The sequence below is a fragment of the Anticarsia gemmatalis genome, chromosome 7 (genome assembly GCF_050436995.1).
Source record: "Anticarsia gemmatalis isolate Benzon Research Colony breed Stoneville strain chromosome 7, ilAntGemm2 primary, whole genome shotgun sequence".
Taxonomy (NCBI): domain Eukaryota; kingdom Metazoa; phylum Arthropoda; class Insecta; order Lepidoptera; family Erebidae; genus Anticarsia; species Anticarsia gemmatalis.
This window is the reverse complement of record NC_134751.1, coordinates 9440157-9584335: the sequence shown is the minus strand read 5'-3', so window position 1 is coordinate 9584335 and position 144179 is coordinate 9440157. Positions and strand designations below refer to the sequence as shown.

General features: G+C 33.9%; 1 protein-coding gene across 1 annotated transcript; it reads right to left on the bottom strand.

Moving 5' to 3' along the window:
* Positions 1 to 63705: 63705 nt before the first annotated feature.
* LOC142973963 (uncharacterized) lies at positions 63706 to 123968 on the bottom strand. Its single transcript, XM_076116003.1, has 6 exons — positions 123724 to 123968; positions 78393 to 78755; positions 73739 to 73856; positions 67191 to 67357; positions 64033 to 64104; positions 63706 to 63836 (listed from the first exon to the last, which is right to left on the bottom strand). The coding sequence occupies exons 1-6, from the start codon at positions 123803 to 123805 to the stop codon at positions 63769 to 63771; spliced, it is 870 nt and encodes a 289-aa protein (XP_075972118.1). The 5' UTR covers positions 123806 to 123968; the 3' UTR covers positions 63706 to 63768.
* Between the last annotated feature and the right edge of the window lie 20211 nt (positions 123969 to 144179).

Here is a 144179-nt window from a genome sequence, read left to right as displayed (position 1 = left end):
TAGTTACGAACCGAGCTTTGAATGAATGTTAACATTTAATAATCAGGAAGCAAAGAAATCAATTCTCATTCAGATATGATCAGTGATACCTCCCAACAAATACAAGAGTATTTTATTATGCGTGAAAAAATAATAATATGTGCTTTTAAGCTGGTATTTTTCAGGGTCGCAGTTTTGTGCTAGTCATGATATTGCGTTTGTTTAACTTCTGTAGGATATAAAAAAAAATTAGCAATTTTCGCAGACTTTATTCGCTTCTACGCCATGATAGTACATATTATTATATCAGTGCTTCTTACTCAACAGATTGTATGATTCATCGAACTTCTTTGACCACCAAGAAGTGTCAAGAAACGTACTCAAAGAAACATTAAACAGTAAACCGTTCAACAAACTGCGATGAAAGTCATTCTAATTAAAGTTCAAACTTCAAGCTCTTATCAAAGTAGGTCTTCGCAATGAAATCGTGGCTGTCAAAGTAATAAAATAAGTTCACAGTTCAAACTCACAGTTGAACTAGACAGTTTATTTGCTTCAGGTAGCGCCTCGACAGATCCAACCGGATCTTTGATACAACTTAGTATGCAAGGAAACGCAACACTGAGACGTGGCGTCTTGTATCCGTTGGTAATTAACAATTTGTATAACAAGGTTGAAGACTTTAAAATTAGGTTGCTTAATACTTTCTGCAAAATTATGTCCCAGAATATTCGTAAAATTTGGGATTGGATGCAAAAACCTAATGGCAGTCTTGTGGTATACAGAAATAAGCAAAAATAAAATAGCCAAAAAGACCGTGATACCTGCACGTATGATCTGTAAAGGAGATGCCATATGCAATAATGATAATATATAATTTATAAATAGCGTGTATGTTTACTAATTGGACTGTATATAGCATAAGCTTTTATGCGTAGCTGAAGAAACTACAATAACAAATAACGATGATTACGAGATCGATAGTACTCAAGTAAGATTTATCATACAAATGAATTATCAGTATGTATGTATGATTAAAGATATCATACATATTAGTAGAAATGATAGATAACTCCTCAAAATAGTATTTCTGAGAAGCACAATGTACAAAGATCCCTTACAAAACACCCCAGAGAAAACAAACTCGGAAATTATTTACCAAAAAAACTTCCACAAATATCATTTATATGAAGAATCAAAAGGTTATACGTCGATATGTTAAAGTAAATAAGGGTTTACGAGTGGCAGGTAATCACACATAAACACAGAAGTAAAATACGATCGTAAATATATTGGCTGCGATGTATCGTATATCGAAATTGTTTGACGATGATTTCAAGAAACTAGATGTGTTTGTTTTGAAAAACGATATCAAAGAAATAAAAGTTGTCGATATCAAAACGTGTTTATACGGCAATTATATAGTTGTATAAGAAACGTACACAACAAGTCCAGAAATAATCACTTCGGACGTATACACAAGATCCTTGTTTTGCTTTATCTTCGCTACTCCGGTGGAATATAGACAAATACTTTGATGTAGAGTTTGGTAACAGCATAGATTAATACTAAATGTAAGAAAAATGAAACTAACAAAGACTAGTGTTACTATTAAATCATCACTAGGAGTTGAGAAAAGTTAACAATACAATGTGAGCCCCTTTTTGTACACACGTACTCACATAGAAATAGCACTACATAAAGCTTTACCTTTTCAGCTCGAAACTTATCACAAAGCGCGCGATATCCATTCCATGTAACCTAATTCCATTGTCACTTACGACATAGCATTCGTCACGTGCCGCGGTCATATCCGCAGGGAACGGCGTTAGGAGACGTCCTTAAATTTTCATACAGTACACATTCCCCTATACGAGCTCAAAGTGAAAATAACAAATTGGCAAATAGAATGTTATGCGCGCCCATAAGTTTGGAGTATGACACGTCATCAGTCAAGTGCATGGGAACTATGAGATGTCGAGAATAATTTTGGATGATATGTTACTGGGATTTTTTTATGTGTAAGCGTATGTTGTTTTTGATTATTGTATATTTTGTCAGGTTAGATATTAAAAATTAGAATCAAAAGTTATTCTATTTTACTTATATATTTTTAATAGCTTGGCCCTGTAATAATTTAGTAAATGAGAACTTTTGAATTAAAACTAAATGCGAATTATGACATAACAAAGCAGTTTCGTTTTACTAGCTCCTATAAACCAAATTTTATAAGAGGACCTCACTAGCCCAAAAAAATCCGAACAAAAATAAACTTAAATAAAATATTAATACGACCCTCTGCATGAATTTTTTCACATCCCAACTAATCTCATATCAGGAGTGGGTCCAGTCTATGGGTTTAGGGTTCGAAAGTGCTACGTCATCGAACCCTTCGTCGACTATTGATGGTTTATTGCGTTTTTCTCGCTCATTAAGTTTTCAGAATAGCCTTATTCAAGATAAACAGGGTCACTTTCATATGTAGGTCGTGTCAACAATCGATCGTTGATGAAATTCAATTTTTACGTATTCTAGAGTAAATTGTATGGGTAGGTACTGGCATGGTGTATATGAAGAAACCCGATGATGCATACTAATCCTCTTGTGTAAGACCTTTGGGTTCTTTGATAATATACACCAGACCTCTCCATTGCTCAAAATATATGTTTTAGTAATAATAGTATGACCTTGTAATTATTCCTTGCGCGTGACCTGCTACACATTTGCAAGTAAGGGTTATGTTCTAAACAAAAACAAGTGGCGCTTAACTTACATATGTTGTGATTGTAAGTAAAAAAAGGATGTAAAAGTGGTTTTGTATTTTGTTTGGGCTACACCCAAAGAATTTGTTTCATAATTGAATTTCAAATAATCTTAATTTTATGCCCTATACGTAGTATTGCGCACATATTACACAACATTTCATAATGTTTCTTAACTTATATGATTGGAATTGGAGTGGCATCAAATTAGATTAACTCAAAAAATAATCTCCCTAAAATATTTATTCACATGTAATCAAAATGAAAGTTTGATGTTTGTGGACTTGACATATGACATTTTGAGTGATATTAAATAAAAAATATAAAGAATTATGTTATGAAAATATTGTATTTCTTTATATTACTCGTTTTCAATTACCTAAAGATGACAAATATTTTTAAGGTAGTGTGGGCGTTAATATTTTTTGCCGAACACAATAGTGAAATTGATTATGACTGCAAGTACATATACAACGTTTGATGTTCTTTGATTGTTTGTACAGAGTGATGCAGTTTTGATCATATTATTTTATTATTTAGTATGCATGACATATTTTTTTTTACAATTGGCCAACAATGTTAATTTTTTGTTTGTTACATGATTATTAAGCCCCAAACCTACCCATACATTGAAGAAAATAAGCCATTGGAGCGGCACGTTGTATAATAAATAGTATTAACTGGCAGTTACATATTATAAAACATGATTTCATATAACGAAATCCACAGTAGCGGTGCTGGTCGCAGCGAAATTTGCCACGAAGCGAACGAGTGAATTGACGCTGCTATCGTGGCAAAGTTTTCGTGGCCGAGCCATTACAGTCGCTTTAACGATTCTGACAAAAGTCGTCTATCTGCTTGCTAACCATTGAAAATAAAATTTGTTTCCAAATAAGTGTTTCAAGCATAACAATTCTATTACAATACACTCTCGAAGGCCCGCCACAACGAACTTCAAAATAAGCTAACAATATTATTTCGGTCAAATTTCGGTTAAATTGCGGTTAAAATTTTTACAACATCAACGACAACTTCAAAGGAACTGTTAAGGAGATTATTCCTTAATACCTTAACATAATTAATCAAATTTTATTAGAAGGACCGTGGCTTAATGTGCTTTGAACGGACCCTCATTGGGGTCTTTTGTCGTCTTCATGGGGTCTAAATTGACGTAATTAAGATATTTAGCTCGGGAATATTACGTTTCTGCGGCTAAATGGAATGACATCAACTTCCAAGTAAAGTTAATTAGACATTATTTACCAAGAAAATTGAGGTAGATAACGATAATATTTTGTTAAGTACTGATTACATGGTTGTGAAGGTCCGGTGTATACAAGTTTAGGATGCTATTATAGTGTGGGCGTGTTGTGTATTAGCTAAACCTATTGCTGTTAATGATTTTCTAGAATGGCCTGGAGGCTTTATGAGCCTAGTGCCTTGTTCAGCTTGTACAGGTTGCATGTGAAAGGGTCATGCGGTTATTCTGAAGCCTGACCAGTCCACTGCAGCCTGCGGCACTTGTCTGCTGCAAAAGGGTACTGTCCACTGCCCAGTATTAATTAGTGGTTGCTTAGCGCTTCTCGTGTATTATAGCGTTGATCATCATAAAAGTAACCTAGTATAACCCACTTACTTCTGCCCTAATTGTAATAATTATGTAATGGAATAATTAAATTTTCTCAAACAAAAAGAGGATGGAATGGTTTTCGACGAAAATGTTGTTTTTACACAATTAAGAATATCATCACAAAGAGTAGCACTAAATTAATCAATTATAAAGGCGACACAGTGATTGGATAACAAATACATAAAATAATTTTATTTTATGACTTTTAATAACTTTCTCAAGTTTGGGATTAGTTTGAATGAAATACTGCCCACATAGATTACTTAATTTTAAACATATTGTGATGTATATTCGTTTTGGCCCTGGGACCCTAAGTCAATTAAGAAAAGATCAAAACTTTAAATTGGGCAGCTCTAGTACGATTCAGATATAAAATAAATTATTTGATAAAATACAATGCAGATGCTTTTTCAAAATCCTCTGAAAACACAGGTATATTTTGATATAAAAGGTAAAGTATATTATGCGCTTTTAAAATAACCATTGGTAAAATAAACTTTGAAGGATCGAACGATCCGTAAAAAAGCCTACAAAAATAATTCCGAGAGCCTTCTAATTTTCTCTCATAACAAAACAGGGGTACAAGTGTACGCAAAATAAATTTTACAGCTTCCAAAACGTTTTACAAACAGAAGTATCACGTAAAATTGTAAGAAAAAACGCATGCAACGCCGCATGGAAAACGTAAAGCTTATTAATATTCATGAAACACAAATTGGAGCAGTGTACCAAATGACCGGGCTTTCCTAGGGATTAGTTATCGGAATTCCTTAATTTCACTCTGTGATTAGATTCTACTAGGCTAACGATATCATTTATTAAGTTGTTCACTCTTGCTCTGTCAAAGATAACTTGAATTGTCAGCCGTTTGAAAGTTAAAGTTTCAGATAAGTTTCATCTCGTTGGAAGTTAACCCGGCTATAGATCAACGGGATTTGTTTCGTTTTCAATAATAAAAATATTTCCACAATTGCTTTCATAATTACATTTACTTTTTATCGTTAGAAACAAGACGTGTGTTTGTTTTTCACACAGACATTTTGTGAGATACTCAAATAATCCTTGAGATAGAGCAAAAAAGAAACCACATGAATTAAAATAGGTTATTGAGAACGCTGGCCAACTGAATTTGGAGTTCATAACCACGGTTAAAAACCCAAAATATTAGAAAGGCTGGCAGTCATCTAAAAAAATCTGGCTTTCACATTCTTTATTTAAATTTTTATTTGCTTTCTTTCCATGTTAAATGTTTTGTAATGTTACCAGTACTTCATAAATCACTCGGAACAAAAGAAAGCGGAGGGCAGCGCGAAACAAAATGCAAAAGGAAAAATTTATCTTTTCGTACCTTTTTTTCTTTTAGAATTGCCGCTATTGCTTCTTTACCGGGAAGTCAATGTCTAATTTATTTTTCTTTTTTTTATTAGTTGGTTTCCATTAGTCTTTGGTGTTTCGAATGAATTACTGTTTTCAAATATGAATTATTTTTGCTTTTAGTAGTTGCTGAATGAAAACAATAAATGGTTCTGTGAATGAGTGTGGAGATAGGAAAGGAACTGTATTGTATTTTAAGTAATGACAACGACAATGGGTATAGAATATCACTATTTTGAGTATGTTGTGTTTGTTTATTATACTTCTGAAGTCGCCTGAACTAATTAAATATATTAAATGAATTGTGATAGACATATTTTTGTTGAGCCTGTTACTATCTCACTGCTTTACAAGGACAAAACAAATCTCTTCCCGAATTTCCAAATGATAATATTATACATAAAATAATGTTTTCTTAAATAATTAACATCGAAAAAAATAATATACATCTTTATTAAATTATATCTATAAGTAAAATTCTTCACCAACATTCATCTTACACTTACCTATGTTTTTACAACTCTTTAGGGTGTTTTTGAGACCATTTTTACTAGAAGACATTGTATATTAGCCCAATTTTTACATGCAACAGTAAATGTCCTTACGGAAACAAGACAATAATTAGACCGTTTGTCTGTCCTCCGTCCCCCGGAGCCGTAAAATTTTCTTGCCTCGTTGCCTACATTGTCCCAAATGTTGGTGAAAAAATATATATTTTGTTTTAGAGACGCCCCTTAAATGTTCGTCATCCGCTTACCTTTTGAAAAAGGCTTTTGAAGTCTAAATAATAAAAAAATGCAAATGAAAAATTATCAATTTATACATAATATACCGACCTGGATTCTAATCTGGCTCATTAGTTCACTGCCGTACCTATATTATTTGGCCTAATGTAATAATATTATGTCGTAAGTATCTAGAAATGTTTTATTCAATTGAATAAGTGAAAAACAAAATTCAATCACAACAACCATTCTTCGTTTATAAAAAACTAGCTGACCCGCGCAACTTCGCTTGCGTCACATAAGAGAGAATGGGTCAGAATTTTCCACGTTTTTGTAACACTTTTCTACTGTTACTCTGCTCCTATTGGTCGTAGCGTGATGATATAAAATACGCTTTTTTTTCACGAAAAATGTTCTTAAAATTATTTATATCTCTTAATATAACGAAGTCGCGCTAAGGCATTTCCGCCATCAAAACAGTTGCCATGACAATGGAATTTTGTTTATTTAATGTCATTATTATATTGATTACTCGCGACTTCGTTTGCCACCTGAATTTTCCCGGGAAATGCGTCATTTTCCTGGGGTAAAAAGTAGCCTATGTCCTTTCCCGGGTATCAAAATATCTCCATACCAAATTTCATGCAAATTGGTTCAGTAGTTTAGACGTGATTGAGTAGCAGATAGACAGACAGACAGACAGACAGACAGAGTTACTTTCGCATTTATAATATTAGTATGGATTACAAATTGCACAGTTTCACACACTAGTTAGTTATTGCTATGTAAAAATCAATTTGCAAAACACAATACCAAAATAAAATGACGCAGAAGTAAGAAAATTGCATTAACATACGTGCTATATACGACCAATAAACAATGATATTACAACCATACTCCCTTTCGATCTAAAACAAACATCGCTCGCAGGAAATCCTAAAAGCATGTTGTAATATACAAAATCCATTGAATAAATTAGTATTGTCTGGTAGTGCATTTACCCTTATTTATTGGACACAATACTATAAAAATAGTAATAAATGTTGCAATATTTCATGCATTTCTAAAACTTTACCCACAGAGCAAGCTATTGCATCCTTCATTATAATAAAATGGGGGAAGAAGAAATATAGCTTGCCTTAAATATCTCGGGGAAGTGCACCGGATAGAAATAATAGACTTATGGATATGTAGACGAACAATATTGGTAATTATAATATAGTGATACGAATTGTGAGGAAAATGTCCTATCTGTGTAGAGAGGATGAGTAGATTTATGAGTAGTTTTAATGAAAGTAAAAAATATGAGCAGTATTTTTTATTGTTAAAAAGTCAATAGTACATTGCGTTTAAAATAAGTTTTTTTTTTGGTGGGATGCACTTGGAATTTTCTTTTCATTTCTATGAAAAGGGCGTGATTTTATATTACAGGCCCACGATTTGACTATAATTTAATGTTGCAATAAGAAAACTAACAAAGTAAAAAAAAAGATCTCCTATGTAAAAGGTATGCATAATAAAAAACTTGCTTTATATAAATGGTCGCTTAAACTCTAACTTGCACTAAGACATCCAAAATTAAGAGGCACTTGCATCAAGAAAAAGGCGTACATATTCCTGAGAACGTAATCTCCTTGTAGACTCCTTCAAGAGTATCAAGCTAAATGTAGTGTACGGGATCAGAGCTTGCTCGACGAGTTTACCGTCTATGTAATCGTATACTCGTTGAGCAAATATTTTGAGACAGGATGTATAAGTTTGAAGCGTTCAGGATATTTTTGGCTGTTAGTATTCTAGATAGTGAATTATACAGTTAGTATTAAGTAATACTGTTAGTATTATACAACGCGGAAGTAAAATATTTTGTAGATTACATAAAATAAGTTGTTATACCCGTATACCAGAGTCACGAAAAAAAATTAAGCTGTGAGACAGTATAGGCTACAAGGGATGTGTTTATGTAATAATATAGGTTTTTCTTAATATTTTTTAGTCAGTATTCATGATAAACCAACGTAAGTTTTAATAATATCGCCCTACTTCTTTCTGGGTATAAACAAATTTTTGCGTTCGTGTTTCGACATGACTTTTATCCAATGCATGACGCTGTACGTTAGAAAACAAATCTAGTAATTATAACTTTTTTTTCTAGACTTAATATATTTAATTAATATAATAACATACCATTCACACACATGATCCTGACTGAGAAACTCAGCAAAATATTAATGAAAGTTGAAAACTTAATACACAGTTCAGTATTCAATGTTGCGACTGAAATAGTAGTAGAAGCTATTTAGAGCAACTTTGTTATCTTAGATACAAAGTTAGTAACATCTGCACTAAAACTTGTGTGGGATTTAATGAGATTATGTATTTTTGAGTGCCCAATTCAACATAAGCCCTAAATTAAATATTATTGCATAACTCAATTACGGTTATTTTATTGCAAACTAAGCAGATCTTGTAGTATGGCAACTAGATTACTGATATACATACTAATATATTTCTACATACATTCTTATATAGACAGATTTACAACCAAGCTCAGATACCTGTGCTCATCTCACAAATATTTGTAACTCACGGGATTCAAACCCATCACACGCAACGCTATTATTACAGAAATGTGACTACGTTAACCACTGCGCTAAACATGCAGGTAACAATTAAATAAACGTTTCTTTCTGAAAAAGAATAGCAATTTATGGTAGTTCAAACTATTATTCCGCTGTAATATCTTCTGCTCGCAATGTTTTCAATATTTTATTGTGATCTCCGACTATATTTCGGAATAAAGCAGTATTTTTTGTAGTTCCTTCCGCCGTCTCTCTTCCGGAATAAAAAGCTGTTCATGTTAATCACGGATAGTGGAAAGTTTTCTTAAGTTACAATCTGAAAAATCAGTAGCTATTTCCTAGACTTGGTACTATCAACTAGTGAGTGTTCGGTAGTTAAAATTACTTGAAAATAAAAGTTCTTGTAAAAAATGTTAGGAGCTTATGTTCCTAAGGCACCCACTAGGTATGTAGGTAGAGGATAGCTAGTCGAATTTCGTTATTTGATAATGGTAAAAAACCAAGGTACAGGATTTCATACAAGATTTGTCGATAGTTTCTCGGTTCTCTGCGCGCTCTTGAGCAGCGCCCCTCTGTTTGAAAGATCATATCCTAAAACAAGTACTACAACTTTATAATATTAATACTCTAACCTAGTTCAAACTTTGTTACTATTTGAAGCATGAAAGTTTAGACTTCTTAAGTTTCAAGCCCGCAGTCATGTCAAAGGGCGGCAGAGCGGAGAACGTTAGTGTGAAGTTCAGTGACCGTGTAACAATAGACTCAAAGACAGGTGTCACTATTATGAAGCTACATTGCGAACAACCTATAAACGTTATAACTTCACTACTAAAAGGTTCCTTTTCAACGTAAAGGTAATATCGTTTGCCTATTCTATGATATTTTTAAAGCTCAGACTTAAACTTCTTTAAAACCATGTAACCGATACAAAGAATTAACATCCTAAACACATTCATTAAAAAAATATTCAAATATTATACAAAAATCTTACTTATTCATCGCACCAGCACGGGTTTCTTACTCACTGCTTTCCTCTTCAATTTACAACACTTAATAAAATAAATTTTCTTTTCCTCCAATTACACAAGTTTAAAGCGGCATAATCATCTTGTAATACTTTCACAGTAATACAAATCTGCAGTTTCTCTTAAAATAAACTAAAAGACCTTACAAGGGGATCTGTCGTAGCCACTAGTTATCCTGCATCTCCTAAGTAGGATTTCAGTGTAATCTGTGCAACGAACCGATTCACGAGATTTATAAGTACAAAGGAAAATAAAGATTTTGGTCTGTAGTGTCTTAGACTTGAATGTCAGGTTTATTTCGAATGCATCAGTGATATAGTAGCAACTTACTGTAGTAGGATGAGTTCGTTTTGTGTAACGAGGAGCAGTGCATTATATCATTTTTGTCAGGGTTGGGTTTGGGTCAGGGTTGTGTATCTCAGTTGACAAGTACTTGAAAGTTTGTTTTCTCACTCAGATGAACGTGATTAAAAAGTTACGTCAAAGAAGCAATATACCGAATAGTGACCATCAATTTGGATGTAGACGGTCTATTGGATAACGATGGACGGATAACTTTTCATAAATATTTCATTTGAACAATTTCATGCTATGGAGGACATGTTACATGTATATTTGATTTAAGTCACTGCAAACTAAAAGTATTGAGTTTATTTCCAAAATTTGTCAGTTCGATAAATAAGATTATAATTTTGCTTTTTATTAAAATATTGCTGAGATCTAAAAATAGTAAGTAGTCTTCAAATCTAACTGAAAAACAAGATTGTAGGTATTACTTCCGAAAAGCAATCACAGACATAGTGTTTTTTGGTCCAGAAATAGATTCAGACTTTTTATTGGCAATTTAGATGTAAATCACGCTTAGGTTTCAATAAAATATCCAATATTTCATATTTCTTCTACCGTTTTACCTGGAAGGCTGTTCAGAAAGCAATAAAATTACTTTGTAGTACTAAGCCTATGTAATTTATTTCGATGTATTATTTCTATTGCCTGGTCGCCTCTTGGTCTAATAGTTTTTTACATAATAGTTTTTGTAGTTTAGTTGGCGTTCTGTACAATGTAGATATTTTGGTTAGTATACTATAGCGAAAATCTTAATTATGATAGAGGGTTAATTGCTTTTTAATACTACGAATAGAAAGTTATTAAAAATTAAAATCCTTTTGTCAAATAAGCATATGATTAGTAAAAGCTACTTTTAAACTTCACGTTAGTCATCGTAAACAGTAAATGAAAAGCTTAAGGAAAATAAATTGAATCTTTACAATTAATAGAAATAACAAAAATGTCTTTGCGTTTATATTTAATGGAAAATTTGAGAATCACCGATAATATTGATGAAAGGTTTTCTAAATCGTTCGCTTCAAGTAGTCCTTTTTGTACCACATTTAAATACCTAAATATTTACTTTTCAATATTACAATGAGGCAAATCGAAGATACAAATAAGATTTATTCATGAGCTCTCAAGCAAGTAAACCCAATTAAACGGTCAATTTAAATATATTTTAAGTGCAGTGTCTTGTACAAACGCCAATGGAACGAATAATCGAAAGACAAGTAGTAAACGAATGAATGAATATTGCTTAAGTGATGCTAAATTGGACTCCTGGAAATGATCACGCAGTAGGTGATGCTTAACTTTATATATTTACTCAATTTTGCTCACTAAATAAAAATAGTCATGTAAACCAAGATTCAGTCATTTTACCCACACTAGCATCAAAAAGATTCTAAGTCTTTATAAAAAGCTAATCCAATGTTGCACGAAGTAAACAGTTACAAATGGATAATCGAAAACACTCATCGAATGACAATAATATACCTATTATTTCACAATCATCATTACTCAGACAATAGGCTCTATAACCAAAACGTACTCATGGACTAGTAATATCAAAGTTTCCACGAAACGGTCGTGTTAAGCCCATAAAGCGAATCAAACCTATTCACAGGCAAATGACATCAAATAGTGCAACATTTGCCAGCCATTCCTTTCACTGCCATTGATGTCCCGGGAGTCGAAGCTATCGACAATAACGCGACTGATACCAAATTGACTGCGTTCGATCTCTCCTCATTTGAATTCAGAAAGCGATGTGTTGTGAAAGCTTGGGCTATCCGAAGGACGAAACAGCCGGTTTCAATTTTGCATTAATATCGCATCGAGATCTATTGTGTTTTGTTTGGATACGATGAATAATGTTTGTTATTTATTCCACTAATATATTCTGGATTTGCATAGGGTTTAATCTTGATCTTTGTAGTCTATGATGGATTAATGACCTTCGTGCAGACTGTTTTGTCTCTGTAATTGAGATTGCTAATACAATGTTTTGTTTAAAATATTCATTGAAAATAAATGATGAATATTATTATTTATTACACTATTAATCTAAGTCTAGACACTTGTCAGTGCTGAAGAATATCTTTTTATAAGATAAAATGCCTCATAGTCGCAGATTCAATATAAATATTAATATCAGACTCAAATCTATCAATGAAACAAGTTTCGTTATAAGTCCGATTGAGTCGATACTGAGATTTATCCAGTTTTTTCGTCGGTGAAGTATCTTATAAATATTTTACACGAAGGGTAGGGATACGCGGTTTCAGTAGCATATGTATGGCTGATGCTTTTATCCGTGAAAGGATTAGATAGTATAGGAATGTAGGCCCGAGGGAAAAGTAACGTAACAAGCTGTGATCCTATGTTTGTGTGGAAAAGTGAACTCAAAGCTTCTATATCGTCATAATGTACCTTTCTACTTACATACTTAAACGTATACTTGTATTTAATTTATTCGCCAGCTTTAAGGATGAAGTAATCTCCTATTCTACACAAAAATACAGAAACAACACACACATAAAAACATTTTAAAGTACCTAATTTAATCAAGTACTTAAGTTTAATTCTAAAATAAAGTAAAAGCAACTTTTTTACATGTTAAATAGCATGCGATGCGAAGCGCGGAACTTTTACACGCGATGGGCGGTTAATGACCGATCAACTGAGTCAAAGGTAACGTAATGAACGTGATACATTGCTCGTTTTGACCCACATTCACTAGTAGTAGTTCGTAATTAACTAGCGTTCTATCTTAATGAAATTTACATTTTATTTTTAAGTAGCGATGACTGCTCTCTCGTGTTAATTTGTGAAGTTTGAGTCAACTGCAATTAATGTAGTTGATTAGAAATTTTTAAATGAGAAGCGGGTGTTAATTCTATTTTTGATAAGGTAATGCAATAAAAAATAAGTATTCTTTTACGTGGAAAATAATATGTCAGCATCAATCAGAAATATCAGTAAGGTGATAGTAAAAAATATGAGCTTATTTTAACAGCGTTTTAAATTTTTTATCAACACGCCCATTTAAACAAATACACCTACAAAAATCACGTCGTACTACATTTTTGAATATAAAATATTCTGCGAAATTTTCCACCTCAATCAAATTTGAATAATGCAAGCCACAAAATAATTTGGACGGCCGCAATAATAATTTTATACGTAACGTTAACACAACAAACTCACATGAACGTCAAAACTGGACTAAAACAAACAGAGTACTAGTGAAGTTCGTATGTGGAATAACGAAGCATTTAATAAAGCCTAATTTGCTCTAACAAAGCTTACAAAATAGCCCAGTAATTCTCTTTTTAATTTACTAAGCCAGTGCACACAAAAATAATTCTAAAGCACACTACTAGCCGCAGTGATACAAGTATTTTGTTTCCATGTTACAAACCTAATAGGGGCATGTAGAGTAGATAAAAGCAGTGCAACAATGCGCGAGTAGAATGTGTATTTTTTTTAAATCATTACCGTATTATTCCTGACTGCCATTATCTTATAACAGTAATACGAAAGAATAGGTTTGATAGAATTCTTAAGTACACTTAAGTACCTATATACATATATTTTGTTAGCAAAGATGAGATCAGTGACTTGACTAAAGCCGTACACTTTTCATACTACTTTTAATGAGACAACAATAAATTTTAGATACAATTAAAGGAAAATGTTTAGCTTTTATTGCAACAGGATTAAGATACTGAACACTAAGATAAGCTGTGTCACTAAACCAGTTACACAAACGCTATCGCTGCACTTAATCTACTGCTCACATTCACTCTGTGATAGAGTTTAATTAGATTCTGCCTTTCAGACTGATTAAGAGTGAACGTGAATCGATGGCCCACATTCGTAACCATTCGTAAGTTACAAACGACACCTTTCCTACTATTTATATAAACAAGATAATGTACAAGTCTTTGAGGGAGACTACGTATTTGTCTAATTTAATTTGAGCGTTTTCCTTCTCAGGTTTATTGATATCTCTTTCCTTGCGGATAAATAGGGAATTAATTAGATTCGGAATGGATAAGGAAGACCTTAGGTAACAAATGATCGGGCATGAAAGGAGAGAAGTCAATTTACTGATTGTTGATAGGATTTAATATTATTCGTATAAAATGGACTCAACTGGTTGATCTAGTTTAGAAAGTAAAGTATTAACTTTATAATGGTTAAATTGATCGTTTTGAGATAAAAAGCGATTTCGAGGAACAAATTATATAGACCGTTAGGAAGAGGTTAGGTTACTTCAGTTATTCCCTCTATTTATTTTCCTTAGTACTTGTATTGAAAGTTCATAATCGCGCATTTACAATTATGAGCGTAGATTTTTTTTCAAAACAAATACTAGCAATTAACTTTATACTCCATCAACCACCACAACTTTTCAATCCATAAAAAACGATTTCATTTTATTCGTAATATTTTGCCAAAGTCCAGTAACAAGCTACTAACGGACAACGGCTTTACTCGTTAAAACAAAACGAGAGTTGTTAAAACTGACGACTGTTAAAAGGTTAAAGGGCTTTAAAATAAAATAATCCATAAACGCACCCGAGGCATTTATTGGGAGCTCCGACTTTTTGTCGCGATGACCGACAGCGGGAACAAAAATATTGTCGTTCGTTTTTAGTTTTGCATAACAAAAATAAAACACTAACGAGTGCATTCTATAAATATACGTTTCGATGTTTTGTTATAAAGTTGAATATATAGCGGTTTGTGTTTATTGAACATACATCCTTTTGAACGTAGTTTTACGTAGTTTGGCTAGTGCAAAACTTTGACTAGAATTATAAAAGCTGTCAAAAGTCTTTTAAGGTTGTTTTACAATCAGTAATATGATTGAAAATAAAAAGATCAAATCAGAGCGCTCCCTATAATTCAACGACAACATCTTTGCACAAAATGTTGCTTGATTTTTATCACGATTTCATTAAAAGACCTTGTAAACCTACTTCAATTCGCGAAAGTACGATAGTAAAAGATCTCAAAATCGATTTAGACAATTGATAGTTATTGAACATCGAAAATGTAATAGAGCATCGGATTTACGAAACGTAAGTAGGCTACAATAGGAATCCCTCAACTTTATTACTCGCATTGCTATGTGCTGAACCAAACCTACACATTAATTTACAAACCCACGCATAATATCCGAGCTCATTAACACCAAATGATCAGTATCAAAATAATTTCAACATAAAATTAACCGACAAGACAAAAAACTCGTATTAAAAAGGCTTATAAAAAACGGATTATTAAGCCTGAAAGCTTGTTAACTTTACATCATAAATCCGCTAACATAACGAGAGGTTTGCAGGGCTATTTATTCAAATGTAATTAAGGAGTTCATAAATAACATCCTTATCTTGTATGGAAAGAAGACTAATTTGAAAAAATGCCAGTACACAGTAACGTTGAAACACGACCGTGGAATAATGGCCACAAACATCCATTATGGTAAAAGCAGCGGTGTTAGAAATAGTGACTCCTGTTGTAGCAGCTTCGCCTCATTTTTCTTGGCCGGCTGTTGAAGAATTAAAGTTTGGATGGATGTTCTACTAAATTCGCTTCTGTTTTTAATCACATATATTACCAACATTATATGAAAAGCAAGGCTGAAGACCTTAATAATTGGATTTAACATTTATTGAAATCTGTTTATCTGAAATGCATTTCTAACTGTATTACCACCACTAATCACAACTATATCGTTTAGTATTTATAAACACATCTCGATTGCGCTTCAATAAAAAAAAAGGTATATAAAAATACAAACGAATATAATAAAAATAATAAAAACACTTTTCTGTAATCTTGATAAGTATATTACAAATGGAAAATAAAACTGCTTATGAGATTTATTCCAAATATGTAGACCCAATTTTCTATTTTGCAAGACTGAAATCAATTACTTAAATTAAAGTTGCGTAAAATACATTCTTTCTCGCGTGAATATGTATGTCGATATCGAAATTGTCAACACCATAAAACACGGTGTTGTTTACAAAGAACTTCAATTCACTAATTGGCGATTCGAAAATACATATCTCATTGCAGCTTTTTGCAATTTCTTTTGTGTTTTCCCCGTTGCAAGTTGCATTTCAATCATGATTTAATCCTTTTATTGTCGAAAGTATAAGTGATGATACTATACATAACTTTGTGAATATCATGCGGTAGTTCTTTAAAAAAAAGGAACGGTTTGGCAAAGTTTGTTCACCTATAAGGTTACCAATTATTTCGTAAGTTTGCAACTCGGAGGTCTAACTTCAAACAGATCAGGCGTATAACCTACATAATGATGTGTAAGGAAACTCATGTGTACTGGATCGGTATTGCAAAAGCTAGAACAACTTAATAATTTAATGACTACAAAACGTTACTAAACCTTAAACTCATTTAATCACCTCGTATTTCAATCATTTAACGAAATGTTAGAACATTTTCGTCTTTTCCAACTGTCAGTGCACTCTATATCCGTGTAGGTTGCAGTCCATGGTCCAACATAACAACGTAACTCTAACGTTGAACTGATGCCGGTGTGGTGCGCGCCGCAAATTACACTTTTAGCAAATTGTGTCCACTACTGACATTATTGCGGAGAATTGTTGGAATAAAACGCTAGATTACTATACTTTCTATATATTTATAGACCTTTATACAGCGGCTGGGCAAAGACCTCTTTACGGTGTCTGGTGAGTGAATTAAGGATTGGAATCAATAAATAAGTCGCTTATCGACAAGACGAGAGTTTATGGATGAATCAATAGAAGAATGAAAAGATTTGTAAGGGGTGGTCCGGAGTAATTGACTATAGTCTTGGCAACCAATATGGAGTAGTATCATTGCCCTGTACGTAATTGTAAAGTATTATTTGTGTTGTTTGGATAAAACTAATACAATCAAGAAAGTCTTGAAAGAACATGAATAGTTTCAAGAGATTGGCCAGTAGCCACACGTGATTAAGGATGTAGTACTCTTGTTATCGTCTACAACGACATACGCGCGCCAAGATTTTATCGAAATATATAGTAGAACGAAAATCGTTCCACTTTATCTTTCCATTCAAGATTCAATCTAGATTATATTATATACTTATTTTGATATTGATTATAGATAGTTCTAGTAATCGTATTGGCTATCATCTCAATTATTGTACATCACAATACAAAAAGTATTCTCATCTAAAAGCTGTTCAAAATAAGCGCCCTTTATTCCATTGTAAACGAACTCACAGGTATAAAATTGGTTATACCAATCGTAATAGCTGGTCCACTTGACATTTTTATTAAATTGGCAGCACCGATAAAAGTGATCGGGCACGGTATTCCCCGATCAATATGGAAGTTAATTGGAACGGATGGAACTTGAATTTGTAATTGAAAGATTACAGGTTCGCTTCCCAGTTTCGAGTGTCGAAGCATTGGAAAGATTGGTTTGTAGATGTTGGCTGAAAAAATTAATGATGTTTTGATGAGATTCCGGAATGACTCAAGTCGTAGCGAATAATGAAAGATTTTTCATAGCGATGAAATCTTTAATTAAATGTTTCAAAAGTTTAGGATTCAGCCGTTCACAAAGTGTAAAAACGGAATAAATTCCGCATAGTAATAAAAGCCGGAGTGGAGCTAATCGATCCTTTTGAAGCGCGGAGAGGGGTCGAATATTCCACTATCCCAAAATTCTATTAACTGAATGAACTACGCCTTTCAAAGGCAAAAATGTTTGGCAAATCCCGAGCCTACAAATCACAACACCAAACTTTGTTTCTATACACTGCAGTGTATCTAAGCCAGAAGTGTCTTTCCGGGAAACAGATACGCTCATGGCTCAAAGCAAAAACCGCCTTTGATGTTAAAAAAGCCACTTGAATGGTGTCTCATGGCGCACAATGCGATATCGCAGCGACACACGGCTTTGGCTGTCATCGTCGTACTAAAGTAGGTAAAGTGTACCCATTTTCTACTCACGGGGATTTTTTGTTCCTATATTTTGTATTGTTCCCAGTTTTGAATGGTTGCTTTGTATTGCTGCTAGGAACAAATCGAGGTTTGTGCTAAGTATTTTGCATGATTTCGGTGAAACTGAAATAGATTTTGCTTGCAAATATTTCACAATACTGAATTTTAAATAGTCACCAGTTTTCCGTTAGGGCAGATTGCAATTTAATCGAATTTATCCAGATTTTTGGGTATTTCAAGTCACTAAAAGACAATACAACACCAAAATATAAATTTGAACAAAATCAATAGGTGTCTCACGAAATCTAGAACATATCACAGTCTTCTGCTTTATGGGTAGTTGTATATACGTCATAAGTTTGATTTAAAGAGCATAAATAGAACAATCAAGTCGTAAAAAATACGCTTTGCATGATTGTACTCGTAATATAATGTTTTTATGCACTTTTTATTACAAAGCGGATTCTCATAAATATTTGCACCGCAACTTCAAAAACAATCTGTCAAACATTAAAAACAACTTACAAGTTGTCCCACTAGATGAGACGCTAATCCGTCTTGAAAAATAGCAAGTGTATCGTTTGTTTAAACTTTTCCATCAGAAGTTAAGATAAGTTCTACGTAATTTGATTTTAAAATGTGATGAGAAAAAGTTGGTAAGTAAACTAGAAGCTGTGATGGACAAAAATTGTTTTATCATATTTGGTTTAGCGTTACATTAACTTAAGGGTGTAAATTAAATTGATCAGCGGTTGGGAGTTTGTAAGTGGATTAAATATTTTGTTGAATAAACTTCATATTATGAATTGTTTATTGGACCAACAAACACGACATGTTTTTAAAAGATAAAATTGTCCTTCGTTGAAAACATCTGTTAGTCAGTTAAACAATAAAAAAATATTGATTAATAATTAAACTAGAAGCTTATTATAAAATTGTTATTCAAAAAAACTTGGGTAAGTCAAAGTTACTTAAAAATATTTTCAAATAGAGAAACCTACTCAACACAAAGAGGACTTCTAAGAAAAAATCACTGTTAGCTGTTTACACAATACGTCAACGTCATCATTACTCATTCTGTCGCCTCGCAAATCAGCGGTTGAGCAATACAAATCCTTTTCGAATTCATAATACAAAACAAACTTGACTTTGCTATGTGATCCTACCATTCACAGCATTCAATCTTTATCGCTATAAAAATAAGAGCTATATTTGCCTAATTTAACTGTTTGAATAACACAGCCCAGTGATGTATTGATGAAACAAGAATTTGTTTCAGAAATTCTTTTTTGCGAATGTGAAGGTAATCCAAATTGAATTTGGAACCGCAATTCAATTTTACATTCGTTGGCAGTGAGTGTTTTATATTTTGTTTCTAATTTCCAACGTTGCAATTTATTTGTTTTTGTAATATGATCTCTGTTGTGTGCTAAAGCAATATGTGCCTTATGTCTTAAATCTGCAGGTTAAATAAATAAATTCAAGCCACTGATGTCCCACTGCTGGGCAAAAGTCTTATCTCGTAATGAAGGAGAGGTTAGGTCTTGTGTCCACCACGCTAGGCCAGCCTGGCCTAGTGCTGGTTGAAGACTTTTAAGTTAAATATTTGAAAAAAATACTGTGCACAATTAATTGCTGACATTAGTTTTAATTTCACAGGACAGTAGTATCTGATATATACATCAAGGCATGGCGTGTTTATAAATCACGTGGGAACACCTAGCTGCTAGGTTTAAATCACGAACGCCATTTTTTTCCAACACATTGTACAAAAATGTAAATTATAATAATTTAAACTATAGAGTACATTATACATAGTAGTTGTTAGTAACAAAAGCTTTTTACGGAGTAAATGTCTTTCAAAATAACTTCTCATTCATTTTTGTGGTAACACGACAAAAGTTTAAACTGTTATGAACCTAAAAAAAATTAAAGTGTGAAATGTTTGCGGTGCGAATTTTATTTATAGCTTATATCGTAGTTCTGCATAAACTTTCTTGTGACCTGTAAATGTATCATTTCGTACAAGCATTGCTAAATATTTATGCACACAAACGCAAAGCAAGAAAGCTTAGATTATGTTGCAAAACACGATATCTGACGTAAAATTTATAACACAGTAATATGTTGTAGAAACTTTATACTTTTTATAGGTCAAACAATATTTCTGCACGTAATAACATTCTCTAGCCAAGGGTAAGATAAATTGTTACTGTAGTTATGGCCGTCGTTATCTAAAGACGTATTTATATCAAGTTGATAGTTTGCTGCAAATTGTTTGCCGAATTTATTGGAGGTAAACTTTATTATGTAAATTTTTCGACAACTGATCTATTGAGCCTTGTGATTTTTCGTCGAAATAAATGAATGAAATATATATCAAGTTTGTTTTTTTTTAGTGTTATGTGTTCACTTATACTTGTAGTTTACTGTTAAACTGCTTTACTGTTAGGCATATTAAGTTATCAATTAGCTAGCAAACTATTTGTCGCAAATTCTTAGCTTAATAAAAGTTGGTGTACATTTTGAAAACGAGCCAATTTTCTTGTAGCTTAATAACGTTTGTTTCAATCTAATGTGTTTTGGTGAGAAAAGTGTAGTAATTATGAATAGTGGTTTCATAAATTATTGCTAACATACGAGAATAAAACTTACGAGAAGAAAAAAGTGTTCTGGTATCTGGCAATAGTCCACATTGGCTTATAAAATGTACTCAACGCTCTTATATTATGTTCGGAATATTCTTATATTGGAGTTGTAAACAATTGGTTGGTTGTGCAAGGGTTTGAAACATGCATTTGCATGCTGATGGAGCCCGCTCTGGTCATTTAGTCAGATACACAAATAAGATATTATTTATGACAATTACGTTTTTAGTTAGTAAGCTTAATATGTATATATCTTTATATTAATATATCTTTTATATGAATAACATAAATTACATATTTTTTCGTACTATAATAATTTTCCAAACAAAAAACAAGACAATCTATCATTCACACCTCAAAATAAAATAGCTAAAAACAATAACTTAAGATAAACAAGTTATGTTAAACAATGTTTCAATTGTTTTATTTAGGTTAAAACCCACTTAACACTAATTGCCAATCTTTGGTCCGCCACAACACGGTTGCTTTTAAAACTTAAGTAAAATGGAGTTACGCGGGTATGTCCTAGTTTTGAGTGGACGCCACCGCAAGGGGAAACTTCCAAGGAATTATCACATAATTTCTGTTATGGATATTCTTAGGAAAATCTTCTGAAAGCTAAAATACGGTTTGTGTTTTGGTATCGCATCCGACTGTGGGTCATGAGGCCTCAGTGTCGTTTCCTAGGACGAGAAAAATACTGCTGGTCTCTTCTAATTTATATTTAAATAGCTGACCCGCGCAACTTCGCTTGCGTCACATAAGAGAGAATGGGTCAACTTTTTCCCCGTTTTTGTAACATTTTTTACTGGTACTCAGCTCCTACTGGTCGTAGCGTGATGATATATAGCCTATAACCTTCCTCGATAAATGGGCTATCTAACCCTGAAAGAGTTTTTCAAATCGGATCAGTAGTTTCTGAGATTAGCGCGTTCAAACAAACAAACAAACAAACTCTTCAGCTTTATAATATTAGTATAGATATTCTTCAATAGTAGCCCAGAGTTCGGTAGCTTGTCCAGTTAATAGCAATGGGCTCACTCCCTATTACATGGGACATACAGAATTGTTAGTGGCAAAACGTGGGTGTATTACGTACCTCTACAGCTTTGGGTATAACAGGCGTGCTTATTATGTATGCATAATTAATGTATCTTGTAGCTTTATTTTTGGTACAAAACAAAAGAATCTATAAATATCATTCGATTGATCTTTAGGGGTAAACAAGATAATGAAAAAACCGAAACGGCTCTGCCCACTCTTTCTTAGAAGCAGCCGTAATACAGTTTTTTTTTATATTATTCTTATTTACCTAAAGATGTACGAATAAACCTATAATTCCCCATCTGTATATTTGGATTGTCAAAACCAAATGGAATTCCTAGAAAATAATCAAATATACGGGCTGAATCTCTAGTCTATATCATTTATGAAAGTTTAGACTTCATAGAACAATTTCTAGGAACAGAAACCTACAGACTTCTACTATCACATTCTGATAGGTATAAGTTTTGCTGACAGCACTTGTTAACTTAAAATAAGCGGAGTCTTAGACTAAGGTTTCATAGATATAACTTAAGACATAAAACGGTTGGTTTGATCAAAGTTTAAATGGTTATAATCGTACTTGGTAATCTTAGCTATTTCGAGGTAGGCGGGGAAGTGAAGAGTTTTAGGCTAAATACTTTAAAACTATTTTTCACTTGCAATAAGTACGCTTATCTTTTAAAAAGTCTAATGGAGCTATAATTGAGGACAAACTGGATTGTTTATTCTTTTTAAGTACCTACTCCGTGTTGAGAATAAAAAATATAGGTATCTTAATATATGAATAAAAGACGTCCATGGTCAGTATTATAAAATAAGAAACTTAAGTCAATATATCGTTTACTTTGCTATAAAAAAACAATAAACAAGCAGAACCTGTTCACTGAATCTGTCAAAAATATTTAAATATTGATCCAAGCACGCTACAACTGCAATGTAGGTACACATTCAACATTTGATATCTTAGTCTCCGATATAAAAAAGGCTATGTATCTGATTTCTGTGATAAAAAATTTAGTAGCTTTATTTGGCGGATGGTCCCGGGAGAAATATTGGTTTTACGTGACAAATGCGGTCTGTGGACCCATGAAAATATACTACCCGTTTGATATATTGAGAAGTCGGGGCTTCGGGGATATGCATTGTTTAAGTCACTGTGTTACATTTTTTTACTTGAATTTACGTGTGACTGGGAATTTAAGACTACGTTGGTAGGTAATACGAAAGTATTGTATGCTTTTGCTGTTAATCGATTGGGTTATGATGAATTACTTACAAACAACTGATATTACTCGCTTGAAAATTTAAAAATAAATATCAATCAATTCATGATGACAGGACTATATCGAATTTTTCATTAAAGTTAGTCTTAGCAAAAAGAATATTTAGATGTGAGAAAAGACTACGGGATTAACTTATATCTATGAGATCTTATGTTTACAATAATTACACAAATTAAAAAAATATAATGCAATTATTAATTATACTACTTTTCTAAATATTAACGGTTCAGTATAATTTAAAAGTATACTAGTAAATACTGTTGGAGCAAATTAATTTCGAGCACAGAGAATGTGCACTTAATCAAGATAGTAAAACTCAATTTACGGAGAACCATAAAAACAAACCTTATATTAGAAAATGCTGTATGTTAATCTTAAATAAATGCATCTTTACAGCAATTTTACAACGTAGCAATGTAGAAATTCAACACGCCTTTCTATTTGGTTTCTACCCTTTTATTATAATCCTTCCTTTTTCTACCCGCCAAGAATAATCAACTTTCTGATTAGCGTAGAATTTCTAATTATCGAGTTAATAGAAAAAGAGCTGCTCTATACTTTGTAGAGACTCAACGATATCATCCTGTAACAGTTTTATATTAAAGTTCAGAGCATCCTTGAGGCGATGCGCTATTTATTGTTCACTTTTAAAATACTTGGTGTAACAAGAAAATATACGGTAAGCCGAGCGTTGGAGACGGTTACTTATATGGATATCGAAGTAAAAGTTGTGAATCTTTTGATGGATTGTTTAGTTTGGTACTTTGCTGTATGAACATTGAGAACAAAATCTATTAGTTTATATTTAAAACACGTCATTATTGACTATTCCTTTCTTTACCTTTAATCTGGGGGCACGGAAGTGCCCCCGCAAGTCGAGCAAAAAAAAAGCGGCACGGCCGTAACATCCTTTTCTCGAAGCAATTCGGGCTATTTTTGACACGCCTATAATTTCGTTGTGGATAAAACAAGAAGCCTGGATTTTCAGCAACTAATCAGTCATTGTATATACACGGTATATTTAAAATTTCAGTCAATTTGAAGCAGTAGTTTAAGAATGACAACTTGTTAAAATTTTGAATTTTGTCACTCACTGATTCACTGATTCACTGACTCACTGACTCACCGATCATCAAAAGTCTAAGATACTTCTAGCAGACTTAGAAGCTTAAAATTTAGAATACAAATAGGGTCTTAGCCGATGTCGAGGTCGAGTCGATAGCCAGGTCGGTCTATTTGTTTTAAAGGTATTTCTTTAAAATTGGCATGATAATAACATACGTAATAACTTAAGACAGAAGGTCCTTTAAGTAGAGACTAAATAGATTAATCGACTTGGTATTATATACATCTCACAACTTTTTACGGCGAGACTTGAGGTTTTTACAGAATGTTTTTGATGGCATTTTTTTTTCATGTATAATAGTAATTTGTATATATTCTTATGTAAATAATAAATAATTATACAGTTTCATAAACTATTAATAAATAGATTTCTAGACTATTGACGATTATTGACTTAGCTGGAATGTAACTAACATAACTTAGGTAATATTTGAATACGATAACCACATCGAAAACAAATATTGAACAACTGTTTAACAAAGATTTGTGCAGTCACATGTTATAACTAATCGTTATTTAGTCATAGAGAAACGCAATCCCAAAATGAACATGTAATAATAATTATACTTTAACCGAAATGCGTACATGGGAATGGTGGTTTAAATCTGTATTCACGCAAAGATACACTTCCGTAACCAGTCCGTATACACAAAACGCTTACTTTTCTTTACGCACACAACCAAACAGCTCCCAGCTTAATGAAAACTCCTGTTAATTAAAAACTTAAAAGATATAGAGGCCAACTTAATAATTCGACTTGTGCTACGACTGTCTTAATTAAAAATCACTGAGTCAATTTAAAATGCATTTCTGATTCTATTTACCGTGAAAGGTAGTGACCTGAATCTTGTGGACTCAGCAAAGATTATATTAACGCCCGTCGCTTCAGACCGAGTGCTATTTGCGTCTAAAAGTGAATTTACGAGGCAAAGAAAAGTCAAGATATAGGTATTTGAGTGCCTTCATAAATTCAAGTAGTTGCTTTGAAAATCTGTCCTAATAAATACCAATAAATTGTGTTCGGCTTTGTGTGCTTCGACAAAATTATTTAGATGTCTGGGCCGATGTGACTTTGAAATTGGATGAAAGGTTTTTATGTTTATGTTTAAGCGTTAATTTTCTTAGTGCTTGTTCACGTTGGAACTCGCGGGCGCGGTGGCGGTCGCGAGCGCGGGGACGTGGCGATTTGTGTTCACGTTGGCCGCCAGGCGGGCGTTTGGCTCAAACTGGCTCAAACTGGTTGAACTTACTTGACGTCGCGAGTGAATCGCGCCCGCCACCGCTAGTTCGACGTGAACACACTCGAACATCTTCACTTGTTTGATATTGGCGCGAGCGCGCCACACGGGCCGCGCGCGACACCGCTAGCTCGCCCGCGACTTAGACCGCGCGAACGGTTTGTACGTGAACACTTCGGTACATCGCCATATGTTTGATATTTCGCGACCGCGCCCGCCACCGCGCCCGCGAGTCAACGTGAATGAGCACTATGTATCTTATAAAGAACGGATAAGAACGTATTATATGAGACGCAATTATTTTTTTTATCGTGTATTCTAATTTAAATTGTAGTATGACAAAGACCATCTCAGGAATCATTCAATGTTACAAAAGATTCAATTACGACTAAAATAGCGATGACATACCTAAAAAAAAAGTATATTTATAAAGTAGTTTTTTCAATTCTTCTACCAAAATGTCGTTATGCTATCTAAGGTTCTATGTAGTTACATTAAAGTGCCTACTGAATTCTAAATAGGAGTCTTTATAGTATGAATAAAATTACTATAAACACTGTCTGCTGTTGTCTTACTTTACACATTTTCTTAAAGAAGCAAACGCTGCATAGCTGAACCTGCAAAGTGCAAACACTGGCTTTTTGAACTAAATACAAACTTAAAGTTGTATAATAAAATAAATTATCATTTTAATCGCAAAGATAAAATTATGTTAGAATTTTAGAACTAAAAGTTTTTATAATGAGCAATTACATCGAGATTGTAGTTACAACTGAAATAAAACTAACCATGAATTCTTAAAAATATAAAATTTCTATCTCTATTTCTCCAATCGCGCAAATGTTTTGTGCGCAAAGCTTTTGTCACTGACGGGTTGATTCTTAAAAATATGTAACCTATATGTCCTGTTTTTATCCATCTTAACGCTAAATTTCATCAAAACCTGCTCGATGGATTAACCCTAAAACGTAACAGACAAACAGACATTTAAAATACAATACAGATATGTAATACGAAGTGGAAGTAAACTCCTTAGAATATAATCCGAGTTACTTAACAGTAGAATTTTATTGTCATTTCAAGGTCAAGTTTCACCCTCGCGACCTTTAACCCTCTGCCTATTCACGTTAACCGCCAGTACATCTCTACGGTGACATTTTGTGCGATATACTTAATGTATGGCGGCATAGGATAGTCCCTCTTCATTGTTAGGGCTTACTTCATTCTGTCAACGTTCACCTTTTTAGGGTAAAAATTGAATGTCTTAATGTCCACTTGAACGAGTGTTTTTCGGTTCTCGGTATTTGACAATATCGGTAATAAATAAATGCGATTAATTGTTAGTCCGCCTTAATGTCTGGCATTTTTTTTTAATAACTCGTTTTCTTTCCTACTGCAAAGTAAGGGTTTCCTCCTAAACGAGGGAGAGGGGTTAGTATTAGTTAGCCATCTTGTAAATATAAAAAAAATTGTAACTTTAACGAGTTTATGTGAATTCCGAGCTGAGGTAAAACAAGACACTTTATATGAAGTGAAACTGCGAGTGAAAGCTTATTTACCATAAGCCACCGCTTTACCAATCGATATCCATACATACATAAAAAGACATCAAGCCGTGCGTATGAAGGATAATCTCGCTTCCGACTTGTTCGCTATCGAAGTTCCCATATTGCTACTCGAATTCAATAGCGAAACTCGAAAGAGAATTTTGCAGTCATTGTTTTCTATGTGGTTGAAAACATGGAATTCGTACTACACGTAATATGAGGTCGGAATAGTAAATGTGCGAAATTAAGCGACTCATTCAAATTGTGTTTTCCAGCAATCAATAACATTATTTATGCTTAAATATCCAACTTAATTATTTCTGCGGATTCGTTAACCAATAATAAAGAACAAAAGCTTTTTATTATTATTTTCAAACATACAGTTTACATACGAATGGCAGTTATATTTGCTCATAGAAAGCGAAATAACACATTTCCACGTATAAACGTCTCTGTTATCTTGTTTTAAGACTTACTGCAAATATATTACCATATTATTAGGATTGTACATACCAAAATAAATAATGAACACTCCCTTAAATTAGTTCAAGGACGTGAGTTAAGAGTGGTTCCACATCAACAGTGCAGTAAACCTCATTAAAACCCACAACTTTAAACTAATTCTTAAAAATAATATTTAATAACTTACTTACTAGATAACGACATCTTGGAAGTAAGTACTGTTTAGCCACGGTCTACGATTTTAATCAGATAAATAACAAGATAAGACATACATACATACGTAGATAAATACCAGTCTTTTCGCCATCAGATTTATTTCTAAACATAAACTTTAATATGAAACAAACAGGGTAACTATTTGATGAAATTACGTACATTCATCAAGGTATAGTCGTGAACATTAGCTTGCAGTTTATCATGCGAGTTACAAGGCTACGCCGGCTTGACATCTCTATGTATCACAATCCAGAATTTAAATCCGAATTATTTTGAGCTTGTAGAATACAAAATATAAATAATTTTGCATGATTTAAATGTAAAAATAATGAAAAATATATGAACTAAATTACTGTATTCATTTAACTTTAATATTTTGTTTAAATAACAAAATGTCAATAGCTTTCAGTACAATTATATACAAATTTAAATTAATGATATCATTATCAATAAATTAAAATGTATTCTAAAAAAATTACAGTTTTATGATTGGTTAAGTTTATATTGTTTGTTTGATATTCAGCAAAGATTTTGTTGGATTTAAATAAGAAATCACATTGAAAATTGTTCATAGAAAAATTACAAGCCTTCTCATGAACTAACCGATGTTGAACTTTAACATTTACCATTCTGGATTGTGATACGTAACCGTTCGACAAACTTACTACCGCGATATGCATAAACAATTCCAAACTTTCGTGCGTGTACGCTTTTGTTTATTAAAATGTTGTATGTGATGTATTGTTTGAAAAAGCCGTGACAAGGAGGGAACATTTTGAAGACCATTCAAGGTTGGCATAGCATGGTACTAGGGCGTTAGAAATACAAGGAAGTAAGAGATTTGTGACACGGAAATTAAACTTTATGATTACTGATTTTTAGGGATCCATATCTCAATAAGTAAAAAATATGAATAAATATAAAATTTTAGGATCTAGACAGTTTTTTTTATTAATGTGATTGTCAAGAATATGTATCATTTGAAAAGTTAAGTTATTTGTGTGTGAGAGTTCCAAAATTCGTGTCAGTTACGGTTGATTCCTTTATGGTGAAATTATTTATTTTAAACAAACATTTATTGCTATAAGTTAGCAATTGTATTGATCGTAGAATCTCAGAAAATCTAAATTATGGCATGTGCCTTTATAAATATTGCACCCTACAAGAATAGTATTAAAATTTGCCCTTGCCCAAAATACTGCAGAATAAACACACGGTGTTAAGTATCTCTCTCACACTCACGTTTCTCATAAATCGTCAGTAGAACATCAAATGGCAATTACTTGAGAAACGTAATTACTACCCAAACTAAATAGAACAGACGAATTTATAGTCATACCGGTGCTTATTGTTAATGGCACACCATTCTCTGCTCAAAAACTGATTAATTAAAAATTCGACGTATTATATCAGCTTAGCCTATCTTCCAAGCTATGTTGGAGTCGGCTACCAATCTCACCGGATGCAGCTGAATACCAGTGTTTTACATGGAGCGACTGCCTATCTGACCTCCGTAACCCAGTTACCTGGGATAACACGATACCCTTCGGTAAGACTGGTTGTCAGACTTTCAAGCTTCTGACTACTGTTAACAACTGTCAAAGATCTTCGAAAATGACAGCCGGGACCCACAATTTAACGTGCCTTCCGAAACACGGAGGAACTCGATATGTATAAGATGGTCACCCATCCACAAATCGACCTCGGTAAGCATGGCTTAACCTCAGAGATCGATCCGCGCGGCTGTTGTTAACTAAGCCACGAGCTCCTCTCCTAAAATTCGACGTATTATCTTTTTTTATTTTAAATATGAAAACATATGCTAAGGACAATACCCTCTGTACATATACTGTTTTTACTGTGAATTTAATCACTGATTTATAAAATTTCACCACGTTTATATTAATTCAATTTATTTATGGCAATATTACGTCACCCGAATCCATTCACGCTAGAAGCTCCCAATCAAGTACAAAAGCGTTCACGTGAAACCGTCGGTTCCCTTCCCAAGAACATTATCGTAACACCCAGTAACTACATTACGTACATATAGACTTCACGACAAGTTCTGAGGCAACACGGCAAAGCCCTTAGATGGCATAAAAGCCTTACCTAATATTGTTTATTATAAGGCCTCCGCTTAATTAACATTGGTATATTCTCAGGTCGTGAGTGGAGAAGAGAGTAGTGGAAGAAATATTTGTTGCGCAACTGTTGCGTGTGCATTTTTTAGCTTTCGAAAATCGCCGCGTTTGAAATTTGCGTGGAACGATACCTTGCCACTAATTGCAATTTCGATAAGCGCCGTAATCGCTGATGGTTAAAAATTGCTAGATGTTTTTGTCTCATAATAACAGAAACATTCTCTACAATTGGTAAAATTAAGAATTTTAGATTTTCATACAATATACCAATCTGTCGAGCAAAAAAAAGCGGCACGGCCGGCCAGGTCGATCTATATGTTTTAAACGTAAAATATTTTTAATATTGGAATGATAATAACTTATGTAATAACTTAAGACAGAAAGTCCTTTAAGTAGAGACTAAACAGATTAATCGACTTGGTATTACATAGATCTCACAACTTTTTACGGCAGAGAGAATGAACAGCGAGACTTGGGGTTTTTAATAGAATGTTTTTGATGACATTTTATCTACAGCTAGCAGGTAGTTGATAGTCGATAGTTGTAGGGAATCCCGCTACTGCATAGCTTGTATAATTAATATGTCAGTCTTTAATTAGGGTTGACAGTCCCCACTAATATATTGTGACACATGTTTAACTATTACAATAACGTTTATACGCTTACCTTCTTACCACAAAAATTAACTATAACTTCAGCTAAAACTTATGTATTGTCGTGTTCTTAATATACAAGCATGCCGAAACACGTTTTAAATACTCGCTTAACTTTTAAAGAATTATATTAAGATTAAACTGTTACTTGTGGTTGTTCGAATAAAACGTTGTCATAATAATATGTCATTCAGGAAATGGCAAGCAAAATAAAATTTACGGAGTTATAAGAACGACATGTAAGTCGGCATAGTGAACTTTGACCATTCTTCAGAAATGTTACACGTGACTTTGTTGCGCAACATTGAACATGTTGGTGTGAACCCGTCTTACAATGGGCTTATGTTCAGTCAAGTGAAGTGTGAAATTGGAGGGCATAGATGTTCAGGGTATTTTGCACAGTATTAATTTGAACGTTCGTGGAATACGGAGGTAGAATCCTCATTTGTCATTATACAAATTGAATAATATGGTTGTTAATTAAAGGGTTTATTGTTTGTTAAGATTTAAGTACATTTACTTGTGTATAATATCAATTGATATATCAAATTTCGTGCATAGCAAAGTAAAAAGTAGAATTTTAGTGTCATTTTATTTTCGTCACTGGTATTTTCAGGAGTATAATTTATAGAAAAAGGATGTAATTTTATGTATCATGTATTTTTTTTCGTACAGCGTTGCATAGTTTTGCTATGCCCGAAGGTCCAGGCAGACTCTATTTTCACTCCACAGCAAGGATCACAGAGAAATAAAGCAATTATTTTTCAGAGTCTCGAAATTGCTTGAATATTTTCTACTAAGCTTACGATAACTACAAAAAAGTCAACATAATTGTTAATTGAAACTTAAAATATCAACAATATTTTTATTATAATTGGGCTTCAATAACAGGTTAACTACCCGGGAAGCAGACACGTATGATAATTAAACAATTACCGCGCATATTATTATCAGGTTATTTACTCAGAAGCGAATGGGTTAATCCCACATATTTTTATCGCCAATAGTTTTATCAGTAACTGACTTGCGGCTGGAAAATAAAAGAAAATAGCAGAATTATTTCTTTACCCAACAATATGACGTGTAAAATAGTTACAAGATTGCACTGTCTTAAACAAGGCAATTTTAATTCAATACTGTATCTCTACAATTTCCCGGAAATACTGAACCTCTCAAGCATATCGTGCTCGAATTTTCTCAGAAATATCAATTAGAACGTTTGCTTTTAGTATGCTAACAAACCGATCCAATAATTTGAAGTCACACTGTTCGTTTTCGTAGAAATTACGCAGTTAGTATAACTAATCTCATAGGGGAAGTGGAAGTTAGGCTTGAGTTTCTCCTATACTGGCATTTGTGGCTTATTGCTTAGAATATTATAGAGAAATTATGTAATTTTAATGTTCTATGTGGTTGAGTCTTACGATCATATTATTACTCAATGTCAAACCTGAGAATATAGACTTCATGATCGACATCCAAAAACAAGCGATTTTAATTTTTTAGACTATTATTCGATTGGAAAGAGAGAACGACAATGTTCAGGTTATACTTAATCCTTGGAACAAACACACTTGTGTGAAAAACACTTTAAGAAAATTGGAACATAGGCTAAAATAACAATAATTTTCTTTTTCTCAAATCACGAGGCAATTCAAATATTTTGCCCTCTCAAAAGTAGCAATGATTCAGAATGAAGTAGGCACGATTGCATAGTGAATATCAGTGCCAGCAAATATTTTTATTGGCCCAATTGATTGCAATCCGTATCAGCTCAGTTTAAAAGCTGGCTTTTTCAGTTAAATCGCGTTTAATGGGCCGCTCGAATAAATCAACGGACAGATATGGAACCTGTATATTTGGATACGATTATTTTATCTGTGCATTAAGCAGAATAATATCTTTGTAGGAATCGATCGTTAAAACGTTCATTGTCATTGTGTTTCATTTTAAGTAGATTTATTGTTCCTTTGTTTGTTACAGGACATGTCATTCATGGCTATATTTTTAGTAGTTCATGGTTAAAGGGTTATATTTTAAGACTTGTTTAAACCACTTTATGCTCACACAATATTGCATTTTTCTAGCGCCAAAACCTGTATAATTACAAATATGAAGGATTTGTATCATATAAGGGTTAAAAAACGAGATATAATGATTTAATTTATTTATATTATGACTTATGGGTGTTCGGTAGTGTTGGTAGCAGCTCCTTACATCATCAAAGATTTATACCTAATAGAAAGATTGTTAAAACTAATTGGCAATTGAAAAGAGTGGCCTGGAGTTTCTTGCCAGCTCTTCTCATTGGCCCTACCTTCTGAACTGGCGGTAAATTCACTCTCTGTGTCATTGACTATCATAAGTGTTAGCATTTGACCTATAATAATTATGTAAATATAAATGATTTGATTTTGATTTTGATTTTGAGATACGGATTACTAGGCCCAACAACAAAACTACGCGTCTCTCTAAACCTCCATTTCAGGTATTATTTTTATGAGACCAGTCTATAAAAAACCAAATACGAAAAGAGGCGTACTTTGTCCATGCTTTTGGATTCACATTCTGTAAAATGTTCATTCATAAAATGAATACGCAGATTGCGTGAATATATTTCCACTTTATAATTAAAATAAATAAAAAATGTTCAAATAAACGTATTCCTAGAACAAAAAAGCGCTGCCTTTAGAAAGCAGGACTTCATTACGCGTGACATGACAAATTTCTTTACAAGAAAAGAATGTTGTAGTTCCTACATTTTATTATAACGTAAAATAAAAAAAGAACGGCTACCTGTTCCCCTACTATAGATTTCTTAGTAAACCGCTAACGAGTATAGTTTTGTCGTTAATTAAATTTGACCTTAGCTTATTTTGACAGTCGTTGTTTCAAGTTTTCGAATAAGCCGTTACACGTGTTATGATGCTTGATCGAATATAAACGCAATCGGATTTTTATCGTTGACAGAACGGAAAATTTCGTGATTAGCTTCCTCAAATATTTTAAGCGATAAAATCATGAAATCAGCTCGTAGCTTAAGTTTTTTTTCATTCCGTAGACGTTTTAGATACTGATAGATATCAGAAGACGACAATAGTAAACCTATAGTAATAATCTGTTAGCAAGTTGTACTATATTTCAGCGGCGCAAAAACCGGGAGATTAAAACTCTTGTCTCGCACCACGGTTCATTAAAATCCCTTCTCGTATAGAAAATTAAGCCCGCACGTTAAAATTTTAATGAAGCATTATTTCCTTGAGGAAAACTTAATAGCGCGCTGTGATTAAAGTTTTACCGGAGATGTTTATGTTCGCCAAGTAAATAGATACTTTGCAAGTTTTTGTGGCACCCACTTTGTGGTAATATATCGCCGGAATTTTAATCCTTGGGAGAGGCTACTGCTCTGATTAAAAATGTTTATATAATTTATGCGTGGTTTTAAATATAGATTTTCCGAACATCCAGGGTAACTCTAGGTTTATATGATTAAGAAATAAGTAGTTAATAAAATCAGGCTTTTTGATAATTTGCTACCAAATATGTATATCAAAGACGACAAAAAATAAATAGACCTGTCTCTTTCAATCTGTTTCAATACCTTAGTTATTTTTTGGTTTAAATCAATATTTGAATAGGCACTCTATACAGCCTCACTTCTTCAACTTCATACCTAAATCAACAAAGACAAGATACACTTTCATACCCAAAATACTATAAAAACCTTCCAATCCCACGGCAGGTACAAGTCGTACATAAGAAATAGACGTAAATTTCCCACGCGCCCAGATTCACCTATTTTCATATGGATCTAAGAATATGTGGTATTCAGGGGCTGATAGATTTTGAGGTTTACGCAAATCCTATCTTTTTGTGACAGTAATTTGTCTCCGCGGTACCCTTTGTTTTGTCCTTTTGTAACGCTGTGGATTGATCAATACGGACGGTAATGTAAAAGAAAATGTGAATTTCCATTCGAATAGAAATAAACGAGGATAATATTATTATAGTTTATAGTAACCAAAATGTAGCATACATTTGGTTAATATAAACCCTTAAGAAAAAAATAATGAGTCTTTGATGATGTAGGAAGCTGGACAACATAAAGTAAAGTTTCTAAGTTCTTTTTATTCAATTGTATAACATTGCGTTATTTAAATTATAATATTACGTTTGATAGTCATATTAACAAATTAGTTTATAGAATATGCTATTATAGCAATTCTTACTTTTATCGTCACAAATCTCGAATTGAATACAAGTGGCTACGTGAGTGATATAATTCAATACTTCTTTATAAAGTGCCCAAAGTGAAAATTGAATCTTATTATATACTGGTCACGGGCTGCCGTCGACTTTTGAATAAGAATATTTTCTTACGACGCTTCAACGTTGCATCTGTGACGTGCCATAAGTCAAAGGAGACCGATTCTCTCGAGATCTCTCGTAAAAATACACACTCGAAATGAAGTTAGATTTTTTTACGACTTCTTATATTTTCAGTTTTACTTTTATAATTTGTTGTAAATTGTAACGCAATGAAACTATGGGAAAGTGATTTAACTTTCATGGCATTTCATAACAAAATGATGAATAAAAAAACTTAATCTGTCAACTTACACGCTAAAAAACGTGTGTTTATTTGAATGAATATAATAAAATATTCCATGGCATGTAATAAAACAAAGAAGAAACAGATAACATTATCATCTGTAAAACTTGTTTGGTATGTAGCTGAAAAAGGGCCACTTCAACAATGGATGAAGAAAACCGACCAAATATACAATCGAACAACATCGAATCCATTGGCGGCATTCCAAAAGAAAAAAAATGCAACATTTTGTTGCCAGTATTTCTAAATTGAATAGTTCTTGTCTTTCATCGCTGCAGTTCTCCACATGCATCACAGTATTAGCATAACGTGGGCAGGTGCGGGCGAATAACTGAGCCGTCGCAATGCGGTATAGGAGATCTTATATTCATATTATTGTAGCACTGAGCCAGTGGCCGGGCTGACGATTTTAAATTCAGAAATCAAAAATGTTTCAATGTGTGCCGTTTTCGGGTTATGCGCTGCAGGTGTCTTGATGTCTTTATCATAGAAAGTTTTTAACTTAACTTTTTGGGATGTTCGCCAGTCGTTGCTACTTGTCGGTGGCTACTACGGAAAACATTCTTTATTGAGGCTTGGCTAAAGCTGGGTGGCCTCATACAACGACGGAGGACTCTGCTCTTTTTAATGCACCTCAAAAAGTCCGATAACATATCATAAGAAAGTATTATCAAAATTACGCTGTGTATTTTTTTACGTGAAGTATTCTTCATAACGACGTTGAAAATATAGTATTAATCCCCATTTCAATCAGGAAAATGACATCAAGGCTTAAAAATTAAGTAATTTACATCTCTTACCGAATTCTTGCCATTTATCGACCTGCATTATTGATCTGTTTTTCAGTTGACCGTGTCACAGATTGTATAATGCCTCTTATATTTTATTCATGAGAGAGTGTTCCTCGACATAAGCGCCTTACGGATTAAGGTACAGTAATTAAATTTGCGATCAATTAATAGTTAAAGCAGGTTTATGGAAAAATTGAATTTCTTCTTTCACCGCCGACATCAATTGAATGTTTATCAGGTATTTAATTATTGTGGTCTCGTGAGGTGAACGTGATTCTGAAATTGTGAGGTTTTGTAATTAATTACGGATTCGAGCAACATTAATGAGTAAAGTTTTTGTATTCGGACGTTTAAAAAACCTCGCCTTTGTCAGATGTGGTTATACTATTAAAAAGTTTTGCAGTTATGTGGTGAATAAATTGCGTTTATATTTTAATAGTTCATCTCCAATCGGTTTCAATTCAGAAGGTTTTTATTGTATTATACCTAAAGTAAAATTTTAAGCAATGTGTAAATAGACTTTAAGTAGACGCTAATGATGATCTTGTCAAAATTATATGAGCTTATTATTTATACACAAAATTAATTAATCAATACTCAAATTACTATATTATTCAAAATTCATATTATTTCATTTATTTAGAACGTTAATATTATTTCAAACGGCATTTGGTTTGTTGCCTGAAAATATACGAGTACGTGGGTATTACGAAACGCTTCAACAAATAATGTAATTACGACTAATAATGTACATTTGGATCCTAATTAATTCGATTATAGGTAAACACAATTTGCCCGCGGCTCCGTTTAGTTCCAATTAGTACAATCTGTTTTTACGTAAAAACTTCAGCATTGCTCACCAACCTTATAAAATTGTTTTTTTCTGTTTTATTATGATTTTGACTACAAATCACTAGCTCATACGCTGCAAGCATTTATATTATACCATTGTGGCAAAACATTATGAATACATAACATTTTGTAACATCTGTAATGTAAATACCTATGTTTAACATATTAAGATATTGTATTCTGTGACAAGCTTCATCAGCAATCTCTTGGGTTGGAACTATGTGTGTGGGTATATTTTCCAAAGACACTCACTCAACACAAATTGCACTAATAGGTAAAATTAAAAATGTATCGAAATCAACAAGAACAGTTGAAAACAATGCTAAACACTAGCAAATATTAAACGTTTAGCGCAAATCTGCGAACATTACCGACCATCCAAAAGTGATGAAATCAACCACACATAGCACCTAACGCCCGTTTTGAACTTATAAATATTCAACAAGGCAGCTAGGAGTAACAGTTCTGTGGTTTCCAGTCTGGGGTTCATATTTTATTCCTATTACCCGGTACTTGTTACCGGCTGACGTTTACCTTGTATTCATATTTTAAATGTACTCCAGTGTATTGATACTGACGACGGTTTTTTGTGGGTACTTCGTCACTAGAAAGGTTTCCCTGTTTGGGAAGCGCACGCTGGGTTTAGAAAAATATTTTTGCATATTTTTAGATGCATTGGTATTTCATCGTGAAATCACGAATTTCTTGATTTTTTGAGCTAGCTATAGAGGTATTCGTATAATGGATATTTCAACATCAAGATTATAAAAAAGCAGCAGGCATTGAGGGTGCTATAATAAAAAACTTAAGTAAATAATCGAACATTATCTACACTTGTTAAGTCTATGATTCTACTATACGACGCAAACCAGAGTCATGAAAAAACGATACCAAGAAGAAAACTCTACATTTCAGATTTATCTTTATTTTACAGCTTATGCACAGAAAACTGTTTCTTATAATACATTTCAGAAATATCAAGCAGTAAATAATTTCCAACAATCCTTACACTGCGTTTATTAAGTTACTTTCCACATTCATCAACTCATTTAATTTTAGAAAATTTAAAATTAATGCTCACTTCTCCACTCAAAACTATTTATGGCATTCTCGAAAATTGCTTTTAGTAAACCAGCGTGGACAGTAAATAACTGTGACGGGGTTTCGAGCCTGCAACAACTTGCTATCTTGCCAGAATAGTTTTAATACTTTCAAAGTGACTGGAAAGGAAATGCGGCGGTCTTTCTCTAACAATGCCCTACTGGTCCAAAATACTACGAAACTGAATTTTTATTCGTGCCAAAAAACTTTATGCTTTAATGCGTATGTTTCCCATCGGTTCGTTAGCTGAATTGAGCTGGGTACTTAAGTAATTGAGTCATATTGCGGCGCTCCAAGCTTTTTTGAACTAGCGGTTTTTTATTGAACCGCTATTATCCGATTGAATATTATACGGTAAAGGCTTTTTAATGGGCATCGGAAATTGCTTGATGGTTCAAAACGGTACTTTTAAAAATATAACGGAATGATAAAAATGTGTATTTTTTACGTACATTTCTAGTCAAAAGAAAGAATTGGAAACAAACAACACATATTCTAAAGTATTGTTTGGTTGTGACTTCCTAAAAGTGCGTCTTAATGAAAGTTATTGTACACTTGATAACACACATTAAAATCACGGCCTCTATTAACATGGTGGCCCTGAATACCTAACTATTAGAGTAACATCAAAATTTGTGTCCTCGAATCCTTCAAATTTGTTGACACGTGCATGTTTGCTTAACACGTGTCACGATAGTAGTTTACTACTTTTGCGGTAAATAAAAAGGTTCGTACGTAGATTTAAGAAATACCCTACTTTCAGATTCAGACAAACAAAGGGGATCCGAAATTAGTTAAAATCCAATTCGATAATTGTTTTTCTTCGCTAACATTTCAAAGTTTCCAAAAACTTGGTTAACTCTTTTCTTACATTTAGAGAAGTTCGGTACCAAACGCCATTCGCAGAAAATTAATGGCCAATTTTTCCTGCCTTTAACTTCCATTTTTCAAACGTTGAGTTCTCATTATTTTAGTTTAGCTTCGGTTATTTGGAACGTTTTCTTTTTGTATAATTTTTGCGGCCTTCTTTCTTTGTAAACTTCTGAAGTAAGATTTCTTATGTAATCAGTTCAGTTGCTTTTTTGATTGAATGATTTTATTTCTATCAATTAAAATATGAACGTTAATAAGTATGTGTCGACATTTTGGGTACATTGTCATGTTATAATTGTCTGCAACAATTTTGTACACTTGTATGCAAGTAAGGCTAAGTTTTTGTCGTCCACTTCAATAAGCTCTCTTGGGCGACTAAGCCACAATCGCTATTCTGAGCAGACGGATCAGTAGTTGCAGTAAAATTGAAATTAAGTATGCAGGTGAGCACTTCTCCCATCTGTCTCTATATTTCTCAATATAGTAGCTTAGTCAGAGGTAGTTTTATTTGTAATTATATACGGCACTCACTCCACGGTACTTGGGACTCGTATATCGTCATAAAAATATTATCAACTAAGATTAAAGTTTCATCATCATATGATTAATGAGTTGAATAAAAACGTGAAACAGAGAAACATGAAATAATCAATTCTCCAACAATATTAAACTAGATTCAACAGTAAACAAAAATAACAAACAAATGTATTCCGTAGGTACGTTAAGATATTTTTTAACCCTTCAATGGTAGGATAAATCATATGAAACTCATAAAACATCGCATAAATATACTTTATTATCATTAAAACAATGTTACCAAAGATACATTTCGTCTTCCTGTCTCTAGTCATTCTCAGAGTCAATATATCAGGGCTTAATGACGTAGAAATAAATTCTAAGGGTACGGTATTCATTGGCGCGAATAAGAATACTACGCGAAACATTTTGCAGACGAACGAACGTATGCGAACTTGCCTGGTATTTAATCTCGAAAATAATGGTGCTACATGCAATAATTAGGCTGGAAACCTTCTTCATCAACTTTGAATCTTATAGAGTAAACAAGTACCTTCTTTATGCTGCAAAATAAATTTGCGTGACTATTCGTGACGACTGTAATTCTAAGATGTGCGTGATATTTTATTGACAAACAAAAATGTTCGTAAACCAATCCAATCTGTATGAACGTTTATCTACCTTATACTTACACCACTATCGGATTGTTTTCTGATACGAACGTTTAATATTTATTTCTATTACTTTTTCACATATTTTATTTATAGTACGGATTTTTATTTTAATATTTTTCGACTTTGGTCTTAAATTGATCTGTCTATTTATTTTTCTTAGTTCGTGTTATCAAATTTGAAACGCGTACCGTTCTATTCTAAAATGTATCAAAAAGATAACATTAAGAGTTTTGTTATAAATACAGCTTCTTTAAGAGTGATTTCCATTATGTTTGTTATTGGCCTAATTGTACTACAGGGCAGTGCACTCATGCTTCACCTAGGTAATAGAATACAGGAATAAAAATTTGAAAGGACAAACCCCACAAAAAATACTTCACTATTTAAACGAAAAAATAATTTCAGCCCAGCTAAACAGCAGGCATTTTTACCATCCTTCACTAAAAACTATAGCTAATACAGAATTGACAAGCATCCTTTCAGGACTACTAAAATCATATAATTGTTTCCATTTACGTATTGCTCTACTGCCTTTGAACTATTAGTCTGATAGTCAGCCATATCATAAAATCAAATAACACCACTCTGGCTACAGTTAGGTGAGTTGGTTGAACTGCATCTATGGGTTAATGGCTATCGATTTACCATAGGCGGAGTGTACGTGTATCTCTACAGAGATCTTCGTAGCGATATTACCTTCGGGACTGTTGGGAATATAGTTATAATTTATTTAGAGTATTAGTAAATGAAACGATTTACGGCTACGGATCTTGTTAGAACTTGTAACATGTTTGATAAGTAAGTATATTATTGTGTCTATGATTGATTTGTATGAATTAAATAGTGAAGTTCTTTAGGAGGATATCGCGCCGATAACATAGACTGCAGAGAGCGTGACTCGCAAAAATGATAGTTTGAAATCGATTTAGCATTTTCTTCGTAAATAGCAGTAAAAAAAATATTTTGTTTGAAAAATATTTTATTCAGTTGTTCCCATCAAATAAGCATTGAGCATAATAAATGTACATAGCAATACAGGTTTTCGTTATGTGTATTATTTTACTCGATCCGGATTTGTACACGTATGTTTGTTTCCTGTGTAATATTGACTACAAAAAGAATATTTAATTTTTTAAATAGTTAATGGTGATTACAAAAGTGCAACTCAATTTCACGATACTGTATGTATCGCTTCAATAGTTAAATTTAAAAAATAACTGCTTAAATTGTTACAATTACATCAACCCTATTTAGTTCGCAAACTGTTTTTTTTTTCAACTGATCTTATGCCACAGACATGTTAACACTAGTTGTTTTTTTCCTTATAAGTTTATGTCCGATTACTTGAAAAAAGTCAAGTGGAAATCTCTTCAAACCCTTTAAGATAAAGACACAGTTAGAATAAATACTTTATGTTACACCAATTCGCAGCAAGTTGATCTAGTAAATAAGTTGCATCTTTCCCCAAACAATGTACATAGCAAAACTCTCCAAACATTACTGTAACTGCTGCAGTTTCATTTCGCCATCACATTAGTACACTAACACCATAACACTCGAGGATAAACACGAAAGACATTTAAGCTCCGCTGCTGTAAAATTGAAGTGCAATTGAGCAAACAATCGTATCAGCTCAACCGGATTCGTTTAGTGCACATCGACCTACGAACCTGTTGGATTACCATGGTTTCTTTTACTATAGTAGTAGTGAAGTATATCAAGAACGTATAAATAGTGTCACTCAAGTTAGGAAGTTGCGAAAGGTATCTGTAACGATAATAAATTTAAAATCAGTCAATGCATACACTAGTGATTAGCAACTTGTTTGATAGTTTACTAAGTAAATTAATAGTTACCTGTTATAATCATGTTTTATATCCACCTTTTCACCTATTTCCACCAACAATAAAACATCCCATCACATATCCCCAGACACAATTTTTTTGTTTAGCCACATTATCAAACTTGGAAACCTTGCATTTGCTCTTAGATTAGTATATAATAATTGCAGTTTTTCAATAAATAGTTAAAGAAGAAAAGATTTCCAGAGGTGTAGTAGTAATCGTTCTCACTCATAGTAAGGGTTTTGGGAAGCGGTGCAAATATGCAATAGTTTGGCAGTCCATGCATTCGCACTTGCATTTATATTAGAACTGAGGTGATATTGTAAGGTACCAAGCACAGAGAAATCTTTTTATGACTTTGTAAATGTGAGAGGTGAGTTCACAGATGCTGTTAAAATGTTTTGGTTTGGAAGAAAACAGTCAAGATTTGCATCTAGTAATAAAAGGAAGTGTTTTCTGCAAAATGTAGACATTCAGGTTTTACTATTTCCGTGAGCTAAGTTTTATTACAATCAAGCGAAGTTTGCAGTTATAGGATCGCTTGTTTAAGGAAGTTTATAAACGCAGCATGACTTTATACTACTGCGTGAAAATGTGTACTGCTTCCTGTATTTATTACAGTTTCAAGTTTTTTTAATTCACTTTCGTAGTTAATTCTGTGTGTTTATGTTTGTGGTGTGTGTGCGTGTGTGCCATAGTTCTTACTTTCTTGTCACTTGCGATAGTAGCGTGTGGTTAGAGGTCAAATAATGATCTCGAAAATTGTTATGATTATAAAAATTTAAAACAATATTATTTAATCATTAGTCTATGCGACTGTGGATTAAAATGATTGATAAATGTGAGCATTGAGCGTATAATGGATGCCATAAAATGTATACTATATTTATTATTCTAATTATGATATTTACGCTATTATGCTATAAATAGACTTTTCCAGAAATATGAACACACGTGGAAATGTCATCGTTCCACATTCGAGTCACTCGTGCTCCTGCGGAATACGTGAAGGTTTTCCAATTTATATTTCCGGTCCGTTACCACCAAAATTCAGCTTGATAGTTTATTTATAAAATACTATTTTGAAATGCTTCAATTAAAAAAAACGATTTTGTCTTATTTATACGAGTTTGTAAATATTGTTGTATGAATTCTGATTGCAAATATTGATTGAGTGGTAAGTAGACCCTAAATGCAACTACACTTTTGATCTTTGCTTTGTATGCTTCTAATGTCAAAATGATCAATTCTTGTAATTTATGAGCTCTTATAATTAGCCAAAAAATGTATACCCAGCAAAAAAACTATTTTGTGGTGCAACTTTATCGCGAATGCAAACGTACGAAAACGAAAATAGCATTTCGTTATGCGGCTTATAAATCAATACGGAACGCAATTTCCTCACTTGACCGACTTTTTATTTTTACTCATAGTCCTACCTTCCGTAAACGAATTCCCTTCACTATTCTATCCCTTTGTACCTGCGAAATATCATAGTAACAGTAAACGATCCCAACAGTTCGGAGTCTCTTACGTAAATTGGATCTCTGAATAGATATCATCTGATTGAATTAGTCGGTCTATCGACGCTCTCGACTCGTTCGCCATTTATACCTATAGGTAGGTTTGACAAAGGTGTTTGTTTGTGAATCACGACGTAAATAATAATAACATTCACGGACACATGATACCTGAAGCTATATTTATATCTGTCTACTTACTGGAATAGAAAAAAAAAGTAGCTTTGTTTTGTTGAATTAAACATTAAACTTATATTTAAACTAAAAAAGCATTTTCCATTTAAACGCACAAGAAACACTTTCAGTTCACAAAATTACTCGGAGACAATTAGTCTAAGCGGCTACGAGTCTACAATACTCGTAGATGTGCTACGACATTTGCTACGCGCTCTTAATTGTAAATGGTGAAGCTCATTATTTCTAAACTCTGCTACACAAGACAAATATAAGTGAAAATTGTAGGAGGTCAGTGCTATAAATAAGCTAGAAACACACTATATCGCGTCGTAGAAGTTTTTAGTACCCATTTGTTTCTTTGTTTTAACTAAAATCTGTTTAAAAAGTACAGTAAAAGCTGAAGCGTATACTAAACTACGAAGTAAAATTAATGTATTTTAGGTAATCTAATTACTAGTGCCTTCAAACGCAACTTACGCTCACCATTAATAATTTTCTTTTGTATAATCCGAGATCCAAAACTGAATCTTGGAGCACTGATGTGCATTCCATTAAGTTGATACAGCTGAAGTATAAATGTATATTAGCTATAACTACATTTTCGTACTCTATTTATATAGTAGGTTATAAAACAATAGGTGTGAAAAACACAAGCTAAACTCATTAGTAAACAAATTTAATTCAATAAAAAGTCTGAGAAACACGTACCTTCTCATAATTCTCGTTGAGTAGATACTTAAAGTAACTCCGGAAAGCAAGTACTTGTTATGTACGGTGTACTTGCTTTTATTACAATCGCGGACGGTCTCGAACTTTGTTTTTTTCTTACTTTGCTCTCAAAGTATTGCTGCTAAGTTGTAATTACGTTTTCTGTTTGCGAAGAGCAATTGGAAGTGTGATTTAATTTTATGTTCCTTTTTGTTTTCCTTCGTCAAGAAATGGAAGGCGATTGAAAAGAAACAGAGCCATAGTTCTGCAGTAAGTTTGGCTTACAGTTAATGAGAAAAAATGTTATTATTTGGAATAGAAACAGTACCTATTATTATTTAGTAGTAACATATTACACTTAAATTCATTTTTTTAATACTATGAGATTGCATATAATTATTCCTTATCCTTAACCTAAGTGTTAAAGTGAAGCAATCACAGTAATTGCATTGATTGCTAAACATCAAATTTAATTTTCCCTCTGAAAATGGAAACAAATTTCTGCGAGACTTTCCTAAAGATCAAAACATAATACCGCCATAATAACGATACACAATCCAAAACAATAACACACTTATCCCGTCTCAAAAAACAATCATCGTCGCCCTACCCCCGGGTAAAACATTGGTGAATTTTCCGGCACGTAACTCTCAGATTTAATGTAATTTATCTGCACTCATGAAGCTCTCATTTGAAACGATTTACGCGCGTGTACTCAACACTCACACGGCTCGCTTTTGTATGAAACAGTGAAGCTTAGTCGGTCACCGGGACCCGATGTTTGAACGATGTTTTCTCTTTCCGTTGAACTTTGGTTTGGTATATCGGAGTAGTTTTATTGTAACAACAAATAGTAACAAGACGTTACAAGCAAAAAGTAAAAGTATAATTATTATGAAAATAGGAAATATAAACGGGATAACGTTTCGTTTATCCTTATCTAAGAAAAATATTTTCCCTTTCGAATCAACACTGAAATTTGTAACGGTGTGATTGGCGACAATATGAATGAATAACCATTGCCTTCATCGAGTCGGTAATAACCGCTAAAATTTACTACAAAAAATATGTTAGTACCATAACAACAATTCAAACAGCAGCATCTAAGAAATGTTCGTCGTTTACAATAAGAAACAGAAATAAGGGCTTAAAGACTCGACAATTTTCTCGCACACACAAATAAGCCGCAGCAATTAGTCGACTCACACTGGCGATATTTATTACAACACATTCATTTGAACCTTTGACATTGAACAGGTATTAATTTGTTTGATTGGCCTAAAACTCCTAAAAACTCTTAAAGTGACCACTTATGTACTTAAAACTATACAAGGATAACTTTTGCTTTTGATGAATGTAGATATAAGAACATTTAAACAAAAATATTTTATATAAAATTTTATTAGGTATTTATATAAAATTTTAAGAAATATATCGCTCAGCGATCAAATAAACTGATCTTATAACATTTGTCAGTTTTTTTAGCTTAGAGCTTAGTCTGTGTTTAAAAATTCCAAAGTACTCACTGATAGGTAATTCACAGGAAGCTTATAAACTACCACGAGGAAGTTAGGTATATAATTACATACATTTCATGTCCCTATCAATGTGGTATATAGTATCAATAGTAATGGTTGAACAGTTCTTTGATTGAAGATAGTGGCACTAATTAAATGTACAGTCTTAATAATACCTTGACTTATTACTCGTATACTTCTCATGTACAGGTAGTTGATGACATAAAGCTCCTTATTTTTCACAGACCTGTGTGAGACGGGCCTCAAGTAAGCACACAATTATAATTTCGTATTCGGGACGCCGTAACGCAATAATTTAAGCTTACGAATACAATTTGTACGTCAGGGGGAACGAGTGAACGAATGAAGTGAGCGGAGTGAATAATTTTGTGTACGAGTACTGCGTTGAAGGGTTTTGTTGTACACGCTGTCACCTGTGCCAAGTAAATTACATTTTTAGAGCGTAAATTTAATTATTTCCAGAGAGATTTATGCTAATGTGGCTTGCGTTTAGAGTTATTCTGGTTCGTTGGTGTGAACGTACCGGCAAATTAACGTTGGAAATAAAATTATTGTTTGGCTATTAACGTAATCAACTACTTATTTGATGTTGTTTCGAAACAAAAAAGTCGGTCATAAAAAACAATAGTTTTTAAAGTCGACTTAGTAGCCAATTAGTAGCATTATCATGTTATCTACATACTGAACCAAACAGTCCGTGCTATTTTAACTGGATTGACATTTTCTAGTTAAGCGTATGTCAGAAGTCAATCACTATGTGAATGTACGTTCTATGTAGATTCTGACAGCGGACATTTCGATATCTGTAGTGCGGTTGACTTGGACAGCCAATGTTGACCCGAGATACCTTTGTTAGCGAAATAGAATGTACGTCGGTCAAGCTCCCTTTTGTTTCTATACATAACGAAGTATTTATAACAGTCTTTAAAAATAACCAGGCCTTGAAAATAAACGTAATTATGTCGGAGGCTTATAAAGGGTCGTCCTCTTTTTTCTTGGCTAAAAGAGTAACGAATAAATTATGAGTTACAGTGTGAAGGCACGATTTAGTGAAAAAAGATTGACTTCACGCGTATGTGGGTGAGTTTGTGAAAAAGTGAACTAGGAATGAGTATGCGAAAGATTTAATGGATATGAGAACAAAGATTAGGAAATGATTGTATTAACATATGAGAATTCGTTTGTGGAAAAACAAAGTGACCGTATAAATATATCTTAAGTGAAAGAAAATACAAAACTTTAACCTCTCCCCGTTTCATTGTTTCCACACATCAAAATGTGTTCACAAACAAATATTAAAGAGTAGTAAAGTTGGGGTACTTCACAGATCAAAGAAGTTTACACAGTTCGTTGGCTATGAGCATTACTGAGCTTTGAACGTACCGGGACTAAATATCGATTGTTCTATAATATTCTTTCTTTTTGCTTACTGAGTGTAATGCGGAGGTTTTTTGTTTTGTATAAAACGTTTGGATATTACAGGAACGGACCATTTACTTGATTTATTGTCACCGTAGCATCAGATGAAAAAGTATCTGGTGAAAATAATGTTTCCTGTCTATGATTAAATATTATATAGGAATACATTACAGCTATAGGTAATATATTACAATGGTAAGGCTTGCCCCCTATTACCTGGGACTAAGATTTTTAATAGCGAAATGTGTGTGTATTTTATACGCCTCTGCCTTCACCTTCGGGTACAACAGGCGTATGATATTATGTATGTACATTATAGCTCACTGGTTATATACAATATACATTGTACGGTGTAAATGTACGTTCTGTAACACAATAGTGTGTTTCAGCTTAGTTTCGCATCAGTACAAGCTGTAAATTAGGATAATGGTCTTTACTAATGTTCCGTGTTTGATTCCCAATAAATAATTATTTGCGACGGATTGTTTCGATTTCATCTATTTTTCCATGGCCGCATAATAATCCAAACGCGAAACCGTATTTTACTAAGGTTATCTGTAGCGCGATTTAGTTTGATATTTAAAATGTTCTTCAAAAATTGTTCCTACGGCGCCCGCTAGAGGTGCTGGTCAGTTTAATTTAATAGCGAAATATCTTAATAATATCATCATTTCTTGATAGCTAGCCTGTTGACGATAGTCGATGGTGATTGGTGGGAGAAAATCACGTTACTGTATAGTATTTTTAAGCAATATATATTATATATTTTCTTCGAAACGGCTACTCTTTCTCAATAAACGTTTTAATTATTGTCATAAATAAGACTAGCCTTATAAATTCGTTCCCTATTCACATCGACCTTTATAAAGGGGTTACTGATGTCACAGGGTGTTAATCCAACTGTGTCAGCCTGCAAATGTCAATAGAACTACCTTTTACTGAAGAATTCTGTATGAAATTGAGTGTACATTTTATGTTTAGACCAAATTAGAAGTTGAAAATCTTGTTTATTATATCAGATTTATAATATAGTTATTAATATTAGTGCCTTAGCCGTTTTTAGTCTTTACTTATATAAGCAAAAGTAGATTTTATGTTTGTTTTCCAGTTGCTAAAATAATATCAAACGACATGATTCCTATCACATAATAGGACAATTTATTATTATTATTGAAATCATAGCAGATCTTTACACCATATTCATATACTAACGACATTTAAAGCCTTACTAATATCGACCCCTCCTACGTAGACTATGGTAACCCCAAAATGTCAATTTTACAGTAGAGCTGTTTGAACATATAAAGTTGTATAAAATTTTGTTCTGTTTATATATTGACTTGAAAATTACTACGCAGACTAGTTAACAATTGCTCTTCAAGATGTTATTATATTTTATAAGGTTATTTTACTAGTTTTTGAGAAAATGATGTTACCATATTTTACTTCGTGCATTATGTTAGTAATTTTATCGTATGTACTACTTGCCATATTTTACATCGCAAAATAAATATCTGCTAATATGGTATATACAACTTACTACTTTTTACATGGTAAACTAATTAAGGATTTTAGTCGTTAGTAACACTTACTACAATATACGTTGGAATATTTTTAGGTTTCCAAATATAGTAAAACACAAAATATTGTTCAATCAAATTTATTTTATTCTCACTATCTTCATTCTTACAAAATATTAAACAATATAAAAAATATGTGTTAACATTATATTTTATATCTAAATTATAAAGTTATACTTTTAATAATCATTGAGATCAACAACAAAATCAGCCTTTTAAAAAGTACCGTCAAACATAAACAATTTTTTTTTTACTTATTAAATAAAAAAAAAAAAAAGAAACCAGGAAACAAATTGTAATTTCGGAATTTTTTTCATCAAATTTCAATAAAAAACAGTTCTAATAGTAGACATAATAGTAAGGTAAGGTAAGGTAAAGTAGGTTTGGTATGCATAACGAAAAAGATCTATAACTGCTTAATGTCAAAAGGTGAAAGAGATGCATGCAATAAAATGTACTAAGTTTACTTAAGCCAGCTATGACCAAACTATTGTTTACTGGGCATGTTGCAGTGTTTGCTTTCCCTATTACAGGTTACACAGTGAACCATGGCAAAAGTTGTTATATTCCAGATACAGAAACTGAAATTTTAGCTAATGAAAACGATAATTTAAGTACTCCATGCCCATCCATAGAGTGTGATTTCATTAATCACCTAGATAGTGACTGCCATAATAATTTCTGTCCATGGTTCGTTTCAAAGAATACGGAAGACATTATGTCCATAGACTCACCATTTATGTGACAAAATGGTTATGCTTCTACTCCTCAAGCAAACACTCCACTCTCATGCTCATCTGTAACGGCTACACCTCTGTCCAATAAACGAAAACTTCCAAGAAAAGACAAAGCAGATATAAGAAAAAGACACGTCTCTGAATGGATTGATGTTAAAAGAAAAGCTTTAAGGAACACCGGCAAGTAATATACGAGTCGTAATGGAACCATTAGGCCAAAGAAGTCAATGAAAGCACCATGTCCTCAAACATATCGCATGAAATGCTGCAGCGAAATTGACGAACAAGAGTACAAGTACAAGTTAATGTATAATAGAATACGGGAATTAACGCGAACACGCATTTTACCTGTCCCAGTGTCCCAGTTCAGCCTGGGACCACGGCGAGTGCAACCTGCGCCGAAACGTTAGGCATTTTAAGGTAAAATGCGTGTTCGCGTTAATTCCCGTATTCTATTATACATTAAACATGCAACGCGAGAGTTTAAAAGTTATGAAGTACAAGTTAATATGATGATGAATGTTTTTAGCTTATATTTACGGTCCCAGAAATTTTTAAAATGTTTAAGCGCTCTTGTTCGTCAATTTTGCTGCAGCATTTCATGCGACATGTTTGAGACTTCTTTGGCCTAATAGTTCCATTACGACTCGTATATTACTTGCCGGTGTTCCTTAAAGCTTTTCTTTTAACATCAATCCATTCAGAGACGTGTCTTTTTCTTATATCTGCTTTGTCTTTTCTTGGAAGTTTTCGTTTATTGGACAGAGGTGTAGCCGTTACAGATGAGCATGAGAGTGGAGTGTTTGCTTGAGGAGTAGAAGCATAACTATTTTGTCACATAAATGGTGAGTCTATGGACATAATGTCTTCCGTATTATTTGAAACGAACCATGGACAGAAATTATTATGGCAGTCACTATCTAGGTGATTAATGAAATCACACTCTGTGGATGGGCATGGAGTATTTAAATTATCGTTTTCATCAGCTAAAATATTTCAGTTTCCGAATCTGGAATGTAACAACTTCTGCCATGGCTCTCTGTGTAACCTGAAATAGGGAAAGCAAACACTGCAACATGCCCAATAAACAATAGTTTGGTCATAGCTAGCTTGAGTAAACTTAGTACATTTTATTGCATGCATCTCTTTCACCTTTCGATATTAAGCAGTTAAAAATATTTTTCGTTATGCATACCAAACCTACATCTCTCGCACTAGGAAAAAAAGAGATGATTTTTTTTCAAATATAAAAGTAGTTTATCAGTTTAAGAATGCAAAAATGTAGGTAAATAATAAATTCTCGTAGCTCAAGAAAGTCTCGGCAAAACAAACCAACACAAAATAATAAAAATAGGTACATATTTTAAAATTAGTATATAAAGAAGCATACATACTGTTAGGAATAGAATCATTAAAGGATTGGTTGCAAGTGTTAATCACGTATTAGCAGAAACATCTACTAAACTATTAGATCTCAATGTCACCAACACCAAGCGGCCAAGTGGGTCGCAAATTATCCATTAAACTATTTATTTCTTCTAAATCTGCTCCGGGGGGCAAAGGAGAATCTGAAATATAATAATACCAACAAAAATCAATATAATATGAATAAATCAATAATATTTAGGAACGTAATATATCGTATATTAATTATCTATCCACTGTGAATTGTGGTAAGTATTAGATACAATATTTTTTTGGTGTAATTTACGGTGTAAAGTATAGCAAGTGATTGTACAACATAAGGTTTCCTTATTTGGTCCAATGGAAAATATGACAACTATCACATACATTACATGAAAAAATGTGATTTCCGAAGTACAATATGGTATGTATCACTAACCATAAAATACGTCGGAGATATGGGCAAGTAATATAGCACACACAGCTTCGACTTCTTTACGTTTTAAGTATTTAAATATTTATAAAAAAGTAATTACTGAAGTAAATGAGTAATAATTTAATACCCATAGCTAATATTTACCTGGTTTATCTTCTGTTTCACCGCTAACATTAAATCGGTTGACGGCTAAATTAAATATAATGTCTGACATAGACGAAATTTTCTTACCAGTTACTGATGTCACAGGGTGTTAATCCAACTGTGTCAGCCTGCAAATGTCAATAGAACTACCTTTTACTGAAGAATTCTGTATGAAATTGAGTGTACATTTTATGTTTAGACCAAATTAGAAGTTGAAAATCTTGTTTATTATATCAGATTTATAATATAGTTATTAATATTAGTGCCTTAGCCGTTTTTAGTTTTTACTTATATAAGCAAAAGTAGATTTTATGTTTGTTTTCCAGTTGCTAAAATAATATCAAACGACATGATTCCTATCACATAATAGGACAATTTATTATTATTATTGAAATCATAGCAGATCTTTACACCATATTCATATACTAACGACATTTAAAGCCTTACTAATATATAGTATACTATATAGTTACACAAATATCACTGTTATAACAGTATAATAACTTGACAAGCGAAACCGCAAACGTTTGTGAGGATACGTATCTTTAAGTAACGAGGTAGGTAACAATACAGCTTTGTTCTATATTTAGCAATTTGAAACCGATTTATGTGACAAAATTCTTATTTTAATAATTATTTATTCTATAGTCGGAAGATGTGATTTCCAATTAAAATGATCTGATGTTGTCTTGGTCTACCAGACCTTGGTTTGGTTTTAGTTTCTGGGTTGGTATTCTGTTAATTTTATTTATGTTAGTGGTCAATCTTGTGTCAAAGTTGATAAAACAGATCGAAGGCATCATCAATCATCTACCATGGCTTACCGACTCCTATCTTAATTGACAATTAGCGGCACCAATTTTGTTTATAGTGTCCGACTCCTAAGCACAAAAGCACTTCTGTGCTTCTGTGTTTTGAATTCATTGTCTCTACAATGAGTTTAAATCATTAAGTGGGCACCCATCTTTTTGAAAACCGCGCTAACCATTTCTTTACTAACAAACACGTCAAATATTAAACAATAACAAACTTACGTTGGTTTGAAATTAAAGACCGCCTCTTGTAAATAATTCACAGTCTTCTCTTTAAACAACAGCACCTAATCATAAGTATCTGGTTACTATCTATATTAAATGAAGTATTTTATAACTATTGATTAAGACTGCAGGCTAAATAACCTTTAGTAGAGTTCATCGCACGCTCTCAGCCAACGTAGTTTACATCAGAAATCATAAATTGTAATCTTCGCCTCTTCATTATTGAAAATCTGTAATATCATGTTTCTCTCCGACATCGTGATTTTTATAAATTCTTAGTTTAAAGATAGTTCATTGTAGATAGTCTACAATTTAGTTTATTAACATTGTTACAATAAAAATTGGTGGCAAAAAATATTTTCGTGCTGACTTGTTTTTAAATACTACTTTCTGTATTTTCACGAAAATGCTACGCAACGAACGTATTTTTTACCCAGGCTCAAAATAAAACGCTCAATCTCAATTATCGCTTACGAACCGGTAAACAGATTTAAGCGCCTAAATGGATTTTATACCAATATTTTATTAATTTTAAAAACCTTTACTTAATAAACTCTTAATAATACTTCGTAAATCAAACAGTTATAATCCTCAAACGGTTTAAAAGTAACTCAATTTAAAGTACTATCTGTTCAACAAAAGAGATCCTTACTTAATCATAAATTCATACGCCCAAAGCCTTACAATCGATGACGTACCAAGGCCAAATGTTCTTCAAACATCTGAAAGAGTGTTCGAACGCTGACGACTCACTCTAAGAAATAAATTTCTCCCTTACACTTTAAGCTTTCACATCACGCGTCGCTGTCAAAATTCTCATACGTTTTGATCGCGTTATTACGTGCGTCGTGCAAAACAAATGAGACGGCGCGACGGGACTCGGTAATATTTCGCTAGATATGTTAGAATTCTATTAAAATAATGATTCCGGTCTTATATAAGTTACATTTTGAAGGTACTGATTTCTTCAAAATCGAATAGACCGATAGGTTGGTAAGAACTGAAGAAAAACTGACTTTGTAATTGATAAAGCTATCACAAAGTTGGGCTCGGAAATAAAGTGGAAAAAAAATGTAATCGAATATTATGAAGGGCATAACACCCTGGTATTATCACTAAGGAGTATTTATTTCAAAACAGAATAAGAAACGTATTATAATTTCTTTAAAATTATGTTGTATTACGTTAATATACTATTGTTACTTATAGTTAAGGCCTATCAGAAAGCCCTCAAATGACTGAAACAATTCTCCATTTTCCAACAAGAATCTTCTATATTCTCTCTATCTGCGTGCACAGGTGAGTGCGTAGCCTTCGCTCACGTACAACTCACTGCCTCGCTCTGAATCACAAGTGTTGTATATCGCACCGATATGAAATATTTCCCATTCATAAACTAACTGTTTCGGTTTTGCAAACGATACAGTTACTATTTTTCTTTTAAGTGGAACAAAACTTTTAGAGGGTTTGCTACAAATTGCGTTTTATTTGTCGTTTATGCAGCACTATTCTGACTTTAACTATGACCATTTTAATTTGTACTGCCTTTGATACGCATATGATACGACGATTTATCCAACTAACAATTTTTTTTCGCGCGCAATTTTACTTATTAACCACCCATTTACATTACATGACTCTTGACGGCATGTCATCTAAAGCTATGAGCAAGTTCAACAAAAAAAAAAATACAATATTATTCAAAATCTTGTTGAGTACAGAATTTTCTGATGACTATGTATAAAATCTGTTTTTCGTTTGTTCAGTAAATTCAAAGATACAGTAAACAGAGTAAGCTTCCAAAATGATGTTGTCGAAATTCATAAAGCGGATTCAGAACGCGTTGATGGAAATGGCTCTGTGATTGCACTGTATGCGTTTTCACATCGATGCGCAACAGTCAATACCAGAAAGGGAATAACCGACGATGACTGGGATTTAAATATTAATTTCATATTGACAATATTACTGCTTCTTTTACTGCAAGAAATTACTTAAATCAAAGCGTAACGATTACATTTACAAAAAAAAATGTGTTTTTATTAACAGCTCTGTATGTGTATCACGTTTCTCAATAGACATCTAGTGTACGTCAAATTGACGGTCACTATTCACTACATTGCTACTTTGATGTAATGTGCTAATCACTATAATCTATTTAAAAAAGCAATTTACAGCATAGTAGTGGCTTTCAAATAGTTACCACTAAGATGCTAGTTATCACTGGGTGTCATTTTCCATGCTAATTTACATATCATAATTAAACCTGTCTCAGTCACATCTGAGTCATATTTCTAAACAACACCCAAAAAGTCCCTGTTCAATGAAAACGATATGAAAGAGACAAAAGAAACAAACACGCAGTTCCTGAAACAATCAGTTAACGTGTATAATGTCACGCTATCGGAGATACAGAAGTTATTTGGATAATTCAGTTACAGCAATATCGTTTCCCAGTAACCATTAGGTAAGTTTCGGAACGGTTATTAATGCCGGAGCATCTTCGAGTTATTTGTTACACATTGGTTTTCTTTGAAGAATGTGTATCAATATTTCATTATTGGTCAATTAAGTATTATAACGTAATATTATGAGTTATTACAGTTTGAATTCATAATTCCGAATAACTTATTTCTATTATCGAAAACAGAAGCGCAATGCTGTATAATCTGTACCGTCAAGCATCGAGAGTTTGCTACTTAGAATGTACTGCCAAAATAGTTCCCGCGACGCCCATTAGAGGCGCTGATTTGATTTTCATACAAAATTAATAGTAGTAGAAAATCTAACTACAGGTGGCCAGTATTTGAAAACCATAGTATAGTGTATATTTTTTTTATTTAAATTAAGTACAACAAGTAGCTTGAATAAACGATTTCTCAGAGCTCCTCTCGATTTCTTCGGAATCCCATCTTCAGATCTCGACCTAGAGCCTATGGGCTCAACTTCAAAGTGTACCCTTTCAAACAAGAAACATTTTTTGGAAAAGGTTATTTCTGAGTAATTACAATGAATTTAAAAACTCCTTTTTTTTGGACGTCATTATAAAAGTATCACAAATAATATGGCTTAAGCTTTGTAACTGTCACTGTTTTAATTTCAAATGTGGAAGCGTTAGAACATAATAGTGTGGGTTTAATCACAGCTCATATTGTATTAGCGCGATTTATGAACGAATGAAATATATGAACAGAACAGTAAATGATATTAACTGTTGCTTCAATAGAATCAATAAAGCTCTTGTATTAGTTGGATATTGCGGTTATTGTGCTCCGGGATATCAGATTAGCTTTAGCTAGTTTATATACGGTTATGAATATGATGAATAGAGTTAAAATGAGGTATCCGTATATTGTTTCCGTAAATTGTTGGAGTGTATAAACGTGTCATCATTTTTTAATTGCTTGATAGAACAGTTTCCATTTTTATTCTAAGTAGTATTGTTGGTTAACAAATGAGACATTTTATGTATCTACAGCATACAGTGTTTCTTACATTCGTGATAACTTACAGAATTGTACGCGTTGAATTCCATATTCATAAATTCAGAGAAGAATTCGCAATACTTACCACAACATTTGCTTTCTTTGTAAACTTTCAAGAAAAAATATAATTATGTCGCCAGTTTTGTTTTGTTTAATAATATAATTAGCAAAGTTAAACATGTTTTGTCATTATTCTTACTGTCATTTTCTTACGTGAAAGTCTTGTAAACCGTAATTCCCAGAAAACCTCTCATTAAAACTAAACCTAAACTCAAATTATAAAGTTGTGCTTGTAAAATATACGGCTACAACAATAACAAGGCACACAACAGTTTCAAGATATTTTATCTTTTCATAAACACAAAACATCAATCGCTCCAGATTTACAGCTTCATATGAAAATCTACTAAATATTATATGGACTAAATGAGTACCGAATTTACCGTAACACTGAACACGAAAAATATGTTAGCAGAATATAAACCGAGCTGATATATAATTCAGTGGAGCATAAAAGACTATCTGTTTACCCTCGCGTTGACTATACGATCAATCATTCAAGCCCAAATTACTTGTACGCGTCAAACCGCGCCAAGAAAACTTTCATTTTGACTCCACATGAGCTATAGCCGAAATAGGTAACGAAGTCGATTTATACATACGGCTTTGCTCAGAGGTGGCGTGCTCAATAATTTAGTCGGATAATTCGTTCGGGAGAGAGCCAAGTTTATCTATTATTCAGTCGAAAGTCCGAAACTCGCGGGGATGGTCTAATGCATCCGAAAATGTTTTCTATTTCTGACCCGGTTACGGTTTGATGGATCACTCATACAAATTATGTTATGATTTAATTTTGTACGAAAAATCTGGCATTGAATCGTTGTCTGGTTGTGTTGAAAAGATTGATGTGTCGTTTGCCTTCTTATATTTATTTAAGGAAAAAAGCGAGTACGGCTTTATGGATCTGAGTGATAAAATATTATAGGCATTATGAAACGAGTTAGTACAATCAACTCAAATTATTTAAAGGACGATATTCATTTATCGTTATATGTTTTCTTCTGAATTAAATAAATTTTTTTTTTATTTTTAAGAAAACCAAATAAATGGTGTTTATTTCAAAAAGACATAAAAATGTGTACTACATACTAATACAACATATTTTTATGTTTCTCATTTCAAAAGAAAATGAGGTTCAATAAATTAAAAATAAATTATACATAAGACTGTCGATAAAGACCATTTAAAGTCTCAACACGATTTGTTTTTAATATTGTCGTCTAAGAGGTCAAAAGCCTTGCCAAATTTTACTGTCGTAAAACGGAATTTGCGAAGAAAGAAATGGTTGGGCACTGACAAAAAATATACTTGAAGCAGTCTCCACTAACGTACAAACCCCTTTAAGTTCAAATTTCACAAAGACAAAGGTATTAATGGTAATGAGGTTCCCAGTGCTTTGGCTTAAGCTAGAGGGAAAAGCGATTTTCCTAATGACAAAGTGATTTTACAAACTTTGTTGTGGGGTACATAAGAATGTATGGAAATTTTGCGAACACTAATGAAAGACTTGTTTTACAACATCCTAATTTGTCTGCTTCATTACCAATTTCCAGTTAAGGATAAAATTTTGTTTTAAATTTAATGGCAGTTATTTATGTGTACTACGAGAATTGATAGAATATCCTTTGCGAGACGGTTAGATAAGTTACCTTTTCATTACATGGAAAACTGGGCCTAGGCGTAAGAAAAGCTCATTACCAAAATAATTATGCTCATACCAATAACTTGTAACTTCCGTCAAGGTATAAACCCAAAGGGATTACAAGGGACCTTGTAAGGTTTAGGCTTTAATAAATATGTATAACCGGTACACTCATTAACGTTGTACCAGAATAATGAGATCCAACGCCACAGCTTATAGAGTCACAAAATCAGATATTTTCAAATGAAACCACAAATACACAACGATCCTTTTTATTTTAGGAAATTTCACAATAAAAGTCTTGACTGGATCTTATCCATAAACGGCAATATGCACAGCAAATATTATATCTAGTATTAGCCTATTAACAAAAGAAACTTATGATTTTTAATCCATACGAATATTTACACAAGCCCTTATTCATGAACAAATTTTTGTGAAAGCTTAAACTTAACCTAATGAGTACATTTTTCGGTTACTATTTATTATGACGTTAAAAAATCTATATGTTGTGATTTGTCAGTTTAAGATCAAACAGCATTCGTTATTAAAGCCAAAAAAATAAGTTTACGAATAAGGGCGAAACTTTTTACAATATTGTCCAAAATTCATACCGAACCGTGGCTAAACTTGAAAATTATAATGAACTAAATTCGATACCCTGTTTACAAAGGGAACCTTTTTTTCCCTTCTTGAAACACGAAGTAAGCATAAGATTAATAATCTCCTCAGATATAACACTCGGATGAAAATAATTGATAATGAAAAATACCATATTGAAATTATTATGAAAATATTTTATACAACAAAATATATTTTTTATGGATTTGGTCTTTATTTTTGGCGTAACAATATGATCAAACTGTTTTGGATAAGATTTCACGATGTCATTCATTACAACAGATTTTTGAGACCAAAATCTATTGTCACGCAACATGCAGTGAAGTGGTTTAGAAATAACATAACTTCATTGTAATAATGAGTGCTGTGTCTCTTTATCTTAAGATTATATTTTAGACTTTGTACAGGTTATACGTATATCGTCTTTGGAAATATTTTTCTAAATAAATATTGAATTTGACAGATTTATTCTATTAATTTATTCTTGAACATAATTGGCTATAGCTAAACAATTTACATCAAACGGTTCATCGGGAAAAGCAAATGACAGAGATTTGTTATAATAATAATGCAGTATATTAAACCAGAATTGAACAAATTACGTTTATTTCACAAATTGACGTTCTCGAGCGATTTTAGTCTAAGTAAGAACAAATGTTTCTCACAAGTTTTCAAAAGGTTATGTAATTCAAAAAAATAGTTATACTGTGTAATAAATCTTCAGGTTTATATTATAAAATTGTAATAGTGTAGGTAGAATTGACATCCAGACAAAAACCTTCAAACAATTTTACTTTCTAATATTTACATTCATCAATCTAATATTATTATAATGTACAGAAATTTATTACAATAAAACTTAACTATAAGTAACTTTTAAAAACTAAACTAAACTAGAAATAATTTAAAAAAACAAAATATTTACATACTTACAATTATACAATATATTTACAATATAAAATATGGATACAAAAGGAGTGCGTCACGCGTCGTAGAATTTCTCCTCACCATCGTCGACTGGTAACGTACCCAGAATGCTGGCAGCATTGCCACGTTGGATGGCAATGCTAATTCTTTGACCAAAGTAAAGGCCAGCACTCTGGTCACGCGTAGCATCGACGAGACGCTTCGCAATCTCTCGGTAGAGACTACGAGCACTCGGGCCCCACGGTCCCAAGGTTTCAACCCCAAACGGCACAAATACGTAATTACCAATAATGTTACTATATTTGCGCCGCTTGAGGTTTTCTGCTGATGCGGCAGCAGCGCCCGCAACGCCCACCGTACCTGGAATATGGGAAGGCGCCAAGGTGTCGACACAGGTTGCATCCCAAACCAAGGGCCTGCCCATACTCCAAGGCAACAACGACATACCGTCCGGCCTCTTCCCATCGTCGCGCGCCAGCCCATTGGGTTCTAATAGAGCTGGAACACCCGCGGTGGCAAGAGACCGGCGAATTATGTCGTTTAGGTGGGCGTGACGCGGGAAACGACCCGCACTCTTATTACATGATAGACCATGGTGCCCGAGCTCGCCGACAGCTTCCCCGCAGTGACAACGATGCGGAGAAACACACGAGGCTCCTAAACGAAGACATGTGGCGATGCGGAACGTGGTATCATCGAGCATGGTACCTACGTTAAATGAAGGGAGAGCCTGAAGCCAAAGCCCCGATTCCCATTCTCCCACAGCCAGAAGGCGAGCACGCTCAGCAGAAGTGGAAGATGTTAATAAAATATTTTCCTTAATCAAACTGCTGAGCGGCGCGTCCCACTGTCTCTGAGAGAACAAGTTTCGAGGTAAATCCGTGTTTGGAGCGGCCATTTTCCAGGCGTTCATGGCATCGGTCTTACACGACACTTCAGAATTAACCAGTGTAGGAGCTAAAATTTTCCTGGTCAATTCTTCCGTGCCGTGGACCGAGGACAGGAACGCAGGCAAACTAACATCTGAAATTTTGCGGACGCCGAGGCCTCCTAAACGAATAGGCAAGGAAGCCTGAAGCCATGCACGGTCGTCCAAGGCCACATTGAGAATTTTGGTGAGTGTATTTCTAATGATATCATCAATTTTGAGAAGTGGAACCGAGATTTTCCAAAAAGGCGAAGCTCTAAGGGCATGTGTAAATTTTGGGACGAAAAGACAAAACCGAATGATAGTAAATGCAGAATGAATATTAATTTTGATGAGGCGTTCCGAAATTTCATTAAAATTTTGAATTTTTTCCTCTATAAAAGGTTCAAAACCATCTTCTAAAATAGGGGACCCAAGGAGGCGAAGAGAGTTTTGTTGCATAATTTTCAAATTAGGAGCCAAAGTAGTGAATTTAGAAAAAGCCAAAGATTTGTCTGGTAAGTTATTAAAAAAAATTTCGCATTTATTTGAATTAAGTTCTAAACCAATTCGTTTGAATTCATTTTTTAGGAAAGCCAAATCATTAAAAACGGTATCTACATCGCCCCCAAGGGTACCATCATCCAAATACCAAACGTTAAATTTTGAATTTAGACGCCGAATAATGGGGTTAATAGCCAAGCTAAAAATGACCGGTCCAAGAGGGTCACCTTGTTGACAGCCTACTGAAGACTCCAAAAGATTATCCTTAAAGAGTAATTTAGAAGGGTGCCGATAACATTGCCAAAGAAATTTAAATAATTTAGGTGTTTCTAATTTTGCCTGTGTCAACAGAGTGTCCCGATTCACAGAATTGAAGGCATTCTTTAGGTCAACCTTTAGGATGACCTCACCTTCACTGCAGCGAAGGTACGTCCTCAGCGCGTGTATGGCAGCCTCACAGCCCCCTTTTGATCCGAAACCGAGTTGAAGGGGCTGGAATTTTGAAGCCAAATGTTCTTTATAAAATTTACAACCAATTTTTGCTGCCATACGCCGATAGGTACACCCGACGGCGATGGGGCGAATGCCGCCATCCGACTTTCGCAGGGCGCATAAATTGGCGCCATACAAAACGTCAACGACGGCACCGGCCACACCGCCGGAGAGCATCAAGTTAATCAGAGCGGTGAGCTCCTTCAGCAGTTCGCAACCGGCCTCACCGGCGCCCGGACTCACAAGGTCTTTCAGGTGTTGGGGCGTTAGCCCGTCGAGACCGCCGGCCGATCCACTCCTGAAAGAGCCCACAGCCGCGAGGACGTCCTTCGAAGTAGTCAGGATATGATCCATGTCTGGATCGGGCGGATCTGGGAAAATGAGGTCATCAGGCGGCGTCGGATGCTTGCTCTGCAGACCAGCAAGGGTGTCTGGAGAGCAAGGCGCCACCGAATCTGTGCTGAAGAGCAGTCTAGACGCACCAGAAATATCACCCTCCCTCAATTTGGCCTCTACATGTCGAAAGACCGTATCATTGTTGTATGTGTTTTTGTTTGTATATTTTAAAAATGTTGGGTCGAAATGATTGTTAGATTTATTACAATTTTGTTTAATTTTTGCTGTCAAAGTTTTAGTACTTCGGTCTTTCTGTACATGTAGAACCCTATAGGGGAAGGTTAAAAGCTGCTCCCAGGCACTAAAAGAGTTCTCCCGGACGGCGGAACCCACACAGTGAGCCAAGTTTTGAGCCACTGCAGGTCTCGCAGCCCGGGGAATGCGCTTTAAAATTGGGACCGAATGTTTAAGATTTGCAAGCTTTTGCCAAAAGGGAATTTGTGGGGAAAAATTGGTGTGATCAGAATTCTCGGGGCTGGAAAGCACATTCTGGGTTTTATGAACTTTGCCAAAATGTACTTTCAAGCCCCGCTCGCCTTTAAAGTAACGAGCCTGGGAGCATTGGGGGCAGCGCACTAGACCGCGCGATGACACAGATGGTTGACTGGCACTCACTTCTGCATCGCCACTGTCTCTGCACTGTGACATATACTTACCTCTAAATATTTACACTTATTACTAAAATAATTATAAAATTAAAACAATATATGTAAAAAACACCGAAAAAATGTGACAATGTCACAGATTGACAGCATAATAATAAAGCGTTGCCGGGGGCACCGTGAGCGTCGTGTCGTCCGCCGTTGCTCGGGGCGCCGCCGCCGCGCCAATCGGCGCGCTGGCCGAGGCGTTGCCTAGGAGCCGGCGGCGCCGCGTCCTGTCAGGGACAGCGACGCAATCACGCCGTCCCCGCCAAATCCAATTTTCGCTTTGCAAAATGTAAGTCCGCTTTTCAGTTAAACATTAATACGAATCATATTTGATTGCTCGATGTTCGTCGTATCGCAACCAGATGCTGTGACTTGACACTTTTGGCTTTTTTTTAGCTTTAGGTAGGTTTATTATTTTTTCAAAAACTAGCCCTCAAAGCGTTCCTAATTATTAAAAGACGTGCTCGAAGTTTTATTTTAGCCGAAAATCTCAAATCTTTGTTTTCAAAATAATTTTGACTTTATTTAATTTCACAATTTATTATTTTTCTAGTACAATTAAAATTATTTGTCTCTGTCATCTGCTTCATGATCTTTCATTGCCATATTCACATTTTCTTGCCTATGAATAATTCTATACAATAAAAAAATGCTTATCAACATCCAGTATTAAAATGTGATTCTATATATTATTAACTGACGTAAATGAAAATGTTCGCAACTTTAATTTATTTTTACAGACTCAACCACACATTCCACAAATTATTATTCACAATATTCTTTCTATGTCCTGCTTAGGCCCATGACCACACCGATAACTACGAGCATTGTCTGTACATTTTATTTCCAAGAAATTTTTATATACACATTTAAAACATCGGCTTTATATCTTGAAAAATATTTTTGAAATATGAAAATCCGTACACAGGTCTTTATTATCTATTTATATTTTATATATTCAGTTATTTTTGTTGCTTTTAACATGCCCATAACTTAGTGTATTACACATAAAGCTATTTTTTTTTGCATGACAATTATAAAACGGTGGATCTAATGTTGTTCCTTGTGAAACTCCTATTTGGTTTGACTTTTTTGGTTACTTTGGGTATGACTAGAACTATACCGTTTTGTGTCAGTAATATTAAGCCTTATTCTATTTCAGAAAATTACGCTGTGATGTGTCAGTTGCCATGATGATGGACTGAAATTGAGTGTATGACTATCAAACGTCATGTTAAGACCGTCATGTTAAGACCGTCACGTTAAACGGTAATATTTCATGTGACACATTCGAATGAAATGTAAGTTGTATTGTGTTTTATATTTTCTGTATGAAATTTATTTTTGACATGTTTTATGAGACGAGAACGCGAGCTAATGCTGATAAAGAAGCCATCGTGAGCGCTGTGTAGAAATTTGCTTCTGTAAAAGAGAAAAAAATATTAGTAATATCGAATACTTTTAAACATTTATTTGATAAACTCATCAAATTTTCGTGGATGATGTTGTGGCCCCAATTAAAATCGCTATTTTAAAGAGAGAAAAGATTGACTTAGAACTGGGGCCAATAAATTTTAAACTATTAAAAATTATGTAATGAAAACATTTTTAAAATTACCTAAAGAACTAACTGCTGCTGCAAGCTGCATGTCTGCCGCCGTTGGCATTTCAGGCGTTGTACTTATTGGGCCTGCGAACAAACATTAGTTAAATTAAATAGGTACTGGTGGTGTATATGACAAAGGTATAGGTAAGTTCTTTTATGCCACGAATGAAGATGTTACTTCGTAACAAATATTCCTCAATCTGACGCCACCTGAATCATCTGCAATAGATGGACACAGGCCAATGATGATGATGATGGTGATGTGGACAGACATAATATGATAGTTGTGGGCATGGCAGGATTTGGGACTTCGTAAGGTAAAAACGATTGAATGATTTTGATGCAATTTATATAGCAAACAGTTAGCATACTATTTGAATATGCGTATTAGTGTTTTAGACTAGTATCTTATCCATGCGGATGAAGTTGTGGGCAGAAACTAGTTCATATTTAACAAACATACATACTTACTTAGTTTACTACAGTTATTTAAATACGAATTAATAAAAACAACATAGTGTTGGCGTCAAGTAGAATTGCGTGTTTGACTAGATAAAGTCGTTGATTTATGTTTAGCATATCTGTGCCTATATTTATTCTAGTTGAACGTATTTTATAAATGTCTAAATGTTTGTTATTCTTTGCATGTTTCTGTGAATTTTTATGCTACAATAAAACTCAAACAAACCTAAAACGTGACCAATAAATAGATTCTATAAAGCGTTTTGCAGGATTCCGTTTATTTCCATTACAGAATTTAATTATGAAATACACCAATCTTAGTCAATCATTATTTTAATGAAGTTCGCCCATAATTTCCTTTCAAACTACCTTCAAAACAGATTTATTATTAGAAAGCTCTTAATTAACTTCCTGCTCCGTCCTGAATTTTCCAGGAAACTATTATGCTCTACTAATTTCCAAAGATAGGGCCATATCTCTATAATAATATGAGTATACTCGTATAGTATAATTAGTTTGAACATCCCATTTAACCTCTGAATTTTACTGTTTGTGATTTGATAACAGTTGATAATATAATATGACAATGCTAATCTGAAGTTAATTACTAATACTTGGTGCCAACATAGAGCCATAAGTGATAAAAAAAGTTATATAAATATCTCTTATCCATAACGCAAGTAATTTTATACACGCTGCAAAAGATTTATTTGAAGCACGGTAGCAAAACTTTGTTCATTAAATTAAGCTGGCTCATTCGAGATTTTATCTTTGCATTCTACAATTTATTAATATGGCGAAAATAATGGTTATAGCAGAGGTAAATATTCCCGGGGCTTCCTCTCTTGCAGGATAAACTGAGATATTTATGGCTTGTGATTTCGAAAATGAATGGGATAACTAGTCATGTTTTTGTAGAGTCAAGGTAACTTAGAATGTCATATCATATTTAGATAGTTATTATAGTACCTGTAGATTCCGTTTGTTTTGTTCAGTATATAAAAACGTCAATCTACTTTATAAAATATATATCACCAAGCTCTATTTTTGTAACTATCATGTTCCAAATAAAGCCTTAAAAAATCCGAGCTTATCTCACAGCCAACAGTTTGTCAACAGTAAATTGTTCTCGCCTCTAGGGAGGTCAGTACCAAAGTAACTAAAAAACTCTATCAATCATAATAATCCATCTTTCAATGTCCAATATAAAAAGATTTCCTAAGGTAAAATTGCGGAACTAGGGCTTGTTGACTTTTCATTACGGATCATAAGGAACAAACGCTGAGAAAAAATGTTTGAGCGCCCACCGATATTCTATTAAGCGCATTTACCCTCCACAATGGAGTTAACGAAGCATAAAATTATTCACGAGGACTGTAGGAAACGTTCCTCTCATGTACTTTAGATAGCTGTGTACACAAACTTTCCACTGATAAAAAGCTTAAATGGCCCTCTCGAAAATTATTCCGCAAAATTGTTATTTTCATGGCTCTCCTTAAAAAATATACCTATTCCTTATTCTTTTCGTTTCTAGCGGGCCGCATTAATGACGTTCGTCGACTTATAAAGCGGTTAAATTGCTTGTTTTAAATAAATAAACAGCTTTCAGGATGCCGCGTCGACATTTGTCCATTCATAATTCTCAGTCGTCATTTTAAATAGGCTTATTAAAAGTAAATGCCTGCATATTAAAGTCCACTCTTAAGAGAAGAAGTGTAGCTTTGGGTTTTTGTATTGTTGTAAAATAATATTTAGACAGAGCATTCAAGTAAACACTTTTTATTCTTGATTGGTTTTGAGTTACTCATACGTATAATACATGCATACATTATTTTTATTATAACTATTCCTTTGATAATTTCTAAATGATAATTTCACTGCCGAGTAAAATTTGAAGTAGAGTGTAGAACAATATTAATTTCTTTAATTAACCAGTGATACAATATATTTTATTTGACCTTTTAATTCATTACTAAAAACTGACATGAACTGTAATTTAGCTGCGTATGCCATTTATATATAGCAATTATACGTTGCGACATCCTACAATTAAATGCCGTAGCCCAAATAAACTATATCAAACAGAAAATCCAAAGGATGAAGAGCTATTTCATAGAATTTCGAGTGAAAACTCCATTCGGACGTTGATTATTCTATTGAAGCACTATTATGCAAATTAAAAACATTTAGAATTCGCTCGCTTGCTGTTGAGTGCTAAAATATTTTTCGCGTTTATTTCAGGAATCTGTACAGTTGGTTTTTTACTGTATATGAAGTTGTCGATAGTGTTGAATTTATTATTCTGAATAATCAATACGTTAGCTGCGGTATTTTCTTAACGGAATATTTTTTTCAAATTCACCGCACGTATTTGGCGAATACCTAAGGACTAGATAAATGAGAGTACCAATTTATGTGTATGATTTAGATACTAATATTAATTAAGTATATTTATTTATTAAGCATGTTAATTGGACTACATAAACTTATTAACAATATTAACGGCATTGAGAAAATTGTGTGTTAGATATTATAGGATAACATAGGTATGAGGCGCATGAATAGTATGTTTATAATGTATATCTAATGTAGGAAGACGAAATTTGTATCTAAAGTTTCTTGTTATACCGTTCCTTGTTGAAGTGTCAGGTTTAACAAAACATTTCACTGTTTACAAATTGTTGACATAAAATATATAAGATTATTACCTGGATAATAAATAGCTTCTTTTCTAACAGCATATTTTGCTTGTGGTATTCTCAACGTGCAGATAAACTCTGCCGGCGTCGGAAGGTCCGCGTCGTTGAGCGTCACCGACGCTACCGCGGAGTATCTCCCGTTGCTCTCCTTCACTTTGTGGTCTACTTGGAGATGCCTGGTGAAGAAATAGAAGGTTTTAATTCATTATCGTAAATGAAGAAAATGTGTTTTAATATTCTTCGTTACAATAAAAAATGCTGGTTCCGTTATAAGTATCCAGTGGCAAAAAATATATATTGCTTTTCGTTGTTAATACTAATATTACAATATCAGAAACGTGCTTTGAGGCACTAAAATTATCCGTACAAAACCTCTTTTGCTTGACATTTAGGCTGTGGTTGACCAAAATTTAACACACTCATGGAACAAAATATCAAAACAAATACAAAAACATTTTTATAATGAATGTACGAACTACAACGGTCTCAACTTTCTAATTTAACTTTGTGTAAACCAACATTACAAGCGGCGACCACATATTTGCTGTAACAATGAAGTTTTCCTTCCTCGAGGGAAATATGTCTTGGAACTAACAACAAAATTTAATCAAAAGGGAATGTTTTTAAAACTAGCGAGACATAGACACCGTACTTTGAATTATTCGAAGCTATTTTTATACTGAACAACATTGCATTATTTAATTCAAAGCGAAAAGATGTTGGAAATCAGAATGTGCAATTTTATTCTTTCCTAACGGTAATAGGGATGAAACAATGGAACACTACAGTGTCTTTGTATTGTTGCAATTTGATCTTAATTAGATGCAAACACGGCTTGCGTGCTTTGCTTGTAATTCAATATAATTGGATTGTATGTGGAAGATATTTTGTTCTTCTTAATAACATCTTTCAGACTGAGGCAGTGTTTAGAACTGTATAATTATGTATCTCACATTTTATTTTGCAGTATATAAATGATAATAATATGCTCATTTTGTTTATCGTATTGCTCAATGTACCTCACATCACTTTTAGTTTGTAACGCTATTGTCCAGAAACCTAGCAGTTACATTTGTCATAAATTGGATTTCCACTGTCTGTGACGTAACTATATTTCGAAACTACTTTTGTTCGGTACAAATAAGATTGGCGCAAAAGGGGTACATGTCTTATCCACACGTACGACGTTTATTCTAGAAATATACAAGCCAGAAAACTATACTTTACTGCGGTTTCACGTATCTCATTTTACTGTAGCAAAATTGTAACTGTGGTACAAATGTACTGAACGACTGTTGTAGCCGTCATCATAAGTTAAAAATAAGCTTTTCTTGTGCTATTCTCTATGTATAAGATGACAATAACATGGAACAAAAGTAATAAATCCCAAAGCGTCCACGTCCGGCGTAGGTTGTCACGTTGAATCTAGAGAAACGATTCCCTACTACCGGCAACCGAGTAGCTATAGACTTATTTAATACAAAATCATGATCAGTGCTCCTAGCGGATGCCATAGGTACTAATTTTCAAATACATTTTAAATGTCAAACATTCGATCAACCACAAATCATCGAACTCAAAAAATTTCGCCGCTGATAATAATATTAACATACGGAATTTCATAACTATAATTAAATTTGGTAACTGGCTTCTAAACATTTAAATAAACATCTCACACAGGTGATGTGTTACTGTTCAAATATAACACACATTTAACTTCTTCTTTATGACCCTCTTTACCGTACTCAGGTAATAAATGCTAATTAAAAGGAAATTTATCGACTTCCGTCGTGTGTCGACATCAAAGTGGATTATATAGTAAATCTAGGTCTCCTTAAATAAACAGTTCTTATCGTGGTTTATTTGTTTAACTAGGCGACCTGTTTTATGCACCTACACTGTAATTTTGGACAATTAGTCATAACTCTTAAACTGAATTTTTCGCATTTGCATATTTCTTATCTTATATTATCGACACATTACAGTTACCGTTAATTTTGCCTTTAATTACTTGACATCGTAACACAGATTATACTGGCCCTGGATTATATAAGACAATCGTCGATTTGTGCTAAGTTTTTTTTTAATACGTTATAAGTGTTATAACAAATACTATGTAGGTATTACACTTAAAATCTTGTTAATTATTACATAACATAAATGCATTTAATTATTTCATTCGCTAAACAATACTAGTGAAAACCAACAATGAAAATCGTATTAGTCAATCCACTCAATCATAAGCTCACTATTGCACATATACGCTCTATAATCCGCTTCGTTCCCGGCGGCGATAATTTTGTATTGTTTCATTTAGACGGCCTCATTCGACATTTCATCAGCTAAACTGTTTGCTCTATCGATGTCAGCCCGCAATTGTTGGTCAAATCGACTGTTAGGGACGGGCTTATAGTCTGTGTATTATGTAGAGGTAAAACCTAGTCTCGTCGGTCCAAAATGGACTGATTTTGTGTCCAAATTTTAGGGTTTTCGTTATGATGCTGTTCAATTACTGAATGACGAAGTAGCGAAATTAGGAAACGCTTGTCAGAGGCATATTGAATTACTCGATCTATTTTCACAATGTTTTATGTGAGAACAAATTTTAGACAATAGTAGCACGATTCTGAACTGTCGGTACTATCGAGCCTTAAGAGTTTGACACATAAAATGTACTTCAAAAATTGTTCCTATGGCAGCCACTAGAGGCGCTAATCAGATTTCTATACTACATAACTCGATAGCTAGCCGGTTGTCCGTAGTCGATAGTGTTAGAGCATCGCGGTACAGCAATCACCAATTACGTAATCTCTCTAAAATTCAACATTAATCACGGCTTAACAAAAAGGCTCACTCTTTGTCTATGGATAGAAATAAAACACACACTACTGTGACCAAAATGAAAATTTTAAGAAAATAATATCTTAAACGCGAGGAACTTGGCAGGTGAATCAGGTGGTGCCTTTAGGCAGTCGTAAGTTTAATCTCAGCTATTCTTAGCTCTTAACGTTGCCAACTTTCTTCATATTCTCATATAATCAATGGTTTGAAATGTGATATTATTCCAACTCATATGTAACAGGAATTTAAAAACCCAGTTGCAGTTTTACTTCAATAGAATATTTTTATATTCCCATCAGCTAAAAGAATTAAGGAGGAAAGCAGTCAGTAATGAAAAGTGCATGCTTAAATTTGTTGGAGTTAATTATTAAACTAACAACTTAATCTAATTGATTACTATGAAGTAAGTTATTTTTACAAGACTAAGACGTGAATGGAATAAATGAAATTTAGTCTGACGGATTCATATAATATTATCTTCTATCACTTTACCAACTATACGACATTGCATTAAACACATCCTATCTTACTGTAAGCAATATGTTAATGGTAAATTATGTAATGCAGTCAACCAGACATGTTCTGTTAAACGATATGAGATATCTCATACACGTTTTTCCTCAAGAAAGTAATGTTATTAATACCAGATGGTTTAACTCAAGCTAATGTGCCCAAAACAAATTAAGTGACACGTAACATCATTCTTGACCGTAAATAGTAAGAGGAACAGTGACAAAAATAACTAACTGATTATCCAATATTTTTTTCGCGAGTATTTTATACATCAGTATAATTAATATTTAGTATAATTTTTTTATCGTACGGGTAGTCAACTTGCAGTCAAAGTCGCTCAAGCCGCCCAAAAGCGGACATCAACCAAGACCGCGACTCTTTACAAACTTTCAGCAAGAAGAAGCTCATCTCAAATACCAATCAGTGACCACCCATTTATACAATATCCGCGGTAAGGTTGCTTATACCGCTAATTGATTACCGATCGGTGAGCGCTAATAGCTATAAGTGCGTCTAAAACTAGGGCATCTACTTTATACTATAACAGTAATACTCACCGCTCGCTAAATGACATGTGTGTTAAGCAACTGTTGGCACGGCCATTTTATAGATGGGTGACTTTGAAACTAGGTTGACCACTAACCATATGATAGATAGATAGATATGGTTGTGTATTATTATTGTGTAGCTCATTTGATATATTATGTATCTCAGTTGACAACCGTTTGTTAGCCACTATTCTCAACGCTATTTCTTTTGCAATGATGGTGAGAAGGTAATAAGTTATTTCAAAGCTGCAACGTACTACATAGTGGCTATCAAAGTCACGTACACTAGTAGTCAACTGAGATACACAATAGGATACTGGACCTCTCGACAAGTAGTCGTATTGGCAACCGCTCTGAACAGGGGACAACGCTATTGAAATTAACAAAGCTAATTAATAAATATGAGTGAATATTAATTCGGCCTTTCGATTAATAAGGATTAAAAATAATTAATGTTATTATCAAAATTATAATAATTTTACTGAATATTTGTCTAATTAGTAATTTTGATATTGAATAATTAAATAAGTAACATATTTGTATTTTGATTAATAGTATTGTTTGTTGAATTAAGGTTAACATAATGTTTAAAATCCTAGTAAACATGGCAACATGCTGATCTAATTAATTCAATGAATTAAGCTTAAATATAAATTTTAATTCAATGAAATAAGCGAATAACTTAGATTTAAACAAATACGCAATATGAAAAATCCTAGCCCAGAAATTCTGTTCAAAGAGTGTTTCATTTTGCTTATGTACTTAAGCTTAGAGCACCGTATATTTATTAACCTATTTCAAAAGATTACGACTCGTATCGAGCATTTTAAGTGGCTGCAAATCTTAAAACAATAATCCTACATTACGCGTGCTAACATTAATCTTTAACAATATATTTCCAATGAAATACAATCGAACGCGGAAACAATACAAAACCAAGCACCATGAAATGAACCTCAAATCCCGTACAACTGTTCGGGGACATTTCATATCAAATTGAGCTCAACATTAGCACATAACACGGACGCTTCCCGCAATGCGGTTACTATACGATAGGTTACTTCATACATCAGTCTCTAACCAGTCTACTCTGACACCTGAACTTGCTCTAACTAATCCCTGTGACAAGCGAATTTTGTACGACAAAGAACGGGGTGGGAGCTCTCATTAGATTTGATGCATGGCCTCCTTATCAAGCGATTCACGGGAAATTAGAGGGAATAAGAGGAAAGGTAGTTTGTGGTTCGGGTCCGGAATTGCATTTAAAACATTCTGTTGAGTAAAGTGTATTGCGTAAGCGTTTAACATGCTTCAAGATAAAGATAGATAGATGCTGCTTAAGGATATGCATTAAACAATTGATAATTAAAATCAAACAACTTAGTAGAGAGCCTTCTGTGCGAGATCCGCGGCGGGCGTGTACGAAATTCAGGATTTACAATATCATTGACACGCAGGCTTATGCAACTAACCGTGGCCTGCTCCATACGGCTAATTTATTTTAGAAAAAACGACATTAATTCACATCTGGATACATTGCACATGTCAAGGGTATCTGTACTAAGTTAAACCGTCATATTTTATTGCAAATATTGAAGTTGATTAAATCTTTATTTCAATCCCTGCGGAATATTTCATCATATCATTTCACAGCAAAAAGCGTTGTGCGATATCTTTAAATTATATTTCGCTTTCTGCTGTTACTATCTACTAGGATAATAAAGACTTTTTAGTGTAAAAGAGCAATAAAATGCACAAAAGAAGCCATAATAAGTTTCCGGAAATATATTTATTCGAGGTTCAACGTTACAGTGCGGTCTCCGGTCGAGCAAAGTGTTATTCAATTTCGCAGTGAGAAAATTCTGAGAAGCAATCCGGAATTAGAAAATGTAGCTAGAAGGTGTATAGCCGAGCCATTATACAATCTTTGACCTTTTATATCAATGAAATATCTTCGGAGTCCTGGTAACCATCAAAATACACTCGCTATTTAGTAGCACAATAAATACGGTATTTTTTTTATTGGGTACTTTTTTTAAATTTTGATTATTTTGTCGACCATGTTTACTAAACGGACCAGTAGCGCGGTTCTGTAGCTCGATTCTCTACAACTATCGACTGCCGACAACTAGTCTAAACTTAGTCGGTACTGTCGAGTATAGAAAGTTTGACATTTAGAATGTACTGGCAAAATATTTCCTACGACGCCCGTCAGTGGCGCTGTACCTCGATTCTGTACCACTATCGACTACCGACAACCGGCTAGCTATCGAAATTTTGACATTTAGAATGTACTGCCAAAATATTTTCTACGACACCCGTCAGAGGCGCTGATCAGATTTTCATACAAAATTTCTCGATGACAGGTCGGTTGTCGGTAGTCGATAGTAGTAGAGAATTGAGCTACTGATCAGATTTTTATACAAAATTTCTCGATGACACGTCGGTTTTCGGTTGTCGACTTATTACGTTATTTACTTTTTAAATAATTTCATGGGAACTGACAAGATGTATAATTATTTCAATTTCGTATTGTTCATCTAAATAAACTTACAAAGTAGTAATAGTACTAAACATAATATAAACAACTCCGAAAATATCGCGACTTAGATTTAGTCTATCTTAATAACTATAGTTATATAAAATGATACTCACTTTTCAGGTGTAGCTATAGTAAGATTAGGCGCAGGGAAGGCTCCGTCCGCTGCGCAGATGACGTTTACCGTGTCGTCATCAGTCTTGTTCTGGATCAGACGGAAGCTCGTCTCCGGCACTGGAATTTGATACATTTATAGACAATGCTTCATGATATATGTGAGTATAATGTGTTAGTGTGGATGTGGGTGAAGACAAAGATCTTGTAAAGATTACGCAATGTGGTTCGGATGTCAGATGTGTTTTGAATGATCATTGGTTGTGATATTATGCGTGTAATGTCTATGTAACATAGGTTAGCTACTTGTTTTTTGCGTGATTTAACTTAAGGATATTTTTATCACGTAACTAAATTAAGAGAAATAATTAATGCACATAAGTCCGCATTTTTTAAAAATGTTTATTGTTATTAGGCGCGGTAATAGCCGAGTGGTATAAGTTCGTACCTCCCACGCAAGTGGTCGCAGGTTCGAACCTCATTACAGGAGGAAACCCTTGCCCAGAAGTGGGACATTAATGAGTTAAATTAATTATTTATTTTATTATTGTTACTAAAATTCGTCCATTATTCTTTCTTTCCAAAACAAACCTTACTAGTAGTTTTAGAGATTAAACCTCACAGCCAATCTCATAATACCGGAGTAAATGGTAGAAGGGTATAATCCTTTATCACAAACAACATACGTAATATTGAAAATCACTTGCCCCTTCAATGAAATTGAAGCTTAATATTGATTTATAGAACACAGACGGGTCATAGCCATTTTATCTAAGTGCGGATTTGTTATCGAACACATTGGATTAGGCTTGAAGCTGACCCCAACCCATTCCAGACAGGGTTATAGGTTCAATTTATCTGGTTTACTCTCACAGAATGTATGTATGTATTACATACAATGTATGTTGAGGCTCATAGATAGTCCGAATAAATCGTGTACATTTTGTGTGCCGGTCAACAGATGACCGCTTTTATGATTTGTGGTCACTTGGCACGAAATATTTGCCTACCGTGGTTACTGTTGTACCTTTAATGGGAAAGTACTGTCCCAAATATAAATATAATTACACATTTACTTATTTATTAACTTCATATACAAAATGGTAGCGGACTTATTGCCAAAGGCTTTCTCTACAAGTCAGCCTTATAGTGATGCAGAGATAAAAAGTAGTAGGTGAGTAGTGTGAGATGAACAAGATAGATGTATTTCTTTGTGTAAGTATATCGGTCTTAGAAAACACGCCACGAAATAAAAAAATATCAGGTATCATAACAATATATTATGCTGTGTTTAACCAAAAACTTTTATAACGGTTATTGCAGCCGCAAATTGTTAATGAATGAGCCACAATTCGAATAGGAGGGAATATGGATCGGTCATTCACATCGTCCAATAAAGTGGTTTATACAGACGTTTACATTGTGTGCCATACGAATGCGAAGCTGCTACAATACACATAACCTTTTGTAAACTAGTGGTCTAGTTTAAAAATAAATCTTAGATTTTATTGCAGTACAAAAAGTAAAAGCAAATCAGATTATCGGTTAATAGTAGATTTTCTTTTGAATGAAACGGCTTCGTACGGCATTGCGACGTGAAGGAAGCGAACGTGAGAAAAAGAATGAAATCAAATCAATATAAAATGACTCACGACTTTCTTGACGTGAAGTTCGTAGAATTGTTGTCTTGAAAAGTAGAACGAATATTGTACCCTTTTCTAAGAAATATCGCAAACTAATTCATATCACACAGCAAATGCAATAAGATCCTTTTACTAATAGTTCTCTAACTAATCGACGAAGAACTCTTATTAAATTACCTTCCCCTAACTCTGGTAATTCCGTGAAACAGTAAACAGCTGCTACTGGTTTTTTCCCGTTACCGGGATGGTTGAAGAGTTAAGAATTCGGTGAACTCATGTAATAATATTTTTCGAAAAAAAAGACATAGGTAAATATAATATAGCACAAAACATACACACAGTGATAAGTTATAGCTTTTAGTAATTAATTTTGGTTATTAAATCGTATTTATTTTTACATGTACAAGGACACATCTATTCAGCAAATTAATGAGCCTCTTGTTATACTCTTTCTGATTTTACGTTTTCATAATAATATCAACTTAATAAACCCAGCAGACCCAACTAAGTATACGGTACTTAATTTTTTATCCAAAGATTTTATCTCCCATAAACTTTTATAACTTCACTCACAATGAATGCAATCCTGACTGAACGATCCAGTACAGTTTTATTTGGCCGAAGGCTTACAAGTGTCATTGACATAAAAAGAGCGGATAGCAGATGTTGGAATGTATAAAACTAGCTTAGTCGAACAAAAAGGATATCCGATACAAGTGAGAAGCGGTAGCGAATAGGAAATGATGGTAATCGGGCCGGCCGAAAAAATACGAAAGATTTTTTGCGTCTTGAGTAAAAGAAGAAGTGGTATGTTGTTTATTTTTAGTTCTAAAAAGGTACTAATTCTCAAGAAACTAGTGAGCACGAATCAAAAAAGAAAATTTTTGAATCTTTCAAGAGGCGCGCGTTTTCAAACAAATTTTTTCTATGTTTTCAATCGTACATAATAGTATTTATCAACTAAATATCTTTAATTTAACGTTCATTAAAGTTAGTTCCCAAGATATTTTATGGAATTCTGTATACATGCAACTCCCAAACTGCTTTTTAGTGTTTACGATAATTACGATTCAAGTCAAAATATATTACTTTATTCTATATTTATATTTAAATTAACTATTACACCCTTATAGTTTACACCATCTAGTTTATAAGTGTGTCACAATACTGTCGGTGTACGTGTTACGCAGGAAAATAAACGCTTTACGAGAGCCGGCCTACAAATATGAAATTCAATGTTTTCTTAGTATGGATTGGATGTTGTCCGGGCTTTATGTAAGTTTAACGTGAATTTTGGAGTATACAGTCTAGGCACGTGTGGTTGGAAATATACAGTGTAATGCTCGGAATGGAAATAAATGGGAGTTCTGCGCTTGCATTATAGTACTGTGGCTTCGATAAATAAAGTATTGCTCGCTCAGAAGAAGTAGCATTGTAGGATATGATAAGAAAAATAACGCTTTACAAAACTTGGAGTATGCAATCAATATACTCTTTACCTTTTTATTTTGTGTTTACACTAAGTATATAAGCAATAGCTTGCTTTTAATGATTGCATGTACTTAATAAAAAGAAGGGAAAGCAATCATTTGATATGCTTTACTGTTATTACATAAGTACAAGTTCATTATTCCAAATAAATTTATCCTTAATACCACATCAAAATACATGTCCAGAACAAAATTACATTAATATATTAGTTGTGTCAATGACCTGTTAAAATGTTACTAAATAGCTCTCAAACTAAAACCATTATAATTATTTGATACCACACGTGTGTTTTATTGCTACTAAAACAATAACAACTTTGAATTATTACCCTTTTAGTGATTAGGACGATATTATACCCATGATAGTATACGCTTATGTACTACAAATTAATAGAAAAGCATTTGATGACAACATGTTTGACATATTTTGTTACGCTTTCCACAGTTTTACAGCGTATTGACGAAATAATGTTAATTCAATAATTCATCGGTTACCGGCCATAGTATATTGAAATCGTTAGCGATATAAGGAAAAAACATACTTGGTGAAAATATAGTTCACGCAACTATCTCTCTCTCTCTCTCTATAGGTAAAAACGATACCTAAATTGTTTGTTAAACTATTGAACTCGAACTCATTTAGAAACAATAAAACTATAAGATAATTGTTGTAACTAGCCAAATCAAAGACATTGCTGGAAAAAAATATACTGCAGCCATAAAAGTACTCAAACGTCAAAAGTATTGAGAAGACATAATTTCTGGTAGAGATTTTCTGTCACTCCATTCTATTACGCGATGACAATGACTATATTATCACGTGGGCAGTCGTTTCTAAATATAGCTTTCATCTCACAGAAATAATTTTCAATTTCCCTAATACACAATTAATATAATTAGACACAGAACAGTCACAAATTGGGTCCCAAAGCAACATTAATTTGCATAGCTATTCCCGTCTCTAAACCAGAAGGAACAATATAATAACATAAGATATTTAGCGAACCGTAGACACAGGTAGTTTGTACGCCACAATAATTCAACTAGAGGTTGAATGATTGTAGGGGTTCAACTATTTGTAGCAATTAATACGGTAAAGAACCTATAAATTGTATACCGGAGTATAATTTAACGGTATTAAATGTCTGACTACAATTTAATAGCAGATTGCTATCAAGTTGAAACGAAATTAGAAGACCTGAGACTGAAGATAACAAAAATATTTTAAGCTCTATTCAGTTTTGAACTTATCTATTTGTTATGTGTATGACCCGGTTTGGCGGAGTTTTACAAATATGTGTGAGCGTTTCGTAATATAAAAAAATCATGTGAAATGATGAGCAACAAAAACAGTATTACACTTATTGTAATTGTTTACTGTCTAAGCGATGTATAATGAGTCGATCAAGGAAATATTTAAGTTTGTTGTGAAATGTTTAATCCTATGTTATTTTGCGTGCAAGAGTATAATTAGGTCTTTCATTTGTGTAAGTGTAAGTGCGTAATAAATATAAAATACTCACCGAAAACAGTCATGTGTTTACTTTTGAAGTCCTCGTCAATAAACGTAGACACAACACAAATGTAATCACCTGATATGTCCGTATCTAACTTAACTATTCTCAACGCTCTATACATTTTCAGGGGATCATCTGATGCCCTGTAATTCAGATCGACACGACCTCTCAGAATTCCTATGTCCTGAGGTTTTTGTGACACTATCCACTGGTACACCGGTTTCGTTTTGCTTCTGAAGAACCATTTCACCATTAGTCCGGGAGTTCTATTTCCATATGTATAATCACAGTCCAATATTACCGAGTCCTGAACACCATACTGTATTATCTCTGGCACGACTAACTTCACTATTTTTATAGCGTGTAAACCTGTAACAAAAGAAAACAATAGTTAGAATTGTTTACATTATAATGAAGCCGAATTTGGATAATTTAATGGTAATGGGACGTTCAAACATTAATAGGGTAGCTATTAATATTCAGGAATCTGCCTACATTCTCACGCTAGACCTGATTTAATGTAAGTAGAACAGACTACAAACGGTCGCTAACGACGACCTGGTTATTCAAGACCGATTAGAATTTCTACCAAAAGATTTATTTATTAGGACTAAAGTAATGTAAACAAGAGGCTCTAAGCATAATAAACTTAGCGCGAACACCAAACAGACTCATTTCTTGAATGACAACGTCGCATTAGCGACGACAGAAACAATAATAAATCGGAACGTAATATTGACGGAAAGAGGGCATCGAAGCGTTTCCTTGATAATGTAAATGATTAATATTCATTGGACAGCAACAAACAATTTGCTGAAGACACGTTGTCCCCTCAAGTTGCTTAAAGAAAACTCCCTCCGGCTAATCCATATCCATCAGTCTTGTAGTTTGCGAACCATTAATATTTATGCAATTCCCAAGTCAACGTTGTTGAAAGCTCATTTAAATTCATCCTTGGTCTTACTTAAAAGCGAGAGTAGGCACGACCTAAAAATTTGATTCGGTCGCACTTAACATTTCTCTGCTACCGTAGTACCTAAATATAGGAGCATCGAATAACAAATTCATAAAGGCAGACGTTTTAACTATAGATGGAAGTTTGATATTTTGAAATGTTGTACAGGTTTAGTGAAGTGCGAAGACAAGTCGACTTTCAAGTTTGTGTTCGCCAAGGGTGACGGAGAGGATAACATAATGGCCACTTAACTGCCAACAAGTTAGTCTACGGCTTTCAACGGTATCAAATTTGACGTACAACATAGTTGAGTTATTTATGTATTCCAGTAAAGGTACGAAACATTTCAACAAGGATTAGAATTTAGGCTATCCGTGATTTATGCCATACTTCAGCCTTTGATGAATTAAATTTATATTGTTTTAAATCTAAAAATATACCAACGATGACTTTCTGCTTTTACACATATAAAGTGAACTTAAATTTATAATGTATATAATTCAATTGTAAATCAAACAAACAAAGAATAATAAATAAATAAACAAGATTTTCTACTAACAAGTCACACGTGAATCATAAAAAAAAACAAAACCGCGAGAAAACACATAAAAAATTCAAAACACGTCCGATTTCTTCAAACAGTGACGTCGTTACTCGCATTCGTCTGCAGGTCCAAGAGCACTTGCGGCTGCCAGGACTTCAAAATTCTCACTAACGAGGTGACTATCTAGTTGTCACATTTGAATGAAGCCAGCGCGAGGTCAACTGAACATAGTTTGGGTAGCGGTGTTGCGGTCGGGAGGCTTTCTACTGACCATTGTTGCGACGAGATAACGTCAGCACCTCGACACGAAAGCCGCACAATTTCGCTCACTACAAATATTAAATGAAAATGTTTTTCAACGGTTGATAATAATATAATTGGTTTCAATATTGCAGACGTTGATGTTACAATCATGATTTAAAAATAATGTCGTAACTTTAAATTATGTAAAGCTTTCAAGTGCTTTGGAGAATAATACGGTAAATGTTATACGATTCAGTCCTACCCTGAGGACTAAGTACAAACTTTTCCACAACATTAATGTACAAGAAGTTGTTTCTTCAACGTTTTTGCGACACTTTCCGCTTTGTCATGACCTCACGTCTGACGTTATCAAGTGACAACAGCCAGGACCGGTAATTTTTCTTACCGTATTTATCATATAAATGAGTACAGAAAACACAAAAATAAATTGCGTATTACGTTTCTAAAGTGACCATTAGCTGTACGATAATAAGTCTCTTTGTGGAGTACAATAATTTACTTATAATGAGAGCGCTTCCACATTCGTAATTTTTGAAGCAAAAATTCTACGAAATCTAAAAGATTCCTTGTCGTACAAAAAAATATTTTGTACTGAGGTATGACGTATGAAATAGGTTCTCTTGTTCACTTTAGAAGGTTGAAACAAACCCCTTTGAAACTTTTAAAAATGGTACGGTTTTATCACGATTGCAACGATAGCAATTCCTTTCTTAGCGCCAAATGCACCCCAAAAATAGTTTAAAGACATTTGATTCAACACAGTATGTCAAATATGTCAACGCCAATTAAGATCCCATAGGAAATTAGAATACTGAAAGCAGAAAGTTTAAACACACAGCCTAATCTCGAACAACAAGAGAAGAGCAAACCAAACTGCCAGTTTCTTGTATCAGTACATAGATTGTCTAATTAAAGTTTGTTAACTCATTTGCAGAGGTTTTGTCTTTGTGCAAAACACATCCGAAATTAATGTTTACTATCGACTGTGTTAAATTTATATTGGCAAAGTTTGATAACAATATTCCGGATACCTTCGCGTAATAGTTATAGGATAATTTATTTTTTTTTTTATTTTTTATTTATTTTTTTTAGACAACTCCCGCACTAAGAATTGCTCTTGTGTCGCGGGGACTTTTACAAACATACAAACAACGGACACAAAGCACAACCAGACCCGAAGCAATTATTTGTGGATCGCACAAATATTTGCTCCGTGTGGGAATCGAACCCACGACCTCCCGTTGCAGTGATATCGGCGTGGCGACCTAAACCACTGCGCCACGGAGGCAGTCGTGTTTGTTTTGTGTAACATGCAAGGAATCTGGTAGTGAAATAATATGCGATCTTGACACAAACTAAATATCAAAAAAATAATTATTATTAATAACAGAATGATTCCATTTCTGATGAAAGAATGTTTAGTATTCTTATTAGTCTTCAGAAAAGTCTTCAAAGTTCGAAAATAATGTTTAGTTTCTTTACTGCGGCTGTTGATTGTTGGGCAGAAAAAGATTTAAATACCTTATTTTTATAGACTTATACCAGCTCGGTTCTAACTAAAGCTGCTGAACAGTAAATTGAAATCTATACTAATATTATAAAGCTGAAGAGTTTATTTGTTTGTATGTTTGTTTGTTTGAACGCGCTAATCTCAGGAACTACTGGTTTGATTTGAAAAATTCTTTCAGCGTAAGATAGCCCATTTATCGAAGAAGGTTATAGGCTATATAACATCACGCTATGATCATTAGGAGCGGAGTAGCAACGAAAGATGTTACAAAAACGGGGAAAATTTTGACCGATTCTCTTAGGTGACGCAAGCGAAGTTGCGCGGGTCAGCTAGTGTAATATAAGATGATCGAGATGTTTAATCGTAAATTAATTTAATTTGAGATGTTTAATCTCAAATTAAAATAATCTTACCAACACCTGGTTTAACTTCTAAACAAAAATACGCAATTTGAATTGATGTTTTATGTATCTACATTCACCGTAATATAGTCGACTCCACTACATCGGTTCGGCACTCAAGACAACTATCAAATATTGCATTACTAACTATTAAATCTAAAACCGATGAACTCATGCACGAAAGCCTTATCGATAGAATAACATTGGCAGTATTGAAAGACGTTATTATTTTTTAATTCGATTCCGAATCCCTAGTCGACCCTCCGATCTTATTTATATTTAATTTCGTCCGGTGAACACCGTAGGCATCGTATTTGTATCTAAAATCGAATTGGGGGCTTAGAATGGCATAAGAACGGCGAACTTTATCAATTTTCAACACTATAGCTGGAATTTAATTTGAATTATATTCGCTGATGTTTCTATTCAGCTTACCTTTAAATAATTTTATGGAGTGAATTATTTATTGAGGGCTTAACGGTATCGACATTTACTTAGGGAGCTTTTCAGACGCTATCGAAGTATTCAGTTTTCAATCAAGTATTAAGAGAGGTCTTTTGAGAATAAAATTGAGTACTCCATGTAGCTGAAATATTTTTTTTTAAGAAATTGTAAGACTTGCGCATAATTACCACGACTTAACTAATATTGTAGGCGAGTATTTTAAGAGGTATTTCAATAATGTTGATATTAATAAATATGCAAATCGTACTAAAATAAAAATACCGTTCCACGAGGAGTCCATTGAATGAAATAATAAATAAACAATTTTAAACTGTCGCGACTTGTACACATAATATTATAATGTAACGGGTCTTAATCGCGATTGAAAATTAAAGGTTAGAATACCTTATATGTTCACCCGACGTTTCGATCGCATTACAACGACCGTGGTCACGAGCTGACATATAAGGTATTCTAACCTTTAATTTTCAATCGCGATTAAGACCCGTTACATTATAATATTATAATAAATAAACAGTCTCAGAAAACAGCCTATTTTTCAACTAGCAAAAATATACTCGAATATTTTTGTTTGAAAACATCCGGAGACATAATTCGTGGAATACTTCTCTAAACGCATTTAGAAACAATTCCAACTAAACATACCAACATTAGGACAATATTTTCGAGTCCCAACCGGCATCAAAAGGTCACGATATATTATTTCCCAGTGGCAACCTCTGGGCTAGTCGGTGGCTATTAATAATAGGTTTCCTTTGCGTACGGTACATGTATGTGACAGTAACGACAATGCTTTTACTGGGTCATTTATTATGGCAGCTATTCTTTTTATCTGAATTCCTTTATTTTTTAGATATGGTAGTAGAATTAATAGGAATACTAAAAAAAGCAATGTCCATAAATCTGCACCATAAGTATTTTTGTTTAAGAAATAGAATTTATTAAAATTCCAAATATCTTATTTTATAATAAAGAGAATAATATTATAACAACCTTTAATATAGAAGTTAAAGTCAATACACAAGTTGTAAACAATGTTTTTTCTAATTGTAATAAATTAGTGTAAAAATAAACTAAAAACCCTCTCAGCAACAGAAGTCTGTAAAGTTACTTGCGCAAAATTCTAAATCAAATCTTGTATATTTATCACGAAGTTTGTTGCTAAAAGTACTTGACGGCATGCCCTACAAATTATTTTACTGTGTACTTCGAAGATTCTAAGTATAATAAAAAAACTCTTTGACTTGAAATTAAAATTGAAACAATTTTATTGAGGATTTCGATTTTGAAATTATTGTTAAAATAGATGATGTCAAAATGGTGATAGTGAGAAAAATAAAATCTCTTAATCAATATTTCGCTTTTGCGTTTTAAAAAGCACCCCAATGTAAGTTTTATAGTAAATAATAGTATTACGGTAGGAGTCTGCCGTGAAACATTTAAACGTGAATATTTTATGAGAAGACGTGATCTGGCTTAAAGCCAGTAAGAATATTATTTCGTTCGCGGGCTAGTATATTATAATAGCCGTCAGTTTTCATTTCGATCATTACCACATTATTGTCTATTAATTTTATTTTCAGAAATTTCTCAGTATCTTTAACATGTGTAAGGGTCTCCTCCGGAACGAGAGAGGACATTTAGGTTTGAGGCTACCACCCTAGCCAAATGAGGGTTGGGGACATTGCATGCCCTCAATAAATGAATTAAATAAATTTTAGGTATGCTAGGTTTTAGATTTCATTTTAATATAACTCAAAATAATGTATTCAACATACTTTTACACTGATTATTGAATAGTTCATAACAGTGGCAGATTTTAGTAATAGACATTTAAAATGCAACAACTTGTCTGAACATTTTCTGCTTTAAGTCAAACTTCATACTATTTCAATTTAAGCATTCAAATGACACCAGAGAAACAATTTTCATTAAAAGTTTCACGTAAGTAGAAATTCTAGTTAAAATTATCAACTTCATCAGAATAACAAATTCCAATGATAGAGAAATTGTAGAAAGCACTAGAAATAAGTTTGATAAAGTAGTTTTAATAGAAGCAAGCATCTGTATTACTAAAATCACAATGAAAATGAATCGTTGAGAAGATGAAATCGTGCCTAAGAGATTGGGTTGCAAGATAGTCTGAAAGTTTTATAGCTCGTTTCATGCCAAATTATATTTCAGATTATTAAAAAAGATATTCAAATTCTTTAGTTTATTCAAAAATAATTTAAGTAAAAATAATAATAGAAGAAATATATTTGACGATATTTTCAAGGAAGCAAGGGAAGTTTGTAAGGATCGTACCAAGTAGCGTTCTCTGCTAGAGACCAGGTGGAAGGCAGAGGCCTACCTCAATGAAAAGAAGGTGATTTGATGTACTCGTGATTTTACGTATATGTATATCTTCAACGGATGATACTAAAGCTTTGAATGGTGACTGGACTTCAATGTTTTAAAAAAACTTTAATCCAGTATAAACCATAATTTTAAAACAGTATCTAAAGACTGTTTTCAGGCTTCAAGGCATTCAAAAGCTTTTAAACTATGTTACCCATATTCATAAACATGGCTCGCTACTAGCTCTCGATGGTCATTTGATCAATTACTGGGGCGCTCTTGCTTACCTACGTTGTGTATAACGATATACGCTGATTAAACTAACCAGATTATTCTAAATATCAGTTGTGTTATGAAACATCAGCCTTCAAATTTAATCCTAGATTTAATGTAGGTAAACTTGAGAGAATCAGATGGCATCTAGTAATAGACATTTTGATTGCATCGGTCACGCCCGAAATTTAACTTACACCAAACTCTCCAGCTTAATTTTGATGGAATTATTGGTCGTGTCATAATTTATTATCATTTGATCATAAGTTTCTTTATTTTGATCATGATTTTTGTAGATATAAGAACACTAGAAATGCTAATATTTTTTTCTACACATTTTTAAATGGCTTTTTGGTTGTCAATAGTGGTAGGATGCCTTCCGGTTATTTTTTTTTTGTTGTGTTTATTTTATAGCTTTGTCGTTCAATAACATCTCACGCAAAATAAGATTAGCCATGCGTATCCCATTATGTCTTCATCTAAAAATAGATTTTGCGGGGTATTAGATTATCCCACACATGGAACGATAACATGTTTTGTATCCGCCTAATTTATCACTTTGACAATCCGCTTGCTAAATATAGATCCAAACATTTAACACGAATCTCGAATAAGTAGGTATTGTGGGCAAAGAGCCTCCCGCGATTGAATTATATCTTGGTTATAAACTATCTGTGTACCAAATTTCATCCCAATTTGTTACGTAGTTTTTGCGTGAATGAGTAATAAATACAAATATATCTTTACAAACTTACATATTTATATTATTAGTAGGATACTGATGGCTCGTTAAATATTTATAAGGGCCAACAGGTTAAAGTGAACTTGTATTTTTACTATGCCTTCAAGTTACAATTTTATTTTTACTTTACAACTGTTGCTTAAACTACTTTGATAATGGTAATTTCGATTGTAAATAAACCACTTTATGAGGACAAGATCGCTCTAAATACGAGGATCTTAAAGATTATTTATTATTCTCTTCTTCTTATCTTATATACTTGAAAGTACCAAATAGGTAATTTACTAGATTAGTTACAATTTCAATCAGAAATTGGAAAACAAATCACTGTTATAAATTTTGATAACATCTACATTGTTTGCTCGATTTATGACTTCACTACTCATAACTACGTTTACTATTGGGAATGTTAATATAAGGTCCCAAGTTTCATGAACTTTAAAGATAAATTGTAATTTCGCTTCAACTATAGTAAATGGACCAGTAAATTTAAGTAACAGAGTATTATGAAACAAATTAGAAATTCAATATTGTAAGTAATACTGACAGCAATACCGAAACAAGAGATGTTACAGTCAATGAGAATTAAATTGCTGCTTTAGACACAAATTATAATTCTGATAAACTAGTCCTACTAATTGGATTTAATAGTAGAAAAGCCTAGAACAAATAAAATGTGATAAGGGTTTACGCTACTGAAGTCTAAGAAAATGTATTTGTTACAATCAAGTCTAGATTCGAATCTAATTTATTACACAAAAATTACTCTAGAAAATATCTTGTTAATAGATAAATGTATTCAAATTAATTGCGAAGCATAAATAAAACTAAACACGAATAAAAACAAACAATCATCACCCAGAATTGCCAAAAAGTTGTTCACACAAAGACGGAACAACCCACGGTTTTAATTAATTAACGCCCAAACGGCAAATGCAGAACAAAGTAGCTTTTGCCACACAAAAATATCGTTGTTGCTGGGAGATGGAAACGAGCGCGAAATGTAGGTCAGACCGTCGTGAAGTAACTTACAAAGATGTAAAACTGCAGTTTGAGCCACAAGCGACTAGAGAGAGAGGCTATAAACGTAAAATTCACGGCCTTCCTTAGTAATTATATGTACCCAAAATTTGAGCAGCTACTGAAACTGTAAATTTACATATGCATGTATTAAGCTTTGGGTTGAAACGGCTTTAGCGTTAAAGGTAGTGCTGTGGTAGAAATGGTAACGCTTTATTATGTGAGGACGTAGTAGTTAAATGGAACTTAATAGAATCATGGCCCAAGATGTTTTACATAGACAATAGATAATATATTATTATGTACATTATGCTTGATGACTTGTTTTAAGTACTCAAGGTCAAATCGAACCCTTGTTCGGGAAGTAGCCCAGTAGTTAGACACTGAATAGGTTAAAAAAAATAACGCAAATTTAATCAGTGAATCCCTAATTCATAAAAAGCAGTTAATTATGTTTACAAAATATATTGTTCTAAGACTATGTTTTCTTTAACATAGCGCTGACTCTGCAACCTTATATTCTGACATACTTTTTTGCATTTTATGATGCAATTCTTTATTAGACTGTTTCTTTATAGCTACTTAAAATGTACGTCTCTTCCAGCATTCCCTCAAGACTTGTGACAAACTTTAAAAGCTGCAAGGCGTGTAATTTCTTGTGATCTCAAAACGCGGGGCGGTTCGTACGCCATTCTAACTGTCTCTTATTTTGTTAATATTTATTTATTTATTTATTTATTTTAAACTTCATATACATGTGTATATAGGCGGACTTAATGCCAAAGGCATTATCTACCAGTCTACCTTAGGGTGATGCAGAGATTGAAAGAAGTAGGTGTTTAAAAAAATAAAAATAAAGGACGTTAAGAACCAGGTTTACCAATAAATAAAAATAAGGTCATGTATGTACGTGTACTTAAATATAGATAGGTTTATACATACATAATGATTAACAAATAAGAAATATTAAATACATATATATACCCATATACATAAATAAATAATAAAATAAACTATATACTGAATTATACCATATATATACATTACGAATAATAAATATACATAAATAAAAACTAAGACGAGTGTGACGATTCTGCTACTTGTTTTAACAAGAGATTCCGCACTTTGATCTTAAACGTATGACGGTTAGTGGACATCCTGATTTCAAGAGGGAGCGCATTCCATAATAAAACCGATTGGACAGGAAAGGAAGAGTTGACAAACCCAGAAGTGTGAGATGGACATAGAAGAAGAAGATTGTTTGAGGAACGGAGGTTACGGTTGTGATTGTCGCACAGATATTGAAAGTAGGGAGTTAGGTAGGCTGGGGGAGTAGAAGAAGAGAGAAAAGAGAAGAGAGTCGTGAGTGCACGTAAGTGACGACGCTCACGAATAGGCAGCCACCTAAGTTGGGAGCGATAAGTAGATATATGATCATACTTGCGGAGGTTGAAGATGAATCGAATGCAGTTGTTAAGAAGACGGTCTAGTTTGTTGAGGAGATCTGCATTCAGGTCAAAGTAACACACATCACCATAGTCGATCAGAGGGAAGATTAAGGTCTGCACAAGCATAGCTTTAGTCCTAGAAGGTAAAAAGTTCTTAAGACGATAAAGAGCCCTCAGTATGCCAGTGACCCTTTTACAAACATTAGAAACTTGGGCTCTCCAGCTTAAAGTTGAGTCCAAGTACAGGCCAAGATCTTTTACGGTAGGGGTCAGTTCTATGGTAGAGCCATTAAATACAACTGGTGGTACCTGCTTATGATCTAACCTACTAATGCTACGATTACTTCCTACAACTATAGCCTGGCATTTGGTAGGATTAACAGCCAAGCCGAATTTCATCGACCAACACTTGACATGCTCGAGGTCGTTATTTAACGTGGCGACAACTGAGGCTATAGAATCCACTGTTCCTTGCGAGTAGAGTTGCAAGTCGTCCGCATACAGATGATACGCTCCCTGAAGGTTTTTAGTCACAAGATTAATGAAAATTGAAAACAATAGTGGAGAGAGGAGGCCGCCTTGTGGGACGCCAGTGTCGAGTTCACGCCAGCTCGATGAAGATTCACCGATGTGAACCGACTGTTGGCGTCCTTGAAGATACGAGGAAAACCAATCCAGCGCACCGGAAGATATGTTAAGATGGGAAAGGATGGCGAGAAGGATATCATGACTGACGGTATTAAAGGCGTTCGAGAAATCAACCAAAGCCACCACGGTGACTTTAGTATCCTCCATGCCTGCCCTAATATCGCCAGTCACTTTTAGGAGGGCGGAAGTAGTGCTATGACCTGGTCTGAACCCAGATTGAAGTGGGTCAAGGAGGTTGTTATTAAGCACAAACTGTGTTAGTTGCTTGTGTACACAGGCCTCAAGCACTTTGGAGAGGAAAGGGAGAATCGATATGGGGCGGAAGTGAGCTGGACTTGAGGGATTAGGAATTTTTGGTAACGGTATAATGTAGGCTTTGCGCCACAGAGAAGGAAAAGTACCAGAGGTAAGGGAGAAATTTATGATATGGGAAATGGCGGGGAGCAGATGATCCAAGACAGAGACGACCATATGACGACTAACGCCATCGGCGCCCACTGCATTGGACTTAATTGACAGGATAATCTTTTTAATATCTTCCGGTGTAACTGGAGCAAAATAAAAGGATTCGAAATTGAGTCGAGGTAAATTCATCAGGGCACGAACGGTGTTGCATTTGGTTTGGTGATCCAAAGGTACAGAGGAAGTGAAGTGGGTATTGATGTCATCCAAACCAACCGTGCACTGTGGATCGTTACTACGGTGTTTGCCGATACCTAGAGTCCCAAGGAACTTCCAGATATCAGCAGGGGAAGAAGAAGATAGATTACTGAGAATGTGTCGGCGTTTAGCATTGCGTACCATCTGATTGCATCTGTTCCTTGCAACTTTGAACCGAACCCAATTGTCGTCACAGCGGTCTCTGCGGAACTTTGCGAATGCCCTATCCCTACGCCTCATGGCCATACGAACTCCTTCAGTCATCCAGGGAGCAGGCGGTCGCTTGAGTTTCACTTTTCTGACGGGCGCATGGACGTCAAACAGCCCAATAACAGCTTTGTAAAAAATGCCTAACTTGTCATCGATTGTGTGGGCTGTCGTTAGCTGCTCCCAATCGATTTTCGCAGCGTCCCTACACAATTTAGTTACGTCCATACGCCCAAAGCAGCGTCTGTACAGAACCTTGGGACGGGATTTGGGCGGTTTGAGGATATAGGACAAATGAATTAGGTCGTGATGAGAGAAACCAGGGGCAGGGTATTGACCAAAAAATGAGGCAAGGGTGGGAGCAGACGTAATCATTAGGTCCAACCATGTATCATCGCCTTCGGTGTTGTGATGAGTGGCATTCAGTGGTAGAACATGTAGACTGGCGGACTTAATGATGTCTAGGAGTTTACGGGAACGGAGTGAACCGGGAGAGAGGAGATCGGTGTTGAGATCGCCCATGATGATGTGATGCGAGTAAGCGGACCCTAAAGATTCCAGCACTAGTTCAATGCTGGAGAAGTAGTCGACAGATGGGGGACAGTATACTACGCCAAGAAGGATTTTAGCCCCTTTGACCCAAACCTCCAAGAAAAGAAATTCGGCGGAAGCGGAGTAATTAGGACAGGAGGAAGCTACGATTTGATAAGGGAGGTCACTTCTGAGGTAGATAGCGACGCCACCCCCTCTCCTGTCTATCCGATCATTACGGATGAGAGAAAATCCAGGGAGGGGGTAAGAAGTTGAAGGAAGGTGAGGTTTGAGCCAGGTCTCCGAAATCAGGACGGCATGAACGTCAGCATCACAAAATGCCTCCCGCAGGTCATTGTAATGGCTAGGCACGCTTTGCGCATTTATGTGACATACGTTAAATAGATTTATCCCAGAACGCTCAAAGGTCTGTCGGACGAAGTCGCCTAGCGTGCCTGTCGTAGAGCAAAAGCTATCCGAGGATGTAGTAGAGTCGTTCGCAGAAACATATGAAGTATCATCATCAGACATAGTGTATAAATATTAAATAAATGATAGTATAATATATATATGTAATAAATAATTAAATAATTATAAAGATAAAAGTGATAAAAAAAAACAAAATACTACGGTGCAAATTGCATCTCTGCACCACCCGCCAGCTAACACAAAAAAGAATGGAAAAAAAAACAGTAAAAATATTAAACAATAAAACACATTTCCGAACGCAACTTAACTAATCAAAGGACTGTCAGTTTGACAACTAACAACCCTTCGACGCAGTCATTAACGTCATGTGTCAAACAAAACAGTTTATGGTGAAGAAATAAAAAGTTATAAAGTAACAATGCGTGTAGATAAAAAAAATATATAAAGTGGGTAAACATATTATCGGCGAAAACTACAAGTTACGTAGGATGCAAAACTAAACTGGAGCACGGCACAGTCTAACAATCGAATCAATTAACACGTAAACATTGCGTGTCTTACTTGCGTGTCTTAGATATCGCCGTCGATGATCCCGCACTTCCACTGGCTGCTCCGGTCTGGGAGGAATGAGAGGTACCGGTCACCTTTGGATGCTTGGCCGCCAACGCGTTCAGCTCGTCGGATGTTATGATCTTGTGGCGGCTTCCATCGGCAACTTTCACCACAATGACGCCGTCCTGTGTCCAGCATCCCCTCATACCGAAGTGCTGTCGTGCCTTGGCGAAAACAATTTGGCGGGTCCGCGTCAAGAACTCCTTTACGGCGACAGACGTTCCACGCAGCTTTGCCTTGGCACGCCAAACAGCGTTCCGGGTGTCCGCACTTGTGAAGCGCACCAGAATGGGTCGGTGATGCTTGCCTCCAGGGGCCCCAATCCGGTGACAGACTCTTATGGCGGCAGTTGAGACATCAGGCAACCCCATCTTGCTATTAAGGATCTCCGAAGCCAGAAACTGTTGGTCAACCTTTGCTGACTCCGGGATCCCCAGGAAGAGAAGATCCTTTCTTCGGTGCCTGGTCTCAATAGTGTCCACCATCCGGGCACACTCACTTATTTGTTGCCGCAGCAACCCAAGGACCCCAAACATGAGTTCCCGGAAAGTGCGGAACTCCTCTGCAACCTTAGCCACCGTGTCCTTGGCAGCACCAGTTTGGAGCTGCGCCTCGAGTTCAGCCATCCTCTTGCTGAAAGATTTCTCCAACTTCGCCTGTGTCATCTGTATGTCACTTAATTGAGACATAATGCAGTGTAGAGTGAAGTGTCTTGCAAAAATTGTGCTCAGCTGGCAGGTGGTGTATAACAGTACACTAATACTACATGTACTAGGTATTTACTATTTGTAGTACTTAAGGGCTAAATATATACTATTATTAAATGATTATAATTAATAAAAACGATTAAATAAATTAATTTTCAATAAATAAATGAGGAGTGATTTTTTGTGTGTCTACTTATTTTGACACCTACCGCCCAAAAAAAAATATATTCTTCTCATTTCCGCTACATGTTTGTAAGAAAACTTTGAAGAATTCAAAAATGATATGCTCTTGATGCTTCGTCTTGGAAATGAAATGAATTGTTATTTCCGGAGCAAATAGCTACTTTTGCTTTATGACTACATTATGATGTTATTGTATGAAATGGTATGTTATTGTGTCACAGCGTTTGTTTCTTTTGCTCTTGAATTTTCTATTACACGGGTTTCTCATTATGATAAAATGAGTTCGTATCTCATAGGTTCATTGCTTTGGTATCATATGTTTTATTATTTCTTTCAAGAACCTTATAATACAGGAGTTAACACAATACTCTATGAGCCTGTTTAACGTGCTTAGCAGTGGACGTCTTCTGATGACGATTATGCAACTTGATTTTCTCGTTACTCTAAATGTTAATGCCCTAAAGTTGTGTATAGGAACATATAACTCATAGTACGTGTCACCAGTTAACTGCAAATATAATACAATCTCATTTGCGCGGACAAAGAGAATTTAGTGTTATGTAAATTAACCCAATAAACACGATTGTAATTAATTTTGCTTTGAATCAAATCATGGATACTGTAATCTAATAGTAATATAGAAATTGGGACTTATTAGATTAGTTAATATCACATACTCGACCTAAATATTACGCCTTGAAAAAGGGCCAAATCTCAAAATCATTTATTAACACAAGGTATATTATGATATTATGTAACATTTTGTACAAAGTACGAAAATATTGTTCAGATAAAAGACAAATTTACTATATACTACCTTTGTTTTTTTTTTATATTACCACTTTTAATATGAAATATTTCTAACACCACAAGCTTAAATTAGTTTTGGTAGGTGTTTGTAGCGGACCGTCTTGATAGAAATCATAAATCAAAATTATAATAAGTTACATTCACGCGAGTATTCCAACGGAATATAATATGGAAACTAGAGGTACCGTGACGCTTAAAATGGTATAACACCTTAAAAATTCAATCAGAAATTTAAGCAAAAATCAAATAAAATAAACTACTGCTTATTGATGCCCCATATTGCGTCGTGTATATTATTTCATATGCCTGCCTTGAATTGTTTCATGACGTATACAAACATATTAGAATTAATCAAAAGCAAACCCTACCTCGAAATTCGGAAATCAAGTTCGGATGTCTCATAGAGAAATGATTATTGAAATGAGTGAAGCAACCATATGTTTCAATTCCCTATTTACATCTCCAAAATTTCAAAAAATATAAAAAGCGATGTTTTTCGTATCCTCTGTAATCGCATTACAGTTGTAAATCGATAGAACTAAGAGAAAAATCCATACTGCCACACTACAGTAAGCATTCTCTTCTGCACGTTTGCTCCTATTTTTTTCTAGAGCCGCAAGTAACGGGTATCCGGACACAGCTGAATGTTCGCGCCATATGGTGGCCCAGCGGGCACGAGTTACTGGACTTTAAAAGCAAGAATTTACGAGTCCAAGCGTTTTAGTTCTGACGTAAGTTACTACATTGTTTCCTTTTAAGTAAAACTGTAAGTTTTATAAGCTGTTAAAGAAAAAATAATAAGCTTAAGTTATGGGCAGAGTGCGCCGTTAAGGCCTTTATAAACTTTATCTTAGAGTAACGAAGTATGAATAATGCATAAAGATTTTTTGTATTTAGGCTTGTGGCAATACTTGGTTGGACTCAGTGCGAACATATGTAATTTCTTTATTCATATGAATTTCTCTACTTAGACGAATAATCTTTTATTGAATGAATCTTTTATAAATCTTTCTGATTGCATCCAAACAATTCCAGGCAGATACGTTTACAATATTAACTTAAGACATGAATTCAATTTTTATCTTTCTTTTATACAGAGGACTCATTAGTTGTATATTCGAGTGATAAGATTAGGCCCACATATACGCTTTCTACTTATAAGGTACTATAGGCTTAAATCCTCATATCATGCAGGTCATCACAGAACAATGTATTCAATCACCTTCTCTACGTATCAGGTATAGGTCTTCCAATATGCGCCGTTATCGGTTTTCCGCCTTTCGCATCCCAGTCACTACGTTCGCTCACTATATTTACTGGACACACTCAAATCGGTTTAAGTGGGCTATACTTACTATAGGTATCGGTTCCCTGCTCTACGTATCGGTTTAACCTAGAATCCGTATTCTACCTAAGTGCTTTCAGTTTCGATCGATAATGATCATTACGCCCGTTTTTCTTGAAAAGATTTGGACTCAAAGGTCTATAAGAGCGCGTGTTGGTAGCGCCAAATGTTAGTGCGGTTGATATGTTTCTCGCTAATAACACATGGAATCGAATAGAATCTACATATTTTTAACGGAAGTAACTATTTTTTGTTTTCTTGTTAACAGCAAGAGCTATAGATCGGTAAACGTAGTTTCGAAGAACTTCGTGTTTTATGTAATATTTTTTTTTGACGTGCATATTTATTTCTTGTTGGTATTTCATACGAACGAAATATTTTTTTTTATTCTGTTCACCGTATATATGTATGTTAGTCCTTCAATTACAATACATCCCAATTTTAGGAATCACATTCGACTATGTTATCGGAAACGTTTATTGAAACGCATTCGTAAAAAAAATACATATAACCCAAGTTATGTACTTCTCAATGAAGGGGGCACTATTTATATCGAAAATTTCTAACAGCAGTACTCAAGCCATCCCCAGTCCTGTTACCAGTAATGAATGATTACTGAAAGTTTTAACAAGGAGGTCCACTAAACATGTCATTACCTTTTGAAGGGAGGTTTCTGAACACTATTGATTGCTACCGTTGTATTTGAAACGCTTATGTTTTGTTAATTATAAATAGGTCAGAGGGACATGTGTTATTTGAACCATTTAATTGTTTTAATTGGACATATTTTTAAATGTTTTATTAAGTTTTAATGAAATACATGTTAAGCAAAATTATGTAAAATATATTTAAGGTAAATATTGCTAATGTCTTCGGTGTTCTAGCGGTGTATGAAGGAACTAATTTTGAATTGCACATATAAATCAATCAGAAAAGCTGACTTGTAATGCGCCTCTAGCAAAAATAAAAACAGCATCGAGCAACCGTAGTATTGAAAGTTCGTAATCCTGCTAAAGGTATAAGAAACTCATCAAACAACATAATTCCAAGAAAGCCTAGATAAAATATCGATGCGACTATAAGAGTTGATTACAGAACTTTACAACTCTATTTATAGCTACCTGACACAGGTTAGAGGTGACTTTATACTTCACGACATTGGGTTTTAGAGACGGTATCAAATATTTTATAACTTATAAAATGCTGAGTATAAAAATGATGAATGAAGGTGATACAACTGATGTATGTTATGTCACATTTTAGAGCTGTGATCTAATCATTTTGATTAGGCTATTCTGAAAAGATTAAGGAATATTACTAGAATATGACCATGCAACTATTTTATGTTTTTTTGTATGAAGTTTTGTATGTTAGAATGATTCCAATTTTGTCAATCTTGAAGGCGTTTCGATTGAAATGCGTTGACAATGTATAATAGAATACGGGAATTAACGCGAACATGCACTTTACCTTAAAATGCCTAACGTTTCGGCGCAGGATACACCAGTCAGCTTGCGACCACGGCGAGTGCAACAAACTCATTGCAGAGGACATACAAAACTAATGTGAACCGGCTATCATATATAGTTGTAACTCTTGAAGCTCTAGAGGCGTTCGTAGCTAATTGCGCTCACCGGTCGGTAAACGATCTGTGGGTAAAGCAATCTTTGGCGCGGTAATTCTATAGATGGGTGAGCGTATAGTGGTATTTGAACTGGTTGTGTCCATCCTTCGGAAAGCACGTAGAAAGTCGGTCCCGGTTGTTATCTACTAAGACAACTGTTGTTAAGCCATGTCAAATGCCTTTTGGGCGGACTGAAATACTTTGGTACTAGGTTGATCACCAACCATACGATGAAATAAAATAAAAAGATTTAACGCTATCAATTAAAAGGTACTTCCTTATCAACTACAGCATTTCTTGGTAGACAGTTTGTGACTAGAAAACAACAATATTGATAACAATGTTGTTACATATTTCTTAGAATAAAACTTTTTGTATTATCTCATAACGTTTCTCCGTAAAAAGCTATAACTGTACCATCCGGGTCACAAATCAATTTCTCTCTTATCTATTTGTTGGCAGTTGACGACTTGTGACATACAAAGCACGTACTGTTCAAACAAGTGATATGACAAAAATCTATTAATACTGTGATTTGTGTCTTTGCTTAACCCGACTTTTGAACTACAAAGAACGATAAATGAAGCAAGATAACAACTAATTAATTTAATCATTTTTATTTTATAGTGATAGGTCTATCTCGAAACAGTGATAGCCGAATGACAGTTTATACCTCCCACGCAAGTGGTCGACGGTTCGAACCCGTGGCAGCAGTGGGTTAAAAATATGTTTTTTTCCTTGTTACAGAAAAATAAACAATAGTTTATGAGAAATTAAGATTAAGATGATATGACATAAGTTGGTACAAGCATCATTCTTTTGTTTTTATCTAAAGGTCACTCCTACAGTCACTGAATACAACTTTCTTAGATAATAAGATCCATAATTTTGTATTCGTCTCAACTTGTTAGTGATAAGGCATATGTCTGTTTATTACAAAGATAAAGGTAGATAAATAAAAGATTTATTGTTTGTTATGTACAGTTGCTGACAAAAATACAAATAAATATTGTGATCTAATGGAAATTATTTCTTGACCTAACAAGGATATTTAATTATGTTCAAAGTTATTCTTTAGATAGAATATAAAATTAAATTGGGCTTTTCAACAGGATTTTAATAACAATAATATAAGAATTAAAACAGAATCACCTCAAAGTTGTTATGAATCGAAGTCAGGTCGCTAGCTACAATGAGAACAGTTTTTACTCACGTATCATATCGGAATCTGCTGTTGCAACTCAACGCAGTTAAGCTTGAATCCGCTGATACGTGCAAACAAAGTAAAATAAAATATATGATCGCGTTAATTTCTCTTTCGTATTATATAAATCGAGTGAGATAAAAATAGCGTTATCGTCCGTAAATATCCAGTATACAGTCCATCGCGCCAATTTTGTTAAAAGCCACCGACGTATCGCCTCCAACTCGATATTTGATACGAACGAGGTCGATACCTATCTACCGAGTAACGTCTTAAATAATACTATTGTCTATTTGTATTGGATTTTTATTTCTACTTGATAGAAAGAAATACCTTTGTGATTCTTGAATAGCATTTGAAACTCTCTTTGAGTTCTTTTTTAAGGCGAAGCTGTGTATTTATCCACTCACATTAGGACAAACGATTTGATTTTCATTTGAAATTTCGATAAAACTTCGATTTTTATTAAATTCAGGACAATTTTTTGGCAGATTTTCTATTAGGATACAACATTTTTGATTGATTTAAAAGATCAAGGTGTTTCCATTATTATAGTTATTTATTTGTGTTGTGCAAAAAATACATAATGATCGGCAATAATGTTGTACTGCTACTTGTACTGTTACTTCATACCAGAATAGCTTTGAGGAATTTTAGATCAAATGCGTTATGATGAACATTAAAACCAAAAGTTTTGTAAACGGATGTAAACTATAATTAATGCTGTTGAGATTACGTAAAATAAGAGCGTATTTCGAGTAAGTGGGGCCAACCTCCAACCTCAATCACTCTAGCCACAACGGCCGGGCGACTAAAATATTAACATCTGATACCAACATTAGGTAGCTAAGTATCCCGTAGGAAATGAGAGGGAATTCATTTTTCATGTTCCCATTCCAAAGTTTTAATGGCATCCGTGACGTAAGCGCTGGAGCATCTAGATTTTTCTTTGAAGATAACAAGTAATTACTTTTCACGTTCTTTAGTTTAGAACTAAAGCTGGCCGCATAGGATCAAGTAGTGTTGATCCTAGATAGTTTTTGATTTTTCACTTTATATTCAAACCATTTTAAAATCGTAATAGGTAGTATTAACATTAATTTATAGATTTAAACATAAGGACTTTGTACAATACTATAATAACAGTATTTTACAGGTTATTCTTCGTGTAAAACAGAATTATAGTTATCATAATAAAATTATACATTCACGGTATAAGTGTATAATTATCGAACTGAAAATCGATTAAATTCGAGTCAATTTTAAGTGTCGTAGTTTAAGGCCAGTTACGTTTAAATAAGTAATGCAGTTTAATCAACTTGAGGTCAATGTTTAACGATTTTTGTGTTACTAACACTTTCAGCGTTTCAACAAAGGCAAAAGAATATTCATGAATTTACCTTTGTAAACCGAAAGGTTAACTACTGAGCCAATTATTCTCCGAAAGTGACAAAGGGAAATGAGGGATTCGTTTTCCCGCAGCCTTTGTTAGTGGGCCTTTTAGAGGCATGTTCAATTTTTGCCAACAGCCCTGCCGACATCGGCTTAAAAAGGATAGAAGATTTTTTCGAAGATTTTGTGGAAGCAATTACAATTTTGGTTTCGTTGATAAGTATATAGATAGGAGACAGCTGGATATAATTACTATAAACCTTAAATCAATCTTTATGTATATAGTTGCTTGTTCAGACATGCATAAAACTATAACTTCAGAAATTTTGTTAGTACATACATATACTTTTGATGGATCAAAATAAGGATCTTCATCAAACCAGACAATACCCATCAAATCAAACAGTCGTCTAGTAATTCAAAACTACAGATCAAACAGTTTTATAGTGTATAGCGGTCCTTCGAAGCAATAGTCCCAAACGTCAGCGGGTATAAAAGACGTTTCGCTCCTCGCCCGAGGCAAGTTTAACTTAAGCTGAGCCGTTTCTTGCTCAAAGGCTAAAAGGCTGAGCGTTTTATACTATCGGATGACCGAGGCTTGTACAGGTAAAGCCTACAAGATTTTACAAAAACATGACGAGAAAACCTACACGAAATAAGTCTTGTGTTCGGTTTAACATATTGTATGTTTTATTTTTTGTAACATGTGAAGGGATACCGTTGTATCTATTTTTGTACTTGTAATTTAGAAATGTATTTGAGAAGATCTTGAGAGATGAGTACATCAAATAAATGAATTCATATTCTGTTGAAAAAAAGGTTACAACTCTATGTAAGCTTTAACCTAATTATGAATATATACCTACTACTTGTATTTTCATTAATTTTGATATTTTCGCAAAATTTTCCACAAAAAATTACTCGGCATTTCTCGGGGCGTTATTGCACTCATAAAGCTTCTTCAATGAAAAAAAAACTGGGGTTGAAAAGCAAAACATTGTATGATACATAATTAATATTCTTGTTAACTTTGGTTACTATGGAGAAAAGGTTTTAACAAAGTGACGCAACACGTCAATTCTTGATATTTTAAAATTTGAATGTGTTATTATTCATTAATTTGTCATTAGATAGATTTTAATGACTGAATTCTAAACACTCTTTAGAGCGATAAGCAAAACTGTAATAAACTTAGTAAAATTTAATTAATGTAAATAAGTGGATGAAAAAACTTGCAAACTATTGATTTATGCTTTAAATTGAGTATCTTCCTTAAACTTAAGCGAATACACTTTAGTTGCACAAACAAAATACTTTATAGTGGTATGTATCTACGCAATGTTTTGTCGTTAGTCAGTATCTGGCTACCAATAAAGAAATCAATGCCCTCAAAGTCCAAAAAGGTATCCTAATCCCAATAAATTATATTGCAAATAAAAAGCAAATAACAAAGCGGTGGATTCTATAAAAATAAGAAGAAACAACCAAAAATAAATGCAAGAAGTGCACACCGGAAAGTGGCACGTTGGTCGCAGAGAGAATTTAGCTCTGTTATATAGAGAACATCCGTGAATGGTCGGTTCTGCAAACGACACAGAATTTTATCGCCATACAGTGCTGTCTCGGTGTACAAAGTTGCAGTGTTTATAAGTTTAGTACTTTGACATATCTTTCGGCGTTTTGTTAGCATTTTTTTAGAAACGCTGAAGTATGGTAATGTGTTTGTTGTTGGTGGGTAGGACTAAAAGTAAACTTTGGTTTATCACGTGCAGTGGCGTACCACACTGTTGAGAAAGTTTGATTTCTGCTAGATCAATAAATTGTTTGGTTTGGTTTAAATCAATGTTTAACTACAGACTATTTTATAGTTTGTATTTGTTGGAATTGACTTATTTATTAAATATTGAGTTAATTACTTTAAAATAAATCAAAACAAAGTCATACTTCATATAAGAAAAAAATCAGACTGCATACAAAACATAAAAATATTACGTTTAGTCGTAAAACAATGATACACCACCCCATATTGTTGCTTGTACATTAACAAATTGCTCTCAGATTTTTTATTATACAAAAAACCCCAAACAAAATACCTCCATTTCCACGTTAATGACATCAAATTAAATTGCACAAAAACCACTTAGAATATCAGTATTCAACACTCATAGTACAAACGAGTCCACTTTCGGAGCGAGGCGCGGGCTAAAATGACACGGCATGACTCCGCTTCAACTCGCTAAGTAATTACATACACGTCACACGTTGACGTGGAACATATTCTGCGTCACAGGAATACCATGTTTTGGGGATTTAGAAGGCAAATTGGATAGTGAAAGGCTTATATTTTAACAGATAGATGAGTAAAACGGTTGAAAAACAAAAGCAACAAAATGCTTTTATGGTAAAAAACTTTTGGGGACTGCCTTTGTGTCGCGGTCGGTAGTCTCACCTCTGCCTAGTACCTAGGTCTTAACCTTTGAGTATAATAGGCGTGATAATGTATGACTTTCAGAGTTTAATAGTATTGTGATATGGTTAAGAAATTAGAAGATCTGAAAGCTTCTTAGTAATGTTGATGCAAATTGACAGCACCACAGTACAAATAGTCTCTGTATAGGTACACTGTCGGATTCTCGACAGCATTTTTATCAATGAAAATATTGAAATTACTGTTGTATATTAACTTCATTGTAGTTTTATAATCACTGCGTTCTTGTTTTTTGACCAATAACTTTATTTGGATCTCTTGAAAAGTCTTTCCTAAAAAGTGTCAAGATAAAATATGTTGTTGTTTGAATAAGGAAGGAAGTTGTTTCCTCAACCGCCTTTTTCTTCAAATGATAAAAGTTACACGTTTTTTACTGCTATGAGGAAAATAGTTGTCTTTTCCGCAAGTTTAAATGAAAAGCTAATGTTATCAGCAATAGTTTTTTAAGTCTGAGTGGTTGTGGCTTGAAGCGCATAGTTAAATGAAATGTTATTAAGCTTTAATATAAAAAACAGCTCCTGCCTGCCATAGTTTCCATTTCTATTGGATTTCTGGAATAAAAACTGTCCTTTTTCGGGTCTCAAAGTATTTTTGTACAAAATCTCATCAAAATTAGTTCAGCGGTTTCGGAATGAAAACTAAACCACGTTTTTTGGACAAAAGCCCGTTCATGCGGTTGACTATAATGAGGATTTATCTCTGGATGACAAAAATAATGGTTACCCTATTTTATATCGCGCGTTATTCAGAGGGTTGTAAAAGCAAGAAGCTGACTTGTAAATAAATAATGTAATGAAAAGCCTCACTACGTAACTGCCAGTTACATAATCAAATAATTAGATTTCTCGGAATTGCAACTTTTAACTTTACATTTCGAATGAGTAGCTTTTATTATATAAATTTAATGTCTAAATAACTAGCTTCCTGAAAGTAGCTATGCCCACTTGGAATTTCCAAAATCCTCTCTTAGTGCTCTTCTACACTCCTTAGAGAATCTTCATATCAAATGTCAACTTTCTACACTCTGTAGTTTCGGTTGTGCGTTGTCCATCAGTTATGCTTCGTATCTGAGATACATTTAGTGGTAGTTTATCGATACAATAGCGTTTAAACGCATATAAAACGCTATTGAATAGTTAGTAGTTAAGTAGGGTGTCAGTCAGTCAGCCCCTGAGTAACGAAAGCGTATTATATTATATTGATTGATATGTGTCGGGTAACCTATGTGCAACATGAAGTGACAACAGATGCTGTTATCCGGTAAGCTATCTCAAACTTATCCAATAATGTGTTGAAAACGGACCTCAATATTCAGTTTTAAGTAACCTTTTAAAACTGAACTGAAAATATTTTATTTGCTATCAAAAACGGAAACTTGGTTCGTGTATCGAACAACAGTTCTACGAGGGAAACGATTTTTAAAATCCGGCGCTATCTATTTCATGACTGTTAGTTTAAATCACCCGCGCGTTGCCAATTATTTTTATTTGGGTTCCAATTGTTTTTAATAAAGCCATGTTTTGTGAACCTTTGGTTTATTTGGAATTATTGTAGGACTTTTACAGTGCTACAAAATTGGTAACAATGATTGCATTTTGTTTGTTATTTAACGAGTTAATTAATTAACACACTATTTTTTCGAAGAAAATGTAATGGGTACATTATTTTACAACGACATAAAATCGAAAAATGATATGAATGATTATATACGACATAGTCGTATGTCGCTACATTTTCGTTAACGGCCATGGTACAAACATCACTCATAATGAAATAAAAAATGTACCCGCTGATCGATTTGCGGTGAAAAATAAAATGAATGTTGAAACTGACAGAGGCCTCTAGTTTGTATCGAAAAATACAGAGCATGTGGTATGGAGTTGGCACTGTTGGCAGTCATTCCTATGTTTCGAAATTCGTATTGATGGGAATTTGTACGTCAAAATACACAAGAATGGCCGTTGGTGTCGGGTTTCAAAGAGATTTGAAACTGAATACAATTTTGTACTCGACTGGAATGAAAGTCTAGAAATATAATAGCTTTATGATGAAAAAACAATATTGGTGTTTTATCGCGTACTGCGGAAACGATCGGTGTTTTATTTTATTTAAAATCCCAATGCTTTAACACCATTTTCACGTTACTTTGATGAAACTTTGCGCTAAAATCCAAAGCTTTGATTATGCTGAAAATAGTGACCCCTGCTAATGAAAAAATGTGAGACCGTAATCCATTGTTAGCAGCAGAAATGCAGGCTTAAATTTTGATGATGATGAGAACAAAATTTGAATGTACGAGCTCCAAAAAAAGGTAATAACAACACTTTGTTCACTTTTAAACAAAAATTGCTGCATGCATTTTTAATTAATCCTGACGTAGATGTGTCCTTTGAAAATTTTGGTATATTTTCGTTATTTTCCAATTCCACTGTGTGCAATTTATCTTTTGCCAGCAAAATATTTGCATGAAAGCTTCGTCAGTTTGATGAAGTCTCATTTAGTGAAAACAACTTATATAAAAATGTTTTTCCCACTTGCTTTGATGACTGATGAGTGGTGGAACTACCAAATTGAATGGATCGGCATTTTTTTCCGAAGTACTTTTTAAATTCAACCTTAATGGTTTTTGGTTGATAACATTTAAGGATAAGTAAAACTCAATAAATAGAACCGCGCCTATAGCCAACTAATTGGCAAACTTATTTTTAGGAACTGTTATTGAGTAGCTTTCTATAAAAGCCATTGCCCCAAAACTATCTATTTCAAACTAACTCATCAATAAGTGAATTCTAAGCTATTGATTATCTTAGCTCTAATTGAATGTCATTACCAGTGAGGCAGCGGTCTAGTTACTTACTGACCCGGAATATTGGTTAATACTAAAATTCTTGACTCAATCTGTTATCTGGGTGGTAAACTATACGACTGGTGATCACGAGATTTCGAGTTCTAGGATAGTGCAGTGCTATCGGTCTTTTCTAATTTATATTAACATATTTCTTTGCTTCGGGCACTATATACCTGATGGTACAAATAATTAATTTAAAGCTTATCCTATAATCTAACTAAACACTGAACATGACAAGAGAGCACTTGCAACTGACGTTTCGGAAAAATCATAGCATCACTGCGGGATTAATTATAATAGATATAATTCAATAGTCGTTCAATTTCTCTTTTAATTCAAAGTAACGATGTGTTCAAAACTAATTACATTCCATTAAATACAAATCGGTGCAGTTGATGTAGAGGCGGACCGCTCCGCCTATGCGTCCGCTGCTGTGATTACAGGTTCGATTTCCGGACGGGAAATTAGATGCTGGACTGTATTATTTTGTGGTTGGATTCAACAGCACAAGTTAAACAAGTGCATACATATTGCACAAGTTATTTGCAAAATATGAATGATAGTTTTGTGGTGCATACATAGACACATACATCATATTACTATTTTTATTTTATTTTATACATATTACTACATGTAGCCACTTACTATATGTATTTTGTATATCTACCATTCTAAGTACTAGTAAATTCTAGTAATTCTAGTCTTTTGTCCTATGGGAATGGTCGATAAGTGAGAGATTCCTCAAGTCACTCTAAAGCTCCGACAGTTAGTTGAGTCGCTAATTTAACTTGGCAACAACTAAACTCCTTGAGTTTAAGTGATAGAATTCAACGATATCTTCCGTCACCTATAATTTACAAGAAACTAGCATTGAAGTAAATTGCTACGATAATATTATATTTCCTCAATTTAATAAAGTTTCTTAAGTAGACCGAATTTTGGAGACGTGTGCGGGATATACTTGTAACCTCGCCTCATATTATAGCCTCGTATTAGAATTTTATTGAATTATTATCAGGCAAACAGTGTACACGAGGAACTTGAGTGTGTTTTGAGCCACTCTGTCTACATCTTTAGGTATAACTAGCGTAATGTTGTAAAATACTAGCTGACCCAGCAAACGATGTTTTGCTAAATATAAAAACAAAAATGGGAAAATAGATGTTGGCCGATTCTCAGACCTACTCAATGTGCTCACAAAGTTTCATGAGAATCGGTCAAGCCGTTTCGGAGGAGTACGGTAACGAAAACTGTGACGCGAGAATTTTATATATTAGATATTGTGCTATCAAGATTAGTTTCTAGATAATTCTATTTCTACACATAAAGAAGAAAAGAAATCTTAGTACGGCTAGCGACAAAAACAACGTTTTAGCTAATAATCTTCATAAATATGACGCGGGGACAAGGCTGAACACAATTGATCACTTCGTATTACATAAAAGCCGAGATTCGTGTCATGTACAAAGCACTATTACAGCCAAGAGCTACGAGCTTGTTTCTTCTGATTTCTTAATACCTTTATTAATAATTTGTTAGTTTAACGTATTATATATGGTAGAACGTTATATGAGTGTTAATTTAATGTGTATACATATTTCTATCATTATATTAGGTCGGGGAAAAAGTTTTTTCGCATTATAGTTTTTTTTTTTTTTTTTTTTTTTTTTTTTTTTTTTTTTTTTTTTTTTTGTTTTAAAAGACAACTCCCGCACTAAGAATTGCTCTTGTGTCGCGGGGACTTTTACAAACATACAAACAACGGACACAAAGCACAACCAGACCCGAAACAATTATTTGTGGATCGCACAAATAATTGCTCCGTGTGGGAATCGAACCCACGACCTCCCGATGCAGTGGTATCGGCGTGGTGGCCTAAACCACCGCGCCACGGAGGCAGTCAAATTCTGAGGATAAACATGTAATATTCTTTTTTCTCTACACGAAAAAGCTCGATATTTGGGTACCTCACGAGCTCACTAAAAGAAACCTAATGAAATATCATTTAAAACAGTTTTACCATAGTATAACTAGGCCAGGCCCTAAACAACTCCTCGTAGGTCTAACCCGCAACCCTCAATCGGAAAGACAGATGCATAACTACAACATCACAGATATTGGGAAAGTAGTAATGTCGTTTTTGAGAGTATGCCCAAAAAAAAAGACATACAAATAATATCAGACATAAACATCTAACAAAACACCTTCACATCACCTAATCTATAAAGGACACATACAAAAATAGCCTAAAAACTTCCCACTCAACCGCTTACAGAAAACACCGCTTATAGTTTATAAGTAGAGGCTAAATAGGTCACCATGTCGTCTAAGTAAGTCAGCATCCAGTTAGTTATTTATAGCCAGTTCCAACCTGTTTATTTATGTAATGAGTTGTGATTTTCGGGCTGATATTGCCGTTGCATGGTACAAGGCAGTCACACCTGCGGCCCTTGGGGAAATCCCAAGGCTGTGTTCAGCGGTTTAGGTGTTACAAACTAAATTAAGAAGTTTGTTATTTACATAGTAGAAGTTTTTAGAGTGTAAGAGCATTTTCTTCACTACATATGGGGCTTAATGTGAGTAACGAACAAACTTAGGCTAAAATAAACTTCAAAACAAGGTCATACAGGAAACGAAATATTAGCATCTTTGAAATAGAAAATAAAATCTACGGCCTGTGTGAGTGCAAGCGCAGAACAAGCTGTGGATGATCGAGTTTTCGATTGGGTTTGGTAGGATATAATAACTTTGCAAAGAAATAAAAGAAGCTTACTTTTCAATACACAGATTCACTATGGTATGGTTATTTTTTTACTTTACATGACACACAAAACTAAAGGTACTGTCATTACACATAAAGAATTATCTGAATCATGCTTCTTTTTTATTGTCTACTTTTTCTCCTATAACCTAAATTCTGATAACATCTTGATACTTTCGAACTACTTCCTTCAATGAAATCAGGAACTTAAAGTATCAACTATGTTTCCTCCACTAAAAAGCGAGCACCGAATCGATCGACAAACTTACTTCACTTCGCCACTTTTTCTGCCACTTGGGAATCAGTTCACACCGCAATCTTCCAAGTTAACCACTTCAACTAGTTTGCGTTAACTGGCCACATATACACAGTTATGAAACTTGGGACTTTTCTATACAATTATGGGACTAATTTGTATTGACTCTACAATCTTCGAGAAAATTAAGTTTGCCTTTCGTTTTCAAAAGCAAAGTTCTAGTGCTCTTAAACCTCATGTTGCCAAACATTGCTGCATTTAATTAAACAACAGTAAATAACAAGGTATTAGTGACTTGTTTTATTAGTAACGAATTTAAAGTGACTCTGATCGAATGTCATGGTTTCTTATTATTACCGTTACTGTCATCTCAAATGCTTCTTCCCATCGCCGAATTTCCCTCTTCCCAACGCACACTGTACTCCTCAAATGAGTATGAGGCATTTTTTTACTCCCTGTACTAAGCTCAAATGTATCAGATTTATTAAACCCGACCCACGAGTCATCATAGTGATAATATATTGCATACTGAGAAATATTGAAAATCAATTTTCAGTTGAATGGTAGCGATATAACAGAGACAAAACTTTGCCGTAAACTGACAAATTTTATGAGCGAAAAGTATCACTAATAAATCGGGTTCAATCCTATTCTATTAAAGAAAAGTAAATACACTACCAATATTCTAGTAAGCTTGAACCAAGCAATTTTGTTCCGTAAGTGGGTTAACCGCAGGAATTTAGTACAATAGTTTCACATTCCATTCAATATTGGGGAATCCAGATCTTCTTCATTGTCTCGAAGTCGGTTCCAACGTCTGACTTTACCGTGGTAATGTAGATCAATAGTTTTGAATCAACTAATGAAACGCTGGGGTCAATGAAACTGTTTTGTATTTGAACAAATCTAGGAATACTTTCCACAATCTACCTATTTCAGTTCACTATTTAATACCATTACACCATTCCATTATTTAGCTTTAGTTGTCTCTAACATTCTATGTAATTTGTCGCAATCTATATTGTGAAACGTTCCGCGTTATGTAGATAAATTTATGCTTACAAAGGCAAATACACCAAATATTGGTTTATTCAACACAAAAATATTGCACACACATTCCATGTCATACGATAATCCACATACATTCTAAATCTCCCTTCCATCCCTCATAAAAATAAACAACACATACGCCAATGTCATAAAAGATTAAACAAATTGTAACATAGAGTTACAAATCATTATGTCCGGTGACGTCATCCATTCGCGTCCGTACACTGGCGTGCAAAAAAAGCGGCACGAACAAATGATAACAGAGGCAACAATGAAAAACAAACATCAATAACTCTGGACCGCTCTGTTTAAACTCTAATGGCTTTTGATACTCAATTATTTGGGCCATATTTGTAATATTGCGGTACCATATAATGGGACTGTTTGTGCGATTGTTTGCTTTAAACGAGGGGTTAATTTGGGAGAGAATACAACAATGTTATATGAAAATGGTGCTAGGTTATCAGGTAATAGGGGCCTAATTCCAATAAATATTTTGTTTCATTGTTTGAGAGAGCGATGATGTTTTTATACTTGTCAATGATCAATGCTGCCAACAATGGAAATATATCTATATTAAGACGTGGCCTTGCATAAATTCCATTTCGTGCTAATAAAACTGGATTATAGAAGCGCCAAATAATTTTCAAATCTCGCATTTGAAAATCTGAAAACGTTTTTTTGTCGTCGTTCAAAAAAATTAAATAATTGTAATAAAAAAATGCATTGTAGAAAAAGTCTGACCAATCGAAGTAATTATTTATTTTCTTGTCAAATAAAAGGTTTTCATTACAAAATGGCAATTAGCTGCCATTAATATAATATCATACTCGTTATATTTTATTAAGATCGTAATCAAAGCTTCAACTTAATGAAGACAATTTTATGAAAAGAAATCATTATAATTATGCTTTTACATCTTTCCAAAGTTTCTGTGACCTTTTGAAATAACTTTTAATTACTCAACCTAAAGTTACGGACACCGTAAACTTTCATAAACAAACAGATTTTCATTTAACAGTTATTAAAAATGATTTTACAGGACCTGTTTACAAGTTGTTAAAATTTGTGATGGGGATTACAGTTTGCTTAATTGTTCTGATTCTGTGAATTCTGTAATATTTTGTTTATAAATTTATTGAGTTCTAACTTCGAGAGTGCGAAGCTGCTACATTATTTCGTAACTTCAGTACATGTGTATATTAAATTCAAATTGCAATACAGAAATATAACGAATAACTTGTTTGGTATAAACATCTTCAATTACACGATCCAATGAAAATGCTTTCCAGTTAACAATAGCTTGCCTTCATCATATTATGTCATGTTTTATGCCTTCTATCGCTTATCAAATACATATGAGAAGAATACAAAGTGAAAATAACAAAGAAAAAGTAAAACAAAAATCAAAGCTGGCTATTACATGTTTTTGGTAGACGGACGACACTATCATACAACTATATCACTACAACTGCTAACGCTATTTTAAACTTGTTTTTATATACGACTAGCTGACCCGCGCAACTTCGCTTGCGTCACATAAAAGAGAATGGGTCAGAATTTTCCACGTTTTTGTAACACTTTTTACTGTTACTCTGCTCCTATTGGTCGTGGCGTGATGATATAAAAAATTTTTTTTCACGAAAAATATTCTCAAAATTATTGATATCTCTTATATTATAACGAAATCGCGGTAAGGCATATCCGCCATTAAAGCAGTTGCCATGACAACGGAATTTGTTAATTCAGTGTCATTATAATATTGAATATTCGCGACTTCGTTCGCCACCTGAATTTTCCCGGGAAATGCGTCATTTTCCCGGGGTAAAAAGTAGCCTATGTCCTTTCTCGGATATCAAAATATCTCCATACCAAATTTCATGCAAATTGGTTCAGTAGTTTAGGCGTGATTGAGTAGCAGACAGACAGACAGACAGACAGACAGACAGACAGAGTTACTTTCGCTTTTATAATATTAGTATGGATTAATTTTCTGGCAATTAAATCATTTTAAAACGAAACTCCTTTGTTCATATTTTTAGGAAAACAGACTAACTGAAATGTCATGGCCCATATTGGTAGCTGACAGATGTTGTATAATTTAATAAGTATGTTTTAAATTAAACCATCAGCTACTCCCTCAATATATTTTTAAAGAATTTTTCTTCGTGTTAAAATAGCATCTTCATTTCCTAATAATAAGGCTTCACAGTTATGACATATTACACAGTATTTATAGCAACCAGTATTTACACAGACATCGTTCCAATAAACGTGTCACTTTATAATCGATAATCGATAAACAAGAGTTACATGTTGTTGTAATTTATCACAAAGTGACGTGTCTATGTTTGGTGATTAGCACCCCTAATGGCACTGAACGTGTTGTATACTTTATTTTGAACTGAAGTGTACTTTTTACTGTTTATTCGTTGTTTCGTTATCAGACCGTTTGTCAAATGGATTATAAATTATTTGTGATTCATCTTAAGTGTAATTGATTGGTTGATAACAATTGATTTATGGCGGTATGATAAACGAGGATTTGATATAATTTAATGTGTAGTATGTTAAGTTTGGATATGATTATGTGAGGCCACTTTGTTAAATTACTTACGTCTAATCGTTCCGTTAAGTAAAGGGCTGTTTGAATTATATAAACACCCCGTCTTTGTTTACTTATCGCTGATTATTTTTTTATGAATTTTCTTTGGTTATTAGAAGTGGGCATTTTTAATGCAAAGTAGGCTAGGCTAAGTTTAAAAAGAGTCGATTCATTGACTTTTTCAGAGAATGCTATTTTAGACTGAACTGCTACCAAGAATTGCAAGCAGAAAAAAATGCACACAGTTATTAAGTCCCAAAATTGCAAGTTTTATTTTTATGAAATGTCGTAATAAAGTCTGATCCCTTGTTTCCAAGTATTCACCAATAAGTTATAAAAATCTCTACGTTCGCTGCTTGCGTGCAACCTTTTCATTCAACATGAGCATGAATACAGCTCTGTCTGGTCAATGCACTACTGAATGCAAATCTTTTAGCGATTTGCAGCCAACTGGAAAAAGATTTAGAACGAATATTTCAAATACTGAGAGAGATATTTGTTAAATTGTCTTTATTTGAGGTCATTGACTCGGATTATAGCCGTAATTTGATTGTTTATTTTATGACACAGATCCTGAAGAAAATAAAACGATACGTAAATGTATTATTGTTTGTACCTGTTACTATGTATTAAATCAAAACTTACATAATATTTTTCTATGTATATTCTAACGCGTACAATCTAACCACTAGATAATAAAAAAGTACTTTCGGGGTAAAATAAAATGAAAAAAAGACAGAACACACATAAAAGTTTTACCAGGCAAAGGCCGGAACAGCCGGGCAGGGCCATCGAGGCGTTAACGCCGACACAACATGCCCGGTGTGACATTAAAAACGGTGGCGCGTTATCTTTTAACGGTTTTTTTTTGGATAAAGTAACCCCTTTTTACTTCTGTTATCGGTGTTTTGGTGAAGTGAAAGTAGTGCAGGACAACATTCAATATCAAAACAAAATTGAAAAATACATACAATATAAAATTGTGAAGGTTTGCGATACGGGATCGCGAATTCGAAGCGACTCTGTATAAGACAATCATCAATCTCATTTTATACGCAACTTAACAGCACCTCTAGTGCTTGCAGGATTTCTGGAACTAATTTAATGCAGCTCGAAATGACAAGTACAAATATTGGATTTGATTAATGAGCTCTACATTAAAGTCACAAAATGATGATGTCAAATTAATTACAGTTCACTCGTTAATCTGGAAATCAGTATGCCCAAAATGTGTGTCCAAAACATCATTTGTGACTCTTGATCAAATAGCTATCAAAATATTTACCTCTATTTCGCTTGGATTACACAAGTTCCTGGGATATTGTCCATAGCATTTTAGCCTGGTATTGCACGCATTAAATGAAGCTAAGCCACGTTTATTTACTCTCGTATTTGTGTTATTGAATATTTAGTTACCATGGAATCATTGGGTTTCCCAGGAGATCTGTTTATTAGCTGTTGCCTCGAAATCATACCGGGTTTGTAGATAATCCCTCAAAACGTGATGTACAAACATGATTTAATAGACAATGATCATAGTATCAATAATTGTTTGCATAAAATATTTAAAAAAAAATCGGCATGGAACGGTTTTGAAGCATAAAAAAATTAGATCATTTCGTGGGCAAATACAGGGAAATGTCTCCGGGACGCCTACCGAATACCAGTATCTGCGTATGCTGACTTCTCAAAAATAAAAGTATGGGCCAATGCATTTTGCTTCAAACCAAAATAAACATAATTACACTCACATATATTACGTGAGTCAGCATTATATCACAAAGGTTCTATTATTCACAGAGGCTGTTCGTCGCAGATGTGAGCGACACGTAAAAATTCGCTTGTCATTGCAGTATGTGCTCTATTTCAAATGTAGCTCAGGTAAATTCGAATGCAGCTTTTTGAATAGCAATTCAAGATTCCATCGATCAAAGTTATTAAAGATTTCGATCAAGATTTTGTGAATTAAAGTACTTTCTGTCGCTGCGATCTCCTTGACGACAGCACTCAATTGATGGAAGAATTGACTGAAGAGCGCTGAAATATTTATATTTATGTAGCTAGTATTATAATAAGGACTTGAGCCTTATATAATGTAGGACAGTAACAAAATATCAAATTACCTACCCAGTATACACAAAACTTAAAAGTCAGTTTTTTACATGTCATTTACCATTCCAGTTGTTGGAAGTAAGACAGTGGGTTGAATATTAAATTTCGTTTTTCACATGAATAACAGGCATTCCCAAACAAAGCCGTTCTAATAAAAACTCTGTTACCTTAGTTGACTTTAACAACTCACGCAAAAATATCAAGTAACTTTCACGATTCTTTCAAAATCTTTTCTTGCAAATTAGCATTACAATACATTGTCATGACGTTTTACTGGAGATATTATAATAAATATTTCGCCCCATCAAATGAAAGTATCATGCTCGTGAACGTTTATGACACGGAAACTTGGACCAACTTTGTTTAATATTCCGTCTACGTAAGTAAAAAACGATGATGGTTGGAGGTCCGAAAACTCAAAAAAAATCGAGGGTCAGTCGTTTCGACGTTACTTTTCTTGAAACTGTTGAAGTTTTTAAGGCTGCCGTTGATTTTAGAAATGTATTTTTGTATTTTCTTTATGTTTTATGGGCAAACGATTCTTCGAAATGTTTAGCGCCGTATGAACAGAAGGTTGTCCCGCATTGAATATAAATTCTCTCCGTAAACTGTTTCGGTTGGATAATACCCCAAGCATTATTGCTTGGTAGGTGGAGTTTAAGCTAGTATGATAGGTGCATAAAGTTTCATTGCAAACCCTATCGCTTCTACGAATATTACACAATTGTGAGGCCATATGTGGTTCTAGGACTTTACACAATTACCGAGGCACTAGGTACTAGGCAAAGAAAATACTTCATTGCACTTTATGAAATTCGCAGTGAAAAGTAACGATTGTAACTAAATCAATAAAAAGTCGTTTAACGTAAAAATACTTCACAGATAATGATAGTGCAATTTATAATACGGTTTCTTATTATATTAGCTTAACCATAACGCTAGGCAATAGTAATATTAGTTAATTGAGTATTATTCCAAAACGTTGCATAAAAATCTTAGCTAAAAACTTAATAGTTAGTGTAGTAGCTCATTTCCCTGGAGTTAAAACACCCGATATGTAAAGTGACCGCTCTTTATATAAGTGGTCTCTGTAAGGCATTATAATAACGTATTTTATAGAACGACCGTCTTGCTAGTGACGTTAATGACCTTTCCCATAAAATATGAGCCTTTTCAATCCCGACAGAATTTTAGCCAGTCAATTTTAGGTGCAATTTTTTGAACTCGCGTATTACAAAAAAGTTTGAAGGGTATTGGAGCTACGAACTTTGTTACTTACATTTTGTAATAATCGAGAATAGAACACTCGTATTTTATATGGCTTGCAATCCAATAAGTGTTATTAGAAATTTTATTTCTATTGAGAATATCTGTAATGGTTTGTACAACGTTGTTAGTGAGCTTTTATCAAAGTAAACATACTCTTACGATCAAACCTTATACAGCTAATGTTCAAGATTTTTCTATATGAAATACAGGCAAACTTATATAACGCATTCAAGTATGAACATCTTTCACGTATGTTGAACACACTTATAAAAGTCGAGATATTATTTTACACGATTTACTACAGAAGGGCTGACTAAAATTATCTCACTTCTTGCCGAGATTTCCTTCAGAAAATATTAGTCCCCGAACTGAACAAAAACCAATATTCGTTCAAATAGTCCTATCTAGTACATTACTATTACTACATATACATTTCTAGATAGTTGGGTGTTCAGGGTCAATTGAACAAGGCCGGGGTTATTGACCTTGGTCGTTTCACGCCCTAACGTTTGTAGGATTGACGAAAAAATAACTTTCGTTCTGTGTAATTGGAAAATGGCCTGTTTTTAATTGGTTCGAGTCTAGACTAAGATTGATATTTTAAACTTATTAGTTGAACCATAAAAGGGAGAACACGATTTAGGATTCGTGTACAAACGGCGTTTTTAATTGGGTTTAATTAAAAGTTTTAGACTTTGTTGTATTTTTATTAATATTTGATTGACAGCCATTTTAATACAGAGACCAGTGTAATTTTCGACCGTCTCAGTTAAAAAAACAACACGAATATATAGTAAGGCCTGTGATCAAATATTGCAATAAGTCTTCATTTAAATCACTAACTGCGTCGTTGGTTCACTGAGCTCATGATTGACGTGATGGATTCATATCTGGGTCGGATAAAGTGGCAATAAAAAGCACATCATTCTTTGCAGTACGGCTCAAACTATATCTAAATCAAAGTAACCAGACTTAAATCTGTATGCTACTTTATTTCACGCTAAGATTGCCTTATCAATAAATAAGCTACGGTGAATAATTACGGACTAATTACAATAATAGCCCTAGAAACAAACTGAGTAGCTACTAAACTGTTTTATTTACAAGCCTACTTTAGTTTCGGGTCGCGGCCTCGGGAAAAACTAAACAGTATTTTTTTGTGAACAATCCACCCCGTGACTTATTGACCTGTTAACAAAGTGTTTGTTGAATTTTAATGTTACTTCAAAGGATTTTATTTTTCTTAATAATATGATGTTTTATCAGAAAAGAAAAGTGGCGCGATTCTGTGCAGTCGGTACATTAGGATATCGAGAGTTTGACTTTTAAAATGTTCTGCATTATTAGTTTCTACGACGGCTGCTAGAGGCGCTGGACCGATTGTCAATCAAATAATTTCGATACTAGGCGGAAGCCAAAAATATTGCAGAAAGACACAATAATAAATAAAGTAATTACTGCAAAGGTTCTGTCTGTATTAAATTAATCTAGAAAAACACATATCCACGCCAGTTTTTCACGGAAACTACAACTAATATCTAGTGTATGAAACCTACACCCCGCAATTTTCGTTTCATTTATTCAACACCAGTACGATATTAACCGCTTATATGGACGGAAGCCGCGATAATCGTACAATTTAAATTTATATATTTATATAATACCGCGGGCTTAGAAACCGTTGAATAATAAATATTGTATGAAATGGCTTTTTGCGGTAGCGATAATTAAATGTGGAACTGGAAGTGCCGAAATGGTTTTTGAGTCTGTTTAATAATTCATAACACTTAAGTAAAGTAATATAACCTAATTGATGTTAAAAGTGGTAAAAACTATACTATTTTTGTATGGATTTTTGTCCATTAACAACAACCTTACTATGGCCATCTTATTACGCGTAGGTAGGGTCATGGCCAACTATGTAGGCGTCAAAGGTAATTATAATACTTACAGCCCAGAGTATAGGTGTTAAACCGCTTATAATAAGAACTAACATTTCAAACATAATTATTTCTAAATCATTGTGGGCGGCAACAATCTCAAATTTCATTTAACGAAAAGGTCTAAATGGTATTCTTGATAACCGTAAACCTCAAAATAACTAAACTAAAAATCATTCAAAAAGAGTCGGCATTTGAGAGTTTACTTAGAACCTAGATTTTAGTTAAACGATGTCAACATCGACGATTTCGCAGAAGGTTACGTGCCTCTTCAGCGCAAAATGACGACGTAAAATAGGATAAGATGGATACGAGTTACATAAGAATATTTTATGTATTTCGTATTTACCTTTTACGTTTATAGTTATTTGTTTGTTATGAAGACGACTTTTTCATGGGTAAATGAAAACACTTATATGGAATTGTTCTGCGTCATGAATTTTGAAGCTATATTAGAACTAGAGAACTACGCTTTGTGATGTCTAGACTGTATTCCAACGAAATAGTAATTATTAATCCCGTGCTTTGGAAACTTTCCTAAAATACAAGTAACTTAGACAAAACGGCTACATTTAAATCAAAAAATTTTATATCAATAAAAATAGGTGGATCTCAAAAACGGTTCCTTAGCATTATACATACTTATGTGTAACCACCATAACCAAATCGCCACAAATATCCTTAATAAACTGCCAAAATATTACAACAAGAACTTATCCAAGTTATACGATTAGAATGTACTAACACTAAGTAGGTCTGACGTCAAACTCGCAGGTCGTTGGAGCTAATGCCCTGTCACTGTATTAGACATCACCAAACTTGAACATGTGGAGTAAAATAGCAAAACTTATGCTTAAAGCTTTTCGACTTACGTATAAACTTTCTTGGATAACCTAAATATAGGAAGTGGCTTAACTGAGAAGCTATTCAGCTGTCTGTTTTGTATTAATGAGTGGAGTTTAAGATGCCCATCATAGTATATGTATTGTTATATATTATCTTGCCTGCTTTACTCAAAAGTGTACGTGTATGCTGTAATGTAATACACTCTAGTTTCGACATTAACAATCTTGGTCTTAATTCCTTGCCATGAAAAGGCAAGGAATTAAATTTATTAAAAGTAAGAAATATATTCTTACCTACTTTTAGATGATGCGTTATTACAACAATGAATTAATGAAATTACTTAAGTAATATATTCAATACGATTAGGAAGTTAGTTGCAGCACCTCACATCGATATTGTAAATGGATATACAAAGTGAAATTATTCCGTAAGCTAAAAAAGTCGTTGCAGAGATCTTGTCAGTCCAATTAATTAATGGTAAGCGTGATGACAGTCAAAAGTGGCACAGTGAAAACCTACACAACGTAATAAATTAATTTAATACTACCAAAGGAAATAATGACTGAACTCTTGATAGGAATACAAATGTACATAGATTTTAGACGGCGACCGCTACTGGACATCTGTCGATCCATGAAGGGCTTCATTCCTATATGTACCTATTGATCTTCCAACCAATACCAATGCCATTAAAACTACTGCTTGACTATATAAGCTGTTGTACTACAATACAGCTTTTATTCTTTCCGCAGACCTCCGACTTGGATTGATGATTGCTGTTGGATTCAACAAGGAAGGAGGTTTTGCGGCCGACAGTGCTTAGGCACTTAGCAGTACGATTAATCGGCCGCCTGTTTGTAAATTTGAAACGAGTAAAATCGGCGTTTGATACATATTTTTTATCCAAATAACAATTAAATAACGCAATTGTTATTTTTTTTACGCGAATTTATGGCTTGTGTACCTATCCGCAGGATTAAATTCGTATTATACCATGCACAAAATTATTTGTCAATAAGGTAATAACATTAACAAAACATTATTCCATGGTTTATACGTACACTTTTAATCCCATTCAACGCAACGCTCGCACATTTAACAAAGAATGTTAACCTTATCAAACTACATTTCATATGCAAATTGGAGCGTTATGTTAATTTTTAACATATTTACCGTGGCCATTACACTGATTATGAAGTTGTAATATTCGTGACAAGACTGCCTTGTGGCGTGTATGGAGGAAATAAAATTACAACGTATTGTTGTATTGAATTTATTATTATAAGCAACCTGTCGTTACCGAAAATAAAAGACACGTAGGAGAAACATACGGTGAGCGGGTGTGTACGGAATCGGATGCGTTTTTGTTTGCGCTTGTAAAGCTTCGGTGTCTCAGTTCCTGTTTTTTTTTATAGGATTGTTGAGGATGTTGGCGCTAAATAAAGCCATCTTATATTTTATCTTAGGTGCTGCTTGCGTGCTGTATTGTTAAGAAATAGTGTTAACAGTGTTATGCATTAACTTAAAAAATATTTTTTTATGTTGGTAGGTACCTAATGCAAGTGCTTATATAAAGTACGTTAGAACACGAACTTGTTTACGTAGATGTTTAAGTTCATTAGAATATCGGTGAGAATTCAAATAAAATACATCGAAAATTTACTACATCAACCGCGAAGCTAGTTAATTATGCATATATGCACAATTTACTGAATCAATACCAAAGCCACAGAATGTAACAAAACCAAAACCGTAACAATAATGTGGGCCAAATTTAAAAATCCCTAGAGAGTTTAACCAAAATCGGTGTTGAACCGGCCGTTGTTCCCGTGTGTTTTCACAATGATTTAACTGTTACGCGGTAGTCTGTGGTACATTATAGATGAGATGTGATTTCTTTGATCGATGGCGCCCGATTTGGACGACGGTCGTTTAGAGCCCTGCTCGACTAATATTTTATTCACAAAATGGCATATAGGTACTGACTGATAGATACTTAACCTTCCAATTTTATAGGATTTTCGATTATTCATGCTGAGGTTTTGTGCGTATTATTTGATTGCATTGGTTTTTCGTGAATGTCGTATTTTTATCAGGAAGTATTTTATATGTTTATGGTTTAACTTTATGGACTCGACTGTTAGTCAATAAAGGAAATGTGAGCTTGATTCTCATGCATAATAAATAATCCACAAGTTTATGATTCCTATCTTGAACTTAAACGGTATATTTTATTTTTATAGAAGCCAATAATTTTCTTAAATCTTCTAGGCTAGGAATCAACAAGTACTTTATAAAATGCATTTAATTTTTTTATGAATTCAAATAGCACCTCTTTTATAAAGTAGAATCATGAACAAAACTGGCGTTAATAGCCTCAAAAATAGCGATATCGAATAAAAGTTCAAACATTAATATAATAAAAAGTTGAACTAAAGTTATTTTATTAGCCGTAAATCTTTAGAAAGTAGTGAGATATATCTACTGAAGAAATTAAGTGTAGATACTTTTTTTACAACCAAACCGAAGTGATTTACGAGTGCGATAAGTAGACGACGAAAATTATAGAGGGGGTGCTTCTGAAGCAAAATTGTATCAATATTTTTCAACTGTAAATATCATACGAAAATGTTTCGGTCAAATTGGTTTTTGTGACCGATTTTCATTTATATTTACGATTGATAGAACTTACAAATTATTACAGCAGTATTTTTGTTTCCACCTTTTTTTATTTACACGGGTCATTTATTTAAATGTATGATATGAATGTTACTTTATTTCAATTAAATTATTAAAACTAACCGAAGTTTAAATCTTATTATTATGCGAAGTTAAATTAATGTAAATTTGAATAACATTTAAAGCACATCATGGTCAGCCCCAAACCTAATATTTTAACCAACTAAAATGTTTTATCCACACACCAACCTAAAATTCGGTTTAACACAGATTTATACGAACATCATTTAAATTATATTTGCTTTATTTTAATGAAAGATACAATAAATTTAAAAACTTATTTAAATACAAAATCTACTTTCTACACACGGTTTATTTTAAATTAAGAGATATTTAAATTTTTTTCTTAAAACCTTACTCGATAGTAAATTGATTTGTTTAATACCTACGATAGGAAATTGCATCGAAACAACAAAAAATAATCAATTATGACGTAGCAATGACAGTTTCTATTAAATAATAAGTAATGTGATTAATATCCAATTCAATATCGAATTTATATCCTATAAGAACTTGAGCGCACAATAATAGAGTCCATCACGGGACCCAGATGGTCAAAGATCCCTTAATTCCTTTATAAGAAGTTAGCAGTACGTAAAACATGTGAAATGAACTACTAACACAGTGACTGATTTTTATTAAATTTTCTGTTACGTTACACAAAATCAACTTAGGCTGACAAGTTTCTATTGGATTTGTTATGTGTGAAAGTTAGTTTTTTTGACAGTTTATTCCCAAATGTGTCTAGATCATTTTATTTTTTATATTCTCACGATTACAATTTGTTCATCTTACTGTGCGAAATTTTTTTTACAAACTTAAAAATAATTCATTTTTCCATGGCCGTCCTGGGGATTTTTTCGAGTAACTTGATTATGGCAAACGAGGTAACGAACACCTAAATATAAACCAGAAAACATTTTTAAAACGATATTTCAAAGTCATTATCATATCGTTCCATCAAACCTTTATGATAAGGAAATGTGTTCATTTTCCTCAATTCAAAATGGCAAAAATACATCATTCTTCCATCAATTACACACTGAATCCTATTGGGCCTAATCTTTACGAACAGACGCAAGCTGATGGTCGTCTTAGCATAATGTCCGTACGATTAACTGAGCCCGATATGTTTGTTTGGGGACGAGTAGGGACCAAGCGGAAGAGCGTCCGGTGTACGGATACCTTGTATAAATCACTGTTCAAATGGTACAGTTAAAATGTAGGGATTTATTTATAATGCTTTTGTGGGTGGTTGTACTGCTGGGAATGTTTGTGGTAAGATATTAACAGCGTTGTTTGTTTTAGTAGTAAATTAACTACATATCAAAGTGAAATCTAACTAATACAACTTATAGAATAATATTACTTAATTCATTAGCTAGCCAACGAAGTAACGAAGGGTTAATATAAAATCTATACTTAAGTTTTCTTTTACTCACTGTTTTATACAGTTACGCGTAAACTTATTTAATAAATGAAGAAAAACAGAGTCTTAAAGAAACCTGTGTTATCATTTGTTTTTCCTCAATCTCACGTTTCAGTATTCATTCTTTTAAAATATTAATTTCTCTCCTCAATACCCCGCAGGTTTCATATCGGAATCGTTTTTTTCCTTTTGAAGATCGTATCAATTTCGTTGAAAATAAGTTACCAACTAATTTCAAAGCGAACAACGAAAAGAGAGGTAATGGGAAAGATCCTTAGAGTTTTTGAGCGCTCAATTTCAATAGCAGAGATTTTATTGTGAAAAATATGAATATTTAAACTGAAACTGTTGAAGCAATATCAAAGTAAATATTTTTTAATATTCCATCGAATATTTGTTAGAATGATAAAAGTTTTATACGATTTTTGCGCTTTATTGCTTTCCAATCTCTATATTCTTTTAGTTTTTTATCCGTAGCTGCGATGAGATTAATAGTTCATCGTTCATATCAAATTATATGACGTCCTTGACCTTTTAATAACATTGAACAAACAATTATACATTTCTGTTTAACTTTCATGTCTGAGTGATATCTGAAAGTTAAATAATAGAGTCGATTGTTTGTTAATAAAAAAGTTGCTTAGTCATATTATTATCAATCACAACGTTTCATACGATATCTTCCATATATTGAAAAATACATGCCTTTTGTGTGATTTCTTAATGTAAAGGTCTGTAAATGGAAATGTACTGTTATTATTTTTCGAACTTAAAGACAGTTTACGCAGAATTTGACTGTTCGATATATTTATAGAAAAATAATGAAAACTGTTGTAATGTAAATCTCCACCTTTGTTAATACTTTAATTTAACTGCCCGGGGATTTCAAATTATCATTTAACTAGACAGGATGCTTCGTACCTAAATATGGAATTAAAGGATAAATAAATATTTAGGTTTTATACTTTAAATTAGTTATGCCGTTGATGTCGTTACACGCATCCCATCTATAGCTGAGTTTACAGCTTATCAAAATCAAATCATTTATTTACAATAACTATAGAGTAAAACCTCAAGAATTAAGGTATAGCAATGTTATGCATAAACACGTACATCATCAATCGTTCAGTTAATATAGGAAAAATAAACTAACAAGTCGATTTCGATACAAAAATATTTGCTTTCCATTCCATTTTATGTACAAACTTAAATAAATTGTATTTTTGTAGGCAAACAAACTTTTTCATATTATACTTAATCTAAACTATTTCACGAACAATAATCGAGTTACTTTATACGCAAATAATGTAAATTAGCAAAGTACTCCCTTCTCTTTGAAGGGAAAGAAAAGAAAACAATCATCACAGTTACGGTTTCCAACACGTTATTGCAGCAACCAATTTAATAATAATACTATGTGGAATTATATTCGTTAATATTACTACATAATTCTATACACGACTATGAATAATGTAACCGAAAACCAATTTTCATTTTAAATAAATCGTCTGAAACAAAGATAATAATTTTAGTTATGACAAGTCCCGAGCTATTACTTAAGTATCAAATAATACATAAAAACTGATATTTACGATATCCATACGATCATTATTTTATTTTCACTTTCACTCAGACATCCAATTTTGTTAGAGTGCTACTATTTCGATTATGGCCCTGAGACAAGGTATAAGTCCAATTTGTTTTATATCCAATAAAAATATCCAACAACGGAATAGAGCAATGAACTTTCGAATCTATTTTGTGTTTGTTTCAGTTTATTTTCAGTTTTATGAATCATTAAGTTTTCACTCCGTGTGTCGAAAACTGCTAAGCACTTACATTATTTATTACTATTGTCTCTAAAGAGGGCATATTTTTTTATAACCAAAGCATATTCAGATCTATTGAATATTTTTCATTTATGCTTTTATAAAATTACTATAAGTATTCATCCTACATGAGACAGTTGCATCCGTTATTTTCCTAAGAAACTTCACTAAGGTTCAGGATTTTAATGTCCTGCTACATTGAGCGGAGAGCCGTAAAACTTTAAAGTAGTTAAAAATTGCTAACGCAGAGGATTTCCGCTTGAAATAGTACGACAGCGATGAATTTATGTAGCTGACCGCCATTTCGGCTAGATTCCGAAAAATAATATTTTTTACTTTTTTTTGTTACTTAACGAATTTTAGCATTCATCCTTAATTTGTTTTAATTTACTACGTTATATTTACTTTCAGTAGCAAACTCAGAAACATGTCATAAACAAAGTTACTCCTACGAGCGCGATAATAAGTGGAGTATCGCAGAGTATACGAATACAAACCAATTCAATAAACGATACAACGATACACTGCAAACAAAATTTAATCGTCCATGCTTTGGACAATCATTGAATTTACGTTACTCCCAAAAACATATCCGTTCCAACAATATCGAAAAGGCTTTTTCAATGTTATCAAATTAAAAGACTGACCGAGTTTTAAATTCACGCCGCAATACGTCCAATAATGGGATAACATTTTTAAAACAAACCCATATAAACGTCACTTATAACAACTTTGTACAAAACGGTTAAAATAAACTAATAAGGTCAAAACTTTGTAACGGTCGCGACCACCGAACCGCATCGAATTACCACAACCCCTTTTGTACATTTGACCCTGGGACTAAAACTTACCGTGGAAACAGGTGACCAACCACAGGAGAGTGGTGCAGACATGCATGATGGTAACACGCTTCACACCTCGACAACGCACCATGGCACTATTATTAAAACACCATCCCACAGAACCAATTTATAAATCACCCCCAGAAGGACACTTATTATCTACGATCAAAATTTCACCCTCGAGCTGTACGTATGACGTAATACAAAGTTCGTGGCGTCCCGTTTTTCGGACGAGGCGACCGCTCGCTTCGGAGCGTCCCGTACAACTAAACGAACCACCGTTAAAGGCTGCGAGGGTGAGGGGAGGGCCGATATCAAATGTTTTGTATCCTCACACAGTCATTTCCCTCCAAGAGCGGCCACCACGTGCTGTGTTTAGTCAATTTTTGGCTGAATGGGCTGACGGCTATCAGTACTTTTATTGTTGTCATTAAACGTAACAGAATTAGTGTCGATTGTACGGTATGTAGGTACTACGTTTATTGGTTACTGTTGAAACGAGTTTAATGGAACAGTTTTGTTCTTGTTAATTAATTATAAATTGGTTAAACATTTTTTGTGCCGTTTTACGTAGATTGTAATGTTAGATTTTTTAAGTCCCTTTGAATAGGAGGGACAGGCATTGAGGAAAAAAGTCTTTGATTTTATAACGATAACGTCTGAAATACGAAACTCGTATTAAAGTCTGCGACGATGGGCGAAGTTTTGTCGGTTTTGTGCTAGGCCGCCCTGATACAAGGAGTTTTAACTTGAAGCCGGGTTCAGACTTATACACGACTTTGAGGGTTGATACTCGATTCGGAACTTTTATGAACAACGAAAAAGTGCGAAGATATTTGTTTGGGACTGAACTGAATAATTGTTCGTGTTGAGAAACTACTTCGTAAATTTATTTTCTTTCGAGAATTTTGTCCTTTAACTTATAACTTGATGAAATGGTTATTTCATTATTCATTGTTGTTAGTTTATGTTACATGTATTTTATTACTAAGCTTAATCAAATGATTTGAGATTTATTTACCCACATAATTCATTTATCGTTTTCCAAATTTGTCGTGTATAACAACAAATACGAGCGATCATAAATCAAAACCTTATCGAACAAACATTTATCAGTAAAATTGTCCTGGTCATAAAACAACGTTCTTCTAACCCAAATGACAGTGCACACGACAACAATAACAATATCGGAATAAGCAGGTTTTTAGAAGCAGAGCAAGGGTCTGCAGTTCAAAATAAATAAAAAATACTATTGTGGCCTAAAACAGTAATAATAATATTATGTTAAACATAGTCCTCCTTGTAAATCCTATATAGTCATTCTTATTGTTGTTGCGTGATCCAATTGGTAGCCAAACTGGTCAATGAATTCCTTTCGAGATTCTAAAATGACTGTGATTCCACTGCTGATTTAACAAAGTTTTGAGAATAATAGAAAATAATATTATGTGTGAGTCATTTTATACAAAATCAATAAAATTAATCGTTATTTAATAACATAATAACACGTAACATCAGTTTCATGCAATCTTGTGTAATTTACCGCGATGCACCGGTCATGCCCTCGAGTTCACGTCAAACAAAACGTTAACAAATAAGTTAATAATACATGATTGCATTTCCCTTGTCGTATTATTTCATTCAACGAATGAAAACTCGTGAAAGGGTCGCTTATTTGAACAGTGACCGAGGTATCGTCGGCAACCTGTATTGCGGAATTAACTAACGGCTGTGGCGTAGTATGACAATCACTACGATTGTCGAGAGGTATGAATTCGTTTCCCAGCTAGGTAAAAAATATTTGTTTACTATATTTTGGTCCGAATTACCGCAGTGTCTCAAGACGAAAGTCTTTGACCAGTGTGTGTTGCCAGTGATGACCTATGGCGCTGAAACGTGGTCGCTCACTATGGGCCTTATCAGATGCCTCAAAGTCTCCCAGAGGGCAATGGAGAAGGCTATGCTCGGAGTTTCCCTGCGAGATCGAATCAGAAATGAGGAGATCCGCAGGAGAACCAAAGTAACCGATATAGCCCTAAGAGTTGCGAACCTCAAGTGGCAGTGGGCTGGGCACATAGCTCGCAGAACCGACGGCCGTTGGGGCAGAAAGGTTCTGGAGTGGCGACCACGAACCGGGAAACGTAGTGTTGGCAGGCCCCCCACAAGATGGACCGACGACCTGGTAAGGGTTGCCGGAGTCCGATGGATGAGGGCGGCCCAGGACCGGTCCTATTGGCGCTCGATGGGGGAGGCCTTTGTCCAGCAGTGGACGATTCCCGGCTGAGATGATGATAATGATGATGATATTTTGGACTATTTTTAGGTATCAATATACCTAAAATGATAAGATTTTATAAACTTTTATATATAAATCAATGAGAAAGTTTTACTTTTGACCGCATTTTCAATATCTCCATTTTAAACTATTTTCATTCCTATAGAAGATGATAATAATACCATGAATAGTCGAGGTTCCGGCTCCGGTATCTATTGTTACAAAACTTTTCTCATAAAGCTTAGGCTTAACAATGAAAAGTAATCGCTGAAAAACTTCATGGGTTTATTAAAAATTGCCTGTTTTCGCTAGTATGTTCGAAGTAGAAATAAAATATGTCATCAGTTATTAATGTTATAATGGTCACACATTTTAATTGTAAATACTTCAAGTAAAAGTCCAGATTATTCGCACATAATTGGTGTTATTTTCATCTAATAAGAAAAAAATAGTTGCTCAATGTATAAAGGCATAAATCTTCTCCGCAGGTATTTTCCAGCCAAGGAAATAATTTTGACTTTTCTGTTAGAAAGTAAGTAGATAAGTGAAATATTCCCATGTTTGTAGTTCTAAGCGATATAAGACAATATATTATTATTTTAACGTGGAACTATATTCTAATGATTCATCATTTGATGTCTTTGAAAGCATTTAAATACTAGGAAAATGAACATTTTTGCAAAAGCGTGACAGTAAAACTAAAAGTAGAGAGTCGGAAACGCTTTTAATTTTATGACCTGTCTTCATTTTGATAATAACATGGGTTTAAACATATATTACTCAAAGTAAAAAAATATTCAACGTGTGTACAAAAAATCTTTAAGAACTTTAGCCAGTGCCTCTGTAGCGCTATCGGACTATCGACTACGCGGTCCCAAGTTCGAATCCCAGATCAGACCAAATACTATTTGTTTTTAATTTAAATTCCATTGTTTCTTAATGGTAGTTGAGAATTTGGTTACGTGCCCCATATAATGACTATAGGTTCGCCCCCTATTCCATGGGACTAACATTGTTAATGGCGAAACGCGGATGTATTTCATAAACTTTCAGGAACAACAAGCATGATATTAAGTATGTATGTAACTTCAGTCAGTCTGTGAATACATACTTATATCTTTATACACCACACACCATATAAAACACATTACTTATACCCCACCATATAAAGATAAAAGCTCGTTTTATGCCCCAAATCAGCATTAACTCCCGATTGATCGTCAAGCGCTTTCACGCACGAGATCACTTCAAAACGCAATCAGTTGGGAGAAAAAAAGCCTTCGTGTGATACCAAAAGTACCAAATGAAAATATATTTGAAGCTTGTGGTATATTATTATGTGACGTCATACAATCGGCACATGTGTGGTAACAAAGTCTCTCGATTCATAGCTTTTAAAATTACACAAGATTTATTATTATTTATTTATTTTGATGTTCTTGGGGAAAGCTCACCAATTTTGAGAAAGATTAACGACTGACTGAATGCATAAAAAAGAAATGAATATAAAATTATTGCAAAGCTTGAGCAATTTCGCCGGTATTCAATCCTATAGCGTTCTAAATTGTTTAGTCAGTATCTACAGCAAAACTAAGTCTTTCTATAATAAAACCTATAGTTTTGTACCTAAAGAAGGCATAAAATTTGTGAATACAACCAAGTATAAAATATAAATAAATGAAGACCCAACAACATAACTAGAGCATAATATTATACCTGAATACAAGTACTAGTACGAGCACTGTAGGAAACATAGCACTCGTTAATAATATAATAAACGTTATATAACTACATACTATGTTCGATATTGTGGATACCAGGTGGCAATAACAGGTGGCACTTTTGCAATTCTCGTGTCATTAGACGCCTTCAATTTTATTATAAAACTCACTTTATTCCAGAACGTGGCGCTGTTCTCACAATTTTTATATTCCATATAGAATTTCAATTAGTTTTCTATTTATTGCTGTGAATAATAATAGACACATAATATCATAAATATTTACAATAAGCTATTATTACGGCATGGTGGCGAAAACCTATACCACCATTATAAGCCTGGGAAGATTATTTTTGTTTTAACTCACTTCTTTCCGAATTACCATACTGCCGTCGTAAATGTAAACACAGTAACTTAAGTTACTGTGTTTATAGTTAGTTTAGTTCTTTGGAATCAGGAGACCGCGGGCTATTTGAGAAAGTTTTCGGTTTGTTTGTACGATGGATAGTTACCGAAATACATTAAATAAAAACACAGTATTTTTACAAAAAAAACATTTTTTTTAATAAAAAATACAGTATCTGTGTTATTTTAAATTAAATAACAGTATCTCACTACTAACTGTGTTTTTTTAACGTGAATAGATTTTAATTTTTTTATTTTGCTTGATTATAACACGGCTTCTTCAGTTACTGTGATTGCGTATAAAATATTGTTCAAAGATAAACAACAAATACTTGAATAAATCACAGTATCTCATTTACTGTATTACTGATTTTATACGTATTTCTAAGAAACATAGTTATAACACAGTATGTACATACTTACTGTGTCCTAATTCCCCTAATGTTAATATCTTTACAAAGTTACAACACAGTAATAGGTAAAACTTGGTTACAACACAGTAACCCTTGAGTTACCGTGTTGTAACTTAAAAAAGAAAAAAATATTATATTATTACCCTAGCTTAAAACACATTATCTAATTTTATTATTTATACAATAATAATATACTAGATATATATACACAGAATCAAAGATTTAACTATATACTAACATTAAAAGTTGCATGAAATAATATACAATAATTAGTATCTTCATGAGAGCAAAAATTAACCATTAAACTTCAACCGCGTTTTTCTCAAAACGCATATTTTGAAGTTACTGTGTTTAGATTTACGACGGCAGCATACGGATTAAAAAATATTTTTGGACTTAATTTTTTTTATTAAAAGACTACAAGCAAGATCTTGCGGCAATCTATGTATGAGCGGTGTAACTTACATTTATAAATAAGAGAAAAGCTATTTGAGAATAATGATGACCTGCAAAATTGCGCATGACATTATAGGTATTGACACGTAAATTAAAGATAATGCTATCTGGTAAACTGACGATTATCTGGAAAATTTTGGATAGAGAACGCTGACGCGGCCATGCGTTATAGAACTAGCCGTAAATTACCTATCAACAAGCCAGCACTATGACCGTGGCCACACTATTAGCGCGAGCCAAATAGCCCTTTCCATTCATAAGCGTATATCTAACAATGACACTAACGGGTAGTTAATGATGACAAAATGACAAAATTCAACTAACAAGACACAGCACAAAAACAATTACACAGCCAGGGCTCGTGACAAATCGTCGATATAACCACAAAGCCATTACTAACTGGCCGGCAGACATTTATGTATTAGAATAAAATATCGTCGGACCCCATTACGTAATGCCTCCATAAAATGGTTCCGCGTAATAACACTGATATATTATCCGAAAAGATATATTTCGAATAGTGTTGTAAAAACCGCTGTACAGTTTTCATAACGGGTCATCGTAATATAATAATGTGAACATAAATTAGACTTACATAAAAAATTTGCAAAAATTCTCGAACAGATAAACGAATTTTATAAACAGTAGTTTTGACAATTTCTGTATGATTTTCGCCTAAAATGCATCAAAGAACGAACTTTGTCCTTTTAGACGACCAAATGTCAAACTACCGTGTACGTTTGGCATTTGATTGGAGGGAGCTTAATAATTTGGAGAGTTTGTAATACCTCTACTTATTTCGACAAATGAAACTAAAGTTATAATCAATATTCCCTACTAACTATTACTTCGCCCGAGTACGTACTACGTTCTAATAAATTAATGTGAAATGTACTTATACTTGAATCTCGAACGCTATTTCTTACCATTTGTAATAATTTATCCACTTCAAACGATACGTACCGTACACGTGTCATACAAAAATAACTATCAGATCCTGTACGGATGTCCAATAATATTATGATTATTTTTATAAGACACGGTATGTAGTCCAAGAGATAGTAATAAATATATTTCACCGTCATAAATAGCCTACAGTTGCAATAAGAAACTCTTATTTTCAACACACTGAACAAACGCTCGGACTAAAAGCTGTAAAGGCCATCTGTGGTCGACGGCATCTTACAGAAATACGTAATATTTCTTCCTACGCTCTATGGCTTTGAGCATTATACATTAACAGCTTATTAAATACATCTTATGAAGATTTGTTGTCCCGAGTTTTTCCGCCTTTATAAGGCAATAAAGTACTTGGTAATTATTATCGTGTGCTATTTTCAAAATGTTTCCTGTTTTCTTTTTTCCTTTTTGTATCAGGAAGCGTGTAATAATATATCATAATGAAAATATTATTTTTTTTAAATAAAATTAATATTGGAAATGAAAATGAGAAAATTAAATGGATCTGATTTATTATTTTCCTTTTATAGAATTCGCCTTTCGATCTCGCCTAAAAAAATGAGGTCCATTTAAATGTCATACCATAATATGTCTCTCAGTTCGGTGATTTGATTTCAACTTAGCACAGCAGGTAATATTTATTATTAAATTATATTATTTATAGTTTCATAACTATCCTGATTTTTGTTAAAACTAACTTAATTTATTCATTATTCCTTCAAACATACTTCACAATCACAACTGCATTATACGTGACATAAAAATTCCGAACACATCCAAAAGCGAACACTAGCGAATAATGTGACCATCTTTTTTATGAGCCAGTAGACTTTAATGTTATTAGTTCGGACGCTCGTGCGATTTACAAGGATAATGTCCTGACCTTAATAGACTGTCCAAATGTCCATCTAAATTGTGGTCACACGAGTTGCTTTGTGAACAGAGATCACGTTGAGGAATTTTTATATTCAATTAGTATTGGCTTGTTATTGTGTTTTATTGCGGAGGAAAGATTTCGCTTTTGACGGTTTTATGCGTGTCTTGGAAAGGTGTTTTGAGATGAACTTGATTTATAGGTAGGTAAATATTCACATTTTATCGTATGGTGGTTATAAGGTAGGTAAGTACGTTTACAATTTAACATTAATTGTAAATAAAATATTAATCTTGAATTTTCGTTTGAATGCATGTATGGTAGTTAGTATCAATATTCCAAATCAAATACTTTTTAATGCTTACGCATTATTCAGCAGTGATAAACAAAACACTTAGATCATTTCTCAAAACATATTTTTTGACGAACACAAAATTTAAATTAGTTGGAATAGATGTTTACTGTACGTTTTCGCAGAAAATTCTCAGTACTCGTATTTCTTTAAATCAGATAACTTTAATACAAAACAAGGATAGATAACCACTTTATTCCACAAAATACGTCTTTACTTAGAATTTACATTGCTATCAGGAAACTCGCATTGTTATAGGTAACTTAATCGGACATCATTAAATCAAAGTAGGCATTTAACGTTTAAATACGATGCTCTGTATAGCATAAGATCAAATTACTAAACATCTTGGGACAAATTACGTCATGATTTATTTGTTATCATAGATGACTTAATTAATTATTAATCGTTTTTATTATTAAATTCTTTATTTAGACATTTTGTAAATTTTCTAAGTTCAAGTTGTTCATGGTTAGTATATAATACATTCGTAACTTAATTGTAATCATTGCGTTGATTTCATTGAAAATGGTTCAAAATTCCTTTTTCTAGTTTTTATAACAGTTGGAATCTAGGCCAATCCAAACCATTTTTTTGTGTTCCAGGTATATTGAAACGTACCTGGAATCACACAAAAATGGAAAAACTTAGCGTACCAGCGCTAACTACTGAGATAAACCTTGCTAAGTGGGCTTTATAGTCGACCTTGAATATAACCCACTTTTATCCTATTTATAACCTCAGATTTTGTGAAAAATGTTACACGAGAAAATCAATACGATGAATATTATAATAGGGCACGTTGACACATTTCGCAAGTCATGTGAATAAATGGCCCTCACTAAAGGTAGTCATTACACGGGTTATCTTAAAATTATATCGTATAAATTATGTAGGAGTTATAAAATGTGAATCTATGTATAGCTTATGTGTTTCTTACGTAATGGCAGTTATGTTTCGATGACGATTTCTTTTTTGTTTCCTTTGCAACGAGGTCACCAAAGTTAAATAAATAATGATAATTATGCTTGTTTTTATATTCAAGATAGAAATTGTTTCGACTAAGTATTATCGCTTATGTAGTTTATCACAAGGTCTTTATGTAATTACTTATATAACACCGTATTATATCACAAAAAAATCGTTATATAACACAAGTAGCCAAATATTACTGGAAAAAAATATTAAAAAGTTAGAATTCTTGGGAAAATGCGTCACGTTATTTAAAATCACCTTAAAAATACTCAAACAACAGTATGTTAAAACTTGTAAGAAAAATGTAGAGCAAAAATTCGCTCGCGAATTTCGGCAAAGCTACAACGGAATTCGAAACAACGAAATTCTTTAAAACGTTGTCTTCAAGAACGTAAGAATGCTTACATAAAAATGTTATAATATTTTTATAAGACATTTACAGTTAATAGAGTTTTAAATCTAACGGAGGGACGAAAGAGCGCTGTAAAAAGTAGTACGCGATTTATACCCACAGCGGACAGCAAAGAAAGTCGTTTAAAAAGATATATTAACTGAGAAAATGCAAGAGAATATGGGACGTTATGCATCACGAAAGGAACTTGATTTAGAACCTCTTTATGAGTGGTATAATTGAAAATGCGGTCATGCTGAATAATTATTTAGATTTAAAAATAGTGAAGAGTTTTCTGGAAATTGACATTCTTGCCTTAAATTTTTTAAACAGTGTACATGACAAATGTAATTATGTGACACATTTTAATGCGATATAATTGCAATTTATGTGACACTTTTAAAATACGAATACACTATATTATAAGAAAAGGCGACATGAGCAAAAACCATTGGATACCCGCCAGCACAGAAACCAACATTTTGGATAAGCCACTACAAGGCTCGCTATTTGCCCATATAATTTGCCACTGGGCAACCAAGATAGTCCCCATAACAAACTTTAAGCCTCAACAATACATACGTATTAAGTTGCATCGAAACCCAGGACTATCCAAGCCATTTCACACCCTGTAACGCGATAGCCTGAATAAATTTGTAATATTATGTTGCTTCGATAGAGACCGCATACAATGCTGCTTCGAAACAGATAAGGGAAAATGTCACGTGAAAACAGCAGCAATAAGCTTTGTACTATCAAATATTCAATTTAAGTGTAATTACTGATATTAAAATTTTCGATTTTTTTAAATACTGAGTAAGTGTGTATGTACTTACTTTAAACGAGTAACTAACAGTATGTACATTGTACATACAGTTTTAACTAAACGACTCCTACGCAAATTGATCGAGCAGCCATACTTTGTTAATGAATTGTCCTTGCATAAAAGTAAGTTGTGCGGACTTGAGTGGCATACTCTAAACCAGACGATAGACAGACTTTCTTTCGACGTAACTAATAAAGTTGGTAAAATCAAATCGAGTTCGTTAAAAGCCTTTTATCGTATTCCATTTCGAACAATAAATTTATGTAAAAATATGCCGCAACGATTATTTTCTATCGCTCTTAGGTTTGTAAAAAACTTGACTGTTCAGCGGTAAAATAATATAGCTATACAGAAAATTCGCATGCCAAGTCACGCGCCAACTAAAATTTTGTTGAATTTATTTAAAAATCAGACTATAAAATGCCATGTTGGTTTTTCGTTTTGAATATTTGCTGTGCCAACGATGTCTGGACAGATTAAAATCACGATTTACACTTGGTCCATTTTGTTTCTCTTGAACAGAATCTGTGCATTAACTCAATTTATTGTGTTGAAACTACAAAGTTGAATTCGCTTTGTATTATATTTTAAAAGTGACTTCCATATCTTGTTCCTTTAGACTATTATTTTGCAAGAAATTACTCGTAGCATTGATAGTACAAAATGAATTTCACTCTAAAGATTTGGTTAAAGATGAAGTGCAGCCAAAATCAAGATATGAGTAAGGAAAAATAGACGTACACTTTTATAAACGACTTGGCCTGATGGCGTTAGTTACAATTGAAATCTGATCTTGTGGGAGTTCCAGGGATATGATTTTCTTTATTTTTTGAGAATTTATTTTAATTTTCTGACATTCTAGCAGAATGACAGGTCAAAAGTAACTGTAACGATTTTCGATCGAACTTGGCGAGAACACTACCTGTTCTCCTCAGATGATATAGCAGATAAATGTTACCGTGAAACTGAATAATCTTTAAATGATAAACATTTAATCTGTTGTAAACTGTAAACTGGGCAATATAAACGTCCACTTTTATAAGTGACAAGATACATTACATAACAGGAAATAAATTCGCATTTCACACAGCAGTTCGCGACCTCAATTTTGGCGACCAAACAGTTTTTTTCTTCTAAAGTGACAAAGCGACCACAAACTCGGCTGTCGTATGTCGGGTCACGGCCTTAGTAAATCCTACGGATGTATGCAAAGGCCACGGACGGGAGTGAAATCTGATCAAATGGAATGCGAGGATTCAAAGTTTGAGGTCCGATGCCATTTTGCGGATCTCGCGTTGATGTGTCGCTCTGTTGGTCTAATCGAATCAAATAGTTTGGGGACACATGCTTAACTGATAGCCCTTGGATTTGCGTGTTAGGGTAGCGAAGTACCAGTTTGTTTATCACTTGTTTCATAAAAAGTGCGAATGGAGGGGCGATATCTCTCTATCTCGTTCTCGCTGAGTTGGTTTTGGCCACAGATAGTATAATGGCCACCGTCCTGTACGTCTTAGGAATCAATTGCAGGAAATAAGATTATTAGTTAATGGAGTCATTTCGGGCCGCTCCATGATTTCTTATCTCGTGATTTGTCAAAGCAATCTGCGGCCTACATTTGAGTATAAGATTGATTTGATTTTAACTTTCAAATACTCAACTGATGATGATATTCTTGTTTAAGAACACTTTTAACCGTGAGAACTCAATTGAAACTTCAAATACAGAATAATAAAATATGATTTATTAAGCAGCATATTTTTGTACCACCTACGTACGCCTGTTACGATTTGTATCAGATCTGAGACGCTTTGAATCTTGTATTCACATTTTCAATAACACAAGAAAAAACATTTTGATAATATTTATAGACAACGTTTACGCATTTTTTATTTTTTGGATATTCATTAAACATTGGGCCTTTGCAAAAATCTTTGATCAAAGTTACGATAGAATGGAAGGAGTTCATAAAACACTTTTACATATTTATTAGTTTACCTACATCAATAGCAAATAACCTTCGACATTTATGACACGTATGAAGGCACAACTTATTTTGTATTCGGCCGTCGGTACAAATTCCACAACATAATCAAAGCGGACGTCTACCTAACGGGTGTTCGGAACACTCCAACTTTGCGGGCCAGTTTGTCACACGGAGTCAAAAGTTCCACCCCCACTTGAAACGATTCGACTTGGACTTCGCGTGATTCGGAACAAAACTTCCACGTCCTACGCCTTTTTATTTTATGACGGGTGTCAATTACTGGATATCTTTTGTTCTTTTCGTCGAGTTTGAAGACTTAAACTTTCTACGTCGGATGTTTTTATTTCAGTTCGCTAGCGTATTTTGATATCATAATAAGAACGAGTAGGACTTTCAACTTAAGTAATATGCTACAAGTTTGGAAGGAATTGTGTTTTCGGGACAAAGAGAATCTGTTTTGGAAGAAAAAAGTTTGTATTTTATTTTCTATCGCAGAAACTAGTTCGCGAGGCGACGAAACCCGGAACCATGTCGGGCTTCCGCCTCCAAGCGTTGAGTCTTGTGCCGACGCTGATGTGTTCCGGCGCTGTATTAAGGGCGTATCCCTCTAAATTGCCAGAAACATCCGCCGCTATAGCATGTGGTCGAGGAATATCGGATCTCTCCGATATTCATGGACCGTCATGAACAACGTAACGAACATTCTTTATTAAGATTACGTACATTCTCGCAAGACACGCATCTGGAGTATGGGCAAATGCTTGCGATTAGAGCTTAGTGCATACGCAAGGCTTACACGTACTATTACTTATGTCTACGGAATGTGGCGGAATTTACGTGAGTATCGATATAGGATAGCGTGGGAGCACTGGTCTTAGGTTACATAATATTCATATATCTATAGCTCCAAAGTTTTGATTGAATTATTTTAAAAAATACTCTTATAGCATATCTTATTATCGAAATTTAAATGGAGTGCCGCTAAAACTACATATAATCTTGAACGAATTTAAAAGTGTCATATCACTTTTTTTTGTGGCTGATTTTTTACTAATTAAGGCTGAAAACTCAAATAAAATTATCAATAAGGTAATACAACAACCTTTGAAATCATTAAACGCGTAACGAGTCGGTCAGAGTGCATAAAAGCGGGGCGGTGACGGATAAAAACACCCGGTACTAGGCCGCTCTGTATAATCCTTGCAAAGCTGTGGCAGCCCCGTTTTATTGTACATTTTCCTGCAAAGTGCCTAGAAAGGCTGAAAGCTGAGCGAACGTTCATTTGCATAAAATGTTACAATATAATGTTGCTTTTAACTCGCCACCGCGAGGAATGCCTCATTTTGTTTGAGCCAACAATAGGTTTTTCAACAGAGCTGATTGATGGTGATGAAATAGGGTGAGTCGGGTCAACGCAGTAGGCTGGGGCAAAATACACAAATTATTGGAAGCGGAGAAAAATCGTTCGCGACACACGAATAAGCTACTTTTGTTTACACTCATCCTTTGTGACTGGGTAACGAAATTACTTCACATATTTTCTGAGTTCAAACTCTTTAGTGAACTTAGGATAAAACATGTGCTGACTTTGTTTAACACAAAGCGTTCTTTGTAGAATAAACTTAAGATAAACATGTAGATAGAACATTCTCGTTACTTTACGATAAGAATTAGACTGTATATTTTGTTATAATTTTAATCGTGAATAATTAATTCATAATATTGAGGAAGGTTATTAAGGTTTCTTGCATCACGTTGTGATTATATTGCAGTATTACATATCCCGATGGCAATAAATTTCATATTTGAAATTTGATTTATCCTTACTTATACGTACTTACTCATAATAAGGCTGTGTTTACATGGGAGCGGATTGCAACATAGCGGAGAGTAGTACGAAAGCGGTAATATTACACATTCTATACTTTAACTTAAATACAACTAAAAGTATATAATTTGTAAACGATGCTGACGTAGAAATTCTCGTAGCAACGTGTAACATAGTGATACGGAAGCAAATCTGTGTTGAGCAAAAGCGTCTGCTACGGCGCGACGGTATCCGCTACGGCGCCGCGACACGGCGTAGCAACTAGCAACGGGATTGTCTCAACTTAGTCATTATTACTATATATTATGTTTAAAAAATACTGTTTTTTCTATCCGACAAAGACTAGAAGAGTAGTTTATGTAGATTCGTAGCGAATGAGTAGAATAAAGCTACATTAAGATTTCGGATTTGAATTTGGAGTTTGTCACGCATAAAGGGGTTAGCAACAACTCTAGAACACTAAACACACCTGAATGGGCAGACATTATCTACCTACGTATTGTACAGTAAATTGCAAACACAAATACAAATAAACGCGCCACTGTTGTACAAACTGTGTTACTTTGAATTAGGGGCCGGACAAACAAACAAACGGTTCAGGCAAATTGCCTTTGGCCTTATTTATTACGGGACCCTAAAATAATACGGTGCAAATGTCTATTGTCTTGCTTTCTAAGATGCTTTTGAATTTTAATTTAGAAGGCCGAGTTTGTTTAGAGAATCTCTGTTGAAGAGGTCTTCTGTATCGAAGAATTGCCTCTTGATTATATTATGGTATCTATAGTCGTATAAATTAATTCAGTGAGAGGGTTGATGCCCTCCAAGTCGTGAAGCAATGACACGGTGGAAGGGTGGTATGCATTTCTGCGATATGGACGTGAAGTTTTCAACTTGGAATTTTATTATACCTTTTGCAAGATGCATAACAATGTTATGTAAAATAAGTTACAGCTCTCGATCATCGTACTGTAGGTAAAAGAAAAATGAAAAAATACTACATTTTTAAATGATTTTTATAGAATGGATTGTAAATAGGTTTTTTATGTAATAACTTGTGGTAACTGTAAAAGTAATTACTTTTAGAAACATAAATTGCGGTTAGCGACTCGATAACAGAGGTTCAAGTGGCTAGTCCTGTCACTTTGCGGTCATGTAAAGAAAATGGAATATTCCGAAATAAAGGAAGTGCCAACTAACAATAAACAGTAAGAGCTCTTCTTGGAAAAACCGTTTCAATTTCCTCTATTACTATGGCATCATATTTCTAGGACTCAATTCGCAATAACAACAAGTTGGCATACTCTATTATTCCTTCACATTATGTTATGTTAACACTGGCCGTATAATACTACGCCCTCAAAACGCTTGTCGCCAAAACAAGAAAAAAAACATTCCATATTATTTTTTTATTATACCTAGCTACTGTTATTCTATTCCGCTGTCGTCGACTGCCTTTATGCTTCATAAAAATTTAGTAGATACTTATATTTCTGCTTACTAGTTACATCAGAATTGTATTACTGTTTATGTAACTTATTTTTTATGGGCACAAGCCTTTCCCATGGTTTGCTTGCAAGGAGCGTGGAAGGTTTTTTCGGGGTAAAATTGGTTCGATTTTAGTATTACTGAAACATTATGCATTATGGGCGAAATAAAATGAATATAAGTCTACGCAACATAAACAAATTCCTGAAATAAACAACACCCAAGAATATCAAACGTTATTCTACGAGATTAATCGGCCATTGTGTTGGAAATGCGATCTTATCTGTTCTTGAAAGTATTTAAATTTTACGAGCTGTATAGAAAAACTGTATGCTTTTTCCATTTGCAAAGTAAAACGAATTGCCAAACATAGCAACGACAAGACTAAGTTAGATTTGCAATATTTTTTGTGAAATGTAATTAAAAGTACTGAAATACACCAGGTAAATAACAGAGACAAGTGTAAACAGAAATCAATTTCCTACTCAACAGAGCGCATCCTTTACAAACACTTACATCATGGCCACAAACACAATGTGTCGAGAAACTCATTAAACGCCGCACATTAAGGAAACTTGGAAAAATCCCATACAAATAGACCATTAACGTAACTTTTAATGGCGACTACGGGTTACAGTTGGTTAATGGAGTGCCATATTTGGCACCCTCGGTTATATCTTGAGCCGTTCGCGCCTCAGGATTATACGTTCGAATCCCGTGCGCGAAACTTAATTAAAGTTTTAATGAGCCACGCAATATATGTATTTTGGAATAGTGGCTAAGATTAAGTTTGGTTTTGTAGGCAGGTTAAATGCATATATGAAGAAGTAAGATTGATATAACATTTAAATACATAAACATACACAAACACAATTATAGAAATTTGGTGGACAAATTAAAAGACAACTAGTTATTATAGGCCTTAGAATGCTGCATAGTTTTTCATATATACATTAAAAGCAGATTTGTGCAATATCGTTCAGATTAATAATAACGATTTGTGAGTGCTATCAAACTTTACTATAAACCCAATGACCCAAAAACATTTTACTGAATGTGTCAAAATATTTAAACTAGAAATTATTTTTTTCACGTCACTAATAACTTATGCAAACTAGTGATAACTTGGCTGTCCTCCAAATGCTGGTATTAGTACCAGAGATTTGCAGATTCACCTGTCCTAGATCTTAACGGTGCTTACCACGTTAATGCTTTTGACATGCCAATTCTACAAATGGTTTTATTAATTGGATTGTTGAAGTACTGGTTTCCTACATAGACTTAACTGTTTTGAGTAATTTCAAAATTAACTTTAAACTACATTGAAATATTATATTTCATTACACGTTTGCGTTAACGATAAAACCTGTTGTAAAATTTCAACTTATTTTCTTGTATTCTTTAAATATCGCAATGTTTTAAATAATGTTTTACAAACAAGTGTTATGTAAATAATACACGAACTAAGAGTACCTACCGTAATCAAACATTCTATAACGCATCATCTGTTGTTTCAACCTACTTAATCTATGTCTCAAAGTTTAATTCTATGCAATGAGCGATATTCAAGTTAATTTAGACAGAACATTACAAAACCAATTTGCAATAGTTTAGTTTTGAATTTTAACTGTATTTGTTCCGCCGGACACGATGATTGAATACAAGTTCAATATTGAATCTGTTAAATCGATAAATAGTCGCGATACGGTAATTTAAAACATGTTATTGCTATCGGAAGTACTGAGTAAACATAATAAACGGTTATTTTGTTTTAATTTTCTCGTATCATTACGGACTGTTGTGGAAACAATAAAGGTTAAATAATCATTAAGAACTTATTAATTATAATGAACTGCAATGTCAAAAGTTATTTTAGCAATCAGTATAGTTCGTTTTAATAAAGAATCACGACAAGAACAGGTTAAAGCAGTATGTCTAAATTGTGTTATGTTGTTAAAGATGCTTGAAAATTACTAGAATAGCATGAAAAAATACGCGATAATATGATACCAATAAACACTCTCCATCTCTTTAAATTATGAAGTAAAGATTATAGTTGCGAGTGTAGCTTAGGCTTTTCTGGTTAATATTCCATGCAAAAAAATATAGCTTTGAGAATTACAATTGTTATACTTAATTGTCTAAGAATATATAGTTACTAAATTAGTTGATATTATGTATTAATAAAATACGAGCATTACGTGTTTGATATATTTATTGACAGAGAATGCCAAATCGTTATATGATTAATATATGGCATCTACCATAGAGTAGAAGGAGTTTAGGTGGAGTTTAGGTTCACCACATTTCTCCCCTCCTAACCTCTTAGCTGTTCTGCTGAATATAAGATGCAGCCAACACCTGGTTGAGGTGTCGGCGCCAGACATCGCCGTTGTCGGTGCGGATCTCATAATGAAGTCGGCCTAGACGTCTTGTGATAGTACCAAACTGCCAATGGTGCTTAGCACTCGTGTAGTCACGGGCCTGTACTCGTTCGCCGACTTCCAACTGTCTGACCTTGATCTCTTGATGTTTTGATGTAGTTTTTTTATGGGTGTTTCTAAACATGCAGTGTAATGCTGTTCGAACTTCTCTTCCAAACATTAACTGATAAGGTGTCTGACCATTCAAGTTTGGTGTCCGTCTGAGGCGAGTTTTTACCATGACAAGTTTCTCTTGAAGATTACCCCTTTCTCCCTCTAAGCTTCGTAAGATTCTCTTGACTGTTTGTACGTATCGTTCAGCTTGTCCATTGGTTGCAGGGTGGTATGGAGCAGAGGTTTTGTGCGAAATCATACAGTCTTTTAGAAATTTTTCGAACTCTCCCGATACGAATTGTCGGCCATTGTCTGAGACAAGGAGTAGAGGTGTTCCATAGGTGCAAAATAGTTCTTTCAATTTTTGGATGCACCAAGAGCTTGTCGTTGATTTAGTAGGTATAATCTCTGTCCATTTCGAAAATGCGTCTACAACTATTAAAAGATAGTATCCGTAAACAGGTCCGGCAAAATCAATATGAAGCCTTTGCCAGGGGCCCTTTGGGTGTTCCCAGTGGTGTAGTGGTGCTTTCTCTGGTTCATTTTGTTGTAATCTACATGTTCTACAGGACTTAACTTTTGTTTCGATATCATTGTCAATTCCTTTCCAGTATACAAAACTGCGGGCCAGTAGCTTCATTTTCACAATGCCCGGGTGACCGAGGTGTAGTTTGTAGTTCGTCCAGCACTCGTTCGCGTAATGTTTTTGGGATTAAGACTCGCGTTCCTCTTAGTATACATCCATCTTGTAAAGTAAATTCATTATCATTGTAACCGAGCGTTTTAAGTGATCGGCCAGTTTGTAATGCGAGTACTAATGGTGTATAATCGGAATCAATACTTGTCTCTTTCGCTATGATATTTGGGTTGACATCAATGGTATGTATTTGTTGAAGTTGAAAGCTGTAATTCTGGTCCATTTTGTTTGCCTTTGTGTTTTCTACTGGGAACCTGGATAGGTAATCTGCATTTGAGTTGTTAGGCGAAGTTCTGTATTCAATGTTGTAGTCAAATCCAGATAAGAAATGAGCGTAGTGGAATAATCGCATTGTACTCATTGCTGGTAACGTTTGATGTGGGTGGAAAATTATTGTCAGTGGTTTATGGTCTGTCACTAGGATAAATTTTCTACCGTAACAATAATAAAAGAACTTCTTCAATCCCCAGTATATGGCAGTAGCTTCTTTGTCAATTTGGCTGTACTTCTTCTCGCTATCCGATAGTGTTCTGGAAGCGAATGCTATCGGTCTTTCTGATCCATCTGGGAGTCTATGTGATAGTACTGCTCCGATTCCCAGTGGAGATGCGTCTGTTGCAAGAACCAAGGGCCTCTTGGGATCAAAATGTATAAGTACTCTTTCGCTTAGAATTTCTTTTTTAATGTGTATAAAGCTCTGTTCGCATTCTGTAGACCATCGAAAACTAGATTCTTTCTTGAGTAAGTTGTTCAGTGGATTCGTGATCGATGATAGGTTGGGTATAAATTTGTTGTAAAAATTTGCCATTCCAAGAAATGTCCTCAATTCTGCGGTGTTGACTGGGCGTTCTGTTTTAATTATTGCGTTAATCTTTTCTCTGTTTTTGTGTAGACCTTCTTTGTCGATAGTGTGTCCCAAATAGTCGATGCTTGTTTTGAAAAAGTGGCACTTATTTTTGTTTACTCGTAGGTTACTTTCTTTTAGTTTGTCTAACACGAGCTTAAGTCTCTGTAGTAATTGTTCTTTGTTGATGCCTTGAATGATGATGTCATCAAAGAAACATTTTACACCTTCGAGATCTTGAAGGAGTTTATCCATAAATTTCTGCCAAAGGCTCGGCGCGACCTTAACGCCGAACATTAGGCGGTTCACCTTAAAAGTGCCTCGATGCGTACTTAGTGTTTGTAGCATTGCGCTTTCTTCATCCATTGTCATGTTGAGATATGCCTGGGTGATGTCGAGTGTACAGAATAGTTTACCTCCGTTCATCTCTGCAAATATATCTTCTATCATAGGTATTGGATATTGTTCATCTTGTATGACTTTATTTAGTGTAACTTTATAATCAGCGCACAATCGGATACTCCCATTCGGTTTGACAACTGGTACCACTGGAGTACCCCAATCAGAGTGGTCGACTTTCGTGATGACACCCTGTTTGCATAGTCGCTCGATCTCTTCATCCACTTTGGTTTTTAAAGCGTACGGTATTCTACGTGGTTTGATAAAAATTGGTCTTGTGTTTTCTTGTAGATTTAGGTGTCCTCTGTAATTGGGTATTTCGCCTAAGTCGGATCGAAACACTGATGTCTTGTAAAGTTCCAAAAGCTGGTCTAATTCTAGATTTTCTGATTGCTGTAAAGTTTTTATATCTGCTAAATTTAGAGTTTCGAGTTCTTTCATCCAACTCCGGCCAAAAACGGGGTCAACGTTGTTGTTGATGAGGTATAATTTACCGTGGAATTCTTTTCCTTGGCATCTGCATTGAACGTATGCAACACCTGCAGGTTCGATTACTTCGCCGGTATATGTTTTGAGTTTTATATTAGTTTTAAAGATTCTTTTGCCGATTTTCAATTTTCTGTAGTCTCGTAATGACATAGAAGTAAGTGTGGCTCCAGTGTCAAATTCCATTTTCATCTTAGCATGTTCAATGTGTACCGTTATCATGTATTTTTCGGATGTTTCACCAGATATAACATTAATATCATTCCATTCATCATCATCGCTTATCGCTGAGTCGTTTAATTGATTTATATCCGGTGTAGTCTTACTGGGCTTCGCATCTGAGCGCCGTTGTAGACACACACTAGCTAAGTGTCCGACCTTCTTGCATTTATAGCATGTTATGTTTATAGCGCTACATTTCTTGGTTTCGTGATTTAAACCACAGCGGAAACATTTCCCTTTTAAATCTCTTGGTGTGATTCCTCTAAAAGGAGATTTTTTTGAATTATTGTAGGAATCAGTGGAAATTTTATTGATATTGTCACTACTTGGTTGTTC

Coding starts and splice junctions, on each gene's coding strand:
- LOC142973963 (XM_076116003.1), bottom strand. CDS start 123,805: ATGGTGCGTTGTCGAGGTGTGAAGCGTGTTACCATCATGCATGTCTGC. Junction 64,105..67,190: donor AGAAGCTATTTATTATCCAG/GTAATAATCTTA, acceptor GTTTGTTCGCAG/GCCCAATAAGTACAACGCCT. Junction 63,837..64,032: donor AGCAGCAGTTAGTTCTTTAG/GTAATTTTAAAA, acceptor TCTCTTTTACAG/AAGCAAATTTCTACACAGCG.